Source organism: Musca domestica, unplaced genomic scaffold (genome assembly GCF_030504385.1).
Source record: "Musca domestica strain aabys unplaced genomic scaffold, Musca_domestica.polishedcontigs.V.1.1 60, whole genome shotgun sequence".
Classification (NCBI taxonomy): domain Eukaryota; kingdom Metazoa; phylum Arthropoda; class Insecta; order Diptera; family Muscidae; genus Musca; species Musca domestica.
The window spans coordinates 90,869-235,047 of record NW_026712364.1 but is presented as its reverse complement, the minus strand read 5'-3'; the positions used below and the strand labels follow the sequence as shown (position 1 = coordinate 235,047).

The 144,179-nt window shown below is 35.4% G+C and overlaps 5 protein-coding genes across 13 annotated transcripts in view; 2 read left to right on the top strand and 3 right to left on the bottom strand.

Annotated features, from left to right (window-relative positions):
- The window catches only part of LOC101899184 (serine-rich adhesin for platelets), a 21,377-nt gene extending 2,174 nt beyond the window's left edge, over nucleotides 1-19,203 (bottom strand). The window contains exons 1-4 of one of the 2 annotated variants that reach the window (XM_005184032.4): nucleotides 18,924-19,203; nucleotides 2,577-3,065; nucleotides 616-2,505; nucleotides 379-552 (exon numbers count right to left, since the gene is read on the bottom strand). In XM_005184032.4, the coding sequence (XP_005184089.1) occupies nucleotides 379-552; nucleotides 616-2,505; nucleotides 2,577-2,804 (2,292 nt within the window). In that variant the 5' untranslated portion in view covers nucleotides 2,805-3,065; nucleotides 18,924-19,203. Of the gene's footprint in view, nucleotides 1-378; nucleotides 553-615; nucleotides 2,506-2,576; nucleotides 3,066-5,445; nucleotides 6,342-18,923 lie in introns of those variants that run through there. The other variant, XM_005184030.4, reaches the window with a different exon arrangement.
- On the top strand, nucleotides 7,322-41,334 carry LOC101900430 (syndetin). The gene is made up of 12 exons (XM_059129396.1): nucleotides 7,322-7,662; nucleotides 31,573-31,820; nucleotides 31,889-32,137; nucleotides 32,332-32,649; nucleotides 32,983-33,171; nucleotides 33,238-33,324; nucleotides 34,619-35,200; nucleotides 35,269-35,808; nucleotides 35,869-35,979; nucleotides 38,420-38,743; nucleotides 38,807-38,919; nucleotides 38,978-41,334. The coding sequence occupies exons 2-12, from the start codon at nucleotides 31,776-31,778 to the stop codon at nucleotides 39,393-39,395; spliced, it is 2,976 nt and encodes a 991-aa protein (XP_058985379.1). The 5' UTR covers nucleotides 7,322-7,662; nucleotides 31,573-31,775; the 3' UTR covers nucleotides 39,396-41,334.
- A 3,206-nt stretch (nucleotides 41,335-44,540) lies between these two features.
- LOC101899012 (trimeric intracellular cation channel type 1B.1) lies at nucleotides 44,541-52,945 on the bottom strand. Its single transcript, XM_005184029.4, has 4 exons — nucleotides 52,651-52,945; nucleotides 48,093-48,429; nucleotides 47,749-48,021; nucleotides 44,541-45,602 (listed from the first exon to the last, which is right to left on the bottom strand). Exons 2-4 carry the CDS (start codon nucleotides 48,368-48,370, stop codon nucleotides 45,323-45,325), a joined length of 831 nt encoding a protein of 276 aa, XP_005184086.1. The 5' UTR covers nucleotides 48,371-48,429; nucleotides 52,651-52,945; the 3' UTR covers nucleotides 44,541-45,322.
- A 4,610-nt stretch (nucleotides 52,946-57,555) lies between these two features.
- Nucleotides 57,556-116,483, top strand: LOC101898262 (TNF receptor-associated factor family protein DDB_G0272098). 8 transcript variants are annotated; one of them, XM_059129352.1, is made up of 6 exons: nucleotides 57,556-57,786; nucleotides 59,202-59,370; nucleotides 89,210-89,396; nucleotides 104,979-105,366; nucleotides 105,456-105,776; nucleotides 109,459-116,483. In XM_059129352.1, the coding sequence occupies exons 3-6, from the start codon at nucleotides 89,215-89,217 to the stop codon at nucleotides 109,753-109,755; spliced, it is 1,188 nt and encodes a 395-aa protein (XP_058985335.1). In that variant the 5' UTR covers nucleotides 57,556-57,786; nucleotides 59,202-59,370; nucleotides 89,210-89,214; the 3' UTR covers nucleotides 109,756-116,483. The 8 variants fall into 8 exon arrangements, with proteins under 8 accessions (XP_058985335.1, XP_019892500.1, XP_058985336.1 ...); XM_020036941.2 differs by having other exon boundaries at nucleotides 104,979-105,381; XM_059129353.1 differs by lacking the exon at nucleotides 89,210-89,396 and having other exon boundaries at nucleotides 59,195-59,370; nucleotides 104,979-105,381.
- Nucleotides 116,484-118,986: 2,503 nt separating this feature from the next.
- On the bottom strand, nucleotides 118,987-135,183 carry LOC101898084 (heparan-alpha-glucosaminide N-acetyltransferase). The gene is made up of 11 exons (XM_005184022.4): nucleotides 134,893-135,183; nucleotides 129,009-129,164; nucleotides 128,727-128,875; nucleotides 126,359-126,480; nucleotides 126,038-126,203; nucleotides 125,758-125,962; nucleotides 125,501-125,665; nucleotides 123,555-123,676; nucleotides 123,322-123,491; nucleotides 119,447-119,633; nucleotides 118,987-119,381 (listed from the first exon to the last, which is right to left on the bottom strand). Exons 2-11 carry the CDS (start codon nucleotides 129,150-129,152, stop codon nucleotides 119,087-119,089), a joined length of 1,725 nt encoding a protein of 574 aa, XP_005184079.1. The 5' UTR covers nucleotides 129,153-129,164; nucleotides 134,893-135,183; the 3' UTR covers nucleotides 118,987-119,086.
- Nucleotides 135,184-144,179: the final 8,996 nt, after the last annotated feature.

Genomic DNA, 144,179 nt, shown 5'->3' with positions numbered 1-144,179 from the left:
TGATGAACTTGGCTACATTTACAATATTCGCATTGGAATATTATAATGGCTTATGACAAAACCTGCCTATGCAGATCCACGTCGTCGTATAGACCCCAATATAACGGCTACATTCGAGATTTTTAAGATTTTAACAGAATTTTTAACAGATTTTATTTTTTTTTGAAACATTCCAAATTCTTTCAAAATTGTTGCCTCTTTTGAGGGATGTAACTTTCGTCAAACATTTTTTATGCATTTTTCTAAATTTTGTGTTCTTTTTTTACTTCCCTTAGCTCTTAAAAAAATCATCCTCTACAGTCCAGTAAAAATATACCCAATTTCCTTTCCTCATCAAAAAAAAAATGTTTGTTTTTCCCAATTCTTGTTGTTACTTACATTCGTTCCGGACGTCGTTACTGATGTGTATTTACGATTTTGTAAAATTTTGGCAGCCACCTCATTGCCGGTTAACACCAAATTTTGGGCCTGGCCCTGAATTTGCACCCCACTGGCCAAAAACATTGTCTGGACACCGTGACGACTCAACATTTTCTTTTCCAAATCTTCCTGCTATTAAATGAAAAACATAATTCAATAAAAATTCCAATCGATGTATTTATGCCTTCAACTTACCAATGGACTTGCAGATTTACGCTCCAACAGCATGTTCTCATCGAAACCCGAATCGGAGGAATTATCACTGAATTTAGTCGATGACGTCGAGGATGTCGACGATGTGGGTGATGCTGCTGACATTGAGGCCGTTGTTAGTGGCGGCTGGGCCATGGAATTATATGAAGATAAATTTTGATATGGTGTTGCTGTCGTTGTTGCGCCGTTATTACTGCTGGCCATTGTCACAGAAACGCCAGCGTTATGTAAACTATTAAGATTTGCAATTGTTGCTGATGGTTTTGCCAAAATGTAGGACTTATCGACAGTTTTTATAATGGGTTTCATTTCGCTAAGATCACTGATTTTTAGCCGTACAGCGGTATTGAATTTTTCCAAAGAATGTTTGACAATCTTGCCGGTATCAGCTGTTTTGAGTTTATGCAAAAAGCTGTGGTGGGCGGCGGCATTTGCTGAGGATGATGATTTTGTTGTTGTGGTGCTGTTGTTTAAGGCCGTTGTTGTAGTGCTGAGATGATGATGATGATGATGAAGACTTGACGTTGGCGATATTGTGGTAACCTTGGCTAAGGAATGTTTGGGCATATTTAGGCATAACGAAGAAGATGATGATGATGATCCAGCAGCAGTAGTGGAGGAGGTGGAAGATGCTGCTATAGAACTAACAGAAATGCTTAAACTTGAAGATGAAGAGGAGCCACTGGTGGAAGATAAGGGCATGTGCGATGAATGTATGGCGCCATGATCGTTGTGTCTTTGCTGTTGAGCAAATTGTTGCTGCTGTGTATGGTTATTGTAATCAGACTCAGTCTTTTTAGTTGAATAATAGTTTGTTTCACTTGCAGTGACCATGTCACCTTGAGGAAAACACTCCGATTGTCTTTTAAAGAACAAATGATGTTTCTTAAGCACTGGTGTGGATGATTTGGTAATGGTTAAGGATGATGCGGCCGCCACTGGCGTTATTGTTGTGGCCGGTCGGTCATATAATAACGACGTCGAGGACAAACTTGAGCATGTTGCTGAGCTGCTGGTGGATGAGGAGGCAACCGAATTGTTGGGAGTTTGTAATTGGACCACAGCTGGTAAACCGTGTTGTAATGCCTTTGTTACTGTTTTGTCTTTTGTCTCCTCCTTTGCATCCAAATTTTGATGTTTTTCACATGGTTTATAGTGGGCAACATCTACAATTAATGCTCCACCCAGGGCAGGACACTCATATAACATACCACAACATGATTTCTTTTCTTGCCACTCGTCTTCATCGAAAAAATTTATGCTGGATTCATAGACAATTGAGCGACGGTTTTTAAGAGGCGGCAAACATTTACGCCGTTTGCTACCCAATTTCAAGTAACGTCTACGAGCTTCGGCCGCAACTTGAGCCCGAAAAGCTGAAGCTCGAGTTTGGGTTTGAAATTGTACAACAGTGCCTCCTAGACTACCAATACCACCACCACCGCTGCCATTCAAGGAACCATGCAAACGAGAATCTTCATAATCACTGTCCAGTGAATCTGGGGTTGTGGGCAGTGAATGTGATCCAGCTGCACTGAGAGACCAACCATTGCTGGAAGATTTACGTTTGTATGTGGAATCCTTAAGTTTCTTGGACTTTTTGAAAATTTTCGAATATTTTTCCGGCATATACGACGATGATGAGGCTGATGTAAGGGTGGTGTTGTTGCTATGGCCATTGGAGGTTGTGCCATTGATGGCACTTGAGTTACTGCTTGAGCAAGATGAGTTTGAGGGGCTTGCACCACTATTGCTGCTGCTGTTGTTGTTTCCGGCATTGGATGAGGATTGATGGCTACGTGAAGTTCCACGATCACTTTTGTACTTTGTTTGGATTTTACTGCTACCCGGACCAGCGCGAGCATCAACAACCTAAAAAAAAAGAAAAACTTTAATATATGTTTTGTCTCATTTGGGGGTGCTGTGCTATTTTGAGAACTTACATGACTCCAATTACGTTTACTGCCAACTGGCAAACGTTTATAACGTTTCACCAACAGCACACAGGCATTGCAGATTTCACCCTGCCGAGGATATTTGAGATCAAAACATTGCATCGTATCACGCTCATATTTACGTGAATCGGTAAAGCGTGAACTGCTTGATTTGGCACGACAAATGCAACAACCCTCGGTTGACCGATAGGTTCGAGGTTTATGAAAGTTAAACATTTTGTTCAGGGTTTCTTTTTGGGATTATTGTTTATTAATGGTAAACAATTTATGCTTGTTCTTTTCTTGCTTGTTATTTTTGTTCGTTGATATTTTTAGGTGTTGGGTAATATGTTGCTGTTGTATCTATCTGCTTAATGATGATGATGATCAAACGACATCCACATAAAAGCACATTCAAAAATATGATAACAAAATATCACGGTTTTAATGCACAATGATGATGATTTGGACACATTTTGTTTATTGTTGTAAATTATGCTAAAAAGAGAAATGGAAAAGAAGGTAATATTAGATGGATGTATTTTGGTTGCTACAATTATCCCTATAATCGAGCTATTAAGGAAGGTTTAAGTTAGACCCTTTTGCCAGGTAAAGGAATAGGCATATTAATTCCATTGGGCTTTTTAAATCCAGTTCAATAAATATTCTATGCCACACATATTTTGTTCGATAGGCAAGTGTAATTGACTTGGAGTATTTACTTTACACTCACATTAGACCCCCGCTCCATATAAACACAAAGGTAGACTTTTTAAACACGCATATATACACACACACACGCCTTTAGCCGTAAAACCACTCGCTTTCAATAATTTTTCTTATCATTGTTGCAATTGCAACAAAAGAAACAGGAAATTTCATACAGAAAGCAAGACATGTAAACAAAAAAATAAGAATTACAAAGAAATCGACTGTCAAAGCTCTCTGGTGTAGTTTCCCACCTCTCTCTCTCAGCCATCTATTGCATGCCTTTCTCTCTTCCGCTCATTTGTCAACCATATTGCAATTTGACAACAAAAACCAGTATCCAAGTAACTCTCTCTCGTTTTTGTGCGATGGCTCGTCGCATATTATATATTTTATAAAATAAATTACGAATATTGCTAATAAAGTATACAAAACAAAAATAATGCGAATACGATGAAGAAAAAGAATATGCCAATAACATAATGGATGCATCGCAATATTACAAAGAAAGTCACAACAAAAGCAAACAATGAATAAATAACAAAACAAGTATGTGAAAAAGAAGTGTATGTCAAGAAAAAAAAGAGTGAGAAAACGAATTCTAGAAAAATTCAATGAACAATGGAGAAAAATTATCTAAATATAGTTTTTATGGCCCATCCCCCTCCCTGGCTCCACGAAAAAAAAAACTAGAATTTTCTTTTACAAAACTTTCCTTGTCAGCTTCCCCAAAAAGAAAGGTACGTTTAATAAGGTCAAAGTGGCTGATTTTCTATACTTGTCTTAAAATAGTGCTTGTCATTTGAAAAAGACAGACTTGATTTTATTTTCTAAAAATAGTTTTTTTATTTGAAATGTTATCGAGCTCAAGCTGTTTTGAATATTTCTTTAATATTCCCCCATACTTCTTTATTTTTATTTCATCACATGCCGAAAACGCAAAAAAAATCAAATAAAAGACGCCAGGTAGTCATCACACTATAACCTAAAACATTGGCAACTCTGTTATATTCATTTGACATATCATCTTCTTCTTGTTATTCTGCCGGGCTTTTTGTTGTTCTTCTATGCATATGTATATATATTTTTGCTCTGCTTTTGTCTTCTATACTGTTGCGTGTTGAAACAACAAAACAAAGTCAAAACAAAACAGGCCGCGCGCACATTCATGTTTTTCTTTTCATCATGTACATACACAACAAAGTCGATGTTATTATAAATAGAGTGAGTGGTAGGAAAGAGTAATTGAAAGAGAGAGCGCGCGCACGACAAAAGAACACTTTTATTTTATTGATAATAAAAAAACGAAGCAAAGCAGCAAACGGCAACTTAGCATTTGAGCAAACCTGGAAATATGCATATATTATCTTACGCCACGCTCTACACATTTCCACACAATGCCAACAGACAACACAATATAAAATTGACACATACACAAACTGGAGGTGGATTGTTTTCTTTTTTTCATTTCCTTTTCGATGACACTGACTGAGAGTTGAGGCTAAGTGGAGGCACACATATACATATGATGATGTTGATGTATGTATAACAAGCAAGCAACGAACGAAACGTTGTAAAGTTTACGTTTCGAGTACGCTTTTGTTTTTGCGCTACGGCGTTTTTGTTCTGTACTTTGACTGGCTAGCTGCTGCCACTAGCCACTTTTTTTAACAATACATAAGCAAGCTTGCTTGTGCTTGTTTGAAATTTTGTGGCACAAAACAAGACCAACAAGGCAGCCAGCCAGCCAGTCTCTTTTTCTGTAAGCTGCATGCACACAACAACAACACCAACACACCACATTCACATACTTGTAAACACAAAGAGAACTGGGAATTAATCCAGTAAAACAAAAAAAAATTGAAATGTGTCGTTGTGATATGAACTTTTTTTCTGTAATGTACTCGGGCATTTCGGGATGTACTAAAATACACACAACTGCAACAACTTTTTTTATTTGTTGTTATTTCATAGGGAAAGTAGTAGTGAACAATGTACAGAAACATAACGAAAAAAAGAGTTTAATGTAAACCAAACAAAAAAATTTGAAAAAAACTGCATATAGGTACACATTATCAGGTTGAAGAAGTATTGAATTTTAATATTATTTCAAGTTAACACTTTTTTGTGCAAATATTTAATTAATTTGTGAAATTTTTTCAAGACCCACCATTCAACAAATTTTATTTCCAACACTTATTGTTTTTCACAGTTTATGTTCGTTTTTTTGTATTGTTAAAAAACGTTTTTGATTTGTTGTTAATTATTATTTTAAACACTTTTTAGATTTCCATTTATTTTATTATTTGAATTTCACAAAGATGATGATTTCCAAAAAACAAAATGCAAAAATTTATAATTGAAGCTGTTTCTTTCTTCCGTCATCAAAAATACCACGTCCTAACTCTTAAGAGGCACAAAGAAAAACTAAAACTGATGTCTATTCAGTGTTTCAGGCATTCTTCGTGCTGTTACGTTTAGTAGTTGTCGCTGTTTCTTTCCACCTCTGCTTTTGCTTCTTCTTTTTCGTTTTCCATTTTTTTGTTTGTGTATTTTGTTTTGCATGCCTCTTCCTCTCGTAGTCCGTAGTCAAAACACAAAAAATGTGTATTCATGCGAATGACACAAACACACACACTCATGAGGAAGAGGAGTCGTCCATTAAAAAGAAATCCCCAACACTGAAAATTGACACATCTCTGTCGGGCGCTCTCTTCGCTCCCTCTCTCTTTCATAGTAAAAACAACACATCTCACCTTCACACATGTTTATGAGAACTCAACCATTTACACGGGGAATAATGACACACATAACCACAGATACACATGAATGCCAATGAGTCTGGGCATGGGAGAGCGAGAGAGAATCAAAGTTGAGCATAAACATTTCATCGACCAACAACTGTTATGGTGGCATTGTTTTTGCCTCAATGACATGTTGTCGTTTGTTGCCTATCGTCATCGTCCACTGCATGCAATAATCGCCAGCAGCAGCGCGCAGATTATTCCGATATAAACAAACTACACGAAAAAAACAGGGCTGCATATATGGACGTACGTAGTAGTAGTAAATTGGTGATATGTGTGTAAAAATTTATGTATTTGCTAATTTAAAATAAATCTATGAGTTTTGTGAAAAAATAATAAACAACAAACGCAATGGAAATAATTTGAATTATTAAAAAAATGTACCTAAGAAGGGACATAGCGGCACATGTTTATTGTTCTTGTTACGCATAAAATAAAAATTATTATTTCTTTAAATTAATAGATTCAAACTATAAGGTTATTTTTGAAATTTATCCAAACAATGCCATTCAGGTACATACATTTCCAAAAATACATCCCCCACTCAAAAAAAGAATTTTTCATTTTAAAATAAATTTAAAGATTCCAAAATAATGTATAGATAGATGGCAATTATTTATCCACATATCGTGGCTTATCCATTCTTTATCACCTTTCAAGCAATAAAAAGACGAGAACAATCACACGAAAAACCATTAAAATTAACAAGAACACTAACACAACAAACAGTAGATAGGCGGCAGGCAGGCACAAACAACATAAAATACGCAAAAAAAAATAAAACAAACGAAATGCTAGAAAGAGAGAGTGAGAAAAAAACAGAGTGAGTGGGAACTACTCAAATGAGAATCATATCAGAACGAAAAAAGCAAAAGAATTTGCAGGAGTAACAAAATTGAAACAAAACAGAACAGAATAAGAAACACAAAAGGGAAAACAAACAACCAAGCAGATACCAAAATAGAAAAAAAAAGATTAAAGCAGCTGTTGGTTTTGAAAACAATGATTACAAGAGGAAAGAGAAAAAAGAAAACAAACGAGGCGGGTGAAAAGCAAGATTCTGTATTTCATTCTTTCGCCAAAGAAATTCTTGACGAAAAACACAGGCATACTTTAATTAATATATTAGAAAAAAAAAAGAAAACCCTAAAAAATCGTCTTTTTTGGTTGACTCAAAATGCCTACGTGATTCAAGGCATTTCAGTGAGAAACTACGCAAAAGAGAATGTTGGGTTATCAAAAAGAAAAAAAAACACACACACACAAACATTAATGAGAACAGCGCTCTCTTCACGATGGTTGGTGTACGAGTTGGACCCACAAGAAAATGAAAAAATAGAGGCGAGTACCCCGTGTGTGGAGCAAAACAACACGAATCAGTTTCTTTTTGTCGTTGCTCGTTGTCATTATAAATGGGGTTGTTGTTCTTGCAGTACACACATTAAAAGATGTGCGCCGCGCGTAGATTTCTTCTTGTTGCCTGCCCTCAGCGGCTTCGGCTTTATGTATTCCAATACTTCTTTTTCGATGTAACTCGTTTGTAAACGATGTGGGGGAAAAAGTGACAAAAATAATATTGCGTGAGTCGTCGTATTTCTATCTCGTTGGGGAGAACAAAAGTATGAATGTCAGTGGGTGTGTGTGCGTCTGCTATCGTGCGCACATGTGTGTAGTAAATGAACGACGCCAAATAAATATTCGACTGTGTGTGGTTGTGTGCTTGCGTTTGGATATTTTAAGAATAACAATTAAAATGCCAGTTTGTGAAAGCGAAATTTATGAGTTGACTCATAAATTTACATGCAAGAATTTCATGAGAAAAGTAAAATGTGTTTTGTTTTTTTTTAAATAGTCCGACTCAATTCCAATGTTGTTTTTTTTATCTAAAATTCCACATTATGTGGGATGTTTCCATTTGCTAGCTCCAAGGAAAATTAGCAATTGGTTTTATATAGGCATACAAATGTCAAAGTTAAATGTCAAGGATTTTGTAGAGAAAAATGCTATTTAAATGTGCAATATAAAAAATTAGACGTGGAAAATTTCACAATTTTCATTAAATACGGTTGCATAGGAATGCGCACCATTAAACAAAACGGAAGACCAAAAATGGTTGATAAAATTATAACCAGAAATTGCCAACAACACAACCTGTATTGCCTCTTCTCTCTCTCACACACACTGGCACTCACGACTTTGAAATGTGCCTCAGTGATGTCAACTACATAGTACCTCAAAAACGACAGTTTCCAAGCAGTATGTGATTAATAGATAAAACGGCGCCCACACTCCATTTTTACAATTCTTGATTTATTTGTCATTTAATCAAAAGGATCGACAATGTAAACAACCTGTTGCAGTTCTGAAATAGGCCAGTGTCCGGTTCCAGCATCTGCAAAAATCTACTATTTTAGCCATTAGTTTTTCGATATCATAAGAGAAAAATCGGTTATCGTAGCAAGAACTTTTACTTCCTTGCAGTTCCGGAACCTTAATCCTTTTTGGTGGACAATATTAAAACTGTAGAAAATAATAATAAAAGTCGGTCAAAAGTTTATGACCCCAACATCGATTACAAAAGTTGAATTTGTAATTTTTACCGCAAAAAAATCGCCTTTTTTACTTTTAGTCAATTTCAATGGTTCGATAGTCGATTTACGTATCTCTATTCCATTGCGTGCAAATTTGAAATCCACTGGATTTATTTTTATACCCACACACCACAAGGTGAAAGGGTATATCAAAATTTTGATATAGCTTCGCCCGATTTGCCTTTTATTGTGCACCAAACCTGTAATATCAGCCCAAATAGTATGGAATTTTGCACATACGACCAAATTAGGCCTGGAAATAAGTATGCCAAATTTAATCGAAATCGGTTCAGATATAGTTATAACTCCCATATATATTCTTCATCCGATTTGTAATATTTGTTCTCTACAGCCGTAATATCCGTAACAACGATATTTAGGGAAATATATCAAATACAACTCAGAAATACCTTGGCTAGATTTTTGTCGGGATCGGTTCAGATTTGGATATATAAACATATCTTCGTCCGATTTGCTTTTATTGTGCGCCAAACGTGTAATATTAGCCCATATGGGATAGAATTTGGCATTTACGACCAAATTGAGTATAGAAATAAAATTTGGTGAAAATCGGTCAGATATAGCTATTTCTCCTATATATATTGTTCATCCGATTTGTTATATGTGTGTATGAAAATTCCAAAAATGTGATTTCTTATAGCGGTTTAAATCAATTAACATTGGAAACTATGTTGTTATATCATAACAACAGCGGTATTTTTACAGGGTTGCCATATTTTGACTCTGTTTCTGTCCTATCGTTATACTTCGTCCGTAAGACCTTTGGTATTGCATGTATTCCATAAAGATCCACATTTTGATGTATCCTCCTAATAACTTGACCGGCATATTTAAGGTCTTTTGCTGTTTTGATGACTTTAGCTAAATTTTTCAACATAATTCTCATATAGACTCATACTATTGTAAAATCTAATATTTGGAATTTTTAAAAATTTTTTAAAATTTTTTTTTTTGAAATTGCAATTTCCTTCCAAGTGTTTCATTTTTATCTTAACTTTTATATTTCAATGACTTTAATCTAAAAGCTAATCTATTTCGAAATAATAATCCAAAACGCGATGACTTTCTGAAATTGCGTAGCCTTATTCCTTAAACTTTTATCTGTTGTATTTCAATTTTGCATTATAAAAATTGTGGCAACTCCACCTTACTTATGCCGTTTTTTTCTATTTGTTGAAAAAATGCCTAAATCATATAATAACACAAAATTGGCAACACCCTTTTTCCTCTCTATCTTGCACTACTCATGTTTATCAAGAATTGATACATTCGGTCTCTCTCTCTCTCTGTAAACTAAAAACAGTTGTTTGACTAGTTTGGGTTATTTATTTCCCTCTCTCTCTCCCTCCCTCTTTCGTATAATGTATTACTTAATTCTTACGTTTTCGGGTGATAACAACATTGTTTTGTTTGGTTGGAGCCGATTGTTTTCATTTATGGCTATTGATTGTCTCAACACGTCGTCGTCGCACAGAAAAGAAGTGGAGATGGCAGAACAATAAATTATAGGGGGGCAACCTAGTTTTTTTTTCTTAGTTGAAATTTTTGGTGATGAGCAGCAGAAAAAGACCCCCAAAGAAAAGTGTGTCACAAATGACCAACGAAATTTTGTTCTCCGAAACCGGCCCTTTGACAGAAAACCCCAGTAAAAGACAAATATTGGATGAGATTAAACGAGGGGGAGGGAGTTAGGTGGTTCGTGAAGTAAAAACCAAAAAAAGACCTGTTCACAAACGACTAATTCCAGTTGTTGGCCGGTCGTTTAATTTCGTCGGTTGCTTGATGAAAAAGTTCGTCATAAAATGGATATTTATTTTTTGGTGGAATTGGAAATCATTGCAAGAAAAACGGAATGGGGGAAAAAAGAAGCAACAGAAAAATACTTTCTTTTTTTTTATTCATACACCAAAAAAATAATTTCTATTGTTTTACGAATGCTTTTTTTTCATTCTTTTTTCCTACGATTTTGAGTTTAATATTTATTCAAATATGTAAAGTGGTATGGTGCACGTGAGTGTATGTATGTAGATATGTATGGAAGTGGGTTGGTCTGAGCGTGAATGTGGTTATTATTGATGGTCATTTCATTTGTGTTTTGGTAGGTCTATCGCCCGTGTAAACAAGTTGTCTGTATCGAAAAACAAATTTGTTTGCTTGGTAACAAGTGTTTGCCACGATCTCCTCTCTCCTATATTATGCCCTCGCACATCATCATTCGTTCTCAATTGTTTTGAAATGTCAAAAACTTGGGGGGAAAAATGACAGCAAACAGAAAATTGCAAAATCGAATCAAATTGCATTGGTGGGGGTACATATGTACCTATCTGTTAGTATTTTACCATGAACGTGCTTGCTTGTTTGCTTGATTGCGTGTATGCATAGCATAAGATATGTATGTGAAACGACCCTTCACCACCCACTAAATACCCGACTCTGAAATAATTTTACTCAATCAATGACACACTATTTTTAGGGGAATTTCCAAAACTTTACAATAAATTTTTATGCAAGGCCAAGTTTTTGTCATTTTGTTGACATTTTCGGACTCGAACAACACTTGAAAGAAGAGGAAGTTGCTCTCATTGATAACCACAAACAGAGGTAGTTACTGTCAAATTACGTTCTAATCAACACAGGGTTGCCACGTTGTAGCAAATTACTGAAAAGTAAGTAGATCTAGGGATATGTATACTTTGGTAGTGAAAGTCAGAACAGAGAATAACGGACAATATGTGAAAGTGATAATTATAAACAGGAGATGCAAAATGGGGATATATTGACTAGAAATAAAAAATTATTGAGAAAATATTGAAATTCTAATGTTTGCAAAATGCTTATTGCAACGTTTGCATCAACAAAATCTACAGTTTTTTAGAAATATAAAGGACATGATTTTGAAAATAAAATTTGACCTTTCATTCAGTTTTCGCTGTTTTCAATTAACTGTTCAAAATCAATGCAAAGGTTTTTTGGTTCTTTTTATTGTATTGATAGTAATTCTGCCAATACAAACCAAACAGGTAGACCCATACAGGGTGAGATAAAAAATGCAACAAAGTCAAATATGCCATAATTTTTACATATTTTTTTTTTTAATTTTATTGAATGAATAATTCTAGAATAATTCTAGATTTGTTCGAATTGTTGACCTTTCGCACGAATTATGGCCTTCAAACGGCGAATGTTGCTCTGCGGTATTTTGGCCCATACCCGGCGAAGCGCTTGCTTGAGTTGATCGACACTTTGGTACCTTGCTTTCCAAAATACTTCAGACTCTATAGTCCGACGGATTGGTATCCGGAGATTTTGGTGGAAATGAAGCGAGGAACCTCATTTTGTAACCACATTCTTCGGTTGCGCATGCTGAGTACTGTTGGAATGTCCAAGGTCTGTAGCCAAAATGTTTGCGTGCCCAAAGCTTAAATACAACCTCCAGAATATTTTCGTGATAATATTCGTCATTTATTCTGATGCCACAGTAGATTCATACGAGCGGAGAGCGACCATCAGCTGATATAAGCGGCACACACCATCACCAAGGCCGGCGCTTGAGTTCTGGTGGCCAACCGTAGGTGCACCTCTTCAACTGACCTATTTGGCAAGTAAACACGATTATTTTGTTTGTTTACAAACTGCTGGACTACGAATGTTTTCTCATCGGAGAAAACCGAATTCGGCAGTTCACCACTTTCGGTCAAGCGAAGCAACTCTTTAGCTCTTTTGAGTCTATTTTCTTTCTGTTGCGGTGTAAGTTCTTGCACTTTTTGGAATTTCAATGGCTTTACCTCGAGCTCATTTTTCAATATTTGCTGAATGCAATATTGCTATATGTTCAGCTCACGGGCCATTTTTCGATCAAGTCGCTTCTTTACTTTTCGAACCATTTTTGCTGATGTTGCTCTTTTCTTCCGTCCACTTCCTTGACGATTTTTTTGAAGATTTTTTTACATTTAAATGCTGGAGTGCTCTAACGATAGCCACTTGTGGTTTCCAGACTAATATAAAGAAATCACACTATCACGCTTGAATTCCATCACGAATAACTTTTTTTCTGGAAAATTCTCACCAAAATGCTTTTGTAAACAATATAATGAGCTGTCACTGGAATAAAATTTACAGCTGTCGGACGAGTGGCTTGGAAATGACAGCAGTCTGAAGTTGTTTGCAGTTTTTCATCCCACCCTGTACACATGTGTGCAAAGTTTTAGCCTTCTATCTCAATTCGTTCGACTACTACACAAAGACACGCGGTCGGATGTAGCTATATCGACTTAGAATTTTAGGTTAATCAAGAATATACATGCTTTGTTGGGTCTGATATGATTTTTTCGAAAAGTTTCTTGCAGGTTCTGAATAGAGCAAGGCTAGGCAAAGAGTATCCCTTGGGATATCTGTGTGTTCACCAACACAATTGTAAAAAATAGATTGTTTTGAATTTTCTGTCAAAATGGTTTTGGGAGAATATTTAGTTTTGTTCGAGCAGTCGTTGAGGAAGGTGCTGTCGGATATTTTTATGAATACACCGTAAGAAATATTGGAGCACAAATATATCTTACTACATATTCGGAACAAATATTTCCGAATTTGTAAAAATTATAAATTTTAAGATTTTTCTTTTTTTAATTGAACTTTATTTGACGATATTTACATACGAATTCAGGAATAGTAATTTATTTCATATTGTAAGACAAATTTATTATCCTTCCAAATTAATGGACATTTTCATATCCCTTGATTTCTCTGAAATTATATGTACGTTCTTAGTCAATGTTAGGGAAAATAACAGGATGTGATGTTTGTCATTCTGTTTGTAATTCATAGACATAATATTTTAGGACTCAACGCAGGATATGCGTTTCTGATCAGCATACAATTCTACAACTATTTGCGCATGTCAGCCTGTGGTAATCGGTATTAATTTTTAAAGGATCAACCTAGATGGTTAGGATGTTAAGTCCGAAATTATTATTTGCGTTTAATATTTTTAAAAAAAAAATTATATAAAATTTTATTTTATATATATATTTTTTTATTTTAAAATTAAACATAATTGAAATAACTGTGCAAATATATCTCCGAATTGTCTGATCAAAATAATAATTTGTAACAACGAAGTTGTTTTTAAAACGGAAAAATTATAAATTGAAAATATAAAGATAACTAATTATTTCTCACTCTGTAAAGAGAGGCAAAAAAACACTTGCAATATTTTGTTATTTCAAAACACCTACAATCACAAAAAATGTTTGAGGCTCTCTGCCTTGCCCTGGAATAGAGCAACAATTAAACAGTCTCAAAAAATTTACTATTGGAAGCATACGTCAAGTTTATTGTAATTGGTCAATTATCACAGTTAACCTTGTAAAGATTTTATATAAGGTCTTCCTACAATATTTTCGTCGCCAATTTATCGACGAATTTCCGAAGTCATTAGTGACATGACCCAAGTATAAGATCCCCCCGTCCAAGCCAGTTAACTACCAAACGAAATGTCAAAATACATTATTGTGACTGAAATCACAGAACAAAAGTTAACAACAGGCAAAAAAAAGTGTAAACAAATTTTGGCATTACATCTGGGGCTGGATTCTTGTTCTACGAAAATATGAAATGAAAAATATTTCCTTTATAATTTTTTTTTTTCAAATGACAAATTTTATAAAGGAAATATTTTTCATTTCATATTTTCATAGTTTGGTTTTTGAAATTTGCAGGAACACCATTATTAGCGATTGAATTGCTGTTATCTATCGATAATTGTACATTCCATTGGTTTTATGTCAACCTTGTTTATTGGCAACTCTGTTGGCAAGACCAATACAAAATAGAAGCAGAGTATAATCGTGGTGAACCACTTGCCAAGACGCATGACCACAATGTTGATAAATGATACAATTACAATTTGCAAGAAATAACAACTACAACAATTTTACTGGTTATTGTTATTATTATTGTAGAGATTAAACAAGTTTTCCCCAAAGTAGCAATTCAACTACACCACACATAACAAAAGAGCGCATGCTCCAACCTAATTACTCATAGAGAAAGAGAGAGAGAGCGTGACGATGAGTGGGCCATGCACATTTTTTTTGTTTTGTATACAACACCCTCTTTTGTACATATATAGTATATACCACAAATTGCTGTCGGTTTTATTTTTTCTTGTTGTGGCGAATTTTCGCCGATTGTTATCTCTCTCCCTCTCGCTCTCTCACACAGAAATGTTGCTGGGGCTTGCTTTTTGTATGCATATATACAATATTTGTATATTTCACACTATTTACTGTATTCATTGTTGTGACAGGTTTGCTGTGCTGTTTTTCTTGTGTATTTGCAATTAGCGTTACTCGTTAACGACTTGTTGTGTGGTGTGGTGGTCGTGCTGTGGCGGTGTTCGGTGATCTTTGTTGTCATCGTCGTCGTTGCTTTATTATTATTTTTATTACTCTCTGGCTCTGTCGGCGTGTGTGCTTGTGTTGTTCTTGTTGTGTTGTGTTTTGTCGTCGTCGTTGTGTCAAAGCTGGCTGTGTACACTTATATTTTGTGCTTTTGTATGGTGTTTGCAGCAGCAGCAGTTTTTTTCGTTTTGATTTGAATAATTTAGAGTACAGATTCTTCAAAAAATATGAAGAAGTTCTTTTATTTCGTTTTACTTTTTGCATTAATAAAAAGAAAAACGAACTTCTAATTGAAAATACTGCGCAGAAGAACAAATAAACAACAAATAGTGAGGAAGGAAAAAAACAACAAACTGGAGAGATTATGTACCAATTGTGGTTTAAGAACTTGCCAGCTCTAGACGGAAGTCTTTAGAATTTTTTCCCTTGCTTTTTATTTGGCTAAAAAGAAACTAGGTCCTATCATTTTTCTGCTATTTTGATAGGTGTTTTCAGATGCAATAATATTTTGGCCAATTTCTAAATTACACCATCAATTATGAAGTTATGTATACACGTACACATCACGAAAACACCTATCCATGGGGCTGCTGCTATGTCATTGACAACTAAGTCAAATGCCTGCAACAACAAACACAATTAGTAAAAGAGCATGTTCCAACATACACATGAATGCACCCCAACTAACTGGATGTTAGTATTTCGAGAAGAAGAAGAAGGGAAAAAGCCTAAATCCAAATGGCGAACAAAAAGCAAAATGCGACGCATAAAGTTGCGAGAAAACAACAAGCTGGTTGTGCTACGTAATATGAATGGGGAAATACGCAGTGAACAATAATACTAACTATAAATGCTTTTGCATGTATCCCAGACCAATCACTCACAACAACAAAAAATTGGCGTTGTCCAAAACGCGAAAGCAAAACAGAAAACGGAAAGAGAACGTAAACGCGTATGATGACAAAACGAAACAAAAACAAACAAAACACTGTCAAGGTAAAGCACGGCTCACAGCACACACACGCATACACACTCACACACATTGGTGGGCAAACAATGAGAATTTCTGTTACAGCCCTCTCATCAAAATAGAAGAGCGCACAAAAAACTCCCCTTGTCGTGTTTCAAAACAAAACAACGGTGAATACAACAAAAAAAAAAAAAGTATGGAGAGAGTGTGGGGGTCTCTTTTTTCCCTCTCTAGTAAATGTGCGTGTGTGTAAAAATATTTACCAAACAAAAAACAACTGTGTTTTGGGGAGAGTTGTTCTTGTTGACTGACACGTACTAAAGCGGGGGTAAATTGAGAGCAAACCACGAAAGAAAAAAAAAAAACCTTGACAACAGGGAATCATATTAATGCAGTGAGAACTTAAAGCCAAATGACAATAGCCTTTAATTGAAGATGGTACCAACTTCATAATTCCAGTGCCCAATCATGGACAGGAACTAGCTAAGTTTTGTCGTCAAAGTGAATGCTTCAGAAGAAGAACAAAATAAACGGCAATAGAAAAATAAAAAGGGTTACCATGATCCAAAAAATAATTGTCTCCTTAGTAGTGAGGGAATTTTGTATTTAGGGCAAAATAAAACCAGTAAAGACTGACAGTGGGGCGGTGGCCGACTTTATGATACCACACACAACTTTGCATATATAGTAGAGCATCACATAACAAATAAAGGAATTTATTAGAATTAATTCATACTAGCTTTGTAGTTTATAGTTATAATTTAAAGTTCAAAGAAACTAAACTATATGAGAGTATTATCCTCCTCTGAATCGATTTCTACTAAATTCGCCTTCTAAATTCTAAATTCGATTTCTACTAAATTTGTGCCTTTTCATTTCGGGCTTGTATTACACATCAACTTAAAATCGGAACCGATCTCAATAAAATTTAGGAAATTTTATATTTCCTCAAATATCGTTGTTTCAGAGTGCATATTAGAGCTGTTCAGGACAAACTCAACAAATCGGACGAATAATATATGTGAGAGTTTGAGTTTAAGTTTGACATACTTGTTTCTAGACTCAAATTGGTCGTAACTGCCAAATTTCAATCCATTTGGGCTAATATTAAACGTTTGGTGTAAAATAAAAAGCAAATCGGACGAAGATATACATGGGAGCTATATCCAAATCTGAACCGATCTCGATAAAATTTAGGAAAGGTATTTCTGTGCTGCATTTAATTATATTTCCCCAAATACCGCTGTTACAGAGTGTATATTACGGCTGCGGAGGACAAAAATATCAAATCGGATGAACAATATATATGGGAGCTATAACTATATCTGAACCGATTTCAATAAAAGTTGGCATACTTATTTCCAAGCATAATTTGGTCATATATACAAAATTCAACACTTATTTGGATGCTATTACACGTTTGGTGCACAATAAAAGGCAAATCGGTCGAAGATATATATGGATCTATATCTAAATTTTGACCAATTATCTCCAATTTCAATAGGGTTCGTCTTTGGGTCAAACAAACAAAATTTCATTTGGATCGGGCAATAAATGTGACCTGTACTTTGTTTACAAAAATACATGGTCAGACGGACATGCATAATTGAACTCAGAATATGATTCTATGCCGATCATCAAAAGGAACTATGGGTCTATCTCGTTTCCTTTCCAAAGACACAAAGACATAATACCCTGACCAACTTGTGTATAAATATTGCAAAACTATTATATTCTTGCACGCTTCTGAGCAGAGGAATAATTCTATTCCGCCAATAAAGGTTTCAGAGATGTAATATGTCACAAGCTATTGTGTCAACTATATTCTGTCATTAACAAAAATTTCTTAGGGAATGCGTTATTATATTGTCCCTCCACAAAGGGGTCCAGGGTTTTGTGCCATTACCTCAAGACCTAAATAGTGTGATGATTTAATTTAAATCCAGCAGAAACCATTTCTAATTCTCCATTAATGTCCCTTAAGATTTTTTTCAACAATTATTACTTTTCCCACTTTTTCATTAAAACCTCAAGAATGGCAACCCTACTCGTTGAAATGGAAAACAAACCGCGAATAAAGCTGTATACGTTTTTTAGGTTATGTATTTGTTTATAACAACAAAACAAATCCCAAAATGCCTATACCAGATGCTTTTGTATATAACAGAAAAAAAGAGCGAGAGAGAGGAGGACATGGAGAGTGAGAGACATTTAATGAGAGAACTCCCAGAAAAAACTGGCTAGCCAAATTATTTGAAATAAAATCTCATAACAAGAATTGAAAATGTGGCAAAAAAAACTCGAAGGCGAATGCAAAAGAGACTTGACAATGTATAAAGAAAAAAAAAAAAAAAAACAAAACGTAAAACGACAACACACACCACACCACACTATAAATAAATACATATGATTGGAGGTGCTGTTGTTGTGCGTGTATATAAAATGTACATACGTAGCTATGTGCGTATCCACATTTTAAGTAAATAAACAAAAAAAGACAACGAAAGAAAACGAAGTTATTTTCTTTGGCGTTCTACTTGTTATTTACTTCTTTGCGGTGGGATGAGAAGGTGGAATTCGATTTGTTCGGCTTTCAGGAGAGTGCAATTTTAATTCAAAATGCAAGTCAACGAAAACTACACAAATTACAAATGTAAACGCAAACGCACACACATGCAAGTGAAAACAATCTGAAAACTGCATATAGATAGGTACCTACAGCAAGAAGAGTTTGCACCAACAAGAAAGTTTCGGTTTTTACTTTTTCTTTGAAAACTCTGGTGTAGATGACACCGTGCAAGAACTTTCTAAAATCATTCAAAAATGTGTACATATACATGAATAAAATTAAATTAACTTACTTTTGTTGTAAATGTGAAATAGATACACTTGTAGATTTTTTTTGGAAAAAAATCACCACACACAATTTTCTTTTGCAAATTTTTCTTTTGATTTTTTCTTGCAATTTTCTTTTGCGTTTTTAATTTTTTATTGATGCCAATTATTCACTGTAAAAAATAATTTTTTTCTATTTTTCACTAAAACTCAATATCTCACAAAGAAAGAAATTCTCAATTCAACGGCTTGATTTTTAATTCATTGCGCGCTATCGTATCGTTTTCTCTCACGTATATCTTTTTTATTTACAAAAGTTTCCCATACCGACATTGAACCAGGGATATGTAAGTCGATATGTGACTAATCGCCCAAGTTAGCTGCTTAATCGATATTTTCCTGTTTTTACAATCGAATGTGGTACAATGGGTGTTTTCAAGAACAACATATGAATAATTGATACAACCAAGAAAAATAGAATACAAAAATAAAAATTTCTTCTCATATAAATCTTTTTATATGGCTTTTGTAATATTTATATAACTAGAAATGAGTCCCTGATCTGTTCCAGATATTATAAAGGAAAAATTGGCTATCGCTATATTTTTTTTAGATTTTGCAGGTTCTGTTTGAGAATGTCAAACGTACTACCATGGCAGAAGAATACAGGTAGATGCATCAACGCTTGGGAGCATTGATATGTCAATAAAATTCAAAAGTTTTTTCAAATATAAGTAGATTTTAAAATGTTTTCTTATACTACGTCATTCGAAGGCTATTATAAATCGCGTTTTTCAACAAATTTTACAAATTTAAATAATTTTTCATTCAACATTTTCAATTCCAAAATTGGTTTGACAGTTCATTGTCCCAGCAGCTGTGTCGACGCGTCTACCTACCATGCGTACTACTCTAATAGGCAGCTTTATTGAATAGGACTTATAAAATTAAAACAAGTAAAAAAGCAGTAAGTTCAGCCGGAACCAATTCGGAAATTTTCAAAAAAAAAAAAACAAAATCCAATAAAAATTATGTTAGAATCTTAAAAACACCGAATATCATAAGTCGCCGATATTGTGGACCTATATAGACAAATCTATGTCTATGGCGTTGAAAATGTGGCTAAAATCATCAAAATACCCAATGTACGATATCGAATATCTCCCATATAACCGTACCTCGCGACATTCGGTATTTTGATGATATTAGCGAAATTATTCACCGGAATAGTTTCGAATTTCTCATTTGAAGTTCGGAATCGCTACTACAGCCTAAGAAAAATGACGGATTTTTTTTAATTTTTCAAGTTCCTTCCGAATGTTGTCGAACTTAGCTGATTTTTTACTCGTTACATTTTTGAAGGCTCTGGAACATTTGCTGCAAGAATGAACTAGTCTTGCGATTTTTTTTCGATATCATATGGTCTGGTCCAGAACTGCAAGGATATAAAATATTTTACTATGATAACAGATTTTTTTTTATGATATCGAAGAAAAATGCAAAACTAGTATATTCTCGCAGGTACTGGAACCAAAGAATAAAGGGAAAAAAGTTGTACTAGAAAACACTTTTACATTCTTGCAGTTCTGGATCACACTATGGAAAGAAAATTAAGGCATTTATTTCATATTTCGCTATATCAAATAAATGTGAACCATTTGTTGGGTATTATTTTGAATGATTCTGTCAGTAAGCGAGCATAGCCTCAAAGTTATGCGTATTTTAGTAGGTTCTAAACCTGTTTTACCTCTTAAAGGCTTTAGGTGAGAATACATAAAACGCTTTTTTGACTGCCTTAGGTCGTCGGCTGGCTTTTTCGTAGCGGAACAAAGTAATTTTAAGGTGAGAGTACATAAACAGCTTAAAGTCTTCGCATGACCTATTTTGTGACATATCATGAAGGGATGTCACACGTAAATTCTGCCTTCGTTTCCCTTTATAATTTGACATTAATATGCCTAGCCATAATGCTAAGCTTGTTATGTACCCTCATCTTTAGGTTGACTTAGTTCAATTTTGGGCCTAAGCTCCTTTGTTCTTTTCCGAAGAAGCTACCCAATGACTAAACCCAGTCAAAAAAGCGTTTTATGTATTCTCACCCTTATAATTTTGATATTTAACGAAAATTCTCGTCAATTGTCATATATAGACTGTTTTGTTTTTTAAACATATTCGGTTTCTCGAACTGAATTTATGACACAAAGTCTCTCTGCAAGTCATGTGGGGACATCTCATTCTTAATCTTCAGCATTATAACAAAATATTCAAAGGTTCGCACAAACGTTCCTTTCCATTTTATTCACGGTATACAGCATTTTCACTGATTTGGGTGAATTGTGAAATGGTTCGATGCCTAAAAAACGTTACCACAATTCAACTTCTGCACTTTTTTGTTCTATTAAAAATTTTACATATTTATTTTTTATAAAATGTATTGCAAAAGAACCGAGAAATTTGTTCAGAATTGAAATGCTGGCAGAAAATTCATCGTGTGGCCACACCACCCTTTGGTCTCTCCATCATTTTTCATTCTCTCTATATTTTTCTCTTTGACAACTGTGTCGTTGGGTTTCACTTCTCAAGCAACTATCAGCTGTTTTTTGTGCCCTCTGCCTCTTCGCATTCGTAAACTTATGCATTGCCTCTTCTTATTCATAAAGTTTTCTTTGCTTTGCCATTGTGTGATCCGGAATTTCGTACTTTTGTTAGGACCGCTCTTACAGTATCGGTTTGGCCTTCCGGCTGCTCAAGACTCTCAGGTAGGTTCTCAACCGCCAAACGAACTTCGGGTCCAACATCATTTATTTCATGGGTGAACGAATACAAATATTTACTCTAAAACAAAACACACAGAGAACATTCCTTGAGGATTTTAAGGTCCCTTGCTGTTCGGAACCCCCACTTGGCCCACCCTACCATGGTCCACGAAACCCTATTTTTCATTATGTGGACCCCATTGACTCCCTTACTCTATTCACCACCCCACTCGACCATAATCCTTCCAATAATTTTTTCTCAAACAATATTCATTTTAATTCTTATAATACGATTCACATTTTTATTCGGACATTAAAATTAGGAAGCTGAATATCAAAATTACAAAGTCGAAAGGACCTTATTATTAGATTTGCTTTCTTATATTGTCAAAAATTAAATTTATTCCCTATCAGGACCTATACTAAGGGGATTGGGTATTTTTCACTGGCTTGAAATTTCGCCAGAAGGTTACCGACTATGTTAAGACGCCTACCTAATCGAGCTCAATTAAGTATATAATATTTCCGAGACCATCTACGTCTCATGACAAAAAAAAACGGTTTATAAGACCCCTGCCCTTGATATATAGTCCCTTACAATAAATAAAAAAATAAAGAAAAAACACTCACAACAAAAATACTATAGTAACACAAAAATGTAAAAAAAATAAAAAAACTTAGACTAAGATTTACGTAAATTGTTTCCTCGAATAAGTATCAAAAAAAATATAATAAAAGTATCAAAAAAAATAAAAATTAATAAAGTCAAACTTGGGTTTATTTTCTGCGCCTAACGGCCGGCTATAGTTTCCAAAGTATAAAGATGTTTATCGTTTTATAACACTTTGTTACCTTGCTGTTATACTGAACTCTTCCTGGGCCACTGGTATATTAGTTTTCCTTTCTCAGCGAGAAAACTGACATAAAATCACGACCATATGATGAATTTTGCAGTGTTGAAATATATTTCGGATAGAGTCCACTTTTCAGCAGCTGATCTTAGGCACTGGCACAGTTGGCATACACAGGGTGTTTGGTGACCACAGGATGCAGCTGACAATCGCTAGCTGCCGAGCGTATCTTTAAGAAATTATCAGCGTCCAGATACTAAGGTTTTCTTTAAGCAGCTACGAACGTCAGTCCAATTTTTAGTATTGCTCTTGAACTTTTCACAATCCTTTTTATTTGGAAGTGTTCGCTGGCTATCATGCCTTTAAACTTTATGTAACTCTTTATGAATAGTTTGCTTGTTTTATTTTTTTTTTATTCTGTTACAATTGTTTTGGAAACACGCATAAAATTACGCTCGCACTGAAACCGTTCACAAAATAAAAAGAAAGCTTCTTCGTGCTGACTTTGCTTTTATATGCGCATATTCCAACTGCAACATAATTCCAATAATGCATTTAATATTGGTATTAATACAATATAATTTCTCTTTCTTCCGCCATCATTGACGTTATTTGGGAAATTTGAGATATGGCGTAAAACTCACTCTCTCCCGTCGTCATTCAGGGACGACACCTTACATGGGATCAAGTAATATTTAGTACGGGCGGTGTAGATACGCCATACGAACACCAACTGTTCTATGACAGCTGACATTTGTAAATAACAATTTTACAGAGAGGACAGAAGGTTTTTCTAAGTGGACCACCCGCAACAAAACTCCGGTTATGCCGAGCTGGCGAAGGGATAGACGGTGTGCGGAGCGTCCAGTTAAGATTTTTTATATATATTTCCCCAATCGACTCAACGTGGGGAACTCCCACACCCTGAAAGCCGGGCATTATTAGGGAAGTGTTGGCCCCTTTTAAGTTATTTCTAAGAACGTTTACTTTTTGCTTACTTTCCTCAGATTTCCACGAGTTCATCCCCTGGTTTTGGATAATGGCAATGGCTGTTTTTTTGTTTGATAGAACCGATTCAAATCGTTGAGGGGGTAAGTTTCATGTTTTTATTCGCTTTAAGTATTTTGTTTTTATTAACTTTCTTATACGTATATAGGACGTTCACAAGACACCTACTTATCCTATATTGCACATAAGTATAAAGCTATTACAGCCTCCCCCCATTTTTAAAAAGGCATATCACAGTCATGTCATCACATTTTAATGTCCTTAGCATGAGCCACGCCTAAAGATTTACCTTGAAGGTCTTCGAGCTCATACATATTATTCCCAACAGGTTTCACTATCCTACATTTCCTAAACTTTCTAGCAAATTTTGCATTAAAATTCTTTTGGAAGTCGCTTAGCAAGTAATTGCGGCGATAAACCTCCTGACCTGGGGCGAACTTGGTTAGTCTAGCTCTTGGATTATACCTTTGGGCACTGGCTTCATAGGCTTTGTGCATATTTTGCTTTATTTTATCTCTTATAAGCATAAGTCGGTCGTTCCTGTCCAAATGAAGAATTTCATGTTCAGTGAGGGATTTTAACTTTGTTGCTAACTTGTAGTCCGAACCTTTAGTGTACATATGGTACCCGAATAGGGCAAAAAATGGTGATACGCCCGTCGCGGCATGTACCGAGGTTCGGAGAGCGCACTCGATTTCCGACAGATAGAGATCCCAGTCTCTATGATCATTTTCTAGATAAGCTCTAATGGCCGCCAGAACGGATTGATTAACCCGTTCTGAGGCGTTCGACTGTGGTGAATATGGGGCAGTTTGAAGGTGATTAATTTGGTAAACTTTTATCATGTCTTTGAATTGTTTAGAGTTAAATTGGGCCCCGTTGTCACTGTGGACAGTCTCAGGTACCCCAAATTTTCTAAAAATTTCCTCCACTAAAAATCGGATTACGTTACTGGCGGTGGCCTCTCTCATAGCCTTCAAACACACAAATTTAGAAAAATGATCCACAACGATAAAAATATATGCGTTTCCACACTTGGAACGTGGGTATTTGCCCAAAAAGTCAATATAAATTTTCTGAAAGGGTCTTTCTGTTTTGACTTCGTTTCCTAACGTAGTCTTTGTATTATAATTGACACTTTTGGTTTCTTTGCATGTTATGCATTTCCCGACATATTGACGAACCTGCGACGTCATATTAGGCCAATAAAATTGTTGCCTTAAACGGCTCAATGTCTTGCGTGTACCACCATGAGCGGATGTTGGAGAATCATGGGCCTTTTGGATCAGATGATGAGTCAAATGTTCTGGAACCCATATCCTCCACTCGTATTCGCCCAAAAACTCACAATTCTCCTGTCTTAGCCGCTTCAGCACTAGGTTATCTTCGACTTTTAAGTCTGGAAGTCTATTCTGATTATTTTCAATAACATTTTTCAGATCCCTGTATTCTTCACTGTCGAATTCATTGGTATTAACTTCAAATATCTGCTCTATGTCGATCTCTTCTATCCAGGGAAGTCTGGATAAAGTATCTGCCACTAAATTATCTTTTCCTTTTCGGTGTACGATGTCGAAACGGTATGCCTGCAACTGTAACGACCAACGGGCGAGACGACCACTTAAATCCTTTAAGTTCATTAGCCATTGGAGACTGGCATGATCTGTTATGACAGTAAAGTCCATTAATTCCACATATGGACGGAACTTCTTTATTGCCATAACAGCCGCCAGGCATTCTTTCTCCGTAACACTGTAGTTTTTTTTCGGCTGGAATTTAGCTTTTGTGAATAAAAAGCAATAGGGTGTTCGTCTTCCTGATCATTAAGTTGAAATAGTACCGCTCCGATACCGTATTCCGAAGCATCACACTGTATGAAGAATCGTTTTCGGAAATCAGCATGACGTAACACCGGGGCCCGTGTCAATGACCTTTTAAGGCTTTCAAATGCCTTTATTGCTTCTTCAGTCATGATGAATTTCTTAGATTTCTTAAGGGTGTCCGTTAAAGGGGCAGATATCGTGGCGAAATCCTTTATAAAGCGGCGATACCACCCTGCAGTGCCTAAAAAACTTCTAACTTCTCTTATATTTTTCGGTACTGCTATTTTCATAATGGCTTCCACTTTATCCGGATCTGTTTTTAACATACCATCCCCAATTATATAACCCAGATACTTCAATTCCCTGAAACAAAATTGAGACTTTTTAAGACCAATCGTTAAATTTGCTGCTTTGAGACACTGTGCAACTTCTTTCAATAATTCCATGTGTTGCTCAAAATCGCTCGAGATTAGTAGTAAATCGTCCAAATAAATGAACACATTTTCCTTTAATCGGTTTGGTACGACCTTATCCATCAGGCGACACAGACGTTGGGCAGCGTTGCATAGCCCAAAGGGCATTACCCGAAATTGGTATAAAGGTCGCCCGGGAACAGTAAACGCGGTATATTTCTTACTCTCCTCCTCTAACTCTATTTGCCAGAATGCAAATTTGAGATCCACGCTACTAATATAGTACGTCTCATCAATGCGGCTAAGTATGCCATCTATATTTTGTAGGGGATACGCGTCTTTTTCAGTTAATTTGTTCAACTTTCTCGCGTCGAGGCAAAACCTATTTTTCCCGGGTTTTCTTACCACCGTGGTTCGGTTACACCACGGGCTTTCACTCTCTTCGATTACATTTAGTTTCAGCATTTTATCTATTTCCTCATATGTGATTTGCTGCACTGCAGGGGACATTGGGTAATGCCTATCTTTAAATGGCACTGCTCCCTCTACCAGCTTGATAACATGCTTTTCAAGCTTGGTTCTACCCAATCCCATTTTCTCAAACGTATCAAATTCTTCAATTGCCTGATTCAATTTAAGTTTTTGTTGTTCTGTAAGCTGATGTGGTTTTAGTCGATGTTCCGTTCCCGTTTCTCTATATTCTTCAAAAACCTTTTCAATATTAATTTCTTCAACTGGTATGATTCCTGGAGCAAGATTAAATTTATGCCAGAAATCAATACCTAAGTATAGATTTAGATCTAGATCGGGGCATAAATATAACTCCATGTTGTTAATGCTACCATCGAATTCAACATTTATTTCAATTTTACCAATTATACGATGTCTCCTGCCACTCGCAGTCCTAATATTGGTAAAAACTGGTTTCATTTCGATTGAAAGTTCCTCCAGTAGTTCCCTACACCCTTTTCCCAGGAGGCTTATGGACGCTCCGGTATCTAACAATCCTTCGAGGACTTTCCCCTTTATATAAATTTTAGCAAAAGGTCTGGGGTCTTTGAAACTCGTTTCGGCACGGGTTATGGTTTCAACCACAGCTCTTTTAACTCTTCTTTTCTCTATGGCCTTCTGCCTTATTTTAAGTATGCGTTTAGGAATATTTTTCTTTCCAACATCTTGGCCAAATATTCTCCGTCTAACTAACTCATAATTTGTTTGTCTCACTTCTAGTGGAACATAATGTCTCTGTTTTGCCCACGATTCACTTCTCGTAAATGTATGCCCTTCTTTTATTTCAGATTGTTTCAGCGATTCGTCCTGAGTCTCATTCACTTCTCGGGGTTTCCTGCCGGACGTGTCTCCCCCGTAGTTTCCACGCCCCTCCGGTAGTTTCCCTTTTGACAATTTGGACATTTGGGAGTTATCGTGTTTTGCTTACCACATCGATAGCAAAACAACGACCTTGCTGTGGATGGACAATCCACGAATGTGTGCCCTGATTCCTGACAATTCCAGCAAACATACACCTTGTTGTGCTGTTGTGCCATCCGAATAGCAGAGACAGTATCAGGTACCTCTATTTGAGGATTCGGTTCCTCATATTCATAATCATCATATGTGACTTCATTGACTTGCCTAATCTGTCGCGGAATCGGTGCCATTTGTCTTGTATCTCTTTTGGGAAAATTCTTTTCAGCATCTTTGCATTCCACTCGTAATAATTCCACTGTGGAAATGCTCATCGGGTATATAACCATTTTTATGTTTTCCCTAACATTACTTTTAATAATTTTGATCATGTCTTCATCAGTGATCGGAAGCGGTAATCGAGATCGGAGCTGTCCCATCGCATGAAAGTAGGTATCAATAGGTTCGTTCGCCATTTGCTTTCTCTCTACCAAATCTTTCATGGCCTCAAAAGGCGATTTAGTAGCCCGATACTGGGACAATAAAGCGTCCTTTAGACGAACCCATTGAGTGAATTTCCTCATCTTCTGCAATTGCCAGAACCACTCAAGAGCAGGTCCAGATACAAGCAACCTAAAATCCCGTAGAATTTCGTCCCATGGAATGTCATACTGTTCTTTGAGACATTCTAGGCGGAATATGAATTCTTCCACCGTTAATTTTAGCGGGTTTCCATCAAAGTTGATGCCAAACTTGTCGACTCGGATGCGCAAATGGTCTTTCATCGGTACAGGTGGGAAGTAATACCCACTTGAAGATGAAGTTCCCGATTGTATTCGCTCCCTACTAGCCATGGCATTCGAAACAGCCGGAAGATCACTCTGGGGAATGTTCCCATTCCCAACATGTCCATCAAAATTTACTGTCCTTGGAGTTATATTAGTGGTATTTGACGTCATATTTTGAACTGTCTTGACCAAAATGTCTATTGTTTTCCTTAAATCTTTCACCTCATTGCTCACAATGTCTTTGACTCTTTCTTCCAGGTTCACATCTCTAGACTGAACTCTTCTAGTCCCCGGTGTAAGAAAATTGTCACCCTCATTTTCTATCCCAGTTGGTGCAGTTTGAGGGTTATTATCTATGTTCCCATGACCAGGACGATTTATAATGGTGGAAGATAAGTCCCTAAATTGCCCTGTATTTTCCATGTTTCCAGTTTCTAATTCATTCATCTTTTTCTTTTTAGGTTCGATTTGACCTTGATCGGAATTAGCATCAAAATGTAACGGCCAGTTTCTTTTATTCGCTGTCTTTGACCTGGTATACATTCCCTAAACTACGTTTTCTATATAGATAAAACTAGTTGTTAAAATGCACTTTGATACTTTTACTACCTTATCTTAGACTTAAAGTCTTTAATTTCTCTTTTTTTTTTTTTTTTTTTTGATTCTTGATCGAGTTTAATTTAAATTATTTGGTATTTACCAGTCAATAAAATTACAAGTTTATCATCAAAAATTGTAATTTTATATATTCTTTCACTTATTATTTTTAATATATATATATATTTTTATGGAAGGTTTATGGTAGTGTTTGTAAGGTAGATGAAATGGGAGTACATTGGCTAAAAAAAATCTAATTGTTATTATCGCCAATCTTTTCCTCAGACGAATTAAATCACATTATTTTACTGCTTAAAGCCAATAAAAATGAGCGTTTAAAAATCCTCAGAATGTCCTTATAAACTTATAATACATGTATATGAACAAATAAATCTTCTAAGACTAGCTGCCATTGCATTACTTCCCTCTTTTTATTGAAAGTAAAGATCATATGGGTTGTGGCCATCGACACTTATCTCACGGGAATTATTCACCTGGGATGCCGATTTCTTATAGCCAGCAAAATCTTATCTTGGATCTATTCAAAATTATAAAAAAAAAACAGTACAAAACATCACAGGTCGATTACAACATTCATAGTTACAAAAACACAACTAGAGATTGCACTTAGACCCTTTCCTATAAATCTAGCCAATATTATTCTAATACTAATATTGCACATTTAATCAGAACCTATCTAATCCATAGGTCTGGTTGCAATACCAGTTAGATACTTTAGCTGAGGACTAGATTTCGAAACTATTGAATCTAGGCTGATCTATTGCTTTGTGTTTGGGTATTACACACAATAAACATTACTTTTCCTTGAATTACCAATATGGCAATCTAGGTCTTTATTTCTAATTTGGGCGCCATTCTGTTAGGACCGCTCTTACAGTATCGGTTTGGCCTTCCGGCTGCTCAAGACTCTCAGGTAGGTTCTCAACCGCCAAACGAACTTCGGGTCCAACATCATTTATTTCATGGGTGAACGAATACAAATATTTACTCTAAAACAAAACACACAGAGAACATTCCTTGAGGATTTTAAGGTCCCTTGCTGTTCGGAACCCCCACTCGGCCCACCCTACCATGGTCCACGAAACCCTATTTTTCATTATGTGGACCCCATTGACTCCCTTACTCTATTCACCACCCCACTCGACCATAATCCTTCCAATAATTTTTTCTCAAACAATATTCATTTTAATTCTTATAATACGATTCACATTTTTATTCGGACATTAAAATTAGGAAGCTGAATATCAAAATTACAAAGTCGAAAGGACCTTATTATTAGATTTGCTTTCTTATATTGTCAAAAATTAAATTTATTCCCTATCAGGACCTATACTAAGGGGATTGGGTATTTTTCACTGGCTTGAAATTTCGCCAGAAGGTTACCGACTATGTTAAGACGCCTACCTAATCGAGCTCAATTAAGTATATAATATTTCCGAGACCATCTACGTCTCATGACAAAAAAAAACGGTTTATAAGACCCCTGCCCTTGATATATAGTCCCTTACAATAAATAAAAAAATAAAGAAAAAACACTCACAACAAAAATACTATAGTAACACAAAAATGTAAAAAAAATAAAAAAACTTAGACTAAGATTTACGTAAATTGTTTCCTCGAATAAGTATCAAAAAAAATATAATAAAAGTATCAAAAAAAATAAAAATTAATAAAGTCAAACTTGGGTTTATTTTCTGCGCCTAACGGCCGGCTATAGTTTCCAAAGTATAAAGATGTTTATCGTTTTATAACACTTTGTTACCTTGCTGTTATACTGAACTCTTCCTGGGCCACTGGTATATTAGTTTTCCTTTCTCAGCGAGAAAACTGACATAAAATCACGACCATATGATGAATTTTGCAGTGTTGAAATATATTTCGGATAGAGTCCACTTTTCAGCAGCTGATCTTAGGCACTGGCACAGTTGGCATACACAGGGTGTTTGGTGACCACAGGATGCAGCTGACAATCGCTAGCTGCCGAGCGTATCTTTAAGAAATTATCAGCGTCCAGATACTAAGGTTTTCTTTAAGCAGCTACGAACGTCAGTCCAATTTTTAGTATTGCTCTTGAACTTTTCACAATCCTTTTTATTTGGAAGTGTTCGCTGGCTATCATGCCTTTAAACTTTATGTAACTCTTTATGAATAGTTTGCTTGTTTTATTTTTTTTTTATTCTGTTACAATTGTTTTGGAAACACGCATAAAATTACGCTCGCACTGAAACCGTTCACAAAATAAAAAGAAAGCTTCTTCGTGCTGACTTTGCTTTTATATGCGCATATTCCAACTGCAACATAATTCCAATAATGCATTTAATATTGGTATTAATACAATATAATTTCTCTTTCTTCCGCCATCATTGACGTTATTTGGGAAATTTGAGATATGGCGTAAAACTCACTCTCTCCCGTCGTCATTCAGGGACGACACCTTACATGGGATCAAGTAATATTTAGTACGGGCGGTGTAGATACGCCATACGAACACCAACTGTTCTATGACAGCTGACATTTGTAAATAACAATTTTACAGAGAGGACAGAAGGTTTTTCTAAGTGGACCACCCGCAACACTTTCCCTTCTTGCAATGCCCCTCGAGTCGGTAAAACGGTCAGCAACTCGCCGCCGATGACCTGCCTAAGTACGCCGTCCGTCTGTCATGTCGCACCGCCGTCGAATTCAATTTAATTTGTAACTAGTTCCGAGCTCTTTAGTGAAGATGTTCAATTCTCTCATGTCTCATTCGTAAACAACAGAGTACCCGGAGTCTTTGCTTTCTGTTTATTTTTTATCGGGTATTCCTTTGTGGCCTTCATATTCGTTTCGTTGGGACGTTTTTCAATTTTGTTGCAAAAACAACATACAACTGTTAAATGGAATTTACGCGTTTATCGATAACCAGTAATCGAATACAAAGCAATGGTACATGCATACTTAGGGTATCGTACCAACCTCGTCTTGACGGCGTAGCCAATAACCGATTCCAAAAAATATATATATATTTATAGTTAAAGACAAAGAAGAAGTCTAGCCTTTTGGATGACCATTGGCTGTAAAATGGACCACACAACTAGCAACGCCGACAAAATTGGAGTGTGCCGCCACTGATTGCCTCATACTTGAAAAGCCAACGCCGCCATCGAAAAAATAGTTCGGCTTCTTTGTCTGTGCATTGGTGTTATTTTTCTTATTTTTCTCTATATTTGTGGAAATGGATGGGATTAAGGGAAAATTTATGGACCTATTGCACAAACAGGTAAGTCCTTAATGTGTGCTTTATTGGAACGGCATAATGTCTTCGGTTTCCCTTTAAATTTCCTCCAGGCAAATCGACAAATGATACCAGCCATGGGCTTTTCAGATTACTTCATACAAAATGTTACTGAAAACAAATCCGCCGATGCAACTTCTTCGAGGAAAAAGGCCAGTGGCGAAGATGGTGGTGGTGGAATTGCTGATGAATGCGATTCATCAGAAGCCAGTAGTTCCCAGAAATCCGATCAAGAAATATTGGAGAGCATAACAGACATTTACTTCCAGCCAGACAGTAATGCAGACATGTATGAATTGCAGGTGGGTGTTGAAAGAACAAAGTGGTTGAGTGGGTGGTGGATGGATGGGGGGAGAAAGTTGTAGGCACTAGCAATGCTGGAAACTCGTTTGAAAATGCATTGTTTATAAAACAACATATAAATAATTATGTGTTGGCTTTTATGTGTGTGTGTGTATTTTGTTGTAATGCATTTAATTGTTTTCTTTTTTTTCAGAAAGTCTTGGCAAATGGCGTTGATTATGGCCTAATTGAAACAACCATGATGCAACTGCGTACCCAACACAAAGTATTATCCAAACAAGTATTGCAAAACATATTGGAACAGCGAAGTGCCTGCAATGTTGAATTTACCGCCATCAACGAAATCCAAAAGGAATTGGAGGAATCTCTATGGACATGTCGCAAGGCCCGTTCGTACTTAAATTATGCCAAACAAAATTTAACCACAACTAGTCTGGAAATATTGGCTTCCTATCGTAAACGCGAGATACTTAAAGAGTTGCTCAATACACTGCAGGCCATCAAGAAGTTGGTAAGTGTTGGAGTTGTGTTGTGTATGACAGCATTGAGTTGCTCGGGAGGTTATTGGATTTATGCAAATTACATTATATTAGGTTAGAATTCGCTGGCAATTAAAATACATGTTTATTGTTGTGGGTTACATGATTTGAATGCGGAATGAGAACAAAATCAACAACAATTGCGTGCGAAATTTTCGTTTTTTTGGATTATGAAGAAATGTTGATTTTTTGAAACCCTTTGAATCGAGCCTTAACGTTAGGGTCTCTAGGGTCTTTGCCAATTAAGAATATGTAAATAACCAATCAAAATATTACATTAATTTTCCACTTTTTTTATTTTACAGAAATCTACCGATGTCGAAGTTCAAAAACTTTTGTCAGACTGCAACTATTCCGGAGCAATATCATTGTTACTTAGCTGTAAAGATTCCGCCGATGAATTTATGCAATATAATTGCGTTCAATCGTTGAATAAAAAACTACAAGAGACTCTGCTACTGACCGAATTTCAATTGGATACAGTTTTGAATGAGGTAACAAACAGATTCAAATGATAGAATTCAAATCAAATTTCTAATAATTTTGTTTTAATATTGCAGATGATACTTAACTTTGATATGCGTAAATATTCAAAACTTCAGGAGGCATACAAGCTGCTAAATAAATCCCTGATTGCCATGGATCAGGTATGTTGTGATGGGTGTTTTTTATATCCTTAGCCATATGGCTAGAGTGGGTATATACGGCTAAAACGTGCCTCATCGAAATAACGGTCTAATAGCCTAGGTCTCTTTGGACCAAATCCGTTTCAGGACATTTGGAGTCGATCTAGCTATGCACGTGTGCCCGATAATTCTTAAAGGGAGTATCCGATTTGATCCAAACTTGGTACATCGTAATATTATTGTCAAACTTAGATCAAGTTCGGAGATGGGCAATATCGGCCCACTACTTCTGGTACCTCCTCCACAAAATGTCAACATTTTCAAAGAAAATAATTTCCTGCACAGAAAGAGAAAGAATAATCCGACTTTGCTCCAACTTTGCAAATCCCAATATTTCGATCAGTGCAAGGTCAGGTGCGAAAATGGACAATATCGACCCACTCCATCAAGTTCCTCCCCTACAAAGGGTCGAAATTTTGAATAATTATAACTCTTATAAAATGTGATGCAGGTGTCCGATTGTCTTCAAATTACACACATCGTAATATTTTTATTAACCCAAGGACTGGTGTGAAGATGGAATATATCGGTCCACTCCTTCTGGGGCCTCCCCCACAAAGGGTCAAAATTTTGAATATCCATGAAGCTCATAACACATGAACTGAACATTCGACCCCATTTAGACTTGGTAAATTTCAATATTTCCATTAACTCAAGATCTGTTATAAATATGGTAGAGATCGGACCATTCATTCTGGGACCTCCCACACAAAGTGCCAAAGTTTTGAATAACCAAAACAATCATAAAATCCGAAATAAACATGTGGATGTCTTCATATTTCACACATCCCATTATCTCTACTAACACAAGTTCTGATATGAAGATGGTACAAATCGGACTATTCCTTCTGGTACCTCCCCCAGAAAGGGTCAACATTTTGAATATCAATGATGCACATAAAATGCGAAATTAACATCCTATTCCATTCCAGACTTGGCACATCTCAATATTTCCATCAATACAAGATCTGTTATAAATACGGTAGAGATCGGAACATTTCTTCTGTTACCTCTCCCACATTGGATTTAAGATTTTTGAAAAACAAAACGCTGCAAGAAAGAGAAATAATCATCCAAATCTAACACATGATATGTTTTGAAGATGATATATATCTGCGAACCCCTTCTGGTACCTCACCAACAAAGGGTTACAATTTTCCATACTTTTAAAACCCTTTATAATGTATTTTTTTAACAAAAATCATGGACCTTTATAATGTTGTTATTAATTCGCTCCCTCTCTCTCCACTTTCAGCTCCACATAAATTTCATATCGGCCATACATTCCTCGGTAAACTCCGTTCTGCGCGGCTATAATGATCCAAATATTGATGATAATTTCAAGTTACTCTACGAACAACTGTGCGAGCAGGTTGAGGCGGACAAATACATTTCTTGTTTGATAAGTTTGTGCAAAACCGTCTGGACAATTTTATCATCATATTATCAAATTGTTATATGGCATCAAAACTATAAACTCTATCCGTTGGATATGCCCGAGTCGCCTGACAATTATATTCAGGAAAAACTCAAAAAAGGACAATCACGTATATGGAATGATATTCTAACAAAAATTTGTATATTTTTACAAAGTTCCAAATTGCGTACCTTGAAATATGATCAGTTCATTCAAGTTCTCAGCATTATACAAAGGCTGAAGAAAGTCGGTCAGGAATTTTGTGGTGAAAATTCAGAGAAATTAATTGAAACAATGCAGCTGCAAAGTGAGGAGTTTTTTCAACGCTATCATGTTTGTTGTTTAGAGGAGATTTGTCTGTTTTTGGACAACGAATCGTGGACAGTGGTGGATTCCTTTGCCAACATACTACAGCTGCCGGTAAGGAAGGAAATATATTACAAATTATTTATACAAATAATTATAATTATATTTACTTGTATTTCTAGGAATTCCGTTCAATACGCCATTCCTTGAGACGTCATAAAACCCCACCAGGCTTAATGGTTACCACGAATACATTGTCTGTTAACAATTCTCCTACCAGCAACAATAATTGTGATGAATTGGTTTCGGTACACTCACAAGACGGTGGCAGTTCCATTTATGGTTCCTATGGTTATTTCTTACGTTTCAGTGAGAAAAGTTCCCCCTTTGATGGTGGCCTTGATGTTGCCATGTTAGAAGAAGATATTCTGTCGGGCGTTGTTGATGAGGCCTCTTGTTATTTCAGTGAAGAGGACGCGGAGGAAAGCGATGATGATCACAAAAGTTTACAAAGTAAAGATTTTTGTGATGATTCTCCAGGCGCAGCTAATGGCCAACAATTGATTGTAAATAATACTACATTGAATGTTTTTCGTTGTATTGGCCGTTATTTGCAAATGTGTAAACTTTTACATTGCATTTCACCGAAAATTGTGTCGAGTATGCTGGAACTGATTGATTTCTATGCCTATGCTGTACATGAAATATTTGCTAAAGATTCGGTAAGATTTTGTTATAATGATTTTATGATTTGAAAATTAATTGTATTTTTGTATTTTCAGCCCGTACAAATGGAAACTTTGTATGCCCCGAAATTGGAACAAAAATTGGAGTTGGTTAGTCAAAAAGTTGTGCCAAACATTAAGATATGGCCTCTAAATTTTTCATCATTGGTAAGCAAGGAAGGAATAACACATTTCTAGCATATTTTTGGGGAGCAAGATTATAAATAAAGGAATTTAGAAGGATTTCTTGTCGGTGACAGGATGACCTTCTCCCGAAAGACTAGACTTCAAATAGTATGTCTAGCTGGTCTTGTAGAACAATAAACGCTTACTCTTAGAACAACTGAAGGCTTTCTTCTCGGGGACAAAATGTGTCTTCTAATATAATCACAAAGGCTTCCTAAAGAAGACTAGCACGGATTTCCTAAAAATATCAACCAAGAAAGAACTTCCTAGACACTCTCATGAAAATCAGGAACACATTCTAATAGATTATTTTATCATAAGAAGCATTTCACGAAGAATAGCGACATTTTCCACAGGCTCTAAAAAAACTAGGAGACCTTTTCGGCGAAGAAATGCCTTTCCATAGAATTCTAGATTCTCGCCCGATGGAAGTCAACTAGATCTTCTAATTGAAGCACAGATGGGATTCTGATGGAGGAACAGACTTGTTTTTTTTTTTTAGTCTAAAAGTCTCCTTTTGGTAAAGAAACATAAATGTATTTAAAAGAGGACCAGCAGGTTTACTCACAGAAAGGTGGACAATCCAATTTAGCTATGCGGCAACAGTGTGGTCTGCGAATACCAGTGCAACACAATTGAAAAGTATGAGAACTGCAACAGAATAGTACTTCCCAACTAAACCGGAAGATTATCCTATTTAAGATTAGAAAATCTTTTAATAGAAGATTTAAAAGACTTTCGCGGTATCCCAGCAAATCTTTTTTTTTATAAGATCAAAAGATCTTTCGCAATGGCCCAGCAAGTCTTCTTTCAGAAGGCCAACTTGTCTTTTTAAAGAAGTGCTTAGCACCAGATAACCACCCTTCACGTAGAATTTACTCACTTCTCTCCGCTGTTATACTCTAAGACATATGGCTACAGAGGGTATATATCATTTGATACGGCCAAAACGTGCCCTAGTCCTCTGGACCAAATCCGTTTCAGGGACATTTTGAGTCGATCTAGCAATGTCCGTCCGTCCGTATGTCTGTCTGGTCCAAACTTGCTACATCGTAATATTATTGACAAACTTAGATCGTGTTCAGAGATGGGCAATATCGGTCCACCCTCTTCTGGTACCTCCCACACAAAATGTCAAAATTTTCAAAGAAAATAATTTACTCAAAGAGGAAGAATAGTCCGATTTTGTTCCAACTTTGCATATGCCAATATTTGCCTCAGTGCTAGGCCAGGTGCGAAAATGAACAATATCGTTTCACTCCATCAAGTACCTCCCAGACAAAGGGTCGAAATTTTAAATAATTATAACTCGTATAAAATGTGATATAAGTGTCCGATCGTCTTAAAATTACACATATCACAATATTTTTATTAACCCAAGGTCTGGTGTGAAGATGGGATGTATCGGTCGACTGCTTTTGGTACCTCCCCCACAAAGGGTCATAATTTTGAATATTCATGAAGGTCATAAAACACGAAATTAACATTCGGTTCCATTCAGATTTGGTACATTTCAATATTTCCATCAACATAAGATTTGTTATAATGATGAAAGCGATCGGACCATTCCTTCTGGTACCTCCCCCACAAAGGGTTAAAATTTTGAATAACTAAAACGATCATAAAATCCGAAATAAGCATCCGGCTCTCTTCAAATTACATAGACCACAACATTTTTATTTGCCCAAGGTCTGGTGTGAAGATGGAAAATATCAGTCCACTCCTTCTGGTACCTCCCCCACAAAGGGTCCAAATTTTTAGTATCCAAGAAGATCATAAAACGCGAAAATAACGTCCAATTCCATTTAGACTTGATACAACTCAATATTTCAATCAACATAAGATCTGCTATAAACATGGTAGAGATCTCACCATTTTTTTCGGGTACGTACCTCCACCACAGAGGGTTTAAGATTTTGAAAGACAAACGCTGAAAGAAAGCGAAATATGCATCCAAATTCATCCATTCTTCTCCTCAATTTTGCCACATACAAACATTTTTGCTAACACAAGATCTGTTGTGAAGATGATATACAACGCTTTCTGGTACCTCACCCACAAAGGATCACAATTTCCAATACTTAGTCGGCTATTCTTTACAATTTGCCATATCTAAATACTTCTCTTAACCAGAAATCTGATATTAAATGAAGTATGAAAATGAAATCTGTTACCCCACGCATATTTCCTCATTTTTCAAAAATTTGCCCATATCTCATATAAAGCACAGGAAGTAGTCGATATGGTCCAAATTTGTCACGTTGTAATATTTATATCAGTCTTAGGTCAGATACGAATTGGTCAATATTGCTTCGGAACCTCTCCGATAAAGAGTCAACAATTTAAATAATAATAAATCAAGGCTGGGGTATACATCTGTCGGTAAAACGGACTGATACTATTTTACTTGTTTCTTTTTCAGATCAATAATGAACTGGCAAATCCTGATACATTATATGGCCTGTCGCAGCGTATTGTGGCCACCGAAAGTGGACATTGTATGACACAACAATTTCAAATTTTACAAAGTTATCTCAATCATTTGCTACCCATATCGGAGAGACCTATGCTCACGTCATATTTTCAATACATACGGTTTATGAATGATTTGGCCAAACCTGTATATACATGTGTTACCTCGCGAGTTTTTGATTTACCAGCTATTCTGGCAATGATGGCCAAGGTGAAATGGGATGTGAATCATGTTAGTTTTCAACACAATGGCTATATTGATATCATGAATAGGGTAAGTTATGAAGTGAGCAATGTGATTTTAAAGTAGTTCTATAAAATCTTTTCCCATTTTTAGAATATACAAAATTTTGCCATGCGTCTGGAAGAAATCGCCAAGGACATAAACATACCCATGGAACCGGTTTGGAATTCGGTGGCCCATGTGGCCACACATTTGTTGGTTGAGGGGTAAGTTTGTTTGCCTAGCACAAGTTGGGGCCTTATTTAATTCCTATTTCCTTTCTAGTTTCTCCAATGTCAAAAAATGTTCCGCCGGTGGTCGAGCCCTAATGCAATTGGATTTTACAAATTTCATGTCCATTCTAGAATTGATTTCAAATCAAAAATTCCCCGAACATCGTCAATATGTTGATATCTACATAAAGGCATACTATTTCGCCAATGAACAATTTGAGGAGTGGATTTTGGAACAAAAGCAACAAGAACCAGCTCAATACTCGACGAAGCAGCTAATGAATCTCATACAGTGTGTATGTGTAAGTGATAAGAAAGTCAGACAGAAACTACTTAATCTTTTGGGAAGTAGTAGTAGCAGTACAACAAATGGTGGCTCCAATTTAAATATAAGCTTATCAAATATTACAACACCAAATGCGGCAGCCAATGCAACAGCTTCCACGACAACATCCACGGCCTCATCATAATAAATTGCAGCTGCTTTGCGGCTACCTGCACTGGATACAATTGCACAAACTTTTTCTTCTCGCCCAGAAGATGGGAAGGGCAAAGAGTAGAGCCTATATTTTCGAACGAACAAAACAACCAAGACATTCACGAGATACACATACAGAAACACTCACAAGGGAGTGTGTATGTGTCGGTTTTATAGTTAATTATTTTTTTTATTAGTTAAATAGTTTTTTAGAAATTTATTATGAACAACATTCCACATTTGATACAAATTTGTTTATATCGAATAGTAATTATTATTATTTTTATTTTATTAGGTTTTTTAATACCCTTTACCATGGTACAATGATATCAAGGTAGGGCAAAACTACCATATGATTTTAATTTTTTTTATTTTCTTGGCTTAATATGTCATCTTTTTTTGTTTATGTATGTGTTTTCTTTTCAATAACAAAAAAATTGTTCAGAAAACATTCAAATTCGGGTGTTTTCAAAATGTTTATTTCAACGTATGTATCGACAAAATCTAGAGTTTTTGTAGCGAAATAATCTTTTAGAGACATATAGTACATGATTTTGAAAAGAAGTGTTGACCTTTCATTCAATTATCGCGTTTTTCAATTATTTATTCAAAATAAATGCAACAAGTTGTTTGATTTTGTTATTGTTTTGATACTAATTCTGACATTACAAGCCAAACAGGTAGACCTCTATACTTGCAATTTTTTCAAAGTTGACCTACCTTCTCTTCTTTGTACCATGCCCTTTACTATGTATTTATTATTATTGTTCTTACTTTTCCCCTATTGGATCTCTGTTTTGAATCTCTCTATTTTGGCCTATTGTAAATCTCATTAACTTATTTATCTCAAAATTACTTCAATCTGTATTATTGTTTTTATAACATTTCTAACAATTGTAGAACTAGATTTACCATTAACTTTTTGAAAATATGTAAAAGTTCTCTGTAGGGGGAATTCATCATTCATTTTTTGGGCCACAAAACTTTGGTACTCTGACCCCCAATACATGAGGGTAAAATCAAATTTATTTCAGAAATTTTTCCATTTGCTGTGGCGCTACCCTCAAAAGTGAATTTGAAAATGTTTCAAATCTAGTTGTAAAAAAATCCAAAATGTATATCTTCATACCATACCACCACTCTAAGCTCTCTCTCTCTTTATTCTCTATACATTTTACTTAATTATGTGATCTTTTTTTTATAAATACAAAAGAAATCTCTTTTTTAAATGGGAATCTATGTTTCCAAGTTCTCTTCTTGGGAACAGACAAAATTCTTGTATGGAAACTACGGATTTCCTTAAGTGTACCTTATTTAAATTATTTGTTTATTTTTCATTTTTTTTAAGAATTGTTTTAAGAAATTAAGCAAACGGACAAATAATATTAGCAAACTTTTAAGTAATAATTGCAAACATATAACAAATATTATTACTCTAAAAAAAAAAGAAAAACAAATTAACTATTCATAAAAATACAGATAGAAGAGCTTTAAAAGGAGTCTTCTAACAAAAAAAAAAAAAATAAATAAATAAATTGATAAAAAATAAAATAAAAATAAACTATTGAATGGAGAAAATGTTTCGAAATTTAAAAGGGGTCTTCTGAAAAAAAAATCATTTCAAGAATTTTGAATGGAGAAAATTTTTCAAATTTTAAAAATTTATTATATATTCAAATATACTTTCTAAGTTATAGTTTAAATATTAAAATAGGTGAAAACAAAAAACTCGCAATTTTTCGTTTGAAACCCCACCTTGTGTATACAAAGGTTATTGGCCCCTTTTAAAACTCTTCTATCCAATTAAAATCTTTATTGTATTATGTGCGGTATAAAAGACAATTAAATAATGTAATAATTTTGAAAAAGAAAAAAATATAGACATATATTTTATGAAGGAATAATCTTATAATAAAGCAAAACAACTACTATTTATTGGTAAATTTTGTTTTTATTAGGCGATTTTATTTTGTTGTGTGTTTTAGAAACCGTTTTGCCGACACAGAAGAATAGGTTAGTAACGAGAACAACGTCATGGGCCTCGAACCTTTTCACTTTGCGTAAAAGTGCAGCTCAACACGACAAAGTGGCAGATTTTTCTCTTTTTACAACAGTTTTTAATCAAATCGGAAGTAAGCATTATTTTTCAGGCTAACATTGAATTTTCCTGAATTGTATTTCAACAAATACTTCGAGCACACGGTTCGTAAAGAACATGTATCCATTGGTTCGCGCAACTGAAACCTTTGATTAAGAGGGGGTGGATAAAATTCCAGAGTTATAATAACGTTGGGCGCCATTTCTTCAAATCACGCATTACTACATTTACATTACTGTTTGTTAAATCAAATTGGATGTCAGGATAATTTTTAGAGTCTCGACCGATTGAAGCCTGTCAGGTCTTCTGATGGAGGAACAGATTTGTATTATAATTAGACTAAAATGTCTCCTTTTGGTAAAGAAACAAAAATGTATTTTATCAAGTAAAATAGTATTATTCGAATTTGAAGACAGATGGATAACCCAAGCCTTGAGTTATGATTATTCAAACTGTTGACCCGTTATGGGGGAGGTTCCGAAGCAGTTGGACAATATTGATTCGTATTTGTCCTAAGACTTATAAAAATGTTACAAGATGCCAGATTTGGACTATATCGACTACTTCCTATACTTTATATGAGATATGTGCAAATTTTTGGAAAATGTGGAAATGTGCGTGAGTTGCCAGATATAGCGGACCGAAATATTCCATTTCCATACTTCGTCTAATATCAGATTTCTGGTTAAAAGAAATATTTAGATATAGCAAGTTGTAAAGAATCGCCGACTTGTTTCGCAATTTATGACAGATATAAGTATTGAAAATTGTAATCCTTTGTGGGTGAGGTACCAAAAGGCGCTGGCAGATGTATATCATCTTTACAACATATCTTGTGTTAGCAAAACTATTTGTATGTGAGAAATTTGAGGAGGTGGATGCTTATTTCGCTTTCTTTGGCCGTATTGTTTTCCAAAAATCTTGAACCCTATATGGGGGAGGTACCTGAAGAAATGGTCCGATCTCTACAATCTTTAAAACAGATCTTGTGTTGATGGAAATATTGATATATATCAAGTCTGAATGGAATCGGATGTTACTTTCGCATTATATGAGCTTCTTGGGTATTCAAAATGTTGACCCTTTGTAGGGGAAGTACTTGATGAAGGGGACCGATGTTGTCCAGTTTCGCACCTGACCTGATGCAAATACTATTTACTGCAACGTTGGAGCAAAATCGGATTATCCTTTCTTTTTATGTGCAGAAAAATATTTTTTTGAAAATGTCGACCTTTTGTGGGAGAGGTACGAATAATAACATATGAAGTGGTTCCAGGAGATGGACTGATTTCCTTAACTAGGGTACCGCACACAAAGAGATTAGGAACAAAGGATGGCGCCCAACGTGAGTACCGGACCTAAGCTAAGCAATAAAAATCCAAACAACTTACATACATACATGTCAGGATAAGTTTTGAGCCCAACGTTGGGCGCCATTTGTACAAAATGTTAAATTATTACAGGATTTTCTTGGTCCAAATATTTCGAAATTTGAGAAGATTATTTTATTGGGAAGATTATTTCCCAACGGCTTTTCCGAACCTAAACTTAGGGTGAAAGTACATAAAACGCTTTTTTGACTGGCTTAAGGCAACAGCTGGCTTCTTCGTAGAGGAACAAAGGAGTTATAGGTTGACTTAGTTCGATTTTGGTTATTTAGTTTTTTGTTATTTTCCGAAGAAGCCAGCCGTTATTTTAAGACAGTCAAAAAACTTTTAATGTTTCCCACCTTAAGCCATAAGAATTCAAACAAACTGACATACATAAAATTTCAGGATTATTTATTTAACCCTACGTTGGGCGCCATTCGTACAACATTTAAGTAATTTCTTATTTTTCTTGGTCCAAATCGAACAATCGGATACTACATCCTATGACAGAAAATTGTCAGTGCAGGTGCACGTCTTCGTATAGCCCCCATATAAAAGCACCTCTCTATATTCGGTATTTTTTATGATTTTAGCGACTTTATTCAAGGGAATTGTTTCAAATTTGGTTTTTGAAGTCCGTAATGGATACTACAGCCTATGACAGAAAATTGTCCGTGCAGATCCACGGCTTCGTACAGACCCCATATAACGACACATTCCGATATTCGGTATTTTGATGATTTTAGCAACATTATTCACCGAAATTGTTTCAATTTTGGTATTTAAAGTTCGTCCGTGCAGGTCCACGTCTTCGTATGACCTCATATTCGCTATTTTGATGATGACATTATTCACCGGAATTGTTTGACATTTCGTATTTCAAGTTTCTAATAGGTACTATAGCCTGTGACAGAAAATTGTCTATGTATATCCAATTCTTCGTATAGCCCCGATATAACGGTACCTACCATTATTCGGTATTTTGATAATATTAGCTACATTATTCACCAGAACTGTTTCAATTTTCGTATTTAAAGATCGGAATCGTTACTACAGTCTATGGCAAAAAATTACTTATGCAGCACCACGTCTTTGTATAGCTTCCATATAAAGGTTTTAATTTGAGTGTTTTTTTTTTAATTTTTTTTTTTGAAAATTTTCAAGCTCCTTCCGAATGGTGGGGGGTATAAAAGGTTTGGCCCGGCCGAAATTTGCGGCTTTTTTACTTGTTGTGACTTGGTCTGCTTTGTCTGAGTCCACGAATAGAAATGACGAGGTTCTATATTCCGAGAATGATAATAAGAGTGTAATGGTTAAATAGCATCGGCGACAGAATTAGTATGAATGCTACCAAGACCAGCCCCATAGGCTTCTAGCGCTTCTCTGGTTCGTATAGGTCTTCCTGACAAGCCTCTTTGTCATTGCTGCTATCTTACTTGGTCTCACGCAGTCTTATCCATTTTTGAATTTCAAATCGTGCAATTCCCTTTCCCACGTTTTCCATTTTTCCATTAAAAGACAATTTTGTTTTTTTTTTTTGTATCTCAAAAGGTATTGTTGTTGCGTTTTTTATTGTTTGATTTTCCTCGTACTTAAACATAAATCTCTATGATTCAAAACATTTTACGTACAAATACAGCGATTGTACTATTTTCGTGTTTTCATTTCCTTTGTTCTTTCTTGTAAAAAATAAGAAAAAATTCTCTTAGAATCTAAACAGAATTTTGGGAAGAAATTTGAAAATTTTCTTTGATTTTTAGTTACAAGTTTTTTTCAATTTTTTTTTTGTTTTGATTTGAATACATATTTGATATGAATATTTTTGTTTAAATGTAGCTGCTGTTGAGAATAGTATTAGAGAAGTGTTACAACTTAAAAAAATCTTAAATTATAAGAAGAAGAAAATTGGTGTCGTAAATTGTAAAAGAAGAAACAGATTCGTTTGAAATTGTCTGCATCTTGAATAAACCGACTTGACAAGTAATGGTGAAAATATAAGGATATATGAAATTTAGGCACAGTATTTAAAAAAAAAAAAAAAACATAAATTCTAAAATAAATCAAGTCACCGTCATTATGCCAGGACTTAAAACACCCACTGTTTAAGGTTCCCGGATGACAAGGGCGACTTGACAATGCAAACATGATGACTAGAAAAATGTCGATTAAAATTAAATATTAAAAAAAAAAAAATAATAAAATCATATTCTTTTCTGGTGTATATATATGTATATCTTAGGTCTCTTTGTGTGTATGTGTGTTGCATTTCGTTTTCGTTTGTTTTCCAAAAAAAAAAAAAAAGATTTGGGCTGCAGGCTTTACAAAATAAAAAAAAATGTTTTCTTTTTTTCCACATTTCTTCAAATTTGTCGTTATCGTTTTTTTTCTTTTTTCTCGTTACTCTTTACTTTTCATGTTGTTTGTGTTATTTTTATTATCTTAGTAAGTCTTTTAATTGCTCTTTTTAGCATCTTTTCCCTCGCCTTCTTTGGCCTGGCCACGTCCCAAAATCTTGGCCAAACTATCCCAGATGCCACCAAAGAAGATGGCACAACACAAATTCTCGAACGGCAAGAAGGGATCATGAATGCCCAACAGAATCGAAGACAACTTGAAGTAGACCAAAAATATAACAATGCCGAAATAGACCAAAGCATGTGGTGCGGAAATCCAATCGGTTTTCTTGTCCAAGACAAAGATAATGGAAGCCAAGAGGGAAGCTTTGGTGTAGCTGTAAAGAAATGGAAAAAAAGAAAAGGTGTGATTAATTGGATAGATAATATTTGATGGCGCCCAACGTGGGGAACATATATAAAACACTTTTATATGAAGCATGACTAGCCCAATCGTCTATTTCAATGCCGTATTGTCGAAACCCCGATTGGGTGGTATTTCTAAAAAATGTAAAAAAATATCAAAATCGATTTATAATATTTGATGGCGCCCAACGTGGGGAACAAATCTTAAACTCTGTGTATTATGGAGCATGACTAGACCAATCGGCTCTTTTAATGTCATACAACCAGACCCCAAATTGGACGCCATTGCTAAAAAATGTAAAAATATCAAAAGGGATTGATAATATTTGATGGCGCCCAACATGGTGAACAAATCTAAAACTCGGTGCAATCTGGAGTATGATTAGCCCTATCGATAAAACGTGAAATTATTTAATTTTCATGCCATACTTTCGAACTTGTGTCTAATGGAAAAATATCAAAAGGGAGGGGCAATATTTGATGGCGCCCAACGTGGGGAATAAATATAGATGTAAAATATGACAAATTCAAACGGTTGAGTGGGAGAGTCCTAGTTTCAATGTCATATATTCGAGCTCCAATTGGTGTGATTAATTGGATAGATAATATTTGATGGTGCCCAACGTGGGGGTTATACATAAAATTCTTTGATGAGAAGAAATATCAAAATTGATTGATAATATTTGGTGGCGCCCAATATGGGGAACAAATCTAAAACTCTGTGCAATATGGAGCATGTACAGCCTATCGATAAAACGTGAGATTCCTTAATTTTCATCTCGTATATTAGAGCCTCTGATTGGGCGCCATTTGAACATTGAATGTGTGACTAATGGGAAAATATTAAAAGGGAGGGACAGTATTTGACGGCGCCCAACGTGGGGAATAAATATAGAAGTAAAACATGACTAGTTCAAAGGGTTGATCGTGAGATTCCTTATTTCAGTGTCATATTTTCGAGCGCCCGATTGGGCGCCATTTAAAATTAGTGTGGGATTTTGCTGATTAATCGCCACGACTCGACGCAATGACATAATTCTGAATTTGAATTCGTAGAAACTTGTGGTTTTTAAGTTATGGAGAAATGATTTCATGCCAAGCAAGAGATTCCAATTCGGAATCTATCCATTTATTACAGGCTTTAACACTTAAATACCTTTCGATAAGGTTACTGGGAGTAGTAAATTATATGCCATGTAGAATCTGAAGAAATACCATTGGAACTGAAGAACTAGCAACACAAATGGCGCCCAACGTGAGATCTATCCCAAAAACCTTGGAAGTATGGCTGTAACATGCGAACTAGTAACGAAAATAGCGCCCAATGTAAGATATAACCCTAGAACAATTGAATCAGAGTTTGATTAGCTCAGTCGGCGCAATTTTTTTGGCTTATGACAAAAGTTGCCAATGCAGGTCCACGTCTTCCTATAGACCCCATTTATATATTAGACGGCTATATTCGATATTTTTAAGATTTTAACAGAATTTTTAACTGATTTTATTTTTTGAAAATTTCCAAATTCGCAAAATTCGGCCCGGCCGAACTTACAGCTTTTTTACTTGTTTTCTTACATTGGTCCATGATGTCTGTTCCGAATTGTCTACTGGCATAAATAGGGAATTATTATGAAAATGTCTCCAATATGGATCTAACTCCAGATTCTTCGAAAGAAAAACTGGGAATAGAGCTATAGAATGTTAAGAGCCCTGGCATGTACACTAGTTATTTATCTTAGAACAGAGAAAAACAAGACTAGTGGCGTCCAATGCGGGTTAGAAACTAGAAAACTTTTATTAAGAGTTTGAGTTTGGCTCGGTTGCAAAAAAATCGAAATTATTGAGTTCTGCGCTTTTGTAATACAAATCGGACCCACTGTGACGTTCAAGTCCAACAATTTACAATTTTCATAATATTGATTTTTCTTTCCAACTGATTGGCGCCCAACGTTTCAAACAATGTAGATGAGAGCAAGTTTTCTATGAAGTTACTTTATTAGTACTGTTAGATTTTTAAAATCCAAATATGAGCCTTTGGTTCTAAATTCCCTTCGAACTTCTAAATTCTTGGCAAAGTGTAGCCCTTTTTTTACGGCAAAAATATAACACAAAACTTACAATGATGGCTGCATAAATTCCATGGCAGTTGGTGTCCAGGCACCGCGGATCAAACGTTCCAATAATTTTGTGAAACCAGCTCCATTACCCTTTAGGGTACCAATAATAATCATGATTATCCAGGCATTGGGATACAATTTGGCAGCATGGGTGACACCATCATAGACTTTCTTGGCACGATAGATTTCCTTCATGGCACTGGCCACCACTTTTATGGGTAAGAATTTGCCAATTTTATAACCAATATCGAAGGGAGTATAGAAGACCAAGTACCTGTGTGCCGGAAGAGAGAAGAAGAATGCTAAATATGTTTCAGGAACATGTCAATCTATACCATAACTTACCAAACAGCAGTTCCGACCAAAAGTTGTGGGGTATTCTTCAGAGGCGACAGTATGGGTTCGCCCAATAAAGCATTGGCCACCATACCGCCGGAGAATATAACCAACATTGTCGACAACCAACAGGCCAGGGGGTGTTTGCGCGAAAAGGCCTGCGCATTGGAGCCCAAATCTTCACGTACTGCTAGGGCGGCTAATAAACTGTGGGCAATATCGAAATATGGAAACATTTTCAATTTAATGACCTGATTGGCCATATCTAAAAAGGCTTCGGGATCCATGGCGTACTGTTTTGTGTGTGCGTTGTAGTGTTTATTCCCCTACTGTGTGCGTTCGTTAGCTAAAAAGAGGGAGGAAGAAACCACAAAAAATAACAAATTAGTTAAAATATTTTTAATGTTTTTTTAATTTCTCTTTGGCTTTGTCGATTGTTGTAGATAAGTTCTGTGTTTCTTTTTCTGGCACTGCGCCTAATATTCCTAATTCACAAAACATTTGTACAAACTCATGTAATTGAAACAGAAGGGAATATTGTTTACAAGTTGTTTTATGTGTTGAAATCGAATTGGGAAATATTTTGAATGACTTGCGGCGTTTGTTTTAAAATAAGAGAAACATTAAAAGGAAATATAACAAATTTTATGAGAGATATAGGAAAAATTTCGTAAAATAAACTAGCCTAAATGCATGTTGTGATGAGAGTAGGCGTCGGTGCATACCGCCACTGACGCGCAAATCATGCTCCTTGCATGTAAAAAAAGTTTCAAATTAACTGATCTTATCATCTGTTCAAACACAGCTGAGAATAGAGATCTGCAAGTGTGATAATCGATAACACAACTAATTTGGTGAATAGAATATTTTTTAGATTAGTCGAGAGAAGTTCGCTCATCTGGACCCTATTGAGTAACTGTTTACCAACAATGGTACAGCTCTGCATTTTTCAGAGAGGGGAGAGAGAGTTCGTCCAAATTTTTTTTAAAGACATTACATCCTCTTTCATTTTACCAGCTTTGTTGAAATCTCCCGGAGTAATTTTTTGTACCACTCGGAAGAAAGGGCACAAAGGTGGCTTGACCAAGTTGTCGAACTCCAAATCTATCGGTTCGGATGCCCGTCTTGCCAATTCATCTGCTGATTCATTACCAGAGATGATGCAATATTTTATATCCTCAGCCATATGGCTAAATAGGGTATACAGGGTGATATGAAAAAACCGCAACAAAATCAACAAAATCAAACAAAATCAAAATTTTTTGAATGAAGCAAAAAATGTCGGAAATAGCATCAAATTTTATTTCTTTGGCACGAATTATGACCTTCATACGGCCAATGAAACCGTCACACGCTGCCCGAATGTTGTTCTGTGGTATTTTGGCCCATTCCTGGCGAAGCGCTTGCTTGAGGTGATCGACACTTTGGTATTTGTTAGTGCCAACCTTGCTTTCCAAAATACTCCAGGCACAATAGTCCATCGGATTGGTATCCGGAGATTTTGGTGGGCATTGTGCGCTGGAAATGAAGCGAGGAACCTCATTTTGTAACCATTCTTGGGTGGCGCGTGTTGAGTGCGATTGTGCTGAGTCCTGTTGGAACGTCCAAGGCCTGCGGTCAAAATTTGGCGAGCCCAAGGCTTTAATACACCCTCCAAAATATTTTCGCGATAATATTCGGCATTTTACGAGCGGAGAGCGACCATCGGCTGTTATGGTGGCCCACACCCTCACCATGGCTTGCGCTTGAGTTCTGGTGGCCAACCGAAGGTTCACATTTTCAGCTGACCTCTTTGGCAAGTAAACACGACATTTTGTTTGTTTACAAACTGCTGGACAACGTATGTTTTGTTTGTCAACGAATGTTTGTTTGTCATCGGAGAAAACCAAATTCGGCAGTTCACCACTTTCGGCCAAGCGAAGCAACTCTTTAGCTCTGTTGAGTCTATTTTCTTTCTGTTGCGGTGTAAGTTCTTGCACTTTTTGGAATATCAATGGCTTTACCCCGACCTCATTTTTCAATATGCCGAATAGAATATTGCGATATGTTCAGCTCACGAGCCATTTTTTTTTTTTTTTGAAATGACAGCAGGCTGAAGTTGGAAGCAGTCTGAAGTTGGCCAGTTTTTTCATCTCACCCTGTATATCATTTGATACGGCTAAAACGTGCCTCATCGAAATGAAGGTGTTAGACCCTAGGTCTCTTTGGACCAAATCCGTTTCAGGGCAATTGGAGTCGTTCTAGTGATGTCCGTCCGTCCGCCTGGCTGGTGCGGATTGTCAAACTTAGATAGATATCGGAGATGGGCTATATAGGTCCACTACAACAAAGGTCGAAATTTTCAAAGAAAATACTTTCTGCACAGAACGAGAAGCGATGTTCCGTTTTTTCTCCAACTTTGCAAATATTAATATTTTCATCAGTGCTAAGTCAGGTGCGAAAGTGGTCTATATCCGTCCACCCCATCAAGTACCTTCCCCACAAAGGGTCAATATTTAAATAATTACAACTCTTATAAAATGTGAAGTTTGATTCCGATTGTCTTCAAATTATACCCATCACAATATTTTTATGAACCCAAGGTCTGGTGTGAAGATGGAATATATCGGTCCACTTCTTCTGGTACCTCCCCCATAAAGGGTCTAAATTTTGAATATCCATGAAGCTCATAAAACGCGAAATCAACATCAGATTCCATTCAGACTTGCCACATCTCAATATTTCTATCAACACAAGATCGGTTATAAAGATGGTGGAGATCGGACTATTCCTTCTGGTACCTTCTCCACAAAGGGTCTAAGTTTTGAATAACCAAAATGATTATAAAATCCGAAATAAGCATCATGGTTCTCTACAAATTTCACACATCCCATTATTTTTATTAACCCAAAGTTTGGTGTGAAGATGGGATATATCGGTCCACTCCTTCTGGTACCTCCCCCACAAAAAGTCAAAATTTTGAATATTCATGAAACTCATAAAACACGAAGTTAGCTTCCGATTCTATCCTGACTTGGTACATCTCAATATTTCCATCAACACAAGATCTCTTATAAACATGGTAGAGATCGGACCATTCTTTCTGATACCTCTCCCACATAGGGTTCAAGATTTTGAAAAATAAAACGCTCGGAGAAAGCGAAATATGCATCCAACTCTCTTAAAATTTGACACATCCAAATATTTTTGCTAAAGCAAGATGATATATATCGGCGAACCCGATTTCCTCCAAGTTCGCACATACCTATATTTTTATCTGTATTAGATGAAGTATGAAAATAAAATACATCGGTAAGCCACATTTTCCAAAATTTTCCATATAAAATTAGGAGGTAGTCGATATAGTCCAAATCTGGCACATTGCACATTTATATAAGTTTTAGGTCAGATGCGAATTGGTCAATATTGGCCAACTGCTTCAGAAAGGTCAACAGTCTGAATAACCCAAGGCTGGAAGCATACATCTGTCGGCAAAACCGACTGATACTATTTGACTGGTTTCAATCGTTGGTTCAATCCATATATCAATATCGGGGAAAATTGCAAAACTAGTAGATTCTTGCATGTACTGGAACAGAGCAATTGTTATTCATATTTAACACTTTTGGTATGTTCCAGAACTGTAAGAACGTAAAAATGATGTGATTTTCCCTTTGAGATATCGTAAAATACTGCAAAAACAAGTAAATCCTTGCAGATTCCGGAACAGGCCATTTATTTGCTTAAAAATCTGTGCTTTTTGAATTATTTGTTGGGCGACACTGTAAAGCGAAAAACACTCCCATCAACAATAAACATCATTGATAATCTTGTCAGCTATTCGACGATTGCATAATTTTCCACGGAAAATTATGTTTCAATTGCTGTTGTTTGTAATATTTTGGCTTATTTTTATGTATTATTAAAGAAATTATTTAAACAAATTGTCCAAACAAAACGCGCACAAACACACACAATGCGTATTCACAATAAAAGCGCCAAAATATTCTGTTATTTGCATACTCTCTGAGTTCTTTTGCACCCGTTATTTTTTGTTGCTTCTCACATCATTTAGATAACCGGAGATAATGAGCCACAATAATGTGATGCAAATTGATGAGAGATAAACAATGAAGGCATGTGGGGAAGAGATTAAAAGAGAGAGAAAGGGTACTCAGAGATTGAAAAACGAAAAATAAAAAAAAAAACACACAGAATCCCCGTGCGGCGGCTAAGGAGCTCCAAAAATAAACACACGGCGACGGCAAATGATGGCAGCAGACGAAAATTTTTCAAAAAAAAAGTATATGAACCATTGGGAAAAAATCGAAATTCCACAAACAAAGATCCATGAAGTAATTCATTTCTAATTCAATTAGTTAACTAATCCATTATTATTTTTTAATTTCAACACAAAATTTGCACTTTAACATATCACAGCCAAAGAGGGGAGGTGCATGAACTTCGATAACTAAATGTCATTAAAATCATATAACTCAACACTTTTCATTATTTTTATCAATCAGCCTTTAACTTTGTTGTTCTTTTGTTTGGTATTTCTTTTGCAATTATCCAAAAAGGTATTTACTTTTTTGTTGTTGTTTGAAATATCGAAATTTCAAAATATTATTAGCCAACCGCAGCGCAGCAGCTCTACTAACAATGTTGGATTTGAAAACTGAAAATTGTCTATGGCTATGAAATATTTTATTTTTTTGGCAACGAACGAGAACGAAATAAACCGCAAACACGTCCGACCACGAGAGCAAAATCCACAACACAGAGACGACGACTTCGAAGACTGAAAAAGAAATTGAAAATTGAGGCACACAACACAACAAATGGCCCACAGCGAGCGTTGCGACGTCACCAACAGCAACAGCGACAGACAGAATGCTTAGAGATAAAATACAGAAATTTTTGTTTTAAATTTAGAATCAGCCTTTTGCTGACATAGGAAATAAAACAACAACACAAATACGCACGGAGACCGGAAAATTGTAGTTGTCAGTTATAGTTTGCTGCTACTCATTTGGTGTTGCCAGATTTTCAGTTTACGGTAATGAAAAAATGGGGAATGAAAGATCATATGTGGATTCCAATAAGAAATTAATGCCATGTTTACGTTAGAACTTTTTGTAGGGTTAACCTTCTTTGAGAGGATTTATTTGAAGTAAAAGTAATGGATATGACAATTTAAATCCAAATCCAGTGGGTTAACCCTCATATATATAAACGTACTATAAGGCTCCCACTTAAATTATTGCGTTGCACACAAAAATACTCACCTTCTTCCAAAATAACGGTCTGATGTAAAGCCGTATTACAAAAATACGTAATGTCGCTTTTCTACAATTTTTTCTCTGTTCCAGAACCTGCAAGAATTTACTTGTTTTGCAAATTTTGTTATCGTAAAGGAAAAATCGGTTATCTAAGCAAAAATTTGTGCATTCTTACAGTTTTGGAACATAGCTGAATGAGTCTGACAAAAAGCCATAGACTCAGGGCTGTATTTCTGTAGTTTAACGAAGCTGTTCTTTGAAGGCTAATGGTTAAAAATGTGGCTTAAATCTTATGGGGTTCATATAGACAATCTTCTGACAAAGAAGATAGAACCCATTGCGGTCTCTAAGTACCGAATTTGAAACACTTCATTGTGAATATGTGACTCAAATCGAACAATTTTCTGCCACAAAAGATAGGAACATGGTACAATAAAAAGGTAAAGTAGAGCTACCAGGTGATTACAATTTTTTTCTAAGTGTGCCCGACTTCTGCCAATTTTGTGTATGTATTTATTGTTTTGAAAAATGAAAACAAAATATTTTCAAAACCAATGATTGGACGACACGTACATTGCGGGTCGCGCATTAAACCTATTAACCAGTTTAGCCATGAAATTGAAAGATTGAACAGTTTGGATCATATTTTTGGGAGAAAATCTAGGTATTTCATTCATTTTTTGCACAATTTAACTCATTTAAAAAATGAGGAAATATATGAAAAAAAAAAAAAATAAAAACAACTTGTTGTATATAATTTTGAATGAGTCTGACAGAAAGCGGGCATAGCTTCAGGGATGTATTTCTCTAGTTTTACGAAGCTGTTCTACCTCCATATTGAACCATGGGTAGAACCAATTAATAGCTCTACGAAATGAATTTCAAAGAATTCCGTTTAAAAATGTGTCTTAAATCGACGGAAGGTACTGTTATAAGCGGCTACAGGAAACATAAATCTATTCTGATTTTTAGGAGCTATACGAGTTTTTCAAAAAAAAAAAAAAAAAAAAAAAAAAAATATTAAAAATAATAATAAAATTATAAAAAAGAATTAAGATCATTTCATGCAAATGTTGACTCTGACTGTGCATCAAATGACATTTCCGCTTACTCCAATTTTACTTTACATTATTTACAATATTTCGGCAGGTATCTCCCAAATAAATGTTTCAATGTTTTCTTCCAATGCGCTGCAATTGAAGCGGGCTCGTTTGTATAGACATGAACGTCAACATAAGACCGTACTTTCCATGTTTCAATCTTCTACCAATCATTTTGGTCCATAATTGGAGCAAGGAGTATGGAAAATTAGAATTTTAAATAAATTCGTATACTATACTATATTTGACACAAATATTCGTTTTACTTATATTACCATTACCATTTTCCATTCTGTTTCCCTACAAATTCCCCACTACAGAAAAATCCAACTAAAAATATTCTTATTGGCAACACTGAATGAGAGACTTAAATGAGAAAGAGTTAAATGAGAGCACACCAGATAATTTACAAAAAAAAAAAACTCATAGATAAATAAAAAATAGAGAAAAGCAAAACAAAAGTATCTCAATTTATTGATCGCCTTTCAACACGCGTTTCGTTGCGTGTACCAATAATGTTTTGACAAATAACAAATTGCAATCATTGAGTGGGGTAATAAAGCATTGGATGAATAGGAACGGGGGTGCAAAGGGGTACTTTATTTGTGGCTGTATGGGGTAAATTTTGGAGCTGTTGTCTTCCAGTGCAATTTTATAAGCAAAAAATGTAATAAAATATTTTTTTTTACAAAACATTCATATCATCTATAAAATAAATAAAAAAACTGAATGCTAGTTTTCTTTGCCCTAAGATTTGCAATTTTTTATCTGTGTTTTTCAAAAAAAAAAAAAGAAGAAAAAAAGCTGGTATAAAATTGTAAAAGTAAAGTATTGTTTTGACTTATGGAACAGACCTGTTATTAAAGCGACAATGATGCTAACATTAAAAAGAAAAAAGTCATGCAACCAAAATACAAGAATACAGGTAGATGCATTAACGGTTGGAAACATAGACATGCCAATTTTTTTTTTTAAATATTTTTCAAAAATGTAGATTTTTTATGTTTTTTTTTATACGACGCCAATCGGAGGTTCTTATGATGTTAACGAATTTGAATAATTTTCATTGACAATTTTTCAGTTTCAAAATTGGTTTGACAGTTCATTGTCCCAGCAGTAGTGTCGATGCGATTACTTGTATTCTTTTATCATGCAACCAAAGCTACAATTTCTAGTTGTCACGAACCAGAATTTTCTGTTGGTAGGTGTCTCGATAATTGGAAGCAAGTAAAAAATCTTTAAGTTCGGAAAGGCCGAACCTTTAAAGCTGGGAATACATATAGCGCTTATTTGGCTGGCTTAAGTCATCGGCTGGCTTCTTCGGAAATGAACAAAGGAGACTAGGGCCAAAATCGAACTAGGTCAACCTAAAACTCCTCTGTTCATCTACGAAGAAGCCAGCCGATGACTTAAGCCAGCCAAATATGCGCTTTATGTATTTCCAGCCTAACACCCTTCACCATGAGGTAAAGAAACCCTTTAAAAATAAAGGAATCGGGATGGAATATTGGGCAATGAAGACAAGGTAGGCTAAGCGCTCAAATAAGCATTCCCATCTTTGAATATTGTATAATTTAGCTCGTTAAATTTCACAGCATGGAAAGCTGGTTTCCCATCTCTGATTTGAGTATGTACAGGGTAAGATAAAAAACTACAACAAAGTCAAACGCCGTAATTTTTACATTTTTTTAAAATTTTATTGACTGAAAGCAAAAAATGTCGGAAATAGCATCAAATTTTAGAATGAGTTTGGATCACTTTTGGCACGAATTATGCCCTTCAAACGGCCAATGAAACCGTCACACGCTGCCCGAATGTTGCTCTGCGGTATTTTGGCCCACTCCCGCCGAAGCACTTGCTTGAGGTGATTGACACTTTGTTATTGTTAAGTGCCAACCTTGCTTTCCAAAATACTCCAGACACAATAGTCCAACGGATTGGTGTCCGGAGATTTTTGTGGCCATTGCGCGCTTGAAATGAAGCGAGGAACCTCATTTTGTAACCATCCTTTAGTGGCGCGTGCTGAGTGCGATGGTGCTGAGTCCTGTTGTAATGTCCAAGGTCTGCGGCCAAAATGTTTTGCGTGACCAAGGCTTTAATGCACCCTCCAGAATATTTTCGCGATAATATTTAGCATATATTCTGATCGATTAATACGATCGGAGAGCGACCATCGCTGTTATTGCGGTATACACCATCACCATGGTCGCCACTGGAGTTCTGGTGGCCAACCGAAGGTGCACATTTTCAGATGACCTCGTTGGAGAGTAAACAAGACCTTTTTGTTTGTTTATAAACTGCTTGACAACGAATGTTTTTTTTTTTTTTTTTTTATCGGAGAGGAGAAAACCAAATTCGGCAGTTCACCACTTTCGGCCAAGCGAAGCAACTCTTTAGCTCTTTTCAGTCTATTTCCTTTCTGTTGAGGTATAAGTTCTTGCACTTTTTGGAATTTCAATGGCTTTACCCCGAGCTCGTTTTTCAATATTTGTCGAATGGAATATTGCGATATCTTCATCTCACGAGCCACTTTTCGGCCACTGAGAGGCGGGTTTCGATCAAGTCGCTTCTTTACTATTCGAACCATTTCTGCTGATGTTGTTGTTTTCTTCTGTCCACTTCCTTGGCGTCGAGCACCGCTAGACACAAAAGATTTTTTCACATTTAAATGCTGGAATGCTCTAACGATAGCCACTTATGGTTTTCCAGTCAAACATAAAGAAATCACACTATCACGCTTGAATTCCATCACGAATAATTTTTTTTTCTGGAAAATTCTCACCAAAATGCTTTTGTACGTTTGTAAACAATATAATGAGCTGTCACTGGAATAATTTTAACAGCTGTAGGACGAGTGGCTTTGGAATGACAGCAGTCTAAAGTTGTTTACAGTTTTTTCATCTCACCCTGTATATTATTCCATATAAAAATTAAAAGTAGGCAACGATCAATGCTCTCAAAATTTAAAATCGATTACAAAATGTATATTTTGTGATTTTCACCATAGGTAAAATCACGACATCTACTTTTCAACACTAAAAGTCGATTGATTAATCGATAAATCGAAAGTCGACTTACACATCCCTAACATTGTCGAGCAATTTTATTTATTGTATTTATTTATTCCGTCGAAGAAGGTCCTATTGTCGGAGGAAGTGAAAAGAAAAACATAAAATAAAAACGAAAATTTACAACAAAACAAAACATACACAAATAAAAAAAAAAAGAAGACGAAACAAATTTAACTTTTTTTCTCTGTCAAATATTAACAAGAAGACGTACAAAAGAGAGTGGAAAAGAGTAAAATAAACCGGTCGTTGGCTTGAAAATTATTAGAGTCAAGTAAAGTTTACGTGTAAGCAACAACAACAGCAACAACAAAAGCAAATAAACAAAAAAAACGAACGTCGAAGTGGTGATTTCCATATGAGAAAATCGGTGTTGTGTGTGTGGTGTGGCTAGTGCCTTCTTTCCAAGTTTTGGGCCATCATCCATTTATTATTAGTACAACAACAAAAACAACAAGAAAAGACCAACCAATCGGAAGAAGTAAGATTCGTGAGATTGGAATGTACAGAGGGCAACAACAACAATAACAAAAAAACGTGTGCTTACCGCCAGACACACACAATCAAGCAACCAAACATAAAGCCAGCCAGCCATACCATCCAACAAGAAGTACCAAAAACAAGTTGGTAACATCCATCCGCATTACTTGAACTCCCCTCCCCCCCAAAAAAAACATCATTTACCATTCTTTGATGGTTTCTTTTTCTTTGAGCCAAGCTTTCGTGTTTGTGTGTGTACGTGCATGTCTCAGACAAGACTTAAGCTTTTTGTTGTAAAGCCAACGAATGGCCAAGAAGATGCTGTAGTGGTCCAATGTTTTTTTTTGTGGCAACAAATGCTCAAGACAAGTAGCTGACCACATATATAGCTACGTTTAGAGGAATTGTTGGTTGTTGGTGTGTGCTTCCTCCTATTTCGCTTCATCCTCCTCCTCCTTCATCCCATCAGCATCATCTTATTCTTTGGCCAATACTAAAGACACACATTTCAGAAATAGCAACAAAACAGAGACAATTCCCGGTTAAAAAAGAGAAACCCAGTAATCGAAGGAGGAGACCGACCAAACCGACCATCAAGAAAGACAGTAGCCAAAAACCAATATATTTAATGATGGTTTAAGTGAAGAAAAAAAGAAATAACGAAAACAAAAACGGTAACAAAGTTTTGGAAACAAAGAAATTATCAATTCCGATTTGTGGGGATTTATTGGCTCTGGAACAAGTGCCTTGGTATTTCATAATTAATTACCATCCTTTAACACTCTGAAATTTTTGGAAACCCTCCCCCCACATAACAGCTAATTTGGCTTGCGTATTTTGTTTTTTATTTATTAGCTGCTGATTATCATTTTTTTCGTGCCAGTGAGACAGACCAGTTGAACTGGTTCTTAACTTGGTTGACTGGCTGGCTTGGCTTGTTAACTTGTATTTATTTTTTAAAGAGAAAGACTTCTTGAATTTGTTGTTAGGCTGCCTGGCTCTGGATGTTTGCTTGGCTGCATATTGTTCTGGCATTAATTTGGTGTCAACTCTCGGTCCTCATCTTGTCGCCTGTAATATACCAACACCATCACCGCCATTAAGAGGAGACATTATTTATTTTGTGACGGTGTTGTCGTCAGTCGTTACGTACAACAGAACACGTTCCGTAAAGTTTAACACTACCTTACTTTTTTTTTTAGCAAACAGCAAGCTGTCGCCCGCGTCATACATACCCCCTCGTAATTCTCAAAATAAATCTCAGTTTGGAACTCTGTTTGCCGTTTAATGATTAACGGCAATCTCGAAATAAAAATTTCTCCATGTATAAAGTTTTATACCGGTTCGACAATAAAACAGCGCAAATAATTGAACACAGGTATGTTGCTTTCATTTCTCGATATCATTAATTATTAATAATGTTATTAATAATTCATTATAGCCCATAAATAACACACACAGATACATAAATACATACATTATCTTTAAATGCCAAGGAATATGGACAAAGAAGGGTTAAATTAAAAGGTCTTGTAAGCAAACGGAAACAAATGAGGACAGGGAAAATATTCGGCTTAACTCTAGTTTAGTAAAAATTTCAATTTTTTCGAATTTTTTTTCCAGTGTTAGGTATTTTTACCCTGATTCCTGGAAATTATTTTTTTTCTTGGGGGACGGATCCGGGACCTAAAATTTTTGACCCGAATGTCCTGGTTCAAGTCCAGCACTACACCCGGATCCACTTACCCGATATATAGAATATATGTATCGTTGGAAAGCTTATGAAAATACCTATCCCACAAGCAGCCACCAGCGGTTCGGAAGTTATAGTCAAATTATCGATTTTTTACCCGGATTTTTTAATTTATTTTTATCGGAAGTTGTAGTCAAATTATTGATTTTTTGGACCCGGAGTTTTTATAAAACCTCCAAAAAGACGAAAAAGGGCCCTCAACAAAATTTACCAAAATTACCGGCCTTCAGCCATTTGTTGGATAGGTATTTTCATAATCTTTCAAACGGTACCTATATTGTCTATATCGGGTAAGTGGGTCAAGTGCGGGTCTTGAACACGGACTTCCGGGTCGCGGTTCCGTCTCCCAAGAAAAAAATAGTTTCCAGGGTAAAAATACCTACCTCTGGAAAAAGTTGAAGAGTTTTTACTAAACTAGAGTTGGTCCCAATATCTTTAATACTAATGTGGAGAACTATTTTCATAGTCCCCATCATGGAAAAGAGTATATTTTAAATTTGTCCTTCCATTTGTTACAACTCTATATATTCCTCGTAGACCTCATAAGGTATATATAGTCATGATCAGCATGTATTTGTATTTCGTAATGGGTTCTCGTTCCATTGGCAGAGTATTGTAAATGCAGATTCATGTTTTCCTGCAGTACCCTTCGTATATTCGTTATTTTAACGATATAGATCATTTTTTCTAACAGAATTGTTTAAAAATTGGTACATGGAGTTTGAAACGGAGAACATTTTCTGTATAGGTCTAAATTTCTCTATAGCTCACATAAGATGATACCTCCGATATTCGTTATTTTGTTAATTTTAGATTCATTCTTCTCGGAATTGATGGAAAGAGTTTGTAACTGGTTCTTCCTCTGGTGGCAGAATATTGTCTGTCAAGATCCACCTTTCCCTATAGCCCCCATGTAACGGTACCTTCTGATATTCTGATATTCGGTATTCCGATTATGTAAGACTTATTTTCTAACGGATTCCCGCAAAATTAGTCTTTTATTGTTGTAACAGCTTCACATGTTTTGTTTGTTTTCTCTAATCCGTTTCTAACTCCAGGTTGAAAAATACAGCTACTTTCACGGCCAGTAACCAGAAATCTTCTGGGCTAAGTTTTATAGGACAATTAAAGTCATACAGTGTGTATGATACCGAAACTTCCCGAAACAACAAAAGCCTAGTTGCGGCAAGAGCCTACCACCTTAGTTCAGGTTCGTTTTTGTTTGTAAAATTTGGTATTTGTTGTACAACATTGACTATATTGATCCGCTTTGGTATGGCACCAATTTTACGGCTCCACAAACTTTTTTATACCCTCAGCCATATGGCTAGAGAGGGAGGGTATATCCTTTGATATGGCCAAAACGTGCCCAGTCGAAATGACGGTGTTAGACCCTAGGTCTCTTTGGATCAAATCCGTTTCAGGACATTTGGAGTCGATTTAGCGATGTCCGTCCATCCGTCTGTCTGTCTGGCTGGTGAGCACTGTACCTCTCGAAAGGAGTATCCGATTTGATCCAAACTTGGTACATCGCAATATTATTGTCAAACTTAGATCGAGTTCGAAGATGTCCAACATCGGCCCACCCTTCTGATACCTCCACCAATAAAGTTCGAAATTTAAAAAAAAAAAAATTGAATTGCACAAAAGAAGAAAGGATAATCCGATTTTGCTCCAATTTTGTCAGGTGCCAATATCGGTCCACTCCATCAAGTACCTCCCTCACAAAGGATCAAAGTTCTAAGTTAAATATGTTGCTTCTGTCCTTGGCATTTACTTTCAGAATTTAGATCAACGGAGCTCAATCTGTAGTCCTTTCGCATGAGCATTATAATGCAATGAATTGACGGACAAAATGAGGTCTAACGATTCACAACTTCCATGCCATGCCTGGTATGAGCTTGACAACTGATCATAACACTTTTCGAGGGGCATAGGTATCGAAAAGTTTTACGTTACGGTGAAACCAAGAACTCATAATAATTTTTTATGCCGCATTGTCGTAAGTAACACATGGTGTTGCCTCATTGACAGCATCCCAGTTCACGTACGACATCTGGTCACATCCGGTAATCATTTATGGCGCAGATAGGGTTGCATATTTCAAATTTGTTTCAGTGGAAAAAAATTCCACGATTCAACAGAAAGTTATGTTGCTATACCCATATATGTTTTTTGTGTTCTAGTCTTCTAAGAGATTTTTTTCTATCATTGCAACCTCAATGACTGACCTCAAAATGCATAAATGTGTGTGGCCACATTTGAAGAAAAAAAAAAATAAATGTTGAAATCGTTGCAAAAAAAGCTAGTCGACATTTAGCTATATGCCACCTATCGATAATGTTATGTGGCATTTTTTTTGCATTTTTTTTGTCGTGAAATTCAATATTAGTGCGACAATCTTTGGGTTAAACGCAAGTAGAGCAATATATTTTTTTATAAATCTAGCAAAACCAGCACACGCCAGTTTTTCATTTTCGTTTTCAATTAACAAAAAGAAAACTGAAATACACTGGCGATCAAAACTGTATACATAGATGACAAGAAGAAATGCAGGTCGCATTTATTATCCAATTGAGATGAAATTTTCCAAACAATATTTGTTTAGCCCAAGGACGAACCCTATTGAAATTGGAGATAATCGAATCAGATTTAAATAAAGCTCCCATAAATATTTTCAACCGATTTCGTTTTAATTGTGCACCATATGGGCAATATAAGTCCAAATGAACTGAATTTCGGCACATCCAACTGAATTCAGTCTAGAAGCAAGTACATCAAATTTGGTGAAAATTGGTTCAGATATAGATATAGCTACCCTATATACATTTCATCCGATTTTGTGTTTAAGCCCTTCACATTCGTAATATGCACTCCACAAGAATGATATTTGGTACCAGATATCACATGCAGCCCAGAAATACCTCTGCCAAATTATATAAAGATCGGTTCAGATTTGGATATAGGTTCAGATTTGGATATATATCTTATATATATCGGTTCAGATTTGGATATATATCTTCAACCGAATTCGGGTTAATTGTGCACCAAATGGCAAATATCAGTAAAAATGACCTCAATTTTGGCAGTCCTAAGTCCCTCACATTCGCAATATATTCAACAACAATGATATTTGGTACTAGATATCTTATAGAGAAATTTTATCGAGATCGGCTAAGATTGGATATAGCTCCCATATATATCCTTAATCAGGTTTTTTCTTTTTTATGATTTTTTTTAAATGCCTTATGTGCTTTCTTTTTTGGGCTAGGATAGGGTATCATTGACTTTACTATAAAAATTTTATAGCGAAAATTATCCAAAATTTTATACCGAATGGGATTTAAAAAAAAATCATAGCAAAAAAATGTTGAAAATTTTAAACCGATGCAATTGTTTTCCATTTTCACTTATTTTTTATAGTTGAATTGTTCTCATTGCTGTTGCTTGTTTCGTTTTCCAATCGCCTCCTTAATTAGTATAAACGTTGTCCATAAAAAAACCACACATAAATTGTCTCCTAGCAAGTCAAATTGAATGTCATGTGCTGTTTTTTGATGTAATTACAATTAGCTTGCAGTTGTGATGGAAAAAATAGCAATGTTTTTCCTTTATTTCACTCATGGGGAATTTTTTAAATATTCTCTAACAAGTAATGAAAGTTGAGTTGTGCCAATTTCGCTTTCTTTGAGCGTTTTGTTTTTCAAAATCTTCAACCCTATGTGGGGGGAGGTACCAGAAGAAATGGTCCGATCTCTACCATCTTTATAACAGATCGTGTGTTGAAGAAGGTACTGAGATATACCAAGTCTGAATGGAATCGGACGTTAATTTTGCGTTTTATGAGCTTCATGAATATTCAAAATTTTTACCCTTTGTGGGGGTAGGTACCAGAAGGAGTAAACCGATATATCCCATCTTCACAGCAGATTTGTGTCAGTAGAAATAATGGGATGTGTGAAATATGAAGAGAACCAGATGCATATTTCGGATTTAATATTCGTTTTGGTTATTTAAAACTTTGACCCTTTGTGGGGGAAGTACCAGAAGGAATGGCTTGATCTCTACCATATTTATAACAGATCTTGGGTTGATAGAAATATTGAGATGTGCCAAGTGTGAATGGAATCGGATGTTTATTTCGTGATTTATGAACTTCATAGGTATTCAAAATTTGTTTGCGAGGTACCAGAAGGAGTGGACCCACATATTTCATCTTCACACCTGACATTGGGTTAATTAAAATATTGTGATGTGTGTAATTTGAAGACAATCGGAAACTTACATCACATTTTATAAGAGTTATAACTATTCAAAATGATGACACTTTGTGGGGGAGGTACTTTATGCAGTGGACCAATATTGTCCATTTTCGCACCTAATTTAGAACTGGTGCAGATATTAGGATTTGCAAAGTTGGATCAAGATCGGATTGTCCTTTCTCTCTCTGTGCAATAAAATATTTTCTTTCAACATTTCGACCTTTTAAGGGGAGGTAATAAAAGGAGTGGACAGATATTGCCCATCTCCAAACTCGATCTAAGTTTGATAATAATAGTACGATGTACCGAGTTTGGATACTCCCTTCGAGAGTTATGCTGCGCACCAGCCAGCCAGGCAGATGGACGGGCGGACATCGCTAGATCGACTCCAAATATCCTGAAACGGATTTGGTCCAAAGAGACCTAGGGTCTAAAACCGTTATTTCGATGAGTCACGCTTTGGCCGTATCAAATGATATATACCCTCTGTAGCCATATGACTGAGGGTATAAATATTGGAATGTAGTGAATTAAAAGATAAACCGACATAGATTTGCATTTTGAAGGAGTTATTATTATTTACAATTGTCCATTATGGGTTCTGACTTGAAATATTAAGATGGGATCTTTTTTTGCAAATTTTTAACCGATATATTTGATTTAGACACCTTCTTTAACATAGGCCAAATTATTCGGATCTGAGAAGTTTTATGAAAATCGAAAATTGTGAAATCAAATACTACAAGAGTTCTTACTTTTGAAAATTCGGTGGAGGTACCGGAAGGAATGAACCGATATTGTCCATCTACGAACTCGAACCTTATGATGTACCAAGTTTGGACCAAATCAAATATTATATTTGGGAGTTGTCGCACACACACGAAGACGGACGGACGGACTGAGAGAAATGGCTAGATCGACTCCAAATGTCCTGAAACGGATATTGTCCTTAGAGACCTAGGGTCTAAAACGATTATTTCGATGAGATACATTTGGCCGTATCAAAAAGCCACAATGCCAAGTGACTAATTTTATTCTAAAGAGAAAAAAAAAAATCACATAACAATTGCTATTATTTCCCCCACAACTGTAAAAAAAAATAAACACACGCTTCATTTAAACAATCAACCTTAAAGTTCGACATTTTGCCTGATGCTGAACTGAAAACCAAAAAAAAAAGTAAATAAATAAAACAAAAAAAAATGTGACACATTTTGTTGTGCTGTGGAGAGAAAGAGAGAATGTAAACAAGACGGTAAGACGGCAGGAGAAATACAAAAACAACAACAAAAAAACTAACACTATGCTGTTAAAACCACATTTTCACATTTTGACAGGCTGTGGGTCGATCGAACGATCGACCGGTCTCCAAGCCACACTACTTTAGAGGCATGCGACAAACAATAATTACTGGTGTTGTTGTTTTTTGTTTTAGATGTTAAATATTTATTTAAAAAATATTATTATTGTTGTTTGAACGATTGCTGTTTGTGTGCAGTGTTTTATTGAATTTTCTGGTTCTCTAACATTTTGTCCCCCTTGGTTTTTTTTAGCTGTCTTCTCTCTCCCTCTCCCTCTCGCTCTGCCTGTCCATCACGCACTTACTTCTCTTATCGGGGTTTTCCATTTGAATTTTTGTTGTTCTTTCATTGACTTAACCACCACCTGTCTAATTGTAATTGCATTGCTGTGCAGCGGAATGTATACATCAGCACCATACACTGTCTAACAAAAGTAGGCAGCGAAAGATTAGAAGACATAATGTCTCATCGTTTTTTTTACGTTTTAAATCTAATCACGTTTTTGGTTTTTTTAGACATAATTTCCAGTTTTTTATACCCTCCACCATACTATGGAGGGTATATTAACTTTTTCATTCCGTTTGTAACTCCTCGAAATACTCATATCAGACCCAACAAAGTATATATATATTCTTGATCAGCGTAAAATTCTAAGTCGATTTAGCGATGTCCGTCTGTCTGTCCGTCTGTCTGTCTGTCTGTTGTAATCACGCTATCTTTCGAATGAATTGAGATAGGTGGCTAAAATTTTGCACACATGTTTATTTTTCCAGTAGGCAGGTTAAGTTCGTAAATGGGCCATGAAGGTCCACGTTTTCATATAGCCCCCATATAACGGTACCTCCCTATATTCGGTATTTTGATGATTTTAGCGACATTATTCACGGGAATTGTTTCAAATTTGGTATTTGAAGTTCAAAATGGATACTACACTCTAAGACGGAAAATTATCCGTGCAGGTCCACGTCTTGGTATAGCCCCCATATAACGGTACCTCCCGATATTCGGTATTTTGATGATTTTAGCGACATTATTCACGGGAATTGTTTCAAATTTGGTATTTGAAGTTCAAAATGGATACTACACCCTAAGACAGAAAATTGTCTGTGCGGGTCCAGGTCTTCGTATAGCCCCCATATAACGGTACCTCCCTATATTCGGTATTTTGATGATTTTAGCTACATTATTCACCGTTTATTTCAAGTTTCGAATTTGAATATGGTAGTGGCTTATGACAAACAATGCCTATGTATGTCCACGTCGTATAGACCCCAAAATAACGGCGATATTCGGTATTTTTAAAATTTTAACAGCATTTTTTAAGGATTTTATTTTTTGAAAATTTCCAAATTCGTTGCAAATGGTGGAGGGTATTAAAAGTTCGGCCCGGCCGAACATACTGCTTTTTAACTTGTTTTTAATTGGCTCTGGCTTTGGTAATAAAGTTATTATGATTTAATGTTTTCAATTTTCATGCCATGGAGTTTCATTGTTGTTATTTTTTTTCTAATATCTTTCCATTGCTCCGTCCAAAGTGCCATTATGATGACACACGCTGTTTCTTTGTTCAGAGCAAATATTTGACCTCTCCCTTAAAAACACGGACGGGCGAGACACATTATTTTACTTTTGTCGTCATCATCATGAGCTGGCATAACCTGGAGTTTTGGGAGTGTGTTGAGGAATAAATAAATGTGGAATGACATAATGTCACAATGCAATGTGTGGAAATTTTTTCTGATTTATGGGTTGTGACTTATTCGATTTTTTTCATAATTTTTCGGAACAGAAGAGAGATTAGCCTACGGAGCGTCATTTTACGAAACCCTGATCCTTAATTTAATTGAAAAAGGGCTAAATCGATTTGATATTATAACAAGTAAAAAAGCAGTAAGTTCGGCCGGGCCGAATTTTGAACGAATTTGAAAATTTTCAAAAAATAAAATCCGTTAAAAATTCTGTTAAAATTTTAAAAATACCGAATATAGCCGTTATATTAGGGCCTGTACGACGTGCATCTACATAGGCATTGTTTGTCACAAGCCATTACCATATTCATATTCGAAACTTGAAAAAATTTGGTGAATAATGTAGCCAAAATCATCAAAATACCGCACATAGGGAGGTACCGTTATATAGGAGAGCTATACGAAGACCTGAACATGCATAGACAGTTTTCTGTCATAGGCTGTAGCATACATTACGAACTTAAAATACCACTTCTCAAACATTTTCGGTGAGTATTGTACCTAAAATCGTCAAAATACCGATACCGAATACCGGAGGTACTGATATATGGGGCCTATACGAAGACCTGGACCTGCATAGGCAATTTTCTGTCACAGACTATAGTTCTCATTGAATAATGACGCTAAAATCATCAAAATACCGAATATTGGAGGTACCGTTATATGGACGCTATACGAAGACGCTGACCTGCATAGACAATTTTCTGCCTTAGGCTGTAGTATCCATTTCGAACTTCAAATACCAAATTTGAAACAATTCCGGTGAATAATGTCGCTAAAATCATCAAAATACCGAATATCGGGAGGTACCCTTATATGGGGGCTATACGAAGACGTGGACCTGCATAGACAATTTTCTGCCTTAGGCTGTAGTATCCATTTCGAACTTTAAATACCAAATTTGAAACAAGTCCGTTGAATAATGTCGCTAAAATCATCAAAATACCGAATATCGTGAGGTACCGTTATATGGGGGCTATACGAAGACGTTGACCTGCATAGACAATTTTCTGTCTCAAGCTGTAGTATCCATTTCGAACTTCAAATGCTAAATTTGAAACAATTCCGGTGAAAAATGTCGCTAAAATCATCAAAATACCGAATATCGGGAGGTACCGTTATATGGGGGCTATACGAAGACGTGGACTTGTACAGACAATTTTCTGTCTCAAGCTGTAGTATCTATTTCGAACTTCAAATGCCAAATATGAAACAATTCCGGTGAAAAGTGTCGCTAAAATCATCAAAATACCGAATATCGGGAGGTACCGTTATATGGGGGCTATATGAAAACGTGGACTTGCATATACAATTTTCTGCCCTAGGCTGTAGTATCCATTTCGAACTTTAAATACCAAATTTGAAACAATTCAGGTGAATAGTGTCGCTAAAATCATCAAAATACCGAATATCAGGAGATACCGTTATATGGAGGCTATACGAAGAAGTGGACTTGCACCGACAATTTTCTGCCTTAGGCTGTAGTATCGATTTCGAACTTTAAATACCAAATTTGAAACAATTCCGGTGAAAAATGTCGCTAAAATCATCAAAATACCGAATATCGGGAGGTACCGTTATATGGGGGCTATATGAAAACGTGGACCTACATGGTCCATTTATGAACTTAACCTGCCTACTGGCAAAATAAACATGTGTGCAAAATTTTAGGCTTCTATCTCAATTCGTTCGAAAGATAGCGTGATTACAACAGACAGACGGACAGACGGACATGGCCAAATCGTCTTAGAATTTTACGCTGATCAAGAATATATATGTATACTTTGTTGGGTCTGACATGAGTATTTCGAGGAGTTACAAACGGAATGACAAAATGAATATACCCTCCATAGTATGGTGGAGGGTATAAAAATGGGCATATTTATATATATGTGACAAAATAATTGCTCAGTTCCAGAACTGCAAGAATGTAGAACTTTTTACTACGATAACATATTTACACCCTACACCACAAGGTGGTCAGGGTATTATGTACTTGTGCATTTGTTTGTAACAGGTAAAAGGAAACGAGATAGAATAAGTTTAGATTTGTTCGAATTGGTCAGCTTTGGCACGAATTATGGCCTTCAAACGGCCAATGAAACCGCCATATGCTGCCCGAATGTTGCTCTGTGGTATTTTGGCCCATTTCCGGCGAAGCGCTTGCTTGAGGTGATCGACACTTTGGTATTTTTTAGTGCCAACCTTGCTTTCCAAAATTCTCCAGACCATCGGATTGGTATCCGGAGTTTTTCGTGGCCATTGTGCGCTGGAAATAAAACGAGGAACCTCATTTTGTAACCGTTCTTTGGGTGGCGCGTGCTGAGTGCGAAGGTGAGTCTGAGTCCTGTTGGAATGTCCAAGTTCTGCGGCCAAAATGTTTGCGTACCCAAGGCTTTAATACACCCTCCAGAATATTTTCGCGATAATATTCGGCATTTATTCTGATGCCATGGTCGATTAATACGAGCGGAGAGCGACCATCGGCTGTTATGGCGGCCCACACCATCACCATGGCCGGAACTTGAGTGTCTGGTCTGGTGGCCAACCGAGGTGCACATTTTCAGCTGACCTGACCTCTTTGGCGAGTAAACACGATCATTTTGTTTGTTTACAGACTTCTGGACAACGAATATTTTCTCATCGGGGGAAAACAAATTTGGCAGATCACCACTTTCGGTCAAGCGAAGCAACTCTTTAGTTCTTTTGAGTCGATTTTCATTCTGTTGCGGTGTAAGTTCTTGCACTTTTTGGAATGGCAATGGCTTTACCCCGAGCTCATTTTTTAATATTTGCCGAATGGAATATTGCGATATGTTCAGCTCACGAAACATTTTTCGGCCACTGCGACGCGATCAAAACTATCATAGAATCCGAAATAAGCATCCGGTTCTCTTTATATTTCACACATCCCATTATTTCCACTAACACAAGATCTGCTTTGGATATGGGATATGACGGTCCACTTTTTCTGGTACCTCTCCCAGAAAAGGTCAAAATTTTGAATATCCATGAAGCTCATAAAATGCGAAATTAACATACGATTCCATTCAGACTTGGCACATTTCCATATTTCTATCAACACATGATCTGTTATAAAGATGGTAGAGATCGGACCATTCCTTCTGGTACCTCCTGCACAAAGGATCAAAGTTTTGAATAACAAAAACGATTATAAAATCCGATATAAGCATCCAGGTCTTTTCACATTTCACGCATCCTATTATTTTCACTAACACAAGATCTGTTGTGAAGATGGAATATAATTCTGGTACCACCCCCACAAAGGGTCAACATTTTGAATATCTATAAAGCTCATAAAACGAAAAATTAACATGCGATTCCATTCAGACTTGGCACATCTCAATATTTATACCAGCAAAAGATCTGTTATAAAGATGTTATAGATGGGACCATTCCTTTTGGTACCTCCCCCACAAAGGGTCAAAATTTTGAATAAACAAAACGATCATAAAATCCGAAATAAGCATCCGGTTCTCTTTAATTTTAAAACACCTCCCATTATTTCCACTAACACAAGATCTGTTGTGAAGATGGAATATATTTGTCTACTCCTTCTGGTACCTTCCCCTTAAAAGGTCAAAATTTTGAATATCCATGAAGCTCATAAAATGCGAAATTAACATCCGATTCCTTTCAGACTTGGCGCATCTCAATATTTATATCAGCAAAAGATCTGTTATAAAGATGGTAGGGATCGGACTATTCCTTCTGGTATCTCCCCCACATAGGGGGAAACAAGACGTGTTTGCATAATATTCGATATAAATGTTCGATATTCTGTTAATTTTGTATTAGATGAAGTATGGAAATGGAATACTTCGGTCGACTATATCTGGTAACTCACTCATGTTTTAAAATTTTCGAAAAATTATCACATATCTCATAAAGTAAAGGAAGCTGTCGATATAGTCCAAACCTGGCACCTCGCATTATTTATATCATGTTTATTTAGATTCGATACGAAATTGGCAATATTGGCCCATTACTTCAGAACCAACTCCATAGAGGGTCAAAAATTTTAACAATCATGACAGTAGTCAAAATATATATTAATAATCGAACATTGGCTGAGGGTATACATATTCGTCGCAGACCTCATAAAGCATATACATTCATAATCAGCATAAAATTCTAATTCGATTTAACGATGTCCGTCTGTCTGTTGAAATCACGATACAGCCCACATTATTTGATTAGCAGAGCAATTTGTATTGTGTCTAGGATGGTTGGTATTGAAAATGAGATATATCGGTCCACGTTCTGGTATAGTCCCCATATAACGGTACCTCCCGACATTCGGTATTTTGATGATTTATGCCACATTTTCTCTCGGATTTGTCTGAAAATTGGTATTTGTAGGTCATAACGGGCCCCATTGCATGCATAGGTCCACGTTTTGGCATAGCCCCCATATATAGATACCTCCCGATATTCGGTATTTTGATTATTTTTGCCAAATTTTTTCACGGATTTGTCTAAAAATTGGTATTTGTTGGTCATAATGGGTTCCAGCTTCGGTAGCGAAAGATTGCATGTATGGGTCCACGATTTGGTATAGGTCCCATATAACGGTACCTCCCGATATTCGGTATTTTGATGGTTTTTGCCACATTTTTTCACGAATTTCTCTGAAAATTGGTAGTTGTAGATCATAATGGGTCCCAGTTCGTGTGGCGAGTCATTGTAATTATAGGTCCACGTTTTGGTATAGCCCCTTATATAACGGTACATCCCGATATTCGGTAATTTGATGATTTTTGCCACTTTTTTTTCACGTATTTGTCTGAAAATTGGTATTTGTAGGTCATAATGGGTTCTAGCTTCGTTGGCGAAACATTGCATGTGTAGGTCCACGATTTGCTATAGCCCCCATATAACGATACCTCCCGATATTCGGCATTTTAATGGTTTCTGCCACATTTCTTCTAATGTTTCCTTTACCCTAAGGTGGAGGGTATAAAAAGTTTGGCCCGGCCGAACTTAATGTTTTTTTACTTGTTTTTTTTTCTTTCAATTCTTTCTCTTATTTCTCCTTCTGTTCACTGGTTGCGATCTGACGAAACCTTGTGTTGTTTTACAAGAGTGATACATCAAACCACATTGTCACAAATGTCACATTTGTCGAAGCTGCTACTTGTCATTCAATGGAGCAAAGCTGAAGACATTGTGAATGTTAAACAAATAGGGAGATCGAAAATATTTCCATGGCTCCAGGCCCCCCACCACCTCTCCCACACATTAGGGGATATGTTTACAACAAGTTTTACATTAATTTATAATCTATTTGAAACCAATATCGTTTTGAATGTCAGCAACAACAAATCACTCAATGAGACTAAACTTTACATACCCACGCCTCGTTGGTACTCGGCAATGTAATCGAAACTTTACGGCCGGTCATTAATTCCCTTTCAAAAATTACAAAAAAAAAACAATATAACGGGTTCTACATACATTCATTAAAAACGAGTTCCATTCAGTCGGCTTCCATGTCAAAATTATCTCTCAAATCTTGTGGAATTTTCTCACCAAATAATTATTTCAATGTCATTTCGAGTCGAAATCAATTGATGTCAATGTTTTTTTTTTTTTGAAACGGGAGGTGAACTGTTGTTGTTGTTGCTGTGCGGACAATTGTGGTGGAATGAAATGGAATGTGTAATTGACATAGTTATCAAGTGGATAACATGGTGGATAATTACACTCTTGGCACGGTGAACATCTGAAAATAGAAATATGTCGATCTATTGTCCACATTATCCAGACAAAATCTGTTTCCACTTTTTCCCACAAAATTTTGAGTGACGTTTCGGATAAGGCTTCTACTGTATCCATATAACGTGGTTAATGTACATACTTTATCCAAATTAATTGGATAATTTTTAAAAATTATCAAAATAATGTGGATAAAGTTTTTACTTTGTCCAAATGATGTGGATGCGGATAACCTATAGATTATCCTATAGATCTATAACCTATAGATTATCTATAGACCTATAGATTATCCGAATAATGTGGATAATTTATTGATATTATCCATATAACGTGGAAAAGGGTTATACATCCATAAAAATCCATAAACATCCGGTCCATAGGAGGCCTGTGAAGGTTTTCGGCCCTCAGAAGACCTATTAAAAGTTATTGATTCAAAGAAGGTCCAAAAGAACTATAAACGGGATTTGGGTCACAGATGGCCTGTAAATGGTATTCAGTCCATAGAAGCCCTTTAAACTGCCTTTGGGGCATAGAAGACCTGTAAATGGCCTTTGAGTCATAAAATACATGTAAAAAGTCATTGGGTAGTAAAAAACCTGAAAAAGGTCTTTGGATTATGTAGGGCCTGCAAATGGCTTTCGGTCCATAGAAGGTCTAAAATGTCTTAGGCCCTCAGAAACTATGAAACATATATTTGGGCCATAGATGACCTCTAAAAGGCCCATTGGATGCCTGTTTGTTTTCGATCAAAAAAACCTGAGATAACTTTTATTGCTCTTCTTTGGACCGAAGGTCTTCTAAAAAGATCGTCGGACCATAGAAGACCTGTAAAAGGTCGTTGTGCCAAACAGAACTGTGAGAGGGATCTAGATTATAGATGACCTGTAAAACGTCTTTAGGTCGTAGAAGATCTGTAAACAATCTTCAGTCCACAGACTGAATACTACTTGTAAAGGGAAGTTGGGCTGATCTGTATGAGTTCTTTAGGTCATAAAAGACGTGTAAAAGGAATTTCGATATTAGAAAGTAAAAGGTTTAGGCCGTAAAAGTCCTTTTTAATGTATTTGGGTCATAGAGAATTTTGGTTTCTAGAGGACCTCATAAGGGCTTTTGGCCCATAGGAGACCTATGAAAAGACTTTGGCCCATTAAACCCCTGTAAAATGTCTTCGGTTCATGAAAAATCTGTAAAGAGTCTTAGACCATAGAAAATCTGTGAATGGTCAGCGGACCATAGCATACCTTTGTAAAGTATTCGATCCAAAGAATACCTATAAAAGATTTTTGGGCCACAGAAGAACTTTGAAAGGTTTTCCGTCCATAGAAGACCTGTGAATGATCTTTAGGCCATGGAAGACCAGTAAATGGTCTTTGGCCCATAGAAGATCTTTGATAGGTCTTCGGCCCAGATAAGACCTATAAAAGGTGTTTGGACCATAAAAGTCCAGAGATAGTCGGTCTTTGGGCCATTATTGACTTTTGTAAGGTCTTCGGTCCAGAGAAGGTCTTCGGTCCAGAGATACCTGTAAAATATCTTTGGTCCATTGAAGATCTCTAAAAGAATGTTGGGCGATAGAAGTCCTGTCAAAAAAACTTCAGGCCATAAAAGCATTTGAAAAGTTTTTTGTCCTTCGAAAATCTGTATAACGACGTTTATCCATAGAAGGCCTCTAAAAGGTCTCGGGATCGTAGAAGTCAACCAAAAAAGTTTTTGGACCATAGAAGACGAATAACAGGTCTTCGAGTTATATAAGGACTGTGGAATGTTTTTGTGTCATAGAATACCAATAAAAGGTCTTCGAGATATGTTTGGCTTGGGGAAGGTCTTTAGGTCATAGTAGACCTCTAAAAGATAAAATATCGAAGACCAATAAAAGGGTTCGAGTAATATAAGGCTTGGGAAAGTTCTTTAGTACACCTCTAAAAGATGTTCGACACAAGACCCTTAGAGATGCAATGTCGTAGGCATATAAAAGTCTGTCAGGCCATAAAATACCTATAAAAGGTTTTTTTGGGCTATAGTATTCCTGGGGCATAAAGGTTCGATCCAGGACCCGTAAAAACAATATAGAAGACCTATTAAAAGGCTCTCAGGCTGTAGAAGACATATAAAAGTTTTCTTTTGGGCTATAGAATACATTTGTTTGGTATTCGTTCCATAGAAGACCCGCAAAAAGATCTCTGGGGCATAAAAGACCTATAAAAAGTATTTTGTGCAAGGTCTTTGGTTCATAGAAGATCTTTGAATAGTCCATCTTCGGTCCATAGAATAAATATAAAAGTTCTGTGACCATAGGAGACCTTTCGAAAGTCTTTGGTCTATTGAAGACCGCCAAAAGGGCTTTGGGCTATAAAAGATCTGTTAAAAAAGGCAGGTCTTAGAAGACCTATAATAAGTCTTTGACACATTAAATGTCTGTATAATGTCCTACATCCATAGACGACTTCTAAAAGTTCTCAGGTCCATAGAAGACTCCCAAAGAGTCTTGTGGCTTTAGAAGATCAGTAAAAGGTGTTCGGGACATCTACCGGTCATAGAGAACCTATAACGACAGTAAGACCATAGAAGACTTGGACTCTATAAGACCTATAAAATGTATTTGGTTCATAGAAGATCTTTAAGACCTGTAAAATGTCTTAGGTCCATAGAAGAACTTTGAAGGACCTCCGAGCCCCAAAGAAGACCTGCAAAACGTCTTCGGGCCATAGGATATCTATAAATGGTTTTTTTTTTCGGCCTAAACAAGACCTGTAAACGGTATATAGGTTACAGAAGACTTGGGAAAGACTTTCGAGTAGTAGAAGTCTTATAAAAAAGACGTTGATCCCTAAAAATCCTGAAAAGGGTCTTAAATCCATAGAAAAACTCTAAAGACGATTCGGTCTATATAACAACTTTAAAAGTTCTTTCGGATATAGAAGAGCTCTGAAAAGTGTTTGGACCAGCCTATTGAAGACCTTTACGTTGGCCACCAAAATTTTTCCCAAATCCTTTTCATTTCTACCGTCACCTAATAAAGTTGTCACCTTAGCATACAAATCGCATCAATCCCCGAACACATATCCACACACCTTGTAAAATGATATGTTTTGTGAATATTTTCATGCGTCAACATAAAAACACAGCAAAAACCAAAATGAGGTGGAGTAACCACCGAGCTTTTCGATCGCAGCGTCGCGATATCTGCTGACGAGCGCGATGTACTTTTCAATTATTTTTCGTTTTTCTTCATCATCAATTTCGAATGTAAAACGAAACGTGTTTGAATTTCGTGATTTTAATTTGTATCATCGTCATCGTGTAAGCGACATAAAAACACTGACTGACTGACTGACTGGCAGGCACCCTAACTTGCCAATAACAGTGCCACCAACCAACAAACCAACCTTCGCCACCATCACAACCACCTCAAAAACCTCGTCGTCGTCATCTTCAATTTTAAGGTGTGTCATGGCGGCAATAAAAATATGCTCTTTACCGCATTATGGAAATGATCCAAGCTGTTGTTGTTGTTGTTGGCTTCTTTTTTCTGTCTCTAATAATTACCTGGCCAGGCGAAATCCAGAAATACCCAGTTTTAATGATGGCGGCGGTGGTGGTGGCGTTGTTGGAAGCCACCAACAATTGAAATTCATTTGTTGCGGGTCGAACGTTTTTATTATTATTGGTATTTTCTGAGCTTGGGCTGGGGCTGGCTGGAGCATCTTCCTAGCTATCTTCTTCATTGCATCTGCAAGCCTCCTCCCCCTTCTCTCCCGCCACATACTTGTCTTTTCAAGAAAACCCAACTAACTGGTTAAAGACCAACATTTTACCTCCACCCGCTCCGCTCTCCCCCAACTTGGCGACATAAGTGCCGACACATAGGCATAATGTTGTTGGTTTTTTTAAGTACAAAACGCCACTCACATAACCGCAAAATGCAGTCCCAGCCATGGCTTGCCGTGCATTGAGAGCAACATTCCACATAGGTGGTGGTGGTGGTGGTGGTGTTTGGAGCTGCAACATCATTCCCACTTTTGTTGCACTGGCCCCGCGTTTTCTTTGAACTCTAACTCCTCACAATTCTTGGTCCTCTTCAAAATCAGCTTTGTCTTTTACCCTTCTCTCAGCTGTCCCACCAACATTTCTTTCATTAGCAACAATAAAATGAACAGCAACAACAACAACCACAAGGTAAAGATATGCAGATTACATGTTTGCAACATCTTTTGCATAAAAGTTTAAAGCCGCCACACAACGGACAACTGTGTATGTATGTGTGTGTGTGTGGGGAATACACTGTGGGAAACTTGTGTAGGGAAAGATATATATGGAGAATGAAGATTGAAGAAATTGTAGGGGTTCTTTTTTGGGCAGAAGACCTTATACATGACTTGTGGACCAAAGTCCTTTTGCGAACTTCTACGCCCATGGCACAAATACCTCTTAGAGGCCTTCTATGGACCAAAGTTTTTTCATCTGCCGATTGAAGAGCATTTAAAGGTCTTCTACTTCCCAAACACATTTTACGGGTCTTTTATGGACCGAATACCTTTCAAAGGTCTTCGCTGGACAAAAAACCTTTATAGGTTTTCTATGACCTAATGACCATTCACGGGTCTTCTGCCGACAGAAGAGCTACTCCCCAAGTACCTTTTACGGGTCTACTATGGACCGAAGACCTTTTACGGGTCTTCTTTGGACCGAAATCTTTTACGGGTCTTCTATGGACCGAAGACCTTTCAAAGGTCAAAAAAAAAAAATCATTTACAAGTCTTCTATAGCTCAAACTCCTTCCACAGATCTATGGACCGAAGACTTTTTAAAGGCTTCTATGGCCTAAAGAGATCTTAGAGGTCTGCTTTGGATCGAAGGCCTATGGCAAAAATACCTTTTAGAGGTCTTCTATGGACCGAAGATTTTTTCATATTCTATGTATCAAAAACTGTTTAAGGTGTTCTATGACCCGGAAACTTTTGATAGGTCTTCCTTGGGTCGAAGACTATTCAAAGGGCTTTTATGGCTCAAAAACCTTTCAGAAGTCATCTATGGACGGAAGTCCTTTTCAATGTCGGCCGTTCACAGGTCTTCTGCCATGTGAAGAGCTTTTACAGGTCTTCTACTGTCCAAACACGTTTTACGGGTCTTCTATGGACCAAAGACCTTTATAGGTCTTCTATGATTTAATGGCCATTCGCGGGACTTCTGCCATGAAAAGCTTTTTACAGGTCCTCTACTGCTCAATGACCTTTTACGGATTTTTTTTGGACTCAAACCTTTTACGGGATTTCTTTGGACCCAAACCTTTTACGGGTCTTCTATGAACCGAAGACCTTTTAAAGGCCTTCTATGGCCAAAAAACATTAACAAGCTTTCTATGGCCCAAAGCCTTCTATAGACCTAAGATTTTTTAAAGGTCTTCTATGGCCCAGAGATTTTTACGGGTCTTCTATGTACCGAAGACCTTTCAAAGCCCTTCTATAACCAAGAAACATTAACAAGTATTCTATGGGCCAAAGCCTTCTATAGACCGAAGATTTTTTAAAGGCCTTCTATGGCCCAAAGAGATTTTACATGTATGATTTGGACCGAAAACCTTTATATGTCTTCAATGACTCAACGGCCGTTCCGAGGTCTTCTACTGACAGACGAACTTTTACCGGTCTTTTATAGCCCAACATCTCTTTGGATGACTTCTATGGACCCAAGACCTTTTTGAGGTCATCTATGGACCTAAGAGCTTATACAGATTTTCCCTGAAACAAAAGTTTTTTAAAGGTCTCCTTAGACCTAAAGAACTTTTACAGGTCTTCTATGGCCCGAGGACCTTTATATGTCTTCAATGACTCAACTTCTATAGCACAACAATTCGTTGGATGTCTTCTATGGACCTAAGACCTCCTATGGACCTCAGATCTTCTGTAGCCTGAAGACCTTTTATGGGTCTTCTCTGGACCAAATTATTTTTACAGGGGTTCTATAGATCGAACAACCTTTAAAGCTTTCCTATGGTCCAACGATCTCTCATAGGGTTTTTATGAGGCTGAGAAGTTCTTCTGTGGACCGAAAGCCATTGACAGGTCTTATATAACCCAAAGACCTTTTGCATGTCCTCTTCGATCCAAAGACCTTTTGTGGGTCTTCTGTAGTTCACAGATCTTTTGCAGGCCTTCTATGGTCTGATAACCTTTAAAAGATCTTCTATGACCCAAAGTCCTTTTACAACTCTTTTATGGACCGAAGACCTTTTACAAGTTTTTTGAATAACTTTTAAAGTCTTTTATGGGGGATAGACGTTTGACAGGTCTTCTGTAGTCCACAAATCTTTTGCAGGCCTTCTATGGCCCGAAAATCTTTTAAAGACCTTATATGGCTCAAAGACCTTTTACAAGTCCGAAAACATTTTAAAGATCTTCTTTGACGCAAAGGCCTATTAGAGGTTTTCTATGGAAAAATCTTTTGAAGGACTTCTATGGCCCAAAGACTTTTTACGGGTCGTCTACGGTCCGAAAACCTTTCCATAACCCCAATAACTATTAGAGGTTTTCTATGGCTCCTAGACTTTTTAAAGGCCTTCTATGAACCAAAGACTTTTTACAGGTTCTTAATGGACCGAAGGCCATTTAAGGATCTTTCATAGACCTTTTACGGTTTCTTAATAGTCCGAAAATCGTTGCCAGATGTTTTATGATCCAAAGAGCTTTTACAGGTCACATATAACCTAGGACCTTCAACAAGTATTCTACGCCCCAAAGACCTTTTAGAAGACTTCTATGGTCGACAGACCTTTTACAGGTCTTCTGTAGTCCACAGATCTTTTGCAGGTCTTCTATGGCTCGAAAATCTTTCAAAGACCCTATATGGCTCAAAGACCTATTTGAGGTTTCCTATGGTACATAAACCTTTTGAAGGATAATCTTTTGAAGGTCTTTTATGGCCCAAAGACGAAAACAGAGACTTTCCATAACCCAAAGAATTATTAGAGGTTTTCTATGGTTCCTAGAGCTTTTACAGGTCTCATATGACCCGAAAATCTTTTAAAGACCTTCTATGGCTCAAAGACCTTTTACGGGGCGTCTATGGTCCGAAACTCCTTTAAAGATCTTCTAGAGCCCAAAAAACCGAGGCTTTCTATGGTCCACAGATTTATAAAGGAGAATCTTTTGAAGGTCTTCTATGGTCCGAAGACTTTTAACAAGTCTTCTATGGCTCGAAGACATTTTACGGGTCTTCTATGGTCCAAAGAACATTTAATGGTCTTCTATAGTCCGAAGATCTTTTTCAGGTATTTTATGGTCCAATGACCGTTTACAGGTCTTCTAGGGACCAAAGGCTTGTATATGTCTTTACGTACCCAAAAGTTTTCTATGGACGAAAAATTGCATAGGTCTTCTATGGATCAAAGACCTTTAGAGGTCTTTACTGGGTGTACTGTGGGTGTACTTTTTACAGATCTTCTGTAGACAGAAGACCTTTTCTCGGTCTTCTATGGACCGAATACACTTTTACTAGCTTTTTCATTCTCTGAAGAAACTGCAGACCTACCTTATCGGTCCCTATTCGATTTCTCCCGAGTGTTGGGCGGCATCGCCTTCTGATGATGGACCAAGAAAAACGAAAATCACCATCATTTAGTGGCTATTCCATGTTGCAATTGTTGTGACTACAAAGCCTCAAAGGAATACAAAGCCGAAGAGCACCAGACAAGCGACAGCGCCCATCTCGACGTTAAACTCTTCAATAAAATACAGTTCAATAGCTTGCCTGCCACACTCTCCCAATCTTCCCTACCTCCCGGGGAGCATTTTTGCATTTATTTAACTTACTGTCTGTCTGAGGCAAGATTGTGTGTTTTGTTTTTGTTGTGTTTTTTGGGTTTCTCCACCACGCCACAATTGCAAACAATGAAGTTGAAAGTCGAAAAAAAACAATGTTCGAAAATCGATTGCAACAATCGATGAATTGGTGGAGGTTACAGCAATCTTTTGGCTCTGTTTCGAGATGTTGGCGAAGATGCAGACGATTTTTGCCTTGGTATGCACGCCTTGCTCCTCCTAGTCGGACTGGGTCGGACCTGGCCATCGTCGACCGTTTACCATTCCCATTCCGCATCTTGGTTGGAATTCTTCATTTCGCCAAGACGCTGTTGTTTTTGTCTCGTCGTCTTCGCCGCCATTATCACCAGCCTCGTCATCATCATCATCGTCGTCGTCGACAAGCAGAAGAAGATGTATGACTTTGTTCAATGTTTTATGGTAAAAAGCTTCGACAGTTGTTATTGTCTCTTAACCGATTTTAAAATGTTGATATTTATTTCTCCAGGGATGGCAAACATTCAGGGGTAGCTGGAGCTATAGGAAATCATTTACCTATTGAAAATTTAATAGAAAGTTCCTCAGCTTTAGAAAAGCATTGGAGGCCCTATTTTGTATGTGGAATGTCTAAAGAAGACCTTTGAAGGGTTTGTTGTCTCTACAAATGATTATAAAGGTCATTATGTCTATCGAAAACCTTTTAAAGGTCTTCTGCCTATAAAAATGCCTTTTAAGTGTCTTTGATTTATGATTATAGTAAAAAAGCGTCTTACGCGTTTTTTTACAGGTTTGTGACGTTTGCGACATCTTGAATTTTTTGAAAAGGCTAAATATATTTGAAGGTTATTATCAAAAATTATTAAAATATCAATTGGACAATTTTTTATTGTATTTTTATACCTATTATACAAGTTTGTGACGTTTGTGACATGTTGTAGTTTTCGGTTTATAATAAAAAAAATCGTTTTAACAATTTATCTTTCCTTTTTTAAACTTGTGAAATATTTTTTACTACTTTTATACAGGTTTTATACGTTTTTGATACTTTTATACGGGTTTCTGAGGTTTACGACATTGTGTAAATTACATAATATTTTCATATTGATGAAGGTTTTTATAAAAAAAAATATTAAAATATCAAATCGATTCATTTTTCTTGTTTTAAATTACGTATAACACTTATTATACGGGTTTGTGACGTTTACGACATTTTTTAATTTATAGCCTATAACAAAAAATATAAATATCTAACGTTAAATGCACGATTTTTAAATCTTTTATGATACGTTTTAGACCTTTTATACAAGTTTTATACGTTTTTGACACATTTTATACGTGTTTGTGACATTTACGACGTTTTGTAAATTACCTGATTTGATATATTATAGTCAATAATTGTTGAAAACTCGATACAATGGTATTTTTCTTGTTTTAAGTAACGTTTACAGGTTTCTGACGTTTACGACACTTTTTTTAATATACGGTTTATTGCCAAAAAATCATTTAAACATGAAATCTACCCATTTTTATGCTTTAAAATGCGTTTTACACTTTTTATACAGGTTTTATACGTTTTTGACATTCCTTTATTTTGTGGGTTATAGCTCAAATGTGTTGAAATACCAACTCCACACAATTTTTCTTGTTTTAAAATCCGTCTTACACGTTTTATACAGGTTTGTGACGTTTACGACAATTTGTAGTTTACGACATTCTTTAATCTTTTTGATGGTTATGATCAAAAAATTATTAAAATAGTAATTTAATTGTTTGAAAGTACGTGGAATAGCTTTTATACAGGTATTCGACGTTTACGACATTTTGTAATTTACGGTTAATAATCAAAAAACCATTTAAACTTCAAATGTGAATTTATTTTCGATCTTATAAAATACGTTTTATATCTTTTATAAGGGTTTTATACGTTTTTTACACCTTTTATACAAGTTTGTGACGTTTGCGAAATTTTGTCATTTATAGTTCATAATTAAATATAACATCTGTTCTTTCTTTAATAAAAAATATAAAAATATATGTTTTACACATTTTATACAGGTTTTATACGTTTTTGACATACCTTGATTTTTCAGTTATAATCAACAAATATTGAAATAGCAACTCCACGCAATTTTTCTTGTTTTAAAATACGTCTTACACCTTTTATACAGGTTTATGACGTTTGCGACATTTTGTAGTTTACGACTTTTCTTAATCGTTTTCATGGTTATGATCAAAAAAATTATTAAAACACTAATTGAACTCAATTTTTCTTGTTTTAAAGTACATGTAATAGCTTTTATACAGGTTTTTGACGTTTACGACATTCTTTAATATACGGTTAATAATCAAAAAAATATTTTAACTTCAAATGTGAATTTATTTTCGATCTTATAAAATACGCTTTACATCTTTTATAAGGGTTTTATACGTTTTTTTACACCTTTTATACAAGTTTGTAACGTTTGCGACATTTTGTCATTTATGCTTCATAATCAAAAGAACACTCAAACATTACATCTGTTCTTGCTTTACTCTTGAAAAATATGTTTTACACCTTTTATACAGGTTTTATACATTTTTGACATTCATTGATTTGTCATTTACAATCAATAATATTGAAATAAAAACTCACCTCATGTTTTTGTGTATTAAATTACGTGTTATGGCTTTTATACAGGTTTTTGACGTTTATGACATTTTGTAATTTACGTTATTTTTTTTAATCTATTCGAAGTTCATAATCAAAAAAATATTCAAATAACAATTAAACACAATATTTTAATGATTTATTTTACGTTTAATACCTTTTATACAGGTTTCTGACGTTTACGACATTTTGTAATTTACGGTTTATAGTAAAAAAAACATTTCAACTTCAAACCTTCCCTTATTTCGATCTTATAAAACACCTTTTATACAAGATTTATATGTTTTTGACACCTTTTATACCGGTTTGTAACATTTAGGACATTTTGTAATTTACGTCACTTCTTATTTTTTTTACGGTTATAATCAAAAATTATTGATATACCAACTTACACACATTTTTTTTCGTGCATTAAATTATGCGTTACAAGTTTTATACAGGTTTTTGACGTTTACGACATTTTGTAATTTACATCATTTTTTAATCTATTCGAGGGTTATTATCAAAAAATATACAAATATCAATTCAACACAATTTTTTAATGATTTATTTTACGTTTAATACCTTTTATACAGGTTTGTGACATTTCGTAATTTACGGTTTATATTAAAAAAAACATTTTTACTTCAAATCCTCCTTATATCGATTTTATAAAATACGTTTTACACCTTTTATAAAAGAATTATATGTTTTTGACACCTTTTATACCGGTTTGTAACATATACGACATTTTGTATTTTACGTAATTTTTTAACCTTTTTGTAGGTTATAATCGAAAAATATTGATATACCAACTCACACACATTTTTTCGTGCATTAAATGATGCGTTACAAGTTTTATACCGGTTTTTGACGTTTACGACATTTTGTAATTTACGTCATTTTTTAATCTATACGAAGTTTATTATCAAAAAAAAAAAAATTAAACATCAACTCAAAACACTTTTTATGATTTATTTTACGTTTAATACCTTTTATACAGGTTTATGACGTTTACGACATTTTGTAATTTACGGTTTAAATTAAAAAACATTTAAATTTCAAACCTCCCCCTATTTCGATCTTATAAAATACGATTTACACCCTTTATACCAGATTTATATGTTTTTGACACCTTTTATACCGGTTTGTAACATATACGACATTTTGTAATTTACGTCATTTTTTAATCTTTTTGTAGGTTATAATCGAAAAATATTGATATACCAACTTACACATATTTTTTCGTGCATTAAATGATGCGTTACAAGTTTTATACAGGTTTTTGACGTTTACGACATTTTGTAATTTACGTCGTTTTTTAATCTATTTGTAGGTTATGATTAATAAATATTCCAACATTAACTCGATATAATTCTTTTATGATTTATTTTACGATTTATACCTTTTATACAGGTTTGTGACACTTCGTAACTTACGGTTTATAGTAAAACAAACTTTTACTTCAAATTTACTCTTGGTTCGATCTTTTCAAATACGTTTTATATCTTTTAACCCGGTTTTGTATGTTTTGACACCTTTTATACCGGTTTGTTACATTTACGACATTTTGTATTTTACATCATTTTTTACTTTATTTGTAGTTTATAATCAAACAACTATTGCAATATCAAATCAACTAATTTTTTCTTGTTTTACGTTAAGTATTATACCTTTTATACAAGTTTGTGACATTTACGACATTTTGAATTTTTCCATTAAAATAAATAAATCAGTTGAAAACAACGGCTTTATTCAAAAGTCCTTACACATCCGTGGCCTTTTCCTCCATAGAAGACTTTTAGTTTGGCTGTATATGCCCCAAAGTTTGCCCACTTGGGCTGTACCCGAAAAAACAAGAAGTCGCCGTTCATTTAAGTACTTGGGGAGTTGTCGTTCCCATCTCCACCTCATCCCCGAGTCTGGTCAATTATTTTTGCTTTATTTCCTTGGACTCCAACTCGTTGCAACATAAATAAATAACACACCGAGAAAGATAACAGCATTCCGAAATATGGGCTTGTATTATTGGGGAAGAGGCGGCTGGCACACACAGACAGACGATGTGCTACGTCGTTATAGGTAGGTCGTCGGAGTCGTCATATCTGATTGTTGCCAAGCCGGCTCATTGCCTTTCTTGGTAAACTCTGGATTGCATTATTCTCTACCATTTAAAGTTGTTTTTGAAAGAAAATTTTTGTGGTGGCATCCATTGGTGTCTCCTTTTTTGGGTTGGGAGGCCTTTGCTTGGTGACAACATTACCACACACACACACTTACAGTGAGTCGTAAATCGTGTTCCTGATTAATGTCACGTTTATGTGTACCACTTTTTTTGTGGGATTTTGTCAACCAACCAAAGGAGGAAAAAGAAACATGGCAAGAGGAGGCCTATGTGAGCCATACCAATGACATCGAATGGAATCTATTGTGGTTGACACTTTTCAGCATCCTTTTGTGGCCTTTTGCTGGAAACTGGAAATTGAGAAAAGTTTTATAAATTCGAGTTCTAGAATTTTACAAGTTTTTTTAATTTTAGATTTTTTTAGTTATGGGTTAAATTCAAAAATTATCCAAATATCCACTCTTTCCATATTTTCTTGTTAAAACTTATGTATCAAACTTGGTATTGGGTTTTTGACGTTTGCGACAATCAAAAAAATTTTAAAATATGAATTTTACACCATTTTACATGTTTCAACCTAGGTTTTAGACATTTTATACAAGTCCGATGCTTACCACATATTGTAGTTTGTTTGTTAGTTGTCAAACCATTATTAAAGCATCACATTTTATTATTTTTTCTTGTTTAATAATAAGTTTTATACCTTTTATACAGGTTTTTGACGTTAACGACATTTTGTAATTTATGGATTAAAATTAAAACAAAATATGAACTTTTCAAATTTGCAATTTTGTCCTAATGTAAAATACGTTTTATAGGTTTTATACAGGTTTTTTACATTTGTGACATTTTGTACTCTTCGTTTTAAAATCAAAAAAATATGAAAAGATCAATTATATTCATTTTTACTGACTTTAAAACACATTTTATACCTTTTATACAGTTTTTTGAAGTTTTGACAAAATATTGGTACTTTTTCCTTTTTTGGTCTAAAATGACCCAACATGACCAATGTGAACAACGAAACAACAAAATTTCTTGCCTTTTATACAGATTTTTAACGTTTACGACATTTTTCATTTTATGGTTCTTAAAAAAAACATAAAAATAATAACTTTATTCACATATTAAAAAAACATTTTGAACCTTTTTACACGTTATTGACGTTTACGAAGTTTTGTACTTCGCGGATTTTAATAAAAAATGTTACATATCAACTTAATTCTTAAAGCCTTTTAAAAGTATTAACTCGTTTCTTGTTTTAAAATTCGTTTTACACTTTTTATACAGGTTTTTGACATTTGCGACATTTTGTATTTTACGGGTTTTAATCAAAAGAAATTTAAATGCCAATTTTATACACGTTTCCTTGTTTAAAAATACGTTATATACCTTTTATACTGGTTTTTGACATTTGCGACATCTTGTAATTCAACATTTTAATCGTTAAATATTAGTTTTTCGGATTACATGTTAAAATATATTTTTCACAATTATTACGCTTGCGACTCTTCATTTTTACTGGTTTTAAACCTTTTATACAAGTTTTTGACATTTGCGACATTTTGTATTTTACGGGTTTTAATCAAATAATTATTGAAATATAAAATACGTTTTATACCTTTTATGCAGGTTTTTGACATTTTTGACGTTAACGACATTTTGTAATTTACGTTTTATAAGCATAAAATATAATTTTTTATTCGTGTTATACATTTTTAAGATTTTATACGTGGTTTTACCTTTACGAGACTCCTTTTTACTTGGTTTATACCTTTTATACAAGTTTTTGACATTTGCGACATTTTGTACTTTACGGGTTTTAATCAAATAATTATTTAAATATCAAATCTACTCGCATTTTCCTGTTTAAAATACGTTTTATACCTTTTATACAGGTTTTTGACATTTAAGACAGATTGTTATTGACGCGTTTTAACGAAATCATTTTTAAAAACATGAACTCAAGACAATTTTCTTGTTTAAAAACGTATTTTACACATTTTATAGATGTTTTTGACGTTTGTGACATTTTGTAATATACGTTCTACAGGCATAAAAACTCAATTCTTTTAACTTTTACTTGTGTTAAAACACATTTTTGGCAATCTTAATGGGTTTTACGCTTACGACTCTCCATTTTTACTTGATTTATACCTTTTATACAGGTTTTTGACATTTGACACAAGTTTTTGACATTTGCGAAATTTTGTATTTTACGGGTTTTAATCAAATAATTATTGAAATATAAAATCTACTCGCATTTCCCTGTTTAAAATACGTTTTACACTTTTTATACAGGTTTTTGACATTTTTGACGTTTACGACATTTTGTAATTTACGTTTTATAAGCATAAAATATTACAGTAGTTTTTTATTCGTGTTACACATTTTTAAGATTTTATACGTGGTTTTATACCTTTTATACAAGTTTTTGACATTTTATACAGGTTTTTGACGTTTATGACATTTTGTAATTTACGTTAATTTACGTAATTTAGTTTTTATTATCCGTGTTATACAATATCTTTAAGATTTTATATGTGTTTTTACGTTTACGACTCTTCATTTTTACTTGGTTTATACCTTTTCTACAGGTTTTTGACATTTGCGACACATTGTATTTTACGGGTTTAAATCAATTATTGAAATACCAATTCTACTCGCATTACCCTGTATATAATACGTTTTACACCTTTTATACAAGTTTTTGACATTTACGACATTTTGTAATTTACGGATAAAAATTTAAACAAAATATGAACCTTTTGAATTTCCACTTTTTTTATTTTAAAATACGTTTTACACCTCTTATACAGGTTTTTGACATTTACGACAAATTGTTTTTTTTTTTTTTTGTGGAGTTTAACGAAATAATTATTGAATTATCAACTCTAGACCTATTTTCTTGTTTTAAAATGCGTTTTACAACTTTTATACAGGTTTTTGACGTTTACGACATTTTGTAATTTACGTTCTACAGGCATAAGAATCCAATTCTTTTAACTTTTAGCTGTGGTTAATATATATGGTGGGGGTGTAAAATGTGTGTTTACACCTTTTATACTGGTTTTTGACGTTTACGACATTTTGTATTTTTTCGTTTTATAAGCATAAAATGTCACAACAATACATTTGTACTTATGTTATAAAACATTTTTGTGATTTTATAGGTATTTTTACGTTTACGACTCCATTTTACTTGGTTTATACCTTTTGCGAAATTTTTTATTTTATGGGTTTTAAACAAATAATTATTGAAATATCAATTCTAAACACATTTCCCTCTTCAAAATACGTTTTATACCTTTAATACAGGTTTTTGACGTTTTCGACATCTTTTATACAGGTTTTTGACGTTTGTGACATTTTGTACTTTTCGTTTGAATATCAAAAAAGTACGCAAATATAAATTCTTTTAATATGTACTTACTTTAAAATATGTTTTATATCTTTTATACAGGTTTCAGACGTTTGCGACATTTTGTAATTTTTTTTTTTGCATTATCGAAAAAAATACAAACCTCCTCATTATTTACGACAGTTTAACATTAAAAAAATGGGTACTAACTGTCTCATTTTCCTTTTTTGGTCTAAAATGACTCAAAAAGGCCTATGTAAACAGGGAAATAACAAAATTTCTTACAAAAAAACTCATCAAACACAACAACAACCAATCATGTTCTAAATCGCAACTCTTCCCCTTTCCCCCACCACCAACATACCAAATTACTTGCTATTTTAAAAAATTCAAAAATTTGTTACCAAAATTTATTAAATATATATTTTTTTATTTTTTTCGTTCTTTTTCTTTCATCTTTCTTTATATTCCAATTCCATATTCAAATCGACAACGCCAAACTCTAGTTGTGATGGCATCACGTAACAGTCGAACCTCTGGTATGCGTCTCTTGTGGATACCAGGCGGTCGCAAAGGTCATCCGAAGGGACGTTTCGATTCGACGAATAAGAAAATCTCCTATTCGACGCGACAAAAAAAGAGCGAAGTTTGGTCATTGGGTGGCAGTAAGGCGCAAAATGAATTGTTAACGGCGTAAGTCAGACAGTCATTCAGTCGAATGTGACAACATTATTTCCCCTCATTTTGAAGAAGATGATGATGATGGGGTGTTGAAAGGTTGTAAGGTTTGATGGGCATGTCTTTAATACTTGCTATAATTGATTAAGTCACAACACAACCTGGTCGTGTGAAAATTTCTTCTCTTTTACAACACCATGCACTAATTGACACACATCACCATTACCACCACCGCCACCCTTACTCTGCTTTGTAACTTCTTGCCTGACCCATGCTTTGTCCGATCATGAAATTGCACGCAATCACATCTTTCCCTTCTCGTTCACATTTCACGATCCACATTTTAACCATACCACCCCTGCTTCAAACCAAACAGGCTGAAATGTCGGGCAACAATTTTGCTCCATAAAATAACAAAAACACTTTCGTTAATATCCACTTAATACCGCTAACTAAATAAACAACAACAGTGATTCCCATACATCCATTTAACTATTTTTGGCTCCATTCAACGTTTACGACATTTTTAACGAGTCAATATCAAAATTAATCCTCAAACACACAAATTGAGAGCTCCTAATCAACAATTCTTCGTTTTATAACTTTTATACAAGTTTTAGACATTTTCGACATTGTAGACCATAATATACAGGGTGAGATGAAAAAAACTGCAACAAAGTCAAACGCCATAATTTTTTTAAGTTTTATTGAATGAATGTAAACAAGTAAAAAAACATCAAGTTCGGCCGGGCCGAACATTTAATATCCTCCACCTTAGGGTAAAGGACAAATTTGACCCACAAATACCAATTTTTAGACATGATCATCAAAATACCGAATATCGGGAGGTACCGCTAAAACCCATACAATGTTTCGCCAACGGAGTTATAACCCATTACAACCCACAAATACCAATTTTTAGACAAATGCGCGATCAAAAACCATCAAAAACCGTTATATGGGGACTATACCAAAACGTGGACCGATATATCTTATTTTCAATACCAACCGTCCTAGATACAATACAAATCGTTCTGCTAAATTTTGACGCTCTACGTCAAATAACGTGGGCTGTATCGTGATTTCAACAGACAGACAGACGGACTTCGTTAAATCGACTTAGAATTTTATGCTGAGGGTATAACAAGTTAAAAAGCAGTAAGTTCGGCCGGGCTGAACTTTGAATACCCTCCACCATTTGGAACAAATTTGGAAATTTTCAAAAAATAAAATCCTAAAAAATTCTGTTAAAATTTTACAAATACCGAACATAGCCGTTATATTGGGGTCTATACGACGTGGAACTACGTAGGCATTGTTTGTCATAAGCCATTACCATATTCAAATTCGAAACTTGAAATAAACGGTGAATAATTTAGGTAAAATCATCAAAATATCGTATATAGGGAGGTACCGTTATATAGGAGCTGTGCGAAGACCTGGACCAGCATACACAATTTTCTGTCACAGGCTTTAGAATCCAATGCGAACTTCAAAGACGACAACTCAAACAATTTCGGTGGGTATTGTACCTAATATCGTCAAAATACCGAATATTGGGAGGTACTGATGTATGGGGCCTATACGAATACCTGGACCCGTATAGACAATTTTCTGTCACTGACTGTAGTTCCCAGTGCGAACTCTAAATACGTAATTTGAAACAATTCTGGTGAATAATGACGCTAAATTCATCAAAATACCGAATATTGGGAGGTACCGTTATATGGGAGCTATACGAAGACGTGGACCTGTACAGACAATTTTCTGTTTTAGGGTGTAGGATCCATTTCGGACTTCAAATACCAAATTTGAAACAATTCCGGTGAATAATGTCGCTAAAATCATCAAAATACCGAATATCGGGAGGTAACGTTGTATGAGGGCTATATGAATGCGTGGGCCTACATGGCCCATTTACGAACTTAACCTGCCTACTGGAAAAATAAACATGTGTGCAAAATTTTAGCCATCTATCTCGATTCATTCGAAAAATAGCGTTATTACAACAGCCAGATGGACGGACATCGCAAAATCGACTTAGAATTTTACGCTGATCAAGAATATATATACATTGTTGGGTCTGACATGGGTATTTCGAGGAGTTACAAAGGAATTTGGCACGAATTATGGCTTTCAAACGGCCAATGAAACCGTCACAAGCTGCTCACAAGATATTGGTGTCCATTGTGTGCTGGAAATGAAGCGAGGAACCTTATTTTGTAACCATTCTTGGGAGGCGCGTGCTGAGTGCGATGGTGCTGAGTCCTGTTTGGAATGTCCAAGGTCTGCGGCCAAAAATGTTTGCGTGCCCAAGGCTTTGATACACCCTCCAGAATATTTTCACGATAATATTGGGCATTTATTCTGATGCCACGGTCGATTAATACGAGCGGAGAGCAACCATCGGCTGTTATGGCCCACACCATCACTATGGCCGGCTTAAGGCTTGAGTTCTGGTGGTCAACCGAAGATGCACATTTTCAGCTGACCTCTTTGGCAGGTAAACATGTTAATTTTGTTTGCTTACAAACCGCTGGACAAGGAATGTTTTTTCATCGGAGAAAACCAAATTCGGCAGTTCACCACTTTCGGCCAAGCGAAGCAACTCTTTGGCTCTTTTGAGTCTATTTTCTTTCTGTTGCGGTGTAAGTTCTTGCACTTTCTGGAATTCCAATGGCTTTACCCCGAGCTCATTTTTTAATATTTGCCGAATGGAATAAGTTTGCGATATGTTCAGCTTACGAGCCAGCCATTTTCGGCCACTGCGACGCGGGTTTCGATCAAGTCGCTTCTGTACTTTTCGTACCATTTCAGCTGACCTTGCAGTTTTCTTCCGTCCACTTTCTTGACATCGGGTTATGCCACCAGTATCACCGTAACGAGCGAGACACAACAGATTTGTTTACATTTTAATGCTGGAGTGCTCTCACGATAGCCACTTGTGGTTTTCCAGCCAAATATAAAGAAATCACACTATCACGCTTGAATTCCATCACAAATAACTTTCTTTCTGGGAGATTCTCACCAAAATGCTTTTGTACGCTTGTAAACAATATAAAGAGCTGTCACTGGAATCATTTTAACTGCTGTCGGGCGAGTGATTTAAAAATGACAGCAGTCTGAAGTTGGTTGCAGTTTTTTCATCTCACCCAATTGACATCTTATAAGAAACAATTATTTGTTTTATACCTTTTATACAAGTTTTAGACATTTTCTACATTAAAGATCATAATATACATTTTTAATACTAATCTTCATATTTATGTGTATAATGTAATTACTACCTTTATACGGGTATTTGACGATTTTGAATTTTTTTACATTTCGTATGTTGGTTTCTTCAGATAAATAATTGCTCTTTTTATACTTTTTATACATGATTTTGACATTATTTTACATTACTTCAAATTTTCAATAATATTGTTTATTTTTTCACAAAAAAAAGGTTTTTTGGTACAAATAGGGATGGTTTGGTTTTTGACGGTTATTTGACGTTTTTGACCTTTTTTTACATTTCATATATTTTATGCAAAATTTTAAAAAAAATATCAAAATAAATCAAGTTTTCCTCAATTTCCTACATTCTTAAAAAATTTAAGCAATTTGTTAATAGTTTTATACATGTATATGACATTTGTGACCATTTTACATTGAACTTGGAAATTTCAAATTTATTCGTAACTCGAACCACAGTGCCCCATTATCTGTAGCGTTGAAGTTCATTAAATCTAACTGCGATTCAATTGTGTCTGCGCCAGCATGTGTGGGGTCTGCAATGCAGGGGGTATATGTGACCCCATTATATCTTCCATTTAAGGCCCCGCAAATCCATTTGTACATCTTCAATTTACAGTTTTATTACGCATCATATTTTTTTAAAATGCTAAGTCAATAAAGAAATGTGGAAATTGTTGATATTGTTCAGGTTCATGAACACCCACCATTAACAACAACAAAAAAAGAAGGGGTTGACTGATTGGCCTTGGTAGTGATGCTCATATTTTTATGAGAGATTTTTTATTTCAAACAAGAAAATATAAAGGCTTCTTGAATTAAGGTCTTCTGGAAAAAGACATTCGGTCTTTAGTTCAGCTATAGAAAGACCTGTTCTTCAGCTGGTGTTTACCAAGTCCTTCAGTTTCAGCTAGTCTTTATAGACACCCTGAGCTTCAGATCGTCTATACCGACTCCCTGGGGTTTAGATCGTCTATTCCGAATCCCTGGGCTTTAGATTTTCTATACCAACTCCCAGGATTTTAAATCGTCTATTCAGACACCCTGTGCTTCAGTTCGTCTATACCGACTCCCTGGGATTCAGGTCATCTATAACGGTTCTTTGGTCTTCAGCTCGTCTATATAAACTCCCTGTACTGTAGCATGTCTCTACCGACTCCTTGGACTTCAGATTATCATATCGACTTCCTGGACTTCTGATTATCTATAGCGACTCCTTGGGATGTACGTCGTCTATACCGACTCCTTTTTCTTTAGATTGTCTATACCGAATCCCTGGGCTTCAGATGTTCCATACCGACTCTCAGGCCTTTAGATGGTCTATATATTCATGCGCTTCAGGTAGTCTATACAAACTACGGGGGCTTCAGGTAGTCTATACCAACTCCCTGGGCTTCAGATCGTCTTTATCGACTCCCTTGTATTCGGATCGTCTACACCGACTTCTTCGGTCTTTAGCTCGTCTTTACAGACTTCCTGGGCCTTCAGGCTGTCTATATCGACTCCCTGGTCTTCAAATTGTCTATACCAGCTCCCTGGGTTTCAGATCGTCTAGACGAACTCCGGTTCCGTGGATCTCCGGATCGTCCTTACAGTCTCCCTGGACCTTCGTCTCGTCTATACAGACTCATGGGGCCTTCACATTATTTATACCGACTGACTGGACTTCGAATCGTCTGTACCAACTCCCATGTCTTCAGATCGTCTACTGGATGGATCCCTGGACCTTCGGATCGTCCATACAGATTCCCTGTGCCTTCAGATTGTCTATACAGACTCCCAGAACTTTGGGTCGTCTATACTGACTCCCTGGCCTTCAGATCGTCAACATCGGTTCCCTGGGCTTCCTGTCGTCTATATCAACTGCCTCGACTTCAATTCGTCTGTACTGATTCTATTAGCTTCTGATTTCCTAATCCGACTGACTTGGCTTCAGGTCGTCTATATGGCCTCCCAGGGATTCAATTTGTCTATATCGACTCCCTAGGCTAGGTCGTCTATATCGATTCCTTGGTCTTCAAATCGTTTATACCAGTTCCGTGGGATTAAAATCGTCTATATCGGATCCCTGGTCTTTAGGTCGTCTATATTGACTCCCTGGGCTTCAGATAATTTATACCGACTCCCTGGGCTTCAGATAATTTATACCGACTCCCTGGACTTCAGATCGTCTATACCAAATTCCTGGCCTTCATATCATATAAATCGACTCCCTGTGCTTCAAATCGTCTCCCTGTTATTCAGGTCATCTATACCGACTACTTCGGTCTTCAGCTCGTCTATATAAACTCCCTGTACTTTAGCATGTCTCTATCGACTCCTTGGACTTCAGATTATCATATCGACTTCCTGGGCTTTTGATTATCTATATCAACTAACTGATTAGCTATATCAACTCGTCTATACCGACTTCCTGGGATACAAATCGTCTGTACTGATTCCCTGGGATACAAATCGCCTATGCCGGCTCCCTGGGTTTTAGGTCGTCTATATGGACTCCCTGGGTTTTAAGTCGTCTTCAGATCGTCTATATCAACCAACTGCGTTTCAGATCGTCTATATGGACTCTCTAGGCTTCAGATAGTTTTTATATATTCCATAGCTTTCAGATCGTCTATATCGAATCTCATGGTTTTAGAACATCTATACGGACTCTCTTAGCTTCAGATCGTCTACATTGAATTACTGGACTTCAGATCGTCTATGCAGACTTCCTGGCTTCAGCTCGTCTATACAGACTCTCTAGGCCCTCAACTAATCTATATAGAATCTCTGTTGCAGCTACTCTATATAAGACATACTACCTTCCTCTCCTCTTCCCCTCTCTTTGGTTGTTTCTAGCCTTTGTACATTTTGAAATAAATATCCAGAAATGAAATCGGCACGTAAACACTAATTATCAATAAATGTCACGTCAGCGACAAACAAATAAATTGTAGTTTTGAGTGTAATTTTCAATACGCTTTTGAAGCTTGTCATTTGTAATTTTTTATTTTTTAATGGAATTGCTGTGTTCGGCTGAAAAAGTAGGTTAATTTAGATACAGCAATTTCAACCGACTCTTCTTACAAAGTACACAGGCTTTGTTGTGAACCGAAAAGACGTCAAACATGCTGAGAGATTGATTAAATAATAAATGGGGGAGATATAGAGAGAGAGAGAGAGAGTGAGAGAGAAAATATTAAATGTACCGACATTAGAGTGTAATAGAGAGGAGCGGCTTTTTAACGACAAATGAAAAAAACAATATTAAGTTTAATTGATTTAATTTTTTCTCCATCCCACCCTAATAACCATTTATGCTTATTTGTGAAAACGCATAAAAAATTAACAACCTAAACACGATCATTTTACACTTGAATTACCATTAAATATGCAGAGAGAAAAATGTTCAACACACAAAATTAATGCAATTTACATAATGGAATAATAAGTAATTTAACAAGTCTAAAATAGCGTGTAATTTATACGAGTCGAACTAGGCGAACATTAGGGTAAGTCGTGGGATGCGAAAAAAAATTTAAACAAAATCATGTTAAACAAAAGTTTTATTTTTTTTTTTTTTTTGCGAAAACGGAACTTAAGCATTTTTCTTAAGTTTCCTCTCTAATGTAGGTAGAGAAATATAAATAAAAACCAAAAAATATCTTCTTGGGCGAGGGAAATTAAACCATCCTAGGGCACATTTCCATAATATTTCCTTGGGTTATTTATAAAGATGAATGCAGGTGTTATTTATAGACGATTGAGAATGATAGCGAGTCCGAAGGCAGTAAGACTTAATGGAGAAAAGCTGATTGCTAGGAGTCTTTGATGCGAGTTAAATTGTAGAAATAGACAAGCTGATGGTCTGGAATCCATAAAAACAGACGAGCTGAAGCCCAAGAGTCGATATAGACGAGATGAAGCCTATAGAGTTGATATAGGCGAGCTGAGGCCAGGGAGTCGATATAGACGAGCTGAAGGCCAGACAGTCGATATAGACGAGCTGAAGCCCAGGGAGTCCATATAGACGAGATGAAGATCTGGGAGTCGATATAGACGAGCCGAAGGCTAGACAGTCGATATAGGCGAGCTGATGGCCAGGGAGTCCATATCGACGAGGTGAAGCTCAGGCAGTCTCTATAGACGAGCTGAAGCTCAGGGAGTCGATATAGACGAGCTGTAGCTCAGGGAGTCTCTATAGACGAGCTGAAGGCCAGGGAGTCTCTATAGACGAGCTGAAGCTCAGGGAGTCTCTCTATAGACGAGCTGAAGGCCAGGGAGCCTGTATAGACGAGATGTACGCCAGGGAGTCTATAGAGATCAGCTGTAGGCCAGGGAGTCTATAGAGACCAGCTGTAGGCCAGGGAGTCTATAGAGACCAGCTGAGGCCAGGGAGTCTATAGAGACCAGCTGTAGGCCAGGGAGTCTATAGAGACCAACTGTAGGCCAGGGAGTCTGTATAGAAGCTGAAGCTCAGGGAGTCTGTATAGACGAGCTGAAGGCCAGCAAGTCTGTCCTGGAGGCTAAGAAGTCGGAATACACTTTTTAAATCCCAAGGATACCAAGTATGGACGTCTTGGAGTTCAAGGAGTCCGTATGTACTACATTTGGTCCGAAAAGTCTGTGGAGACGAGGCCAGATGGTCTCTGGAGATGAGCTGTTCGCAAGATAGTCTGTGGAGCTGGAGGTCTAGAAGTATGGATAGACGTCCAGGAGGCCGAGAAATCTATATAGATTAGCCCCTTGTGGACGAGCAGTTTAGTCTGTACAGACGTGGTTAGACAATCTGGAGACTATGTACATTTTTCGGAATTCCTTTTATCGATAGAAGATCTTTAGAACACCTTGAATCCATGGATGAACCTTAGAACACCATTCAGCCATAGAAGTCCTTTGGAAAGTTTTCTTTCCTTAGAAGAGCTTTAAAAATAGACCTTAAGTAAAAATGATATTTACTATCTATAGAACCATCCTCTTACCCGTTTTATTCACAGATGGTCGTTGGATGGTCTTCTTATCTGCTTCTTATCTTTAAAAGTCCTTTGAAAGTTTTTTTTGTCCTTAGAAGACCTCTCAACATTTTTCTAGTCACATAAATCCATTGAAAAGCCTTCTAGCCATGGAAAATCTCCAGGGAATTTATATATCCAAATTTTAAAATTTCCCAACACAATCTGGCATCCCTGTTTGACATATAGGTTTATGTTTACAAAATCCGCCGGCCTTCAAGTGACCATATCTGTTGCAAATTTTTGCAAAACTTGACATTTTTTGATTGTTGTTTTTGTTTTGAACAACTTTTACCAGACCAGTTTGGCCAGACCACAGCCGTCCATCCATCGTTTGTATCGATTTATATAAACAACAATTGTTTGGAAACACAAATCACATTTAACCACTCAATATTGCTGACATCGGCGTATTCAATATAAAATAGCAGCCCTTGTGCACCCTTTCCATTCCCTCCCCTCCCCCCATATCCACTTGACATCAATATCATCTTCATCTCCTTCATCGTCGACAACGTCATCATCATCAAATGACATTGTTGTCATTTATTTTATACAATAAATTTATTATTGTTATTGTTGTTGATGTTGTTGTTGTTGTTTTTTGTTGTATTATTGTTTATTTAAGCATTATTTTGCTGTAGCATTTCAATTCATTTGTGGCGTTGTTGTTTGCCATGATATCCATCCAGTCAGCCATCCATCCATTCGGAAATTTATGCCGGACGGCCATCACCTCAAATCAGTATCGAACGAACTGCTGGCTTCTACTTGAAGTGTTCGCGTGTGTGTTTTTTTGTTACCTTTTAATCGACAGATCATAGAAAAGGGATTTCCTTCCACAATCAGAGATCGCGATTCTCAGAGTCGGTTTTATAATCATCAGAAAATATGTTGTTTCATTGTCAATAACACTCGAAGTTTTTTTCACGTGGAAGTGGAATCTCATTGATCGTCGTTTCCATTTAACGTCACTGCCATTGTCGTCACCTGAAACTGCAAATCAACCCCCCTCGGAATGTTTAACGTTTTCTATATTTTCGCATGGATTTCATCAATTTGCTGGTATTTTGTAAATCAACAACGTCGGCGTTTAATATGGAGGTGTGTCTGTGTGTGTGTGTGTGGGTAAATCGAAACTTTCATTAGGTTGGGGGCCAGAGAGATATTCATTTGTTGAAAAAGCTTTAATAATCTCTTTGCAAAAAAATATCCATTTTATATTGGAAAAGCATTTAAGCGGTTGTTTTGTATTGTGTGCTGCCACCTACGACTCTCAAATGGAATCTAAGTGAAATTAAGTGATTTGAATCAGGTTTCGGAAAAAACCTTCATTCTAAGGCCTGCTCAAAATCAATAATGTGAGAAAGTAATAAAAAACACAATGTAGTGCATACTTTTAGGCGAGGTTTCAGAAAAAGCCTTTCATTCTAATGGGGGGTTATAATCAATAATATGAAAAAGTAAACAAGTAAAAAAGCAGTAAGTTCGGCCGGGCCGATCTTTAAATACGCTCCACCATTTGGAACGATTTTGGCAATTTTCAAAAAAATAAAATTCGTTAAAAATTCTGTTAAAATCTTAAAAATGCCGAATGTAGCCGTTATATTGCGTCTATACGACGACATGGATCTGCATACGCAACTTTTGTCATAAACCATTACAATATACAAATGCAAAACTTGAATAAACAAGTTAAAAAGTATCAGTCGGTATTGCCGCCAGAGATATACCCTCAGCCTATGTTCGATTATCTAAATATATTTTGACTAGTGTTAAGGTTATTCAAACGTTTGACCCTCTATGGAGCAGATCCCGAAGGAATGGGCCAAAAGATGATATAAATATTTCGACAGATGTGCCAAGTCTAAATGGAATCGGATGTTAATTTGGCGATTTATGAGCTTTATGGGTACTCAAAATTTCAATATTTTGTGGGGGAGGTACTTGATGGAGTGGACCGATATTGTCAATTTTCACACCTGTCCTAGCACTGACGCAAATATTAGGATTCGCAAAGTCGGAGCAAATTCGGATTAGCCTTTCTTTTTCTGTGCAAAAAATTTGTTTTTTTTTTTTTTTTTGAAAATTTCGACCTTTTGTGGGGGAGGTACCAGAAGGAGTGGGCCGATATTGTTCATCTTAACACAACACCTTGGGTTAATATAAATATTGGGATGTGTGAAATTTGAAGACAGTCGGATTCTTACATAACATTTTATGAGAGTTGTAATTATTCAAAATTTTGACCATTTGTGGGGAAGGTATTTGATGGAGTGGACCGATATTGCCCATTTTCACACCTGACCTAGCACTGACGCAAATATTAGGATTTGCAAAGTTGGAGCAAATTTGGATTATCCTTTCTCTTCCTGTGCAAAAAATATATTTTTTGAAAATTTCGACCTTTTGTGGGGGAGGTACCAGAAGGAGTGGACCGATATTTTTCATCTTAACACCAGACCTTGGGTTAATATAAATATTGGGATGTGTGAAATTTGAAGACAATCGGACTCTTACATAACATTTTATGAGAGTTATAATTATTCAAAATTTTGACCATATGTGGGGGAGGTACTTGATGGAGTGGACCGATATTGCCCATTTTCACACCTGACCTAGCACTGACGCAAATATTAGGATTTGCAAAGTTGGAGCAAATTCGGATTATCCTTTCTCTTCCTGTGCAAAAAATATATTTTTTGAAAATTTCGACCTTTTGTGGGGGAGGTACCAGAAGGAGTGGACCGATATTGCCCATCTCCGAACTCGATCTAAGTTTGACAAAAATATTACGTTGTAGCCAATTTGGACCAAATCGGATACTCCCTTCGAGAGTTATCGTGCGCACCAGCCAGCCAGACAGACAGACAGACAGACAGACAGACAGACAGACAGACGGACGGACGGACGGACGGACGGACATCGCTAGATCGACTCCAAATGTTCTGAAACGGATTTGGTCCAAAGAGACCTAGGGTCTAAAACCGTTATTTCGACTAGGCACGTTTTGGACGTATCAAATGATATATACCCTCTGTAGCCATATGGCTGAGGGTATAAAAAGTTCGGTGAATAATGTAGCTAAAATAATCAAAAATCCGAATATAGGGAGGTACCGTTATATAGGCGCTATATGAAGACGTGGACCTGCACAGACAATTTTCTGGCATGGGCTGAAGTATTCATTTCGAACTTCACATGCGAAATTTGAAACAATCCTGGAAAATAATGTCGCTAAGATCATTAAAATACCGAATATCGGGAGGTATCGTTATATGGGGGATATACGAAGACGTGGCCCTGCACAGACAATTTTCTGTCTTAGCCTATAGTATTCATTATGAACTTCAAACATCAAATTTGAAACAATTCCGGTGAATAATGTCGCTAAAATCATCAAAATACCGAATGTCGGGTGGTTCCGTTATATGGAGGCTAAACCAAAACGTGGACCTATATCACCCATTTTCAATACCAAAAGTTCTGCAGACATAATTTTGTTCGAAAGCTAGAGCGACTTCCACAGACGGATAGACGGACAGACGGACAGACGGACGGACATCGCTAAATCGACGTAGAATTTTATGCTGATCAAAGATATATATACTTTGTAGGGTCAAAATGTATATTTCGAGGTGTTACAAACGGAATACTATGGCGGAGAGTATAAAAAAGAAAACACAATATAGTGCATACTTTTAGGCGAAGTTTCCTTGGTCAGCACTCAAACTCAATCACAATATTTAAAAGAACTTTAAGTATTTGAAAAGCAAAGGTGTCAAAATGAATTTGTATTATTTGTTGTCCTTGGCGCCTTCATAATAATTTGGGGGGCATAATTTATCTCAATTTTCTAAGTTTTCAGTCCTAATTTTCAACCGCATTGTCTTTAAATTGGTACTTTGAATTCTCATTGGATGGATAAATTCCTATAAAATTTTTCAAGGTTGAACACAAGTCCTATAAGTTAACCCATTTCGTTCCGAGATTTATTTTTTTTTCTACCCTCAGCCATATGGCTAGAGAGAGGGTATATATCATTTGATACGGTCAAAAGGTGCCTCATCGATATAACGGATTTAGACCCTAGGTCTCTTTGGACCAAATCCGTTTTAGGACATTTGGAACCGATCTAGCGATGGCCGTCCATCCGTCTGGCTGGCTGGTGCGCACGATAACTCTCGAAGGGAGTATCCGATTTGGTCCAAACTTGGTTCATCGTAATATTATTATCAAACTTAGATCGAGTTCGGAGATGGGCAATATCGGTCCACTCCTGGTACCTCTATCACAAAGTGTTGAAATTTTCCAAAAAAAAAAAATTTCTGCACGGAGAGAAAAAAAGGATAATCCAATTTTACTTTAACTTTGAAAATCCTTTGAAATATGGCTCGTGAGCTGAACATATCGAAATATTCCATTCGGCAAATATTGAAAAATGACCAAATATTGAAATAAGCATTGAAATTCCAAAAATTGCAAGAACTTACACCGCAACAGAAAGAAAATAGACTCAAAAGAGCTAAAGAGTTGCTTCGCTTGGCCGAAGGTGGTGAACTGCCGAATTTGGTTTTCTCCGATGAGAAAACATTCGTTGGCAGTTTGTAAACAATCAAAATGATCGTGTTTACTTTCCAAAGAGGTCAGCTGAAAATGTGCACCTTCGGTTGGCCACCAGAACTCAAGCGCGGGCCATGGTGAGGGTGTGGGCCGCCATAACAGCCGATGATCGCTCTCCGCTCGTATTAATCGACTGTGACATCAGAATAAATGCCGAATATTATCGCGAAAATATTCTGGAGGGTGTATTAAAGCCTTGGCCGCAGAACTTGGAAATTTCAATAGAATTCAGAAAATGAGGTTCCCCGCTTCATTTGCAGCGCACAATGACCACCAAAATCTCCGGATACCAATACGTTGGACTATTTGTCTGTAATATTTTGGGAAGCAAGGTTGGCACAAAATAATACCAAAGTGTCGATCTCCTCAAGCAAGCGCTTCACCGAAAATGGACCAAAATCCTGCAGATCAACATTCGGGCAGCGTGTGACGGTTTTATTGGCCGTTTGATGGCCATAATTCGTGCCAAAGGTGACCAATTAGAACAAATCTAAACTTATTCTAAAATTTGATGCTATTTCCGACATTTTTTGTCGGATGACGTTTGACTTTGTTGCAGTTTTTTATCGCCCTGTATAGCTGCAAAAGTCTCTCAAAAAGAATTCTTAAAAAAATCATGCTTATAGCTCTTATAGTCCTTCGGAATTTTTTCTTAAAAACCCACGTAGCTTCAAATATTTTTAAAAATCTACGTCTTAGCTCCAGTAGCCCCTCAAAAAATATTCTTAAAAAATCCACACTTATAGCTCTGCTTGTTATTGAAAAACCAGTTGGAAAAGTCAAAAGTCGGACGGGGCCGACTATATGATACTATGCATATTTAGTAGAGCTCCCGTAACAAAAGAATTTATATTGGATTTTTTTTTTTTTTGAAGTAGATCATACAATCTATCAACCCTTGGCTTTAGAGGAGTTATAATTTGGTTTCAGAGGGAACTAATATATGGAAGGCATATCCAATTCTGAATCGATTTTCACCAAACTTGACGGAGACATTTTTATCTTTTATACCAAATAACACTGCTATAGAATGGAAACGTAAGTCCCGAAATTCACTCCATTTGGGCTGATATTAGCCATTTTTTTTCACAATAAACCTGAAATCGGATTAAGGATATTATGGGAGCCATATCCAAATCTGAGCTGATGTCGATAATATTTGACAAAGGTATTTCCGAGCTCTATAAGATATCTGTTACCAAATTTCATTCTTGTGGAGTGCACATTACAAATATGACTCAAAGACCAAATCGGATGAAAAATATATATGGGAGCCAAAGCTATATCTGAACCTATTTTCACCATATTTGATGGACTTGCTAGAAGCAAGTCGGATGTGCCAAAAATAGGATTCGTCCTTGAGCCAAAAAAGTATTGTTTGGAAAATTTCATCTCAATCGGATAATAAATGCGACCTGCATTTTGCAGACGGACGACGGACAGACGGACTGATATGCATAAATAGACTCTGAAAGTGATTCTATAAAGATCCTCAAAAGTAACTATGTTTCTATCTCGCTTCCTTCTCCATGTTACAAACTAATACACAATGACATAATACCCTTACCACTATGTGGTGTAGGGTATAAAAATCAATGCTTTTAGCTGCAATAATCCTTTGAAAACCATTCTATATTCTTAAAAATCCCCGCCCCAGTGTTCTTTAAAAATTCACTCTTATAGCTCTAATAGTCCTTTAAAATACATATTTAAAAACCTACGCTCATGGCTCCAATAGTCCTTCCCAACAATTTCTCAGATCTACTTTATGCCTTGTTTCAGTATTTCCATGAATACCATACCTTTTTATTGGTCTGTTATTGATATAAGATCTCTATGGTTTATTGCTTAAATTTGCACTTAACCCATTTTCAAATTTAACGGCTAATATTACATGTATTTTTTAATTTTAATTAACATTCCATATCCACAGACGAAACAAAAAACCCGCACCCTGTCTCTAATTCTTATAATTCTCTCGTTTCACGTTTTTTTCGTTTCATTTTGTTTTGTTTTATTGCTGATGACTTTCGTTGAACTTTAAATCCCAGGTCTGTATGTCTGTCTGTCCCTCTGTCCGTCCGTCTGATTGTAAAGCCAAAACAAAACATTTCAACTCGGCTGCGAGCATATCATTAATAACCAGAAATGTGTTGAAGCCACAGCACCAGCAACAACCTGTCTGTTTTGATATTTGTTGCTGCTATTATTAACGCTAACGCGGAATTTAGACTTGTCCAAAATTAGTCATCGTCTTTGGTTGGTAAATCGAAACAGATTTTGGTGGTCACCAAAAAAAATGTCGTTTATTTGTTTAAAGAAATAAAAAATATATATTTTATTATTGTTTTAAAAAATATTAAGAATTTGTAAAGTGAAAATAGAAATCTGTGCTTCGTTGAGAGAGCTTGACATCATCACTTGGTCGGACGCAAGCGATGGGCAAAAAGAAACGTAAATCACGCAAAAAGTTCGTTGGTGTTTTCATGTTGTAATTATTGTAAAAATCTCCATCATCATCGTCGTCATCTCCAAACAATTTCTTGCTCTAGTTGTTTTTTGTTAATTATTGGCATTGTGGAATAGTTCCGCTTCATAATACCACAAGACAACAGTGACGTCAGTAAAAAAACTCATTCATTCATTGATCTATTAAGTCATTCATTGTCAAGCGAACTCAATCTAGTCTACAAACCTGTTAACATTCTCTCTCTCTCCCTCTCTTTTCATTGTTAATTTACAGAGAACCCGATGTCTCATTACTGGATGGTCCTTCGACTTCTGGTATTGCCAGCATAGCTTGTGCCACAGCGGTTGGAAGTTCCGCAGCCGTTATAGCAAAAAACTCCAATAACTCTACAACATTTCCGTCCAATGAAGCAGCAGCAGCTGAGTGTTTAACGAATGCAAGTGATTCACACCAACAGCAGCAGCAGCACAATCAAACATCTCCCACAACCCCAAATAGTACCGCCTCAACAGCTCAACTAATCTCACCGCCATTATCGCCTTTAATCCAAACGGATTTGGATCAAATTGACTCAGATACCGAATCATTTACAATGCCGGCCAAATCTCATCAACCCATACCGGTTATAGTGACAACCACAACAACGGCTCAAATAATGGATGTAAGTCCCAACAGGGTTCGTATAAATAATTTCAATACTCTCCTAACTTTGACTAATCAAATCTGTTTCCCTGTTTTTTTTTTCTTTAGGAAAATCGTTATTCCATTCTGGGCAAGGATATAACAACAAATGAATTTGATATTTATACATTGCCATCGCCGCCCAAAGATGCCATCCACACATCCATAGATAATTTGAATAGTTCGTCTGGTACGACAGCATCGCAAATATCACCATCAGAATCTCCAATACATAAAGAGTCTATTATAACAACAGCAATAACAAATGAATCTCACACGAATCACCATTCACAGCCACAATTACAACAACAGCAGCAGGAGCAAAATGGTTCTGTAAATAGTACACCAGTTAAAAAGAAACATCATAATCGAAATCACAATAATAATCAGGTAAGGGTTCGAGAAAATGGAATGTACACTACTAAGATTATTTCATAGGTCTTTCTGGACACGAAGCGTGTTTGAAATCTTTCTTTAAGTCTCATAACGATATATTTATACCCTCAGCCATATGGCTAGAGAGGGTATACATATAAGCTTCTTGGGTACTCAAAATGTTGACCCTTTGTGGGGAAGTTACCAGAAGAAGTGGACCGATATATCCCATCTTCACACCTGATATTGTGTTAATAAAAATATTCTCAAGTGTTTAATTTCAAGAGAACCGGATGCTGATTTCGGATTTGGTTATTCAAAACTTTGACCCTTTGTGGGGGAGGAACCAGATGAAATGGTCCGATCTCTACCATCTTTTTAACAGATCTTGTGTTGATGGAAATATTGAGACGTGCCAAGTCTGAATGGAATCGGATGTTAATTTCCTGTTTTATGGGCTTCATGAATATTTTGATCCTTTGTGGGGGAGGTACCAGTAGGAGTAGACCGATATATTCCATCTTCACAACAGATCTTGTGTTGGTAGAAATATTGCGATGTTCGAAATTTGAAGAGAACCGAATGCTTATTTTGGATTTTATGATCGTTTTGGTTATTGAAAACTTTGAACCTTTGGGGGGGAGAAACCAGAGGAAATGGTTCGATCTCTACCATCTTTTTAACAGATCTTGTGTTGATGGAAATATTGAGACGTGCCAAGTCTGAATGGAATCGGATGCTTATTTCGTGTTTTATGAGCTTCATAAATATATTGAGATCCTTTGTGGGGGAGGTACCAGTAGGAGTAGACCGATATATTCCATCTTCACATCAGATCTTGTTTTGGTAGAAATATTGCGATGTGCGAAATTTGAAGAGAATCGGATGCTTATTTCGGATTTTTTGCTCCTTTTGGTTAATCAAAACTTTGACCCTTTGTGGGGAAGGTACCAGAAGGAACGTTTCGATCTCTACCATCTTTTTAACAGATCTTGTGTTGATGGAGATATTTCGATGTGCCAAGTCTAGATGGAATCAGATGTTAAATTGTGAGCTTCATGAATATTCAAAATGTTGACTCTTTGTGAGAGAGATACCAGAAGGAGTCGACCGATATATTCCATCTTCACACCATACCTTGGATTAATAAAAATACTGAGATATGTGTAATTTGAAGACTATCGGACTCTTACATCGCATTCTATAAGAGTTATAATTATTGCAAATTTTGACCCTTTTGAGGGGGAGGTTCTTCTTGGAGTGATCCAATATTGACCATTATCGCACCTGATCTAGCATTGATGCAAATATTAGGATTTGCAAAGCTGAAGCAAAATCGGATTATCCTTTCTCTTTCTGTGCAGTAAATTATTTTCTTTGAAAATGTAGACATTTTGTGGGGAAGGTACCAGAAGGAGTGGACCGATATTATCCATCTCAGAACTCGATCTAAGTTTGACAATAATATTACGATGTACTAAGTTTGGATCAAACCGAATACTCCCTTCGAGAGTTATCGTGCGCACCAGCCAGACAGACAGACGGACGGACATCGCTAGATCGACTCCAAATGTCCTGTAACGGATTTGGTCCAAAGAGACCTAGGGTCTGAAACCGTAAGGCACGTTTTGGCCGTATCAAAAGATATATACCATCTCTAGACATATGGCTGGGGGTATAAAAAGATTTGCTTATATATCTGGATACGAACTATGATTCTTCTGGCCATTAATTCGAAATAAATTCAAGCTTCTAAAGAAGTGGCCTTCCAAGCTATTATACAGGGTGGAACAAAACAATGCAAGAAAGTCTAACGCCATAATTTTTACATTTTTTTTTACATTTTATTGAATCAAAGCAAAAAATTTCGGAAATAGCATCAAATTTTAGAATAAGTTTAGATTTGTTCGAATTGGTCGCCTTTGGCACGAATTATGGCCTTCAAACGGCCAATGAAACCGTCACACGCTGCCCAAATGTTACTCTGCGGTATTTTGGCCCATTCCGGCGAAGCACTTGCTTGAGGTGATCGACACTTTGGTATTTTTTAGTGCCAACCTTGCTTTCCAAAATACTCCAGACACAATAGTCCAACGGATTGGTATTCGGAGATTTTGTTGGCCATTGTGCTCTGGAAATGAAGCGAGGAACCTCAATTTGTAACCATTCTTGGCTGAGTCCTCTTGAAATGTCCACGGTCTGCGGCCAAAATGTTTGCGTGCCCAAGGCATTAATACACACTCCAGAATATTTTTGCCATAATATTCGGCATTTATTCAGATGCCACGGTCGATAAATACGAGCGCAAAGCGACCATCGGCTGTTATGGCGGCCCACACCATCACCATGGCCGTCGCTTGAGTTCTGGTGGCCAACCGAATATGCACATTTTCAACTGGCCTCTTTGGCCTGTTAACACGATCATTTTGATTGTTTACAAACTGCTGGACAACGAATGTTTTCTCATCGGAGAAAACCAAATTCGGCAGTTCACCACTTTCGGCCAAGCGAAGCAACTATTTAGCTCTTTTGAGTCTATTTTCTTTCTGTTGCGGTGTAAGTTCTTGCACTTTTTGGAATTTCAATGGCTTTATCCCGAGCTCATTTTTCAATATTTCGAACGGAATATGCATGTGATATGTTCAGCTCACGAGCCATCCATTTTTTGGACACTGCGACGGAGGTTTCGATCAAGTCGCTTCTGTACTTTTCGTACCATTTCTGCTGATGTTGCTGTTTTCTTCCGTCCACTTCCTTGACGTCGGGCTACGCTACCAGTATCACGGTAATAAGCGATGGTACAAGACACAAAAGATTTATTCACATTTAAATGCTGGAGTGCTCCTAACGATAGCCACTTGTGGTTTTCCAGCCAAATATCAGGAAATCACACTATCACGCTTGAATTCCATTACGAATAACTTTTTTTCTGGAAAATGCTTTTGTACGCTTGTAAACAATATAATGAGCTGTCACTGGAATAATTTTAACAGCTGTCGGACGAGTGGCTTAGAAAAGACAGCAGTCTGAAATTGGTTGCAGTTTTTTCTCATCTCACCCTGTATACCCTCTGTAGCCATATGGCTGAGGGTAAAAAAAGATTTGTTTATAAATCTGGTGTTAAATTCGAAATTTGAAATAAATTCAAGCTTCCAAAAAAGGGACCTTCCAAGCCATTATACACACCAAATATGCCTGATGAGACGCTTAACCAACGGCGAAACGCGCCGCATAGCGGCGAGTGTGTGTCTCGTTTCACTGCAAATTTCAAAATCTCAAGAAAAAGAGAAGAATTTTTTTAAATCCTAAATCCAGCGGGCCAATTAATTCTGCTCCCTGTACCATGAAAAGCTTGCGCTAAGCTTATAGTTATAAATATTCCTTACTTTGGATTTTGAATTCTTATGTTTGGTCTATAAAAATTCTTGATTGGAAAATATGTGAAATATGTTAAGAATTTTATATTTTTATGGTCTGTTTTATTCTCAAAAATTTACCATATTTTTAAATGTGATAATAAAACTATTATCGAAGATTAATTAATAAATCATAACAATATTTTATTACATAAGAAGAGGTTAAAAACATTTAAACAATAAAAAAACTAACCGACAGCCTATAAACACCCCAATGTTAATTTCTGATTAACGCCTGTTTTTCTCTGTTTCGTTTTTTTTTTCTTTCTGCCTCTTCACAGGGTGATGTTAATTCCATTGAAAGTATAACCGAAGATACGACAAGCGAGAAAATTCCAAGCGGTGATTTAGATTGGGTCGATTCAGCGTTACAGGCCCGTAACGATCGTGAAATCTTAACCAAATCAAAAACAAAGAAAAAGAAGAATAAACTCTCCAAAGGTAAAGGTCTCGACCAGTTGGATGGTGTGCCGTCCGCCAACAAGGAGGAGAATAAAAATGAAACACCCGAAGATGATGAAAAGGTGGTCAAGTGTTTGTATTATACCCTGATGTGTTGTGATTGTTCGCTACAATAGATAATAGGCAAAGAAACAAAACAAAAAGTAATTGAAAAATTAAAATAACAAAAATGCATTTATATTTAAAACAGAAAATCCATTTTTTACAAAAACAATAAATATGTTTTGATTTTGATAATAATTTTATTTATATATAAAATATATATATATGTATACATTTTTTTATAAAGACTTGTAATTTAATATCATTGAAGAGACAATTTATAATAATAACAACTATGAAAAATGAAATGACTGAAAAAAACTTTATAAAAGCATATAATACAAATGAAATTGAAATCAAAACTATTTAAGACATTTGAATATACTTAACAAAAAAAAAAAATAACAATATATAATACACAAGATATACATAATGTAATTTGGTAAGAAGAAAATGAGATATCAAGTATTTTACAATATTCCACTAATAAAACGAAACATGCCAATCAAATTCTATTTTTTTATACACAGAAATATGCCAATTTTTATTAGATTTTTTTTTTTGAATACAAAACAAACACGGTGTAACAATTGAGAAATGTGTAAACATTGACTTTGTAAATGACCGAATTCAAAAATGTAATGTATTGGTAAATTTTTTTATACCAATTTTAATGCCCATTTAAATTAGGGTATTTTTAACAATTTAAATCGGAGACTTAAATCGGAGACTGTTCTTTGGAAAATGTTAATCCGCTAACCAACCGATATTTTCTTTTTTGATATCGAAAATAAATCCAAAACTTGCAGGTTCTTGAAGGATCAAAATAATATATTATGCTTATTTGATTTGAATCAAAAATTTGAAACCCAGACCTTTGTCACAAAAATATGAAATGATTGGGACCAAGTCCTTTTTAATAAGGTCACACAAGACGTGAAGTTAGACCCTTAGTCTGCTCTTGTTGCATGAAAATGTTACTACGGTAACCATCCAATATTTTTGATATCGAAAATAATTCCAAATCTAACAGGTTCTCAAAAGATCAACGTGATATCTTATGCTTATTTGATCTGAATCCAAAATTTGATACCCAGACCTTTGCCACAAAAAAAATGAAATGGTTGGGACCAAGTCCTTTTTAATAAGGTCACACAAGACGTGAATTTAGACTCTTAGTCTGCTCTTGTTGCATGCAAATGTTATTACGATAACCATCTGATGTTCCCTTTTAGATATTGAAAATAAATCCAAAACTAGCAGGTTCTTAAAAGATCAACATAATATTTAGACCCTTAGTCTGCTCTTGTTGCATGAAAATGTTACTACGATAACTATCCAATATTTTTGATATTGAAAATAATTCCAAAACTAAAAAACAAAACATATATGATCTAAATCAACAATTTGAAACCCAGACCTTTGCAACAAAAAAATATGAAATTGCTGGGACAAAGTCCTTTTTAATGAGGTCACACAGGAGGCCAATTTGACCCTTAGTCTGTACTTTTTTGTAAAAAGTATATTGGCGAGGAATCGCCCAAAATAGACGGACGCGCTATTTACTATTTCACAAACTTTAAATTTTCACGATGTAAACCTGTATTTTCGTCAAAATTGAAGGTTTATCATGAATTTTTAATAAAAAAAAACATGTTTTGACGGCAAAAGAAGAGAGTAGCTAGCCTTACCGTGTCACCTTGCAAGGAGACCTTGATTGGGGCCATAACATCACTTTTCGCTCATGAAATACACTGCCCAAATTACTATCGCGGAACTCAAATTGGGATTATTTGAAACATGTCCAACGTTTGACTTGAAAAAACTGTCATTGAAAGTTTTAACTAAATAATTAAATGTTTAAACTGTCGATTTGAGATAAAATAGGTTACGAGAAAAATAACGCATTTTCTCGAAGAAATTATATTTTGTCTCTTTATATAACCTTTTCTAACTGGCAATTCCAAATCAGTTTTTCATATTTTATATATTTTTTTTTCGTTTTATACCCTTCTCCATGCTGCAGTAAGGAGGTAGAACAGCTTCGTAAAACTACAGAAACACAGCCCTGAGGCTATGCCCGCTTCCTGTCAAATTTTTTTAATTTTTTTTTTAATTTTTCAAAACAATAAATACATACACAAATTTGGCAGATGTCGGGCACACTAAGAAAGGTATTGTTATCAGCTGGTAGCTCTACCTTACCTTTTTGTTGTTGTCTTTGTGTATTCGTTTGTAACAGGCAAAAGGAAACGAGATAGACCCATTGTTCCTGATGATCTGCATAGAATCACATTCTGAGTCGATTTATGCATGTCCGTCCGACCGTCTGTCAGTCCATGTATTTTTGTAAACCAAGTACAGGTCGCATTTCTTGCCCGATCCAGATGAAATTTTGCACAAGTCATTTGTTTGGCCCAAAGAGATAATCGACCAAAATTTCGCTATAGCTCTCATATATATCTTTGTCCGCTTTACCTGTTATTGGGCACCAAACATGTAATATTAGACCAAATGGGATGGCATTTTACATATACGACAAAAGAAAGTCTGGAAATAAATATGACAAATTTGATCGAAATCGGTTCAGATATAGCTACAGCTCCCATATATAATATTCATCCGTTGTTGATATTTTTTGTCCTCTGCAGTCGTAATATGCACTCTGTGACGATATTTGGGAAAATATATCGAATACAGCTCAGAAATATCTTTGGAAAATTTTATCGAGATCGGCTCAGATTTGGATATAGCTCACATATATATATATTTTCTTCCAATTTACCTTTTATTGTGCACCAAACATGTAATATTAGTCCAAATGGGATGGAATTTGGTACTTTCGAACAAATTGAGCTTAGAAACAAGTGTGGAAAATTTGGTGAAAATCGGTTCAGATATAGCTATATCTCCTATATATATATATTGTTCATCCATTGCTGATATTTTTGTCCTCTGCAGCCGTAATATGCACTCTGTAACAACGATATTTGGGGAAATATATCGAATACAGCTCAGAAACATCTTTGCAAAATTTTATCGAGATCGGCTCAGATTTGGATATAGCTCTCATATATATATTTTCTTCCGATTTACCTTTTATTGTGCACCAAACGTGTAATATCAGCCCAAATGGGATGGAATTTGGTAACTGCGACGATATTGAGCCTAGAAACAAGTGTGTCAAATTTGGAGAAAATCGGTTAAGATATATGTAGCTATAGCTCCCTTATATATTGTTAAACCCGATTGATATTTTTTTTTTTTTTTTGTTTGAAGCTCTGCTAATGAAGATCTGTTACATGAAGCTCTACTAAATATGCAAAGGGTTGTTGGGTATCATAAAATGGGCCCGCCCGACATTTAGACTTTTTTTACTGTTTTTTTTTTTTTTTTTGAGTTAAATTCAAAATTTTAAAAACACATTTGAACACGTCGTACAAAATACAGGGCCTCAATTCTCCTATGAAAAAGTTAAATAAAAAATTAAGAAAAACAAATGAAAAAATCTTTAAAGAATATACTTTTTATTTCATGTTCTCATCGAACAAGAATACGCCACATGGAACAAGAATACGCCAATTGTTATTTGACTTTCTTCCATTCAATTTCGAATCACAATTTTGTCTTTCGGCAGCAAACTTGGTTGTCAGATGAGCTTACTGTCCCGACCTTACATACGACATGGCCCCAATTTTTGGAAAATATTATTCAGTACTCTATAAAATTAAAAATCTGAAAGTGTCATTTTAAAAGTTAAAGCACATTCTTTGTAGCACCGTGTGAATTGAATGAAACCCATAATTCCTAAAAAAACAAGATAAAATATTTTCTAGTATTAAAGAAAAGAAGAAATAGTACACAATTTATGAAATATTTACAACAACAATAAACAATTATTTTTATACTTATAAAACAAAAACAACAATAACTACTTAATAACTGAATAAATAAAGAACTAGCACAAACACAACTAAAAGAAACTGACCTTTTTACAAATAGAGAGTTTAGGGGAAATGAAATAAAACACAGTTTTTAAATCAAAAATTATTGATATATTGAAATGTAAAATACAATGAAATATAATAAAATATATGAAGTATATAATATAATAAAAAAATATAATGTAATAAAATATATTATTAAATTCCTAAAATTATAAAAAAAATATATAAAAAAGTATATTATTATATTTATATCCTTTTTTATGTTACACATTTAATAATCAGCCCTATTACGGTTGTCGTCGTCGACGTCGCAAAATGAAGTCGAGGTGACAATAACGGCTTAGGATTGTCGTTTTTTTGTCGATGTCGATGAATGATTGCTATTACCATTGTCGATGCAATAGTCGACGCGAAGTCGTTTTTAGTGAATATCTGTTGCCGTAAAAAAATGATGACGACATTGTATTTTTAAGTCGACGTCGACGATATTTTAACAATTTTGAATTTGACATTTGACCATGAAAATAACAACAGCAAAACAACTTGGAAATATTGAAGACATTTCCGACACTGGTCCACTAAGATTCTAGCGCTGAAAACCTTAATGCTGTAGCCAATTGAAACAACTCTAGTTAAGTAAAAAGTCTTCGATTTTTTCGAAAGATTTTCCAGGTGTAGGTATTTTTACCCTGATTCCGGGAAACTATTACTGTGATCCCCCTGATTTTTGACTTGATAGTCCGGGTTTAAGACCCGGATCCACTTTCGCCGATATAGGCAATATATAACAACTCTAATTTAGTAAAAACTCTTCGATTTTTTCGAAAGATTTTCCAGAGGTAGGTATTTTTACCCTGATATCGGGGAACTATTACTGTGATTCCCCAGATTTTTTTTATTGAAAGTTCGGGTTCAAGACTCGCATCCAATTTCGCCGATATAGGCAATATAGGTATCGTTTGAAAGTTATCCAACAAGTGGTCACATGATGATGACGAAGGCCAGCTACTTACAGCAACTGTTAAATTTAGAAAATTTTAGTTCGCGCAGCCAGTTGAACATAGCCAGAAGAGAACATCTCTGGACTCTGAAAAGGTATTAGCAAAATTGTACTATTTTTGAAGTGTAAGAGTTCAGCTATAATTTGGCATCTATTTTTTTGGGCCCTTTTTCGACTTTTTTCGGGTTTTATAAAATATCTGGGTCTAAAAAATCGATAATTTGACCATAACTTCCGAACGCCTTTAAATAACCCCATCAAGTGACCACTTTTTGGATAGGTATTTTCATAAGCAATACACTTACATATTGGGTAAGTGGATCTGGGTCTTGAAACCGGACATTCGGGTCAAAAAACAGAGGTCCCGGGTCCGTTCACCAAAAAAAATTTAACCGAATCAGGGTAAAAATACCTTTCACTGGAAAATATATCAAAAAATTAAGAGTTTTTTCTAAACTAGAGTTAGAGTCTTGAACCCGGACTTTCGGATCAAAAATCTGGGGCCGCGGGTCCGTCCTCAAAAAAAAAAATAGTTTCCCGGAATCAGAGTAAAATTATCTGCCACTGGAAAATATTTAAAAAATTGAAGAGTTTTTACTAGACTAAAGTTAAAGTCTTGAACCCGGACTTTCGGGTCAAAAATTTGGGGTGCCGGGTCCGTCATCCAAAAAAAAATCAGGATAAAAACACCTACCACTTGAAAATATTAAAAAAAAATGAAGAGTTTTTACTAGACTAAAGTTAAAGTCTTGAACCCGGACTTTCGGGTCAAAAATTTGGGGTGCCGGGTCCGTCATCCAAAAAAAAATCAGGATAAAAACACCTACCACTTGAAAATATTAAAAAAATGAAGAGTTTTTACTAGACTAAAGTTAAAGTCTTGAACCCGGACTTTCGGGTCAAAAATTTGGGGTGCCGGGTCCGTCATCCAAAAAAAAAAGAAATCAGGATAAAAACACCTACCACTTGAAAATATTAAAAAAAATGAAGAGTTTTTACTAGACTAAAGTTAAAGTCTTGAACCCGGACTTTCGGGTCAAAAATTTGGGGTGCCGGGTCCGTCATCCAAAAAAAAAGAAATCAGGATAAAAACACCTACGACTTGAAAATATTTCAAAAAAATTGAAGAGTTTTTACTAAACTAGAGTTAAGCCCTAATTAAAATATGTACTTACTTGGAGTCAGGCAATAAAAATATGTTTGTTTGCAGCCTTAATTACCTGCAATTTTTTTTCTTTTTTTGTCAACAACAAAGGTTTGTTGCTAATTTTTTTTTTTAAGAGTCGATGTCGCTTCTATACCTTACCGTACTACCATTTTTGAAACGAAACGACGGCGATGGCGACTTACATATAATGTCGACGACGACTATAGAAACGACAACGGTAATTGGGCCGAATGTTTTGAAATGAATACTATATTTTATTACATTACATAAAAAAATATAAAAACATAATATAATAAAACGCATGAATATTATAATATAATAAACATTTACTCTGGTAGTTTATAAATACAATTTTCCATTAATATTTGTATATGCAGAACGTTATTTGAAATCTTTTCATCCTAATTACATATATATATTTACACATACACACATGAAATATCTATCCATCCTAAATGATCGATTTTATAAATATTAGTATTGTTTTTCATTCAATAGAAAAACAATTGAAAATAAATAGTTTTTAAGGATAATTTTTTTGTATTTTATATTTTTTTATATATAACTATACATATATACATACTTAATATTAAAATGGAAAATCAAACAAACAACTATGAATGCAGCTATATATTGAAAAAGGAAAGTAATACAATAATAATAAAAACGAAGAAGTAGTGAAAAGAAGGTATGAGTGTCTAATTTCTTTTGGAAGTGACAAAATAGGTAAGTTCTAAAGCGAAAAGTATTACTTCGATTCATGCTGCTTATAGCATAGTTCCCAGCGAGTATGAAATTGGAGATAATCGGTCAAAAAATTTAGATGAAGCTCCCATATATATCTTCGTCCGATTTGCCTTTTGTTGTGCACCAAACGAGTAATATTTGTCCAAATGGGATGGAATTTTGCATATACGACCAAATAAAGCCTGGATATAAGTATGCCAAATTTGATCGAAATCGATTCAGATATAGCTATAGCTCCCATATATATATTGTTCATCCGTTGTTGACATTTTTGTCCTCCGCAGCCGTAATATTCACCCTGTAACAACGATATTTGGGGAAATATTTCAAATACAGCTCAGAAAAACCCTTCCCAAATTTTATCGGGATCGGCTCAGATTTGGATATAGCTCCCATATATATCTTCGTCCGATTTACATTTTATTATTGTGCAGGAAACGTGGAATTTGGTACTTACGACGAAATTGAGTTTAGAAACAAGTATGTCAGAATTGGTGAAAATCGGTTCCGATATAGCTATAGCTCCCTTATATAGTGCTCATCCGATTTGATATTTTTTATTTTTATTTTTAATAATACAATTATAATAAAAACGAAGAAGTAACGAAAAGAAGGAATGAGTACCTAATTTCTTTTGGAAGTGATAAAATAGGTAATTCCAAAGGGAAAAGTATTACTTCGACTCATGCTGTTTATAGCATAGTTCCCAGCGAGTATTGACCTCCACTGCAGTTCTAAAATATGTTTGGCTTGAGAACATAAAACCATTTCTTCACCATCCAGATTGGCTGTTGCCAAGTATTAGTTTCTGACAATTTTCAGTGAAATCAGAAAATGGGCTAAGACTAAATTCGAAAAGGAACAACTAAAAATCAGTAAGTTCGGGCTGTCCATTTGGTGAGAGTTAGAAAATTTTCCAAAAAAAAAAAAAATAAAATCCATTAAAAATTTTGTTAAAATCTTAAAAATATCGAATATCGAAAGGTGCCGATATATGGGGGGATATACGATATTGTGGACCTATATAGTCAAATCTATGTCTGGGGGTAAAGTACTTACAAAGAACTCCTTGTGCAGAATTTCAGACAATTCCGTTCAGACAACTCCTTGAAAAATACCGAATATCGGGGGGTACAGTTACATGGGGAATATACGGTATTGGGGACCTATATAGACAATTATTTTCAGGGGGTAAAGTGCTCACAAAGAACTCCTGGTGTAGAATTTCAGACAATTCCATTGAAAAATGTGGATAAAATAATCAAAATACCGAATATCGGGGGGTACCGTTATATGGGGGCTATACGATATCGTGGACCAATATAGCCCATCTTCGAACTTGACCTGCCTGCAGACAAAAGACAGATATGTGCAAAATTTTAGCTTCACAACTTAATTCGTTTTGACTGTAGCGTGATTGCAACAGACGCACAGACGGACGGACGGACAGGGCTAAATCGTCTTAGAATTTTAAGCTGATCAAGAATATATTTCCTTTTTGGGTCAATTTTGAATTTAGTATTAATACTAAATTTCAAATGCCAAATTTGAATCGATTCCGGTGAATAAGGTTTCTAAAATCATCAAAATACCGAGAATCAGGAGGTACCGTTACATGGGGGCTATAGGAAGACGTGGACATGCACAGACAATCTCCTGTCATAGGCTGTAGCACCCATTACGAACATCAAATACCAAAATTGAATCAATTCCGGTGAATAATGTCACTAAAATCATCAAAATACCGAATATCGGGAGGTACCGTTATATGGGGGCGATACGAAGACGTGGACCTGCACAGATTAATGATTTTAACGAGCAAGGAGCAGAGATACAAATTTCTAATGTATGGATGAGTAAAGAGTAAAGGTGGAAATTCGATATTTGATAACAATTATCGATAGTTTACCGCAATTACAGCGATTTTTCTGAAAAATACTGGTTTTTTCGAAATTTTCATATCTTGAAAACGGTTAAATTTATTGAGAAAAAATAAACGGCACAAGTTAGCACAAATCAAGCACAACTCTTAATCTTTCGAAATTCGAAAATTGCAATTCTGGCATACTATCGAAAAATGTTATCGGCACAATTGGGCACAAACCGAGTACAACTCATCACAACTTTAAATTTTTCGAAATTCGAAAACTGCAAAAAAAATCTTTTTTCGAATATCTCAGAATTTTTTTCGAATTTCGAAAAAAAGTCGGCACAATTGAGGACAATTCAGCAGAACTTTCCTTTTTTCGAAATTCGAAAATTGCAATTCGAACGGACACCACATTAATTTGGGATGTAAACTTTCAAAATGCCGATACATTTGTCTTCTTTTTTAGCTTTATTTTCATAATCCACTGAGTTTTTCCTGTAATAATTTTTGTTTGCTTTGCACAGGGTCAAGAAAGCTCTTAATAAAAAAACTTCAAAAAAATTTTTGTTCTACAAATTGTGATAAAAATTTATTGCTTATACATTTAAAAAAATATTGCATTTCTTAACATAACATACATACATACGAATACATATAAAAAGAGTTTCATTATTTACAAACTATAATAGAATTCCTTATGATCTAAATACAAGGCAATACCAATCCATAGCAGAGTATTCCAAACGGCTTCCAAAAGTAACAAAAAATGAGTATTCATAGCACCGATACGCCAATGCCAGGGTAACATTTTGTGCATGACCGTGTGGCCGACATACATGATGATGGCATTCATGCCACATGCTTCAAAGGGATAGCCCGTCCACCAGTGGCGTACATCTATGATGTAGTATAGCAAACTTAACAGCGTAAAAGCCAGGGCGGTGGTCACACAAACAAACGAGAGGGACCTAGAGGAGAAAGTGCATGGATATTAGTTATAGTGAATATAGATTTGGATTTGATATCACTTTACCATAAATTCTTATTGATTGGTATTATTCCAGATTCCTTGGAGAATTCACTTAAAATTGAGGTTAGAATTGTCAAAAACATAGACCAAAGCAACCAGCGTGTAATGCGAGCCCTCCAATCGGTGTGTAGTAAAATAATGACACCAGTTAGAACGCCGAATAGTACCTGGACAATGGTCAGCAAGCAACCTGGAAAATAAAATGAATGAAAGTAAGGTGTGTGGTTAAAAAAATGCTCCATAGCACCTAAGTTTAAAATGCTCCATAGCACCTTAAAGTTTAGGTACCGAACAGAGTTTTTCCTATGAAAACAAATGTGCCTTTTAATTTTTTTTTTTAAATAAATAAATAAAAATGACAATTTTCTATAGAAAAGCAGTAAGGAAAAGTTAAAAAACCGGGCGGGCTGACTATATGATACCCTACACCACTTTGCCTATTTAGTAGAGCTCCCATAACAAACGAATTTATTTGAAGTAGATCATACCACCTCATACCATCATACCTCATATCATACCATTTGGCTTTAGAGCAGTTGTAGTTTGATTTCAGAGGGAATTGGAATATGGGAGGCATATCCAATTCTGAAAGGATCTTAATAAAATTTGGCTGAGGTATTCCCGAGATAAGATATCTGGTACCAAATATCATTATTGTCGAATGCATATTATGCATGTGAGGGGCTTACAACCCCAAATCGGATGAAACATATATATGGGAACCATAGATATATCTGAACTGATTTTAACGAAATTTGATGTACTTGCTTCTAGTCTGAATTCGGTCGGATGTGCCAAAATTCATTTCATTTGGTCATTTGGACTGATATTGGCCATTTGGTGCACAATTTACCCGAAATCTGTTGAATATATCCAACCTAAACCGATCTTGATAAAATTTGACAGAGGTATTTTCGAACAGTATCTGATGTCCGGTACCAAATATCATTCTTGTGGAGTGCGTATTACGCATGTGAGGGACTTACAACTTCAAATCGGCTGAACATATATGTATATGGGAGCTATAGCTATATCTGAGCCGATTTTCTACAAATTTGATGTACTTGCTTCTAGATTAAATTCGGTGGGATGTACCAAATTCAGGTCATTAAGATTTATATTGGCCATTTGATGCACAATTAACCCGAAATCGGTTGAAGATGGGAGCTATATCTAAATCTGATCCGATTATGATCAATTTCACTAGGGTTCGTCCTTGGGCCAAACAAATAATTTTTGGAAAATTTCATCTCTATCGGATAATGAATGCTACTTGCATTTTGTTCACAAGAATAAATGAACAGACGGACTGACATGCATAAATCTACCCAGAAAGTAATTCTATGAAGATCCTCAAAAGTAACTAAAAGTCTATCTCGGTTCCTTCTCCCTGTTACAAACAAATGCACAAAGACAGAATACCCTTACCCCTATATTGTGTAGGGTATAAAAACTTATTCAGACCCCGAAGATTTTTTTTTTTTTTTGCAAAAAAATGGGCCTGATGGAAATTTTTTAGCTCCTGCGATTTTTTATCATCATATCATTTCCATCTAAATTCGGTCATCGATTTTTCTTAAGAAACAAATGTCTTCAACTCCTGGGTATTTTTAAATTAAAATTATTTCAAGTTGTAAAGATTATTTTTCGACAGAAAAAATTATTCCCACTTATAAAATTTATAAAATCATTATAAAGGTACTAGTCCTGGGGACTTTGCTTTCAGAAAACGTATGATTGGATTATTTTTGTGAAAAATTTCAAACCTCATGCGAACAAATTTTTATGTTACTTCCAAGCACCAAAGGGGTCTTTTTGGTCCTTTTTTTTAGAAAAAATGTTAAAAAGTCATTTCTAAGACAAAATATTCTACAAAATTATTTGTCATAAAATTCTACTATGGGTCCCAGAATATATCAAAAGCCTAAATCTTACCTACCTCACTATAAGTCACCACAGAAATCTCTTTTTCAAATTTATAAAACTTGGAAAAAAAATATAAGTATCAATGATGCCAAAAAAGGAAAAATATTTCCCATTGTATCATTCGTTTTTTGCTTTGTGCTTCTATTCGAGTTGATGCAAGAAAGTAACAGAAAAGTTCGCTTCAGACAAAAAGTGTCAAAAGAGGAAATTTTCTTTACCAAATTTCACCATAAGTCACCAAAGAAAAGAAATCTCTAGTACCATTATATTTTGAGAAAATATTTGAATCAATATTGTCAACAAATGGGAAAATAATTGCTATTTTTATGCGGACTTTTCTTTGGTCTTTTTTCGAGTTGATACATGGAAGTTACACAAAACTTCGTTTTAGACAGGACAAGCTACATTCCTAGGCACTATAATTGTTAAAAAAATTAAATTCGAAATTTATATATTACTAGTGGAAATAATTTGTTTTGGCTGTGAATTTAATAAGCTTCCTATCTTACTCAAAATCTCCCTTAATACTTTATTTTTTGGAGAAAGTGTCAAAGGGAGCAAAAATCTACACAAAATTTCCTTACACGTCTCAGAATAAACTATATATCTAGCTATAATAGTTTTTAAGTAAATTACATTCGAAATTTATATGTTACGAAGTAAAAATTATTATCTTTTTATATTTTGGGCTGTCAATTTATTTCGTTTCCAATCTGAGTCAAAATCACCCTTAATATTTTATTTTTTTGGGGAAAGTGTCAAAGGAAGAGTTATTATCTATATCTAGCTATAATTGTTTTTAAGGAAATTACATTCGACATCTAGATATAACAAGTGAAAATTATTTCTTAAAGTTTTTGAACGTTAATTTAGTACGTTTCCAATATGGGTCAAAATTTTCCTTAATACTTCATTTTTTTGGAAAAGTGTCAATGGACGAATTATTCTAGATCAAATTTTATTATGAGTCTCAGAATAAATCCTATATCTAGCGTTAATAACTTTTAAGAAAATTGCAGTAGAAAGTTAAATATTAAAAGCGGAAATTATTTATTAACGTTTTTGACTGTTTATTTAGTACGTTTCCAATATGGGTCAAAATCTCCCTTAATACTTCATTTTTTGGGGAAAGTGTCAATGGAAGAATTATTCTAGATCAAATTTCATTATGAGTCTCAGAATAAACCCTATATCTAACTACAATAGTTTTTAAGGAAATTACATTCGAAATCCAGATATAACAGGTGGAAATTATTTGTTAACGTTTTTGACTGTTAAATTTAGTACGTTTCCAGTACGTTTCCTTTAAGACTTCATATTTTAGGGAAAGTGTCAATGGAAGAATTATTCTAGATAAAATTTCATTATGAGTCTCAGAATAAATCCTATACCTAGCTATTATAGTTTTTAAGAAAATTATATTCGACATCTAGATATTACAAGTGGAAATTATTTTTTAATGTTTTTGGCTGTTAATTTAGTACGTTTTCAATATGGGTCAAAATTTCCCTTAATACTTCATTTTTTGGGGAAAGTGTCAATGGAAGAATTATTCTAGATCACATTTCATTATGAGTCTCAGAATGAATGAAATGTGTAAACATTATATGTATAATAAAAAATATATATCATCATTTGTGGTATATAAAAAATTACCTATTTTTTAATGGATTTTTCTTCCTTTTTCTTGGAGTTGATGTATGAATGTTATATAGAACTTAGTTGTAGACACAAAGTGTCAAAAGAGGAAAAATTCTACACAAAAGTCTCAGAATAAACTATATGTCTAGGTATAATAGCTTGAGGAAATTTTCGACAGAGAAAATAATATGCTGCCCTAAATCACTGTAAAATGAATTTTAGACAAAAAAAAATTGTCCTGGAAAAATTATTACCAATTTTCTAATTGTTTAATTATAATTGCCCCCAATTTTTGACCATGTGCACCTTACCGAAAACACCCTCCGGATCGAAAGGCTTCGAATCGTAAATGTATTTGGCAGTGGGATGTTGATATATATGGGAATTGCCCAAAATCTCGAGATCAATATAGCCGGTGGCGCCACCAATACAATTGGGATAGGCTGCATTGGAATGTTTGCCCCCAGGACCCAAGTAACCTCTGAAATAGAAAAAAAAAATAATTTAGAAACTCCTCCGGATATAATTTGTCCTTTGAACTTACTTGGGACAATTGGGTACATTCAGTCCAAAAACAATCGACAAATGTATAATAACCAGAAGTAAGGCGAACAAAAGCTCCCCCTTAAAGGTAATGATATCGTACAAGGCTCGCTTCCAGGATACCTACAATAAATATTGGAAAAAAGTTCAAATTTGGGAAATTGAAAGGTTTTGTTTTCATAGTTCTGATCTTGGCCTACATAAGGTCGTACAGTAAGTCCATCTGACTACCAAGTTTGTCGTCAGAAGACATCCCGAAATTCACTCCATTTGGGCTGACATTAGCCATTATTTGCCCCATAAACCTGAAATCGAATTAAGGATATACATGGGAGCTATATCCAAATCTTAGCCGATCTATGGGAAACATATTTCCGAGCTCTATAAGATATCTGGTACCAAATATCATTGTTGTCGAGTGAATATCACGAATTTGAGGGACTTTAACAACAAATCGGATGAAACCTATATATGGGAGCTATCTGAACCGATTTTCTCCGAATTCGATGTACTTGTTTCTAGATTGAATTCGGTCAGATGTATCAAAATTCAAGAATTTCGGGCAGATATTGGCCATTCGGTGCACAATTAACCCGAAATCGGTTGAAGATAAATATGGGAGCTATATCTAAATCTGAACCGATCTTGATACAATTTGGCAGAGACATTTCAGGGCGGTATCTAATATCTGGTACCAAATATCATTGTTGTAAAGTTCTTATTACACGTATCAGGGACTTAAACCCCAAATCGGAGGAAACATATATATGGGAGCTATAGTTATATCTGAACTGATTTTCTCCGAATTCGATGTACTTGCTTTAGGCTGAATTCGGTCGGATGTACCAAAATTCAGGTCATTTGGACTTATTCGCCCATTTGGTGAACAATTACCCCCAAAATCGGTTGAAGATATATATGGGAGCTATATTCAAATCTGAACCGATCTTGATGAAATTTGGCAGAGGTATTTCTGGGCTGTATCTGATATCTGGTACGAAATATCATTGTTGTGAAGTGCTAACTACACATGTGAGGGACTTGAAATCCCAAAATCGGATGAAACATATATGGGAGCTGTAGCTATATCTGAACCGATTTTCACCAAATTTGATGTACTTGCTTCTAGACTGAATTCGGTTGGATGTGCCAAAATTCAGGTCATTTGGACTTATATTGGCCATTTGGTGCACAATTACCCCGAAGTCGGTTGAAGATATATATGGGTGCTATATCCAAATCTGAACCGATCTTGATAAAATGTGGCAGAGGTATTTCTGGGCTGTATGTGATATCTGGTACGAAATATCATTGTTGTGAAGTGCTTATTACGCATGTTAGGGACTCAAATCTCATGAAACATATAAATGGGAGCTATAGCTATATCTGAACCGATTTTCACCAAATTTGATGTACTTGCTTCTAGAGTGAATTCGGTTGGATGTGCCAAAATTTAGGTCATTTGGACTGAAATTGAAATTGGTTGAAGATATATATGGGAGCTATATCTAAATCTCATCCGATTATCACCAATTTCAATAGGGTTCGTCTTTGGGCCCAAAGAATACTGTTTGCAAAATTTATTATCTCATTCGGATAATAAATGCGACATGCATTTTATTCACAAGAATACATTTACGGACGGACAGACGGACTGACATGCATACATCGACTCAGAAAGTGATTCTATGAAGATCCTCTAAAGTAGCTGTGTTTCTATGTCGCCTCCTTCTCCCTGTTACAAACACATGCACAAAGACATATTACCCTTACCACTATGTGGTGTAGGGTATAAAAACTCATTTCGAATTATGCCTTTTCTTTCGCATTTGTATACGTATCGCCATAAAGAAACAGGCCCTAAATCTATTTAGGATCTTCTCAATTTCATGTAACCCCGATTATATATAGTCAATCAGAATCGATATAGAAAGTTTCAGTACATACCTGAGGCTCAATGCGATCCCTTTGTGTCAAAAGAGTATGTAGGATGCCACAAATCAAATAGGCTATACCGAAACGTTGCAGCACACCCATTATGCGAAGATTCTCCAAATTTGGACCATTTATGGAGTTTAAACACAGGCCAATGGAGAATAACTTAATGGATCTCTAGAATAACAACAATTTTATTATTTAATATTTTATTTTTAAGGTGATTCGATTTAATTGTCCCAAAAGTATTGGACGTTCTTTCTGCTCACCCATGCTATCCTAAGGCATATTTGCATTTTTGTTGTACCCCTGGACAGTTGTGATTTAACTGAAATTGGTATACAAACTCCCATAATCCAGAGGAATGATGGAAATACAACATCGGCTAAATGTAAACCATTCCATGGAGCATGTTCAATCCACCAATAATCGCCGCCACCGCTGTTCACGAAAATCATCAAAACAATTGCCATGCTGGATAGGGAGAGAGACAAAAATCGCGATTAGAAATTAAAAACAAATTTTATGAAATTATAAAAATTGCCTTACCCCCGAAAAACATCCAAACTCCGCATACGATTACGTGCCGGCTGGGGTGTGGGTGAGGGGGCATTATCCAAAACTTCATCTTCGTAACGATATGACCGCCAAGCGCAAAGGCCAATTTTCAAGACAGTCAATATCAATGCCACCAATACGAATACAGATAACAGAGCTGTAAGGAAAATAAGAACACAATAACAACAAAGAAATATGTCATACAAAAATTGCCAACAATTGGAAAGTGGTTGGTTGGTTGGTTCAGTGACCACCATTCATTGGTTATAAATCTAATTTTAGCTTCTCCTCTGCCAGCTTTTGCACACTCACAATAATTGACATTTACACCGTCTTTATCGATTTCCCAGCCACAGGTACCATCCACATTAATCGTCAGGTTGTATACACCGAATTCCTTTAAATTTCTCTGCTCGAATTCACACAGAGCCGTTCTGTAATGAGGAAGGAATTTTTAATGACCGCAAAGGGAGGAAAGTGAGTAATTTTATGGTAAATAAAAAAAAATGAAAAGGATGATTACTGTGGGAATGATGGGAATTAGGGTGCTCTGGAAAAAAGTTTTCGGATTTTTAAAAAGCGGACTTCAATTAAAAAAGTCCAGGGTATTGGGGCATACAATTATTTTAGAATAGATAAAAGCCAGAGTAGCAGCAAAGGATTATTTTTTTAAGAGTCAAAACTATTTGGATTTCCGAACATAATTTTCTTTGGAAAATTGTCTCGGTAAAGTAAAAAAAACTCTCTTCTAAAAACAACTTCTCTTCAATCCTTTAGTGCTGAGGGTTAGAAAAATTCTTAAAAATGTTCCTCGGTCCCCCAATTTGTATACCTTACTTCACACAGCGGTAAAGGTATTATGTCTTTGTGCATTTGTTTGTAACATGGAGAAGTGAGCGAGATAGACCCATAGTTACTTTTGAGGATCTCCATAGAATCACTTTCTGAGTCGACTTATGCATGTCAGTCCGTCCGACCATGTATTTTTGTAAACAAAATGCAGATCGCATTTATTATCCAATCGAGATGAAATATTTGGAAATGAATTGAAATTTTGTTTGACCCAAGGACGAACCCTATTGAAATTGATGAGAATCGGTTCAAATGTAAATATAGCTCCCATATATCTTCAACCGATTTCCGGTTAATTGTGCACCAAATGGCCAATATCTGTCAAATGAGCAAGTACATTAAATTTGGTAAAAATCGGTTCAGATATAGCTATAGCTCTCATATATATTTGTCATCCGATTTGGGGATTTAAGTTCCTCACATGCGTAATATTCACTCCCCAGCAATGATCTTAGGTACCAGATTTCAGATACAGCCCAGAAATATATCTGTGCAATTTATCGAATAGGATCAGATTTGGATATAGCTTCCATATATATCTTTATCCGATTTCAGATTTTTTGTGCACCAAATGGCCAATATAAGTCCAAATGACCTGAATTTTGGCACATCCAACCGAATTCAGTCTAGAAGCAAGTACATCAAATTTGGTGAAAATCGGTTCAGTTATAGCTATAGCTCCCATATATATGTTTCATCCGATATGGGGTTTTAAGTCCCTCACATGCGTAATATGCACTCCACAACAATGATATTTAGAAACAGATATCAGATACTGCTCAGAAATAAGTGTTTAAAATTTTGTTAAGATCGGTTCAGATTTGGATATAGCTTCCATATATAACTTTATCCGATATCGGGTTTATTGGGCACCAAATGGCCAATATCAGCCCAAATTACCTGAATTTTGGCACATCCGTCCAAATTCAGTCTAGAAGAAAGAACATCAAATTTGGAGAAAATCGGTTTAGATATATCTATAGCTCCCATATATATGTTCATCCGATTTGGTGTTTTAATTCCCAAAATAAAAAATCAAAATAAGCCCAAATTAAAAAAAATGCACATTTAACCGAATTTTACTGTTTGGTGAAACTAGGTCCGGTATATCTATTGCTCCAAGAAATATTTTTTAATATAATCCTTATCGAAGTCATATCCTGCATTATACTGCAATGTTATTTGGTTCATAGTTGGTATGATCTACTTCACATAAAATCCCAATATAAACTTTTTTTGTTACGGGAGCGCTTTTAAATACACCTAGTGGGGTAGGGTATCATATAGTCGACTTTTGACCTTTCCTTACTGGTTTTCTCTAAAAGCCGTCTTATTCCACAATTTAAAGAAATTTGGGGCTAGATTCTTGTTCTATAAAATATGAGGTGAAATATATTTCCTTTACAGGTGCTCTGTCCTGGAACAGATTTCTTTGAATTGTAGAATTGTATGTTTTTAGAAAAAAAAAACACATTGGGGGACCTAGGACCATTCTTGAGAAATTTTCTAACACAAGGATTGATTTTTCTGTAGAATAGGATTCGTTAATTATTTACCGAGATATACTTCTAAAGATCATTTTTAGTATGTTCCCGAATTTTTCATTTGACATTTCTTTCCTTAAAAAAAAGTTTTCATTTCAGATTTCCATAGAACAAGAATTGAGGTCCTAGTTTAGAGTACAAAATATGTCCCTAGATCTGGACAAAATTCGATTCTTAGGTTCTTTGTACTACGAATTGTTCCCAAATACGCAATAGATTTCCAGGTTCATTGCACTACCAACAGCTCCGAAAACGTAGCTACATTCCACTCCCCTTCGACTTACTCATTGCCAAATGCATAACGTCCCACATCGTGATCGAATACTTTGAATTTTAAACCATGCGCCACATTTAGAGTAGTTGTGACGTTAATGAATCTCTCTTCGCCATTCGACAGATGTTGCGGTAAGGCTTTCACCTTTGTGTAGGGACACTGTAAATAAATAAAAACGCACACACGAAATTTAAAAATAATTTGTTATTAGCTGACATGCAAATGTTTGGCGTATTTATTGGCCAATAAAAATAACCAATAATTGCGGAATTCGTCATCGACTTGGACTTACCGTATAACACTCTTCGGAAAGGGTATACAAATAGGTTACGGTGTTATATAAGCTTTTGGGTATTAGGTATGCTTCATCGACTTTCAGTTTGCGCATATCAAGACCACGCCAGGTGGGTTCAACATATTCCGTGAATTGGGACATGGTGTGGGGGCTCTGAAAGGGAGAAATAGTAAAGCAATTTTATACCCTACACCATACATAATAAGTTCGTCATTCCGTTTGTAACTCATCGAAATAATAATTTTAGGCCTTACAAAATATATATACTCTTGATCTGCGTAGAATTCTAAAGCGATTTAGCCATGTCCATCCGTCCATCTTTCCGTTTCACGCTGGAGTAGCCAAATTTTTCAATGGAATTGTCTAAAAATTCACAAAAGAAGTTCTTTCTAAGTACTTTACCCCCTGGAAGAGAATTGTCTAAATAGGTCCACGATATCGTATAACGCCCATACATTGGTACCCCCGTCCGATATTCGGTACTTCGATGATTTCAGGGGCATTATTCATCGGAATTGTTTCAGATTTCGTATTTGAAGTTCCTAATTGGTACTACAGTCTATGACAGAAAATTGTTTATACAGGTCCATGTCTTCAATAGGCCCCATCTATCAGTATCTCCCTATATTCGGTATTTTGATGATTTTAGGTACAATTTTCACATGAATTGTTTCAAATTTCTTATTTGAAGTTCCTAATGGGTACAACAGTCTCTGAAAGAAAATTGTCTATGCAGGTCCAGGCTCCGATATAACGGTACCTCCCAATATTCGGTATTTTCATGATTTTAATGACATTATTCACTGGATTTTTTTCCAGCTTCATGAAGTTCCTAATGAGTACTACAGCCTGTGACAGAAAATGAAATTGTCTATGCACAATGCCTTGTATAGCCCCATATAACGGTACCTCCTTTTTTTTTTTGAAAATTTCCGAATTTATTGAAAAAATAAAATAATTTTTTTAAAGCAATTCAAAAACAAAATCTTCGATTTTCTTAAAAAATCCACTATTAAAATTAGCTCGAATAGATCTTATAGTCGGCGGGGCCGACTATATGATACCCTACAACACTATGCGTATTTAGTAGAGCTCCCGTAACAATAAAGTTTATATTGGGAATTTAAGTGAAGTAGATCATACCAACTATGATCCAGATAACATTGCTGTATAGTGCATGATATGTCTTCGATAAGGACCGGACCGAGTTTCACCAAAAAGTGAAAATCGGTTGAATATGAAAAAATCTATTCAATTTGGGCTGATATTACATATATGAAGGATAACCGTAAAATCGGATGAAGATGTATATCGAAGGTATATAAAAATCTGAGCCGATCTCGATGATATTTGACAGATATATTTTCGAGCTGTATTTGATGTCCAGTGTCAAATATCATTGTTGTTGAGTGCATATTACGCATGTGAGGGATTTTAACACCAAATCGGATGAAACATATATATGGGAGCTATAGCTATGTCTGAACGAATTTCACCAAATTTGAAGTACCTGTTTCTAGGATGAATTCAGTCGGAATTGGCAAAATTCAGTTCATTTGGGTTGATATTGGCAATTTGGGCGCTATAAACCTAAAATAAGATAAAGATATGTATATGGGAGCAATATCGAAATCTGACCCGATCTCGACAAAATTTGGCAGAAGTATTTTCGAGATAAATAAGTTATCTAGAACCAAATACCATTCTTGTGGAGTGCATATTATGCGTGTGAGGGACTTTAAATCCCAAATCGGAAAAACATATATATGGGAGCTATAGCTATATCTGAACCGATTTTCTCCAAATTTGATGTACTTGCTTCTACTCTGAATTCGGTGGGATGTGCTCAAATTCAGGTCATTTGGACTGATATTAATCATTTGATGCACAATAAACCTGAAATCGGTCGAAGATATGTATGGGAGCTATATCTAAATTTAAACCGATTCTCACCAACCTCAATAGGGTTCGTCCTTGGGCCAAAAAAATATTGTTTGCAAAATTTCATCTCATTCGGATAATAAATGCGACCTGCATTTTATTCACAAAAATACATGGACAGACGGACGGACTGACATGTGTAAATCGACTCAAAAAGTGATTCTATGAAGATCTCCATAGTTACTTCAACTATGGGACTATCTCGCTTCCTTCTCCCTGTTACAAACAAATGCACAAAGACATAATACCCTTACCGCTATGTGGTGTAGGGTATAAAAACCACTTTTATATTAATGCGAATAGATCTAATAGTCCTTGAAAAATATTCTTATATCCAAAATCTACATTTGTAGTACGGTTAGTCCCTCTAAAATATTTTTAAAAAATCCACGCTAATAGATATAATAGTCCAATATATTTATTCATAAGAAAATTCATTCCTTAAAATATATTCCTCAATAATTCATGCTTGTAGCTCTATATAGCGTGGCTATATAGCTCTGATATTCCTTCAAAAAATAAGCTTCATAAATTAACCTCAAAGCCCTAATAGTCCTTCAAAAAATGTTCCTTAAAGTCCACACTTTCAGCTCTATTAGTCCTTAACAAATTCTTTTTATGTCCTTAGTGTCCTTAAGATACCGGAGAATTACATATAAAATTATTATTGCAATCTTATTGTTACTAATTTTTCATCTCAAAATCACCCACGTTGAGAATTATTTCCCAAGGAAGCTTAGTTTAATTTAATAAATATTAAAGCGATTTCGTTAATGCCTTCTTCAATGTTGAATTTGAAAAAAAAAATATTAATTTTGCCACTTGCCATGTGTGTAAGCCTCAGCCAGTTTATATCGGTCATTGAAACCGGCACCTTCGTCAAGTTTCTTTTTTTTTTTTTGTTTCGATAAACACAAGAGTAATTTGTGATTTGTTTATTTTTTGCAATAATTAAAACAAATAACGAAATGGGCGTATGTGTACAGTGGCTTAAGTAAGAGCTCATTACTTTAATTTAATTTTCAAATTATATTTTTTCTATATATAGTACAGTATAGGAAACCTATGGTTTCGAAGAATTGATCTCTTCTTGTTTTTAAATGTCAAAACGATGTTTTCAGTTATCGAAGTAAAATTTTTAAATTCTTACAATTTACGGATCAATAAAAAAATTTTAATATTTTTAAATTTTTGTTAAAATTAAAAATTACAGGTTTTGAGGAGAACAACATTTTGGGTTTAGTCACATAGGAACTCGATATGATGTAGAATCCGTCACGGTCCATCAATTTTTACACCCTTTACCAACTTCAGACTGCTGTCATTTCTAAGCTGTTAGAATTATTCCAGTGACAGCTCCTTATATTGTTTACAAGCGTACAAAAGCATTTTCTTGAGAATTTTCCAGAAAAAAATTTATTCGTGATGGAATTCAAGCGTGATAGTGTGATTTCTTTATACTTGGCTGGAAAACCACAAGTGGCTATCGTTAGAGCACTCCAGCATTTAAATATGAATAAATCTTTTGTGTCTCGTACCATCGCTCGTTACCGTGATACTGGTAGCATAGCCCGATGTCAAAAAAGTGGACGGAAGAAAACAGCAACATCAGCTGAAATTTTTGCAGTGGCCAAAAAATGGCTCGTGAGCTGAACATATCGCAATATTCTATTCGGCAAATATTAAAAAATGAGCTCGGGGTAAAGCCATTGAAATTCCAAAAAGTGCAAGAACTTACACCGCAACAGAAAGAAAATAGTCTCAAAAGAGCTAAAGAGTTGCTTCGTTTGGCCGAAGAAAGTGGTGAACTGCCGAATTTGGTTTTCTCCGATGAGAAAACATTCGTTGTCCAGCAGTTTGTAAACAAACAAAATGATGGTGTTTACTTGCCAAAGAGGTCAGCTGAAAATGTGTACCTTCGGTTGGCCACCAGAACTCAAGCACTGGCCATGGTGATGGTGTGGGCCGCCATAACAGCCGATGGTCGCTCTCCGCTCGTAGTAATCGCGCATGGCATCAGAATAAATGCCGAATATTATTGCGAAAATATTCTTGAGGGTGTATTAAAGTCTAGGGCACGCAAACATTTTGGCAGCAGACCTTGGGCATTCCAACAGGACTCAGCACGCGCCACCCAAGAATGGTTACAAAGTGAGTTTCTTCGTTTCATTTCCAGCACTCAAGATATCCGAATAACAATCCGTTGAACTATTGTGTTTGAAGTATTTTGAAAAGCAAATTTGGCACTAAAAAAATACCAAACAAAATGGACCAAAAAACCGGCAGAGAAACATTCGGACAGCGTGTGACGGTTTCATTGGCCGTTTGAAGGCCATAATTCGTGCCAAAGGTGACCAATTCGAACATGTCTTAATTTGATGCTATTTCCGGCATTTTTTGCTTTCATTCAATAAGATTAAAAAAAAAAATTAAAAATTATGGCGGTATTGGTCTGTTCCAGAACTTGCAAGAATTCTACTAGTTTTGCAATTTTCTCCCATGTCACAAAGGGAAAATCGGTTATCGTTGTAAAGAATTTGGAACAACTCTAGTATAGTAAAAACTCTTCGATTTTTTCGAAATTTTCCGGGAACTTTTTTTTTCTTGAACCCAGGTTTTTGACCCGAAAATCCGGGTTCAAGACCCGGCCTGGACACGGGCCCTATTACCCGTTATAGACAATATAAGCTTTCCAATGATACCTATATTGTCTATATTGGGTAATTGGATCCGGGTCTAGTCGCGGTCTTGAACCCGGACTTTCGGAACAAAATCTGGGGTCCCGGGTCCGTCCCCCAAGAAAAAAATATTTTCCCACAATTAGGGTAAAAATACCTAACTCTGGAAAAAATTTCGAAAAAATCGAAGAGTTTTTACTAAACTAGAGTTATTCCAAAATTTTTGAAGTTTTGGAAAAAACCATATATGTTTCATTTAATTTTGTATTTAAGTCCTTCGCACTTGTAAAGTGCACTCCACACCAACGATATTTCGTGATAGCTTTCCGATACAGCATATAAACACTTTAGTTGTGTTCAGAACCTGCAAATTAGTACTAATTAGCACTAATTCTGCTACAACGCGTTCCCGTACTCCAAAAACTAGCAAAACTTGCAGTTCTCTCGAGAAAAAAATGGCGCTGAGTGGTGCACATTTCTGCTTGTTTTAGCTACATGAATTTGGCCGAGCAGAAATGTGCATATTGTAAATTTGACATTTAATTGGCAGGGCTAACAAGGTTGAAAAATGTATTGATACATTTCAATAAAGAAAATGATCAAGTTGAAAATGTTGGCGCTCTTTTCAGTAAGATTTCACTAGTCCGATTTAGGCTGTTTACTTTTGGAATTTTGAATTTTGACGTTTTATCGCATTTCTACTAATTTTCCGTTCCCTTATTTTTTGAGCAAACTTAAATGAGAATGACATTTCGAACTGTTCTCTCTTCTGCTAGTTTTATTACTAAAAAAGTACTGGAACACAACTTTTATAAAATGTATAGACATCAGTTCCGATTTAGATAAGCTCCAAAATATATTTTCATCCGATTTCAGGACATATATCCATCCAACAGTATGGATTTTATTGAAAATCGGTTCAGTCACAAATGTCGCCGTCTAATTTAGGAGAAATCGATTCACAGTGGTATATACGTTCCACTCTAAATTGTTCTAAAGCCATAGTATGCATTAAAAATCGATCATAGTTGGTATGATGTACTCCTCATAAATTCCCTATATTTAAGTTTATTTATATTGCGGATAGCTCTACTTAATGAACATAGTGGTGGGAGGGTATCATAGAGTCAGCTCAGTCCGACTTTTGACCTTTCTTTACTGGTTTTTGTATTTATTTAGTATTGCTTTGAGCCACTGTACCAACAATAGTAACTGCCGCAAGTGTGTGCGTACGTGTTTATTTCCTTTCAAGTTCCACTTACATTTGTTGTTGTTTTTTTTTTATTCACATCAAAATTATTCGAGAAGTTGATGCCAAAAACAATTTAGCAAGTGTTTAGATTTCATATACGGTTGAATAATTCTTCATTGGATGTTGTTGGCGTTTTTGTTTAATTACTTTTTAAACATAATAATGCTTTTATTTTAATATCAAAAAAATGTGAATAAAACGTATCTCTGAATAAAATATTTTCACTTTTTGTTTTCGGTTAACTACCGCCCCACCAGAGTCCGCACTTTGTTTTTGTTTACGCGCGACAACACACGACGACAGCAGCCAGAGTACGTCGAATGTGTTTGGAACAGCTTGTTTTGAATAGAAATGAAAGAAGAACGGCAAAACACATGAAATGCATTCAAGAGAGAGGTAAATGGAAAGGGAGAAAACGAGAGAGCTTTGGCACTGTGATTTAATTTCGATTTATTTTTTGTTTTAGTTTCTTCAGTTTTGGATCGTTTTGGTGAATTTGGAAAATTACAGAATTTAGAGTAAATATGGCAACATTAGAGGAATAAAAAGAATGAAAACAAAAACCATATGTTTAGAAAACACTTTAGAAGATGGAATTGTAAAAATATTCTGCTTAAATAATTTTTTTTGGTGCGAAAATGTTAAATTAGTCTGTTTCGTAAAGAATGACCTTTTTGAGTTAATCGCCAAATTGTTTACTTTTCACAAACGAATAACTTTTGTTTGAAAAAAATATGGTTATTAACATGGTACAGTAAAAAGGTAAGGTAGAGCTACCAGCTGATTACATTTTTTTATAAGTAAGAGTAAGTAAACATTCAACGCAGGAAACTTCATCAAAAAAGCTTATTTCGATTTTGACGCTAAGCTTCTTTGTTCCTTTATGCGTTTTATGTATTCTCACCTTAAGAAAGACTGTGCCTATCTAGTCAAACCACTGTTTCATAACTTTTTTTCTAACGTTCTCTCTCGTTGTGAAAACATATGTTATTGACAATAACAATATACAACAGCTGTGGAACATTGAATGCAATCCACACGTATTTACACCTAGGCCTTGTTTAATACACGATGGAATTAAGAAGTTAAAGTCATGCAGTCATATGATTACAATTTTTTTAAAAGTTATTCATTTGACAACATTGTTAAAATTTTTGTTTACAAATCTATTACACAAATCAGAGATGGGAACCTATTTTCTATACATTAAAATTTGACAAGGTAAATTACAGGAAATGTAGAGATGGGAATGCTTATTTGAAACGACTTTACCTTCTTAATTTTACCTTGGTTTAATGGTTAATACGTGTTTTTAGAATTATAAACATTTTGGAACTTTTAGTAATTTGTTTGTTCTTGGTCCTATATGTTGGTATGTTCCAGAACTGCAAGAATGAAAAAGGTTTTCTACCATAACTTATTTTCGCTTTATGATATCGAAGAAAGTTACAAAACTAGTGGACTCTTGCAGGTTCTAGAACAGAACAGTATTTAAAAAAGTTAAAGATTTTAACCTCAGACAAACTTCAAGACCGAATGTCAGCCTCAAAGTTTTTCTTCAGTGGTATATCCTACATCAGCTACCGAAATAACGTTTTTCTCTAAATTGTTCATATTATGGGCCGAAATTAATTGAGGCCTGCCAAAACTCCTTTGTTGTTTTACGAAAAATGCAGCCAATGACTTGTTCCGGAAACTAACACCCTTTTTTATTTTCATTATTATTATTTTCCTGTCTGGCTAACTGCTGCGCACGATAACTCTCGGAGGAAGTGTGTATCGTAATATTATTATCAAACTTAGATTGAGTTCAGAGATGGGCAATAACGGTCCACTCCTTCCGGTAACTCCCCAACAAAAGGTCGAAATCTTCAAAAAAAAAATATTTTACATCACAGAAAGAGGTGCGAAAATGGACAATACCGATCCACTCCGGCCCACATCCCCCACAAACTATCAAAATGTTTAATAATTATACATTTTATAAAATGTGATGTAACAGTCCGATTGACTTAAAATTATACACATCCCAATATTTTTATTAACCCAAGGTCTGGTGTGAAGATGGAATATGTCGGTCCACACCTTCTGGTATCTCGTCCACAAATGGTCGACATTTTGAAAATTCATGAAGCTCATAAAACGCGAAATTAACTTGCGATTCCATTCAAACTTGGTACATCTCAATATTTCCATCAACACAAGATCTGTTAAATAGATGGTAGAGATCAAACAATTCCTTCTGGTACCTCCACAACAAAGGGTCAAACTTTTGAATAACCAAAACGATTATACTATCCGAAATAAGCATGCGATTCTCTTCGTATGTAACACATCTTATTATTTCTACTTACACAAGATCTGCTGTGAAGATGTGATATACCGGTTCATTCAACTGGTACCTCCCCTTTGTGGCGGAGGTACCAGATAATACGCGAAATTAACATCCGATTGCTTTCAGACTTGTATATCTCAATATTTTCTTTAACACAAGATCTGTTACAAAGATAGTAGAGATCGGATCATGTCTTTTGGTACCTCCCCCACATAATGTTCAAGGAAAGCGTAATAAGCATTCAATTCTCTTCAAATTACACACATACAAACATTTATTGTAGCACAAGATCTCTTGTGAAGATGATATATATCTGCGAACCCCTTATGGTACCTCACCCACAAAAGTTTACAATTTTCAATACTTTTATCTGTCATAACTTACGAAACAAGTCGATGATTCTTTACAACTTACGATATCTAAATATTTCTCTCCACCAGAAACCTGTGATGAATAGGCAATTTATGATTTCACATAAAATTGGATACCATTGTTCGATTTTTTTTAAATTTTGACCATCCCAATATTTTTATTTGTATTAGAAGAAGTATGAAAAGTGGAATACTTCGTTGGACTATATCTGATATAACACGCACATTTTCATCTTTTCTAAAAATTATCACATATCTCATTTAAGGTGAAGGGGAAGCAGTCATTATAGTCCAAACCTAGCACGTCGCAAACTTTACACAAACTAATTTAGGTTCGATACGAAATGGACAATATAAGAGGTTAAATATTTGAATAATCTAAAGTATATTTAAATAATCGAACATAAGCTGTTTTTAACTTGTTTTACTTTACCTTTTTAACTTGATTTATTTTACCTTTAACATCATATTGTCAGATCAGTGATGGAAACCTGTTTTTAAGGCAGTAAAATTTGACAATATAAGTTGCAGAAAATACAGAAATGGATATGCTTATTCGGATGTACTTTACTTTGTTAATTCTACCCTGTTGGCAGCTTTATACGTTTTGGGATGAAAAAAACCCTAGATATTTAATGTTGTAAAAAATCCATGAAGTTCCATTAATTTTTTCCGACTTAATTATTGTGGAAAGTATTAAAATATTGTGGAAAGACTCTAGCTTTACATTTATATTTCCTATATTTTATCAATCTGACCTACCATCGTGTTATTGCATGATTCGTTTATCCAGTAAATTTTTGAAATAACTCTTTGTGATATTAATATCTAATCAATTACTCTATATCATAAGTCTTGACAATTGATGGCTTCTGGGTTAAATTAAATGACTTATACAGGGTGAGATGAAAAAACTGCAACCAAATTCAGACTGCTGTCATTTCTAAGCAACTCGTTCGACAGCTGTCAAAATTATTCCAGTGACAGCATTTTGGAGAGAATTGGACCGAAAAAAGTTATTCGTGATGGAATTCAAGCGTGATAGTGTGATTTCTTTATATTTGGCTGGAAAACCACAAGTGGCTATCGTTAGAGCACTCCAGCATTTAAATGTAAATAAATCTTTTGTGTCTCATACTCGTTGTGTCTCATGGCTCGTTACCGTGACACTGGTAGCGTAGGCCGACGTCAAGGAAGTGGATGCAAGAAAACAGCAATATCTGCAGAAATGGTTCGAAAAGTAAAGAAGCGACTTGATCGAAATCCACGTCGCAGTGGCCGAAAAATGGCTCGTAATACATCGCAATATTCCATTTGGAAAATATTGAAAACTGAGCTCGGGGTAAAGCCATTGAAATTCCAAAAAGTGCAAGAACTTACAGCGCAACAGAAAGAAAATAGATTCAAAGGAGCTAAAAAGTTGCTTCGCTTGGCCGAAAGCAGTGAACTGCCGAATTTGGTTTTCTCCGATGAGTAAACATTCGTTGTCCAGCAGGTCCAGCAGTTTGTAAACAAACAAAATGATCGTGTTTACTTGCCAAAGAGGTCAGCTGAAAGTGTGCACCTTTGGTTGGCCACCACAACTCAAGCGCCGGCCATGGTGATGGTGTGGGAAGCCATAACAGCCGATGGTCGCTCTCCGCTCGTATTAATCGACCGTGGCATCAGAATAAATGCCGAATATTACGGCGAAAATATTCTAGAGGGTGTATTAAAGCCTTGGGCACGCAGACATTTTGGCCGCAAACCTTTGACATTCCAACAGGACTTAGCACCACCGCACTCAGCACGCGCCAACCAAAAAATGGTTACAAATATGAGGTTCCTCGCTTCATTTCCAGCGCGCAATGGCCATCAAAATCTCCAGATACCAATCCGTTGGACTATTTGGAAAGCAAGGTTGGCACTAAAAAACACCAAAGTGTCGATGACCTCAAGCAAGCGCTTCGCCGGCAATGGGCCAAAATCCCGCAGAGCAACATTCGGGCAGCGTGTGACGGTTTCATTGGCCGTTTGAAGGCCATAATTCGTGCCAAAGGTGACCAATTCGAACAAATCTAAACTTATTCTAAAATTTGATGATATTTCCGACATGTTTTGCTTTCGTTCAATAAAATTAAAAAAAAACATGTAAAAATTAGGGCGTTTGACTTTGTTGTTGAATTTTTTATCTGACCCTGTACTTTATATTATCTATAACTTTTTTAATTATCAAAAACATTTTCTAAATTTTTTATTCTAATTAATTATATCTATTTGAATTGGACGTCTCTTAAAGTCTTAATAAGTGATGGATTGGTTAGGAAAGTCTTCGACTTAAAGTCTTCCGAATTAAATGTAATTACCAAAATATTTCAATTTTAAAATCAGCTTACCTTACCATTGATAATTCCCAAAAATTCCAATTAATGCAAGTGTTTATTTTTTAATACTTCTTGTTGTTATTGTATATATTTTTGTATAGTATATTGTTTTTTTTTTAATATAATTGAGTTTAGTTAATTATTGTAGTGTCTCTTTTTTATCGTTTCTCGTCTTTTAATATAATACAAAAACAACATCTAAAAAAAGGTGTTCAATATCATAATAATATATATGTGTATAGTATGTCAAACATCGATACACACATTTATATACAAATGTATGTATATGTATCATACAATTATGAAATATACACTGATTTAGTTTTAAGCATGCACAGAAATGTTGACATTTATTAATGATTTATTAGCTAAACTTTTCCTCCGAAAGAGTTAAAGAATTTTATATTATTTCAATATTTGTTAAAACATTTATATATTTTTTACTTCATTACAAAAAATTTAGCAGTTCCATTCATTCTTTTTTATTTTTTTTAAATTGTGTATTTTTTGTGTCATGAAACATTTTACAATATACAGAAAATATATAACAAAGAATATTGACCGGGATTTATTTTTATAATTTTTGTTACAATTTTTTTAGTAAATACTTAGTTTTTGAAAATTTTATGGAAGAACATTAGGAAATAGTTTATAAGTAGAAACAGATAAAATTTAGTACTTAATTTTAATAATTTTTAATAAATCATTTAACTTTAATATAAAAGTTGCAGGATAGGTGTAAGAAAATGTTAAAACAAGTTAAAAAATAAAAGAAAATCGATGTAACATTTATAGAGTATATTGTCTTTTGGGCCTTGTTTTACAAATTAAAATAAAAATAAATAATTTTTACACATTAAGAATAATGCATTTGTTTATAATAAACTAGCTGGCCCGGTCCGCGTTGCCGGCCCATAGTTTTTGTCTATTATGCATATTTGTCAAACCATGATTATTCAAAGATATGAATGTTATAAATGTTCACGTACTGGTCGATTAGTTTTTAATTTTTAGTCAAATGAGCAGTAATTTGGAATTTACTGTACTTTGTACAACTCGTAATTGAGGGCTAATTGATTTAAGAATAGGCAAAGTTAATTACTTTTTTGAACCCATTAACACCTCAGATTGTGCATTAGAGTCCTCATAAGTCCCCCTAACCATGTCGGTCTGTTTGTCCGCCAAAAGGTGGACTTGAGGGGATACTATTACATGGAGAAAATCCTAAAATTTGTAGATATGTTGAAATTTTTGTGTAAGATTTTCATCCCCAAATACTCATTTTTAGCCAAATCCTTTGAAATATGGGAAAATGCGAAACATCGACCTACATTGAAAACTTTCTTCACCCCTTATAATCCAAGATGACAAATAGAGGCCAAATCAAAAATATAGCTATTTTACATCCATTACCGTAAGATGGGAATTAATTTTATTTGCCATTTAAATTGTAAGTTGGAGTCCATATTTTTCATCATAGTATAATTTAATGACGATTCAACAAATATTCGGTCCCGTGCTAATTTCTTATATTTGTAATTTGTTCATGTTTTCACAATTTATTTCATATAGATGTATATCCCAAATCTACGTTCCCAACCAATATAATATTTACATGCAAAGATTTCTATGTGGCAATTATGTGTACGATGGTTGCTTACCCCAGGGTAGCACAAATAAAATTTTTTAGTGGTCAAGACCAATATGGGCCCTACTCCGAAAATTTTATGCGAAGAGGTTCTCTACCCCCCTTAGAAACAAAGATGCCAAATAAGGGCCAAAAATAGAAGAAAATGGCGAAGGCTCCAAAAATGGCTTAAATCATACGATGATTATTTATGATCGATATCATGACCTGCTAAAGCGATTTAAGGTATCTTAAATGTTCAGGCAGAATTTTTGGAAGGATATAAATCCTTTTCTTACTAAAAGTCCCATTCGCTCTACTATTTTGCACCCTTTATATTTGGTATTTTACTAATTGTACTCCCAAAAATTTTTGCATTTTGAGCTCTCATTGGACGGATTATTGTCACATGAAAGAAGTAGGGCCACGCTTTGAAATAAGCCCCATTAGTCTTTTTCGGTCATTTTTGTTTGTTTAAATGTCTGTGCATCTTCCAGCTGAAGCACGATGTAGGCCCTGGTGTTGAAAGGTAGATGTCAGTTACCATCGTATTTCGCACCTATTTCATTTTTTTGGTGAAAAATTGTATATAGTGAAAAATTATTCTTTATTTTGTTCACAAAAAATCCACTGAATTCAATATGATATTACAAATTGAAAAAAATTGACAAAAGAAGAATAACAAATTGAAAAAATCTTTAACTTGTTCGCTGATTTTTTACAGCAACTGTTTAAAGATCCTTACAAAGTTTGTCAATAGAATGTACTTTTATTTAAAAATTCAATTCCATAGGAATTTTTTTTCGATATTTTCCCGTTTTGAGAATTGTTGCAATGAGATCTCTTTTTTCGTGTTTCTTTTTAACGATTTTGAAAAAGTAATTACTTTTAACTTTGGTGTGACCGCGTTAAATTATTTCGATATCATCTATTCCGTTTCGCCACCACATAATTTAGTACTACACTTCCATGTAACCCGCCATCAATTTCAGTTCTCAAGAAATCAAGTCAATTAAATAAATTGGTATTAATATTCAAATTCAAAAATATAATAAAAAACACTACAAATGTACATTAGAAAAAAGTAAGTCAAAATGTAAAAAAATCATGCAAAATAAAACATTACTATTGTACATTTCAAAAGTCAAAATGAAAATGTTAATATATCACATTTTTACGCGATTTTTTTGGATATTATCCTTTTCGGAGAGGAGACAATTCAGGATTTGTGTGAATCGTTAAAATCAGTCCAGCGGTTCTTAAGTTATAAGCGTAGTAACTAACACAACTTTCATTTATATATATAGATTCGTACAGTATTCATCTCAGAAACATTGAAAACATTGTTTAAAATATTACATATTTATTTTATGTTTAAATATTTGGTTGTGAAAAAAAAAACTATTATAAAATCCATAATAAGAAATTAAATCAGAATAGCTTCGCATTTCGAACATTGCGGGCAATGTGATTTTGAATATTCTCAGAATTTACAACACAAAATAATTGTAAATTTTCGCCAAGACAATTATAAGTGGAATATTGGGTCGAAATCGTGATATTTTACAAGCCTTGAGAGAAACTTTTATCATATCCAAATCTGCAGGAAAAACATCTGCTTTGGGAAACTCAAGATATCGGTTATGTCTGGTCGGAACGAACTTTTAATACCGTCCACCATTTGAAAGGATCTTTTAAAAATGTCAAAAATTTCGTTGAAAAATGCCGCTTTAATTTAAAAAATTCCGAATAACGAAAACGTGGACATCTACAGTCAATTATCTGGCAGAAATGTTGATGCCTATTACGATCACCAAACACCAAGGGAGATAACATTATATAGAGGCTATACGAAGGCAAGGAAATTTTCTGTCGTGTGAGATAGTACCCATTACGAACTTCAAATTTTATAAGGGGGTCTATACCAAAACTTGGTCCTACAGAGTGAGATAAAAAAAAAAACTGCAACAAAGTCAATCGCCATAATTTTCAATTTTTTTTTAATTTTTATTGAATGAAAGCAAAAAATATCGGAAATAGCATCACATTTTAGAATAAGTTTAGATTTGTTCGAATTGGTCACCTTTGGCACGAATTATGGCCTTCATATGGCCAATGAAACCGTCACACGCTGCCCGAATGTTGCTCTACGGTATTTTGGCCCATTCCCGGCGAAGTGCTTCCTTCAGGTGATCGACACTTCGGTATATTTTAGTGCTTGCTTTCCAAAATACTCCAGACACAATAGTCCAATGGATTGGTATCAGGAGATTTTGGCGGCCATTGTGCGCTGGAAATGAAGCGAGGAACCTCATTTTGTAACCATTCTTGGAATGTTAAAGGTCTGCGGCCAAAATGTTTGTGTGCCCAAGGCTTTAGTACACCCTCGAGAATATTTTTGTGATAATATTCTGCATTTATTCTGATGCCACGGTATATTAATACGGAGAGCGACCATCGGCTAAAGCTCTTCTCAAGAAGTGTTACAAAAAAAAAAACGTTATATTTGGGGTTGATGACATTTTTTCTGCGATAGTATAAAAATATATAACATCGAGGATATTTTTATATCGGGGCAATATTTTAAGGAGAATTAATATG

What these genes read in the sequence shown, in the direction of transcription:
- LOC101900430 (XM_059129396.1), top strand. Translation starts at nt 31,776, where the DNA reads ATGGATGGGATTAAGGGAAAATTTATGGACCTATTGCACAAACAG. An exon ending in CAGACATGTATGAATTGCAG is followed by an intron (nt 32,138 to 32,331) that starts GTGGGTGTTGAA and finishes CTTTTTTTTCAG; the next exon opens with AAAGTCTTGGCAAATGGCGT. An exon ending in ATATTGATATCATGAATAGG is followed by an intron (nt 38,744 to 38,806) that starts GTAAGTTATGAA and finishes TCCCATTTTTAG; the next exon opens with AATATACAAAATTTTGCCAT.
- LOC101899012 (XM_005184029.4), bottom strand. Translation starts at nt 48,370, where the DNA reads ATGGATCCCGAAGCCTTTTTAGATATGGCCAATCAGGTCATTAAATTG. An exon ending in TTGGTCGGAACTGCTGTTTG is followed by an intron (nt 48,022 to 48,092) that starts GTAAGTTATGGT and finishes TCCGGCACACAG; the next exon opens with GTACTTGGTCTTCTATACTC. An exon ending in GAATTTATGCAGCCATCATT is followed by an intron (nt 45,603 to 47,748) that starts GTAAGTTTTGTG and finishes ATTTCTTTACAG; the next exon opens with CTACACCAAAGCTTCCCTCT.
- LOC101898262 (XM_020036941.2), top strand. Translation starts at nt 89,215, where the DNA reads ATGGCATCACGTAACAGTCGAACCTCTGGTATGCGTCTCTTGTGGATA. An exon ending in CAAAATGAATTGTTAACGGC is followed by an intron (nt 89,397 to 104,978) that starts GTAAGTCAGACA and finishes GTTAATTTACAG; the next exon opens with AGAACCCGATGTCTCATTAC. An exon ending in GAAATCACAATAATAATCAG is followed by an intron (nt 105,777 to 109,458) that starts GTAAGGGTTCGA and finishes GCCTCTTCACAG; the next exon opens with GGTGATGTTAATTCCATTGA.
- LOC101898084 (XM_005184022.4), bottom strand. Translation starts at nt 129,152, where the DNA reads ATGTCCCAATTCACGGAATATGTTGAACCCACCTGGCGTGGTCTTGAT. An exon ending in CGTTATGCATTTGGCAATGA is followed by an intron (nt 126,481 to 128,726) that starts GTAAGTCGAAGG and finishes TCCTCATTACAG; the next exon opens with AACGGCTCTGTGTGAATTCG. An exon ending in CCAATCAATAAGAATTTATG is followed by an intron (nt 119,382 to 119,446) that starts GTAAAGTGATAT and finishes TTTCTCCTCTAG; the next exon opens with GTCCCTCTCGTTTGTTTGTG.